This window comes from Pituophis catenifer, unplaced genomic scaffold (genome assembly GCF_029215685.1).
Source record: "Pituophis catenifer annectens isolate HBS135680 unplaced genomic scaffold, rPitCat1.0.hap2 SCAF_7, whole genome shotgun sequence".
Taxonomy (NCBI): Eukaryota; Metazoa; Chordata; class Lepidosauria; order Squamata; family Colubridae; genus Pituophis; species Pituophis catenifer.
In genome coordinates, this window is record NW_027256887.1 from 1,947,462 (window position 1) to 2,090,962 (window position 143,501).

At 42.0% G+C, this 143,501-nt stretch overlaps 5 protein-coding genes across 11 annotated transcripts; 4 read left to right on the forward strand and 1 right to left on the reverse strand.

Moving 5' to 3' along the window:
- Positions 1-2,560: 2,560 nt before the first annotated feature.
- PRPF18 (pre-mRNA processing factor 18) lies at positions 2,561-21,908 on the reverse strand. 3 transcript variants are annotated; one of them, XM_070947797.1, is made up of 12 exons: positions 21,774-21,908; positions 19,753-19,830; positions 19,617-19,643; positions 17,183-17,287; positions 14,832-14,945; positions 12,555-12,701; positions 10,678-10,746; positions 9,804-9,944; positions 8,860-8,931; positions 6,711-6,866; positions 6,451-6,568; positions 2,561-2,604 (listed from the first exon to the last, which is right to left on the reverse strand). In XM_070947797.1, the coding sequence occupies exons 1-11, from the start codon at positions 21,837-21,839 to the stop codon at positions 6,488-6,490; spliced, it is 1,056 nt and encodes a 351-aa protein (XP_070803898.1). In that variant the 5' UTR covers positions 21,840-21,908; the 3' UTR covers positions 2,561-2,604; positions 6,451-6,487. The 3 variants fall into 3 exon arrangements, with proteins under 3 accessions (XP_070803898.1, XP_070803897.1, XP_070803899.1); XM_070947796.1 differs by lacking the exon at positions 2,561-2,604 and having other exon boundaries at positions 5,377-6,568; XM_070947798.1 differs by lacking the exons at positions 2,561-2,604; positions 19,617-19,643 and having other exon boundaries at positions 5,378-6,568.
- Positions 21,909-28,836: 6,928 nt separating this feature from the next.
- BEND7 (BEN domain containing 7) lies at positions 28,837-65,679 on the forward strand. 3 transcript variants are annotated; one of them, XM_070946816.1, is made up of 9 exons: positions 28,837-29,293; positions 35,751-35,834; positions 47,593-47,898; positions 50,581-50,721; positions 51,769-52,034; positions 56,155-56,380; positions 59,541-59,660; positions 63,907-63,957; positions 65,162-65,679. In XM_070946816.1, the coding sequence occupies exons 1-9, from the start codon at positions 29,233-29,235 to the stop codon at positions 65,203-65,205; spliced, it is 1,299 nt and encodes a 432-aa protein (XP_070802917.1). In that variant the 5' UTR covers positions 28,837-29,232; the 3' UTR covers positions 65,206-65,679. The 3 variants fall into 3 exon arrangements, with proteins under 3 accessions (XP_070802917.1, XP_070802919.1, XP_070802918.1); XM_070946818.1 differs by having other exon boundaries at positions 63,910-63,957; XM_070946817.1 differs by having other exon boundaries at positions 51,772-52,034.
- Positions 65,680-77,208: 11,529 nt separating this feature from the next.
- SEPHS1 (selenophosphate synthetase 1) lies at positions 77,209-95,009 on the forward strand. 3 transcript variants are annotated; one of them, XM_070947054.1, is made up of 10 exons: positions 77,209-77,499; positions 82,647-82,784; positions 83,110-83,366; positions 84,086-84,189; positions 85,469-85,576; positions 85,837-85,991; positions 86,880-86,970; positions 89,789-89,888; positions 91,469-91,681; positions 93,626-95,009. In XM_070947054.1, exons 3-10 carry the CDS (start codon positions 83,174-83,176, stop codon positions 93,838-93,840), a joined length of 1,179 nt encoding a protein of 392 aa, XP_070803155.1. In that variant the 5' UTR covers positions 77,209-77,499; positions 82,647-82,784; positions 83,110-83,173; the 3' UTR covers positions 93,841-95,009. The 3 variants fall into 3 exon arrangements, with proteins under 3 accessions (XP_070803155.1, XP_070803157.1, XP_070803156.1); XM_070947056.1 differs by having other exon boundaries at positions 91,475-91,681; XM_070947055.1 differs by lacking the exon at positions 82,647-82,784.
- Positions 95,010-102,215: 7,206 nt separating this feature from the next.
- PHYH (phytanoyl-CoA 2-hydroxylase) lies at positions 102,216-113,948 on the forward strand. Its single transcript, XM_070946621.1, has 9 exons — positions 102,216-102,367; positions 103,017-103,072; positions 104,860-104,970; positions 107,896-108,058; positions 110,537-110,618; positions 110,774-110,955; positions 111,145-111,294; positions 112,105-112,242; positions 113,006-113,948. Exons 1-9 carry the CDS (start codon positions 102,287-102,289, stop codon positions 113,057-113,059), a joined length of 1,017 nt encoding a protein of 338 aa, XP_070802722.1. The 5' UTR covers positions 102,216-102,286; the 3' UTR covers positions 113,060-113,948.
- Positions 113,949-118,592: 4,644 nt separating this feature from the next.
- Positions 118,593-129,257, forward strand: LOC139319550 (phytanoyl-CoA dioxygenase, peroxisomal-like). The gene is made up of 9 exons (XM_070947446.1): positions 118,593-118,628; positions 118,862-118,917; positions 121,353-121,463; positions 124,343-124,505; positions 125,222-125,303; positions 125,450-125,631; positions 127,146-127,295; positions 127,941-128,075; positions 128,999-129,257. Exons 1-9 carry the CDS (start codon positions 118,593-118,595, stop codon positions 129,050-129,052), a joined length of 969 nt encoding a protein of 322 aa, XP_070803547.1. The 3' UTR covers positions 129,053-129,257.
- The last annotated feature ends 14,244 nt before the right edge of the window (positions 129,258-143,501 follow it).

The window sequence follows — 143,501 nt, forward strand, 5'->3', positions numbered from 1 at the left end:
CAACGAAAGAGAGTGTGGCCGAACTCATTTGCCTCCCCTCCGTTCCCAAAATGAACCGTCCGCCATTAATTCACCCGCATTGAATTCCAAAAACGTGGTCGCTGAGACAGAAAGAGGGAAACGAACGCTCGAGCCATGATTTTTACGAATCCAGAAAGCCATCCGACTTCCAAAAAGCCTCCATGTTTTTTATAAGAAACCCAGACGCGATCTCCGTGGCCCCTGACCGGGGGTGAAATCCAGCAGGTTCTGACAGGTTCTGGAGAACCGGTAGCGGAAATTTTGAACAGTTTGGAGAACCAGCAAATACCACCTCTGGCTGGCCCCAGAGTGGGGTGGGAATGGGGATTTTGCAGTATCCTTCCCCTGCTACGCCCACCAAGCCACACCCACAGAACCGGTAGTAAAAAAAATTGGATTTCACCACTGCCCCTGAAAATCTTGGCGAGCCCACGGGCTTCTCCACAAGCCACCATCCCTGCCCGTCCCTCCGTTGTCCCTTGTCTTGAGCATTATTAACAAGAGCCAAAATCCGTCTTTTGGGGGAGAGGAGGGGGCTTTCATTAGCCACCCCTGATCTGGCCAGATCTTGAAGGAAGCAGGCCAAGTTTTCGCCATGGTGCTACTTTGATGTTTTATGGCCACTGGACATTCAGGGTTCCCGCCTTTCTTTTTTTTTGTGTTTGTGCATCAGTTTGGCAATAGCAAAAAAAAAAAATTCAGGAGAGAGTCCAAAGAGCAAAAAATAAAAATAAAAATACCCACCAACTGCTTCCATTCATAAATGGCGAGGAATAATCAGGAAAAATCAAAAGAATTTGAAACTGGCTGGCTCTTGAAGAAAATGGATAATGGAAGGAACAAGGTTGAAATGCAGAGCAGGAACAGAAGAAAAAATAGAGGCACGTTGTTGGATAATGTACTAAGCTAGTCCTCGACTTACAACAGTTTGTTTAGTGACCAAGGTTACAACAGCACTGAAAAAAAAGAGAGAGACTTATGACCATTTTTCCACACTTACGATCCCCATGGTCCCGTAATCGATATTCAGAGGCTTGGCAACCGATTCATATTTATGACGGCCCCGGGGGGGGGGGTCACGTGATCCCTTTCGGCGACCTTCTGACCAGCCAAGTGAGAATGGGGAAGCCAGATTCACTTAACAATCGGGTTACTCGCTTTAAACAACTGCAATAATTCATTTAACGAACGGGGCAGGAAAAGTCGTAAAATGGGGGCAAAAAACTCACTTAGCAACCGGGTTCCGCTTAGCCACGGAAACTTTGGGCTCCACTGCAACCGTCATAATTGTGAGTCAGTCGTCGAGCGTCCGGCTGTCAATCACGTGACCACGGGGAGGGGGAGGCTGCAACGTAAGTGTGGAAAAACGGTCCTAAGTTACTTTTTTTCAGTGACGTCGTAACTTCAGTCACTAAATGAAGGGTTGTAAGTTGAGGACGTCCTGCATTTAGGCAACAACGGAGAGATCAAAAAAAGGCAAGATCGCAGCTGCCCACCCACTCCAGACAGCCATCCCTGGGAAAAAGCAGGCCGTCTAATCCGGAATCGGGGAGTAATTCCAGCATTTCATTATATGTTGATTTGCACCCAGCTGAGCTATCAAAATATTCTCTTTTAAATCTGGTCAATCATTTACTTATTCACTTATCCAAACCAGAAAAATAAGCTTTTGGGTGATGTTTGAACCGCCCTGCTGTGTCATTAGGACATTTCTTTCAGGTTAAAAATAACCGATCACCTGCTCACACGCTCATGTCTTTTATGGTTTATGGCGTTTTCCAATCTCGGCAACTTTTCACCTGGGTGGACTTCAACTCCCAGAATTCCCCAGGCTTGGGGAATTCTGGGAGTTGAAGTCCATGCAGCTGGAAAGTTGCCAAAGTTGAAAAAATGCTGGTTTTAATAGCATCCTTTTGCTTGTCCTCTTTATTAGGGGACAAAAGGAACCAGGGTATCGGAGAGCAAGAATTAGCAAAAAACAAAATTCTCAGCTTCTCCATCAATCTGTAATTTTTCCAGAGGGAGGGAAGGGAATTATCTACTATTTTAAAACATACTTTGAAACAAACCACTTAATGGGTTTTTTTTGTTTTTTTTTTAAAAAGGACCAACTTTTCATTTCAATCAGAACAGCTAGAAATCTTGATTTATTCTTATTATTTTTAATTTGTATGCCAAATGATAAGCCAGAATTGCTGGCAGATGACCAGGGTCAAATGGGAAAGGAATAAACCAGAGTTTCAGGGAGTTTTCGGACGGGCTACAGAATTGCCAAGTTCTTGGGAAGGAACCCAGCAAGCAAATTCACCCCAGTTAGCAAGTTGATGGTATCCGACGTAAACCCATCACTTCAACAATGTTGGCTCACAGCCAAAAATTCATCCATGTCTGGACCACAAGACGCACCTCCTAGATCTAGTCTACAACGTCAAATTTTTGGTGTGTGACTTGAGCAGAAAGACAAAACAAAACAACCCCCCACAACCCTAACCCTGGCAGCCCTAATTTTGCAAATTAATTTTAAAAGAAAAAAGCTCACACTCTTCAGCTCGTTTGCAAATTGGTCCTGGGGTGCGTCGTTTGCTGTGGGAGGGGAGAGAGAAAAACGGGGTGATTTCCAATGTTATTTTTTATTTCTTTCAATCGAGGCACTTGTGAGCCAGTCTGGTAGTAAAGACAGAAGTTAAGTAAAACAGGTTTTACTGTTTAAAACTCGATTCAGTTCTACGGAAAAAAAATAAAAATAAAAAAATAATGTACATAAGAACGTTAAAATTGAGAGATCGGGATATAACACGAAGGGGGAAATTCACGGCTGCTGTATGGCCCCAATTAGCCCCCCCCCACTCTTGAATTCTGCTTTTATATAGAGGAAGAAGAAGAAGAAGAAAAGGGTCCTCCTAGGTCTGAAAATGCTTTTAGTCTGTATGTAAAACCTTCCCTCCCTCCTCCTGCTTTGTATATGCATTCGCACCATGTTAAATGGTGGCCAGGGTTTATTTTTTAAACGATATTATATGCAGTTGGGTGTTGAAAATGTTGGGAAGAGAAGAAGAAAAAGGAAGTTGGTTTTGTTTTTCAACTCAATATTAGTTTTGGATACAGCAGACTCATTCAGGTGCTATCATGACCAATTATACTGCTTAGTTAATTAGATATAAAGAAAGGAACGTGTATATATATATGTGTGTATATATACATATACATATATATATATATATATATATATATACATATATATATATATATATTATATATATGCATATGAGCTCCCTTCTTTATATCTTTTATATAGATATATATAAGATCAACTCTAGTTCCACATTTTTTTAAAAAAGAAAAAAAAAAGAACTCTTCTGAAATCGACTGTAAAGCATGTAAAATGATTTGGACTCCTGTACAGCAGTGATCAAGAAAAACGAGATACGCTGTTAAAGAGTTGCAGAATTTTTTTTTTTAAATCCGCTTTTAATTTATTCTTTTTGTATTAAGAATTTGTATAGTTCTCTTTACATTTTGCAAAAACGGTGTTGTCAACACTTCCTTATTAAAGCATTTTCAAGATGAAAAAAAATATATATATCTGACCCAGCGTGCAGCTTTTTTTCAAAGCCCTTCGACCTACCTTGATCGTCTATTTTAGCCAGTTTTGTCTGAAACGGAAAAACGAGCGGGATTGAACCCCCCCGAGTCCTAGAGCAATGAAAAAACCACTTCCATATTCCTGCCCCTCCCAAAAATGATATGGACATATGCAGGTTTCCAAGAATCGAGCAGGGGGTTAGGGAATTTATTTTATACACTGTTTTTAATTACTGAGTCTTGCACAAGTCATATTGAATTTTTAAGTTTAAGTTTTTGAAACTAAGTTTTCATGTTTCTATGTATGCAGGTTGGAATCTAATTCATGGTTCTTTAAATCTAGGGCCATGTTTTTCAACCTTGCTGGCTGGGGAATTCTGGGAGTTGAAGTCCACACTTCTTCAAGTGGCCCAAGGTTGAAAAACACTGATCTAAGAGGGACCTACACAAGGGATGTGCCATCTTGCCTCCAGAAGCTGTGGGTGACCCAACATCGGAGGTTTGTAAGAAGAGGTTGGACAACCATTTGTCTGAAGTGGTGTAGGGTTTCCTGCCTGAACAGAGGGTTGGACTAGAAGACCTCCAAGGTCCCTTCCCACTCTGTTAATTCTATTCCCGTGATGGTGAACCTATGGCACATGTGCCGGAAGTGGCACGCAGAGCCATCTCTCCGGGCAGAGCCGTCACCCACTGCTCTTCCAAGTTCCAGCGTTGATGACCAGTTGGTTTTCTTGCACACAGGAACCGGAAGATCATCTGGGACACTCTGGGAAGTGTCCTTTGGCTTCCAGCAGTGAGTTTGGGGAAATGCCGTTCCTTTGTTGTACGCGTCCCAGAGAGATCGCTTGCTTAGATATTTCCCTCTCATTGACTTCTACCTTTTTCTAAATAGCAATAGCTCTTAAGCTATTCAATCAATACCGCACTCTTAAGTGGTTCACAGTCGTCATATTGCCCCCCCAAAATCTCATTTTACCGACCTGGGAAGGATGGAAGGCTGAGTCAACCTGGGAAGGCTTGAGCCGGTCAGGATCGAACTGCTGGCAGTGGGCAGAATTAGCCTGCAGTCCTGGATTCTAACCACTGTGCCCCCATGGCCCCATCTCCTTTCCAGATGGTTTCAGAGTGGCCCCACCCAGTCTCCAGCCCTGGCTGGGATGCTTTGGGGGGGCGTTGCATCTAAGAACTAACCAGCTTCAATCCAAGCTCAGACATGGTCAGTGCAGTGCTGCCACCTACTGGTAGCAACAAATATAAACTCTTCTTTGCCATTTCAGGCAGCCTTAAAATTCCCTTTGCAAAAATTATTTCCTGAACACGTGGAGGATGAGCTTACATGACACAAAAATATACAGCAGAAACCAAAATTCCCCCGGTTTTTAGTTTGTTTTTTTTTCCACTCCAGGCAAACCTGAACCGGATCTTCCCAATCTTTAGTCCAACACTTTGACTGCTCCAACTTAATTGCGACGCTTTTAATTTTATATATATATATTTTGTTTGATCGTAAAAAATAAAATACGAAAAAGAAAAACAAAACAGAAAAAAAAACCCACACTTACAGCATGGACAACAAAGAGAAAGAAAAAAGATGGATGTACGAAAAAGGAGAAAATGATCCAAGTATCAAATAAACATTAAACGGAGAGAATCCAATCCGGGTGGATACCGGAAAAAAAAGAAATGGATAAATTCGAACCCTTTACATAGCAGGTCTACAAATAGTTAGAAGCTTTCCCATCCCTGTTGAACAAAAATTCTATATTAAATAAACAAATATTCCAAGTGAGGGGATTTCCAGCTAATAATCAAATTTAACTGCGGCGTTTTAACCTAGTAAAGTTATACCCTTTTGTTTCAACTACTTTCCAAAATATTTGCCCACCAAAATCACCTTTTTTTCAGCCTTCGGTGTCACAGAAATAATTCTCCAGACATAATAGGCAGGAAAGTAACTTTATAAATTAAGAAACGCAGAGCAAATGCAAATTTGTCGGTTCTTGAGAGTCAGGTTATTATAAACTGCCTTTAGATGAGCCAGATCCCTGTTCCCAGAAGGACCTAATAATCAAATTATTATTGTCCGTAATCCGTAATAGCCATTTTAAAAATCCCTTTAAAAAGGATCAGGACTGCTACAATGAACTTTCATGACAATATTTGAGGCTCCTCTTAAGCCGGCATTCCAAGTTTAAGAAACCACATTACAAATTAGCAGGTGATCGAGGAAAATAGAGAAGGAAAAGAGGTTGTGTGTTTTAGAATCTGAACCCAGAATCGGAGCCTGTCCCAACGGGAAAGGATCAAACCTTCAAAAGTGGCTTGTTTTGAACAGACTTGAATTTGCAAGTTAACCTGGAACAACTCCATCCTCCTGCACACTTAACGAATCTTGATTTGTTTCGGCATACTTATCCATAGCTTTGGATTTTAACAAATGAAATTAACCCCTCCTTTTTCTCAAGTCTATTTGTTCCCCTGCATAAGATCATCCTCTGCCACTAACATGGGTTCACGGACATTGTTTCTCTAAATGTGAACCCCCCCACCAGATTTTTTTTTCAAGACGATTTCCTATAAAAACTAAAAATAAAAAAAAGATATATACAAGCTGATAGAAGCTTAAGTTGTTGAGACTGATTGTTTGGGCAGAACATCAGACGGTGCTTGTCAATTCTAGCAACATGAAGATGTGTGGACTTCAACTCCCAGAATTGCATGGCTGGCTGGGGAATTCTGGGAGTTGAAGTCCACACAGGCGCCAAATTTAACCAACATTGACCTCTGCTCTTTCTTCCAAGCTTCAGAAGCAAAGTTCTCCCAAAGGCTGTCCCTCTCCCGTCTTGCCTGGGTCCCCAAGAGCAGAAAGGAGGTTGCGGTGTTGTCACAAGGCGTTGTACTCCACACATTTGGACGGGTCGGTGGAGAAGTGCTTCTGGCAAATGGTCATCAGCCTCTTCAAACCCTGCGGAGATGGGTGCAAAGAAGGAAAGTGGGTCCTTCTCCCAGAGCCCAAGAGATACTGGAGGACTCTAGAGATGTTAGGATTCACGTGACTTGAATTGCAGTGTCTCTGAAGGACACGTCCATAATTTTGTTCCTCTTACCTGGATGTATTTCCTCTGAGTCTCGTCGTTCAAAACGTGGGCCACGTGCTTGGAGAAGATCTTCTCACGACCGGTACGGGCATGGATGCCAACCATGGTGACGCCAATGGGCCAGGGCGCATTCCCAATAGCCATCTGGAGATAGGCATCGTTGGCCTGCAGAAACAACCCAGTTAGTATCATGTAAGGCAGGGCAGACACTGGAGGTTGGACAATCATTGGTCTGAAAAGGTATATAGGGGGCTGGACTAGAAGACCTCCAAGGTCCCTTCCAACTCTTGTTATTCTGTTAAGCAGCAGCAATCCCGAAGTTCTACTCTTCAGAAACAGGTGGGCAATCCTAATCTCTAAAGAACTTTCTGCCCCCTGTTCTAAACTTACATTTTCTAAGTAAGCAAACAATATATTTATATAAACAATATAAATATTTATATAAACAATATAAATATTTATATTGTTTAAATGAATATTTATATTGTTTAATATAATTAATCAGTGGAACGACTTGTATTCAGGTCTTTTCCTGTGTAAGATTGAGAGTATCTTGGCGCCAAGATACTCTCAATCTTACACGGGAAAAGACCCGAATACACCAAAACTTGCATACCTCTACCCATGAAAATCTACGAAAACACACACACACACACATACACACACGTATGTATGTATGTATGTATATGTATATGTATGTGTGTATATATATATATATATATATATATGTATGTGTGTGTGTGTATATATATATATGTAGGTCTTTGGTTATTCGGGTTTTCTCCCGCATAAAATTAGAAGTGTCTTGGTGACGTTTCGACGAAGTCTCATTCGTCATCTTCAGGCTGGTGTTTTCGGCTTCGTGCTTCTAGGAGCAATTGCTCCTAGAAGAACTCCTTGCTCCTAGAAGCACGAAGCTGAAAACACCAGCCTGAAGATGACGAATGAGACTTCGTCGAAACGTCGCCAAGACACTTCCAATTTTACGTGGGAGAAAACCCGAATAACCAAAGACCTACATACAAATACCCGTGAAAACCTCAGAAACACATATTGTGTGTGTGTGTGTGTGTGTGTTTCCTCTAGCCAGGTTTTTCCTACGTAAACCAATATTTTTCTGCAGCCCTAGTTCAGTGAAATCACAATCCATTAGTTTCTAGGCTTTTTTTCTTCAGGCAGCCAGCAAGCATTTATAGATATATATATATATATAAATTTATATTGTTTAAATATTTACATTGTTTAATATAATTAATTAGTGCCTAAATTCTGAACCTTTCTGCCCCTTATTCTAAACTTACATTTTTTAAGTATTTAAGTATTAAAGTATTAACAATATTTACATTGTTTAATTTATATTGTTTAATATAATCAACGAGTGGAATGGCTTTGTGGCTGCTCTACAATTGGAGATATTTTTAAAAAGAGATTAGACAACCATTTGTCTAACCATGCTTTGAAAAGTAAAAAAAAAAAAAAAAGTTGGCCACGCCCACCGTCACATTAACCCCACCCCCCACCAAGCCACGCCTACCGGTGTGGTAGTAACCGGTAGTAACAAATTTTACATTTCACCCCTATTCTAGTATTCTATTAATATAAATAATATTGCTCTGAAAAGCACACTGTTTAGACCAGGGTGGATTTGATTTAAATCAAGTTGATTTAAATCACAATTTAAATCATGATTTAAATCACTAGTAAAAAGGCTTGATTTAAATCAACTCGATTTAAATCATAATTTTTAAAGAGCAACTGTCATCTCTGCTACTCCTTTGACCCACTGTTGACTCACCGATAGTCCCAGTGTTGCAGAATATACAGCCTCCTGCTACAGAACTAAGCTCCATTTCATGCTGAATAAACTAAATTGTTTATGTATCTTAAATAGAAAACTATCTTACAATAGATTTTTATTCCAAAAGTTTTTTATTAAAATAAATTCGATAAAAATTAAAAAAAAATCCAATTTAAATCAAAAAAATCCAATTTAAATAAAAAAAATCCAATTTAAATAAAAAAAATCTGATTTTTTTGATTTTTTAAAAAAAATCATTGATTTTTATCCACCCTGGTTTAGACTTTCAACATCTTAATCCAAAGAAGCTCCGGAGTTCAAATGTCATGAGATTTTTTTTTTAAAAAAATCGGGCAGTACCTTCACGTATTCCCTTTGCAACATGAACTTGATAATATCTGTGATGGATTCCTTGATGTCTGCAGGCAGAGTCTAAAAAGGAAGGAAGCACAAACCCCGAGTGAGGCAAAGCAACATACAGCATTATGGGAGGGTGGAAATTCATTATGGAAATTCAAATTTTTTTGAATTTCTGATCGCCAGGGCCACGCTTTCCGAAGGAGGGGGGAAAAAACGGAATTAGAGGCATGGCAATCACAGCTATTATTTTAAGCAGGTAAGAAGAAGAATTAGCTCTTACATTTGCAAAAAAACACTCCCGATAAAAAGTAGTCCTCGACTTAGTTTGCTTAGTGACCGTTCGAAGTTACAACGGCACTGAAAAAAGTGACTTAGGACCATTTTTCACACTTATGACCGTTGCAGCCTCCCCGTGATCAAAACTCAGACCAGTTTGGCAACTGACTCATATTTATGACGGGGCCGCAGTGTCCCAAGGTCACATGATCCCCTTTTGCGACCATCTATCGAGCAGTCAATAGGAAGCCAAATTCACGTTACTGACTGAAGAACCGAAGGGATTCATTTAACCACGATGGAACGAATGGTTAGAAAAAGGGGGCGAAACTCCCTTAACGACTGTCTCGCTTAGCAACTGAAATTTCGGGCTCCGTTATAAGTTGTAAATCAAAGATTACCAGCAAAACGGAATTAAGGCCTACAGAGAAAATGCAGCTCGATTTTCGAGGTGCCCTGGGGTCAATTTGACACAAAACACTCCAGGAACAATTTTATTTCACCATCCAGTACCTTGTACACCAAGTACAAGTACAAGTACCTTGTACGTACTTGTACGTTTGACTGATGGCTCTACTTTTTACAAAGGAAAAATAATAATAATAACAGTCGATATTATGCAAGAATGCCAGAAAAGAGGGGGGGGGGAATAATCTGCCAGGCGTTACCCTTTTGCGGAGTTTTCTGAAGAGAGGTCTCAGGTACGACTCCGTCTGCTTCTGGGTCGCGCTGTTCAATTTTCCCTGGACGCCCCGTTTCAAATAATCTTCTCGCGCGTTCAGATCCTTTGCCCAAACTCCGAGAAGAAACTGGAAGACAGGCAAAACCTGGTTAAGTTACCTTTCAACATAAACCTTTGTACGTTTAATCCGCAAGCCAATCGGAGCTCCCTTCCCCAAGTGCGGGGCTCGTGAGGTGTGGATTTCAACTCCCATAATCCTCAGCCACGTACACACTAACTCGGGAGCCCTGGAAGTCAAAGACTCTGAAAGGCACCCAAGACTGGGGGCGGAAGATTAGCTAGGGCAGCACATTAAAACCCACATAATTTTGGAAAATGCCTGGATCTGTTCTGGCCTGTGAGTCTTTAACCAAGCCAGTTAATAAAATTCTTCATATCAGCAGAGGCTATGAAATGGCAATTTGAGGTCCAAAAATAAATCCCAGGAAAAATGTTTGTATACCACAGTTACTGTAAAGATCCATCAAAAACCATTTGCCAGCAGTTATAAAAAGTGGTATTATAAAGAAATATAGTCCAGGGAATGGGGAAGGATTTCCAGAGTAGAAATAACCCATTTTCTGTCATCTCTCAACACAGAGAAGTCTGAAGTTCGATAGAAAATAGTTTTTTAAAGTAGCCCATGATTCTATTCCTTGGCTTAAATTCCTACCAGCAATTTCTGAATATTCATCCCAATTGAAATATCTAGCAACGTCAAGTTCTTAACCCTAAAAATCATACAGGTATAAAAATCAAGATTCTCACAGCTGATCAGCCAGTTTCCAGTTTTTAAAGGATGGCCTTGTTTGGCTTTTTACCTTCAGGAATTTAGTGATGATATCCATATCTTTATGGTCGTCACCTTGACCTAAGGATTCTCCCAAGGCCTGAGACAGAGAGAGAGAGAGAGAAAAAAAAAAACAAATTCAACAACAGACCTTAATACAAATGTACAAAACTCAAGAACATTATATTTTAGGGATGAGAGTCAATGCAAGCAAGAATGTTCTTGGTCTGGAGAAGACACTCTTCAGTTTTTCTATTACTTAAAAAAGTTGGAGCCTTTTTTCCAACGTTTATACAGTACAGCTTGAGTGCAACAAAGACGATTAGGGGACTGAAGGCTAAAACATATGAAAGAGAGTTGCAGGAATTGGGTATGTCTAGTTTAATGAAAAGAAGGACTAGGGCAGGGGGTGAAATCCAGCAGGTTCTAACAGGTTCTGGAGAACCGGTAGCGTTCGGTAGTAGTTCGGAGAACCGGCAAATGCCACCTCTGGCTGGCCCCAGAGTGGGGAGGGAATGGGGATTTTGCAGTATCCTTCCCCTGGAGTGGGGAAGGAATGGAGATTTTGCACTGCCACGCCCACCAAGCCACGCCCACAGAACCGGCAGTAAAAAAAATTGGATTTCCCCACTGGACTAGGGGTGACATGATAGCAGTGTTTAAGTATTTGAGGGGCTGCCCCAAAGAAGAGGGAGTCAAGCTTTTCTCCAAAGCACCGGAAGGCAGGAGAAGAAGCAACGGGTGGAAACTAATCAAGGAGAGAAGCAACCTGGAATTAAGAAGGAATTTCCTGATAATTAACCCAGGGAACAGCTTCTCTCCACGACCTCCATCGCTGGGGGTTTTCAAAAGAGACTGGACAGCCATTTGTCCAGATTGGTATAGGGCAGTGATGGCTAACCTTTTTGCCATCGCGTGCCAGGAAGGGGGGGGGGCGGGGGAGGTTCACGTGCGCGTGTGCCCACACCCATAATTCTATGCGTCCTGTCCCGCGCATGTACACGTGACCCCCGCTCCCCCTCCCCGCTCCTGGCACGCAATGGCCCAGTAGGCCCGTTTTTCTTTCTCACCTGGCTCCAGATCCTCTCTATGCATCTGGGGAGGGCGAAAACAGCCTTCCCTAACGGAGGCCCAAAATGGCCCATTTTCCAACTTTCGGTTGGACGGGAAGTGACATTTTTTGCTGTCTCCAGCCTCCAGAGACTACTAGATGCATAGGAGATGCCCTCCCCCAGATGCATAGAGAGGATCTGGAGCCAGGTGAGAAAGAAAAAGACCTCCAAGGTCCCTTCCAATCCTATCACTCTATGTTCTCTTCTCCAAAGCATCTGAAAGCAGGACAAGAAGTAACAGGTGAGAAAAATCAATGAAGAGACATCCAACGTTGAACTAAGGAGACATTTCCTGACAGGGAGAGCAATTGATCAAGGGAACGGCTTGCTTTCAGAAGTTGTGGGTGCTCCATCACTGGACGTTTTCAAGAAGAAGTAGGACAACCATTTGTCTGGAATGATACTATAGGATTTTCTGCTCAAGGACTAAAAGACCTCCAAGATCCCTTCCAACTCTTGTTATTCTGTATTCTATTTCACGAACCTGAGAATAAATCTCTTTCCAGAACAATTTCCTTCTACAGGTAACAAAACGTTCCCAGAAGTGAACCACAAATAAAGCTGTGGGACAATTTCTGTATCCTAAAACCTGCCAAAAGTTCAAGACTCTGTTGACATGAAAGGCTGCATTCAGTTCTTGACTTGCTTTGCGAATGAAGAGATAACTGGAGGAGAGCGTAGTTAGTCCTCTGGACTGAATCCCAACCAAACAAGGCACACCTTGTCAATGCAGCAGGAACAGGAATTCCCACAGTGCGTCGTTTGTGTTGTCCCCAGCCAAAATGTCATTCCATACCTCTAGTTCTTCAATGGTCGTGTTCTCCTCGTGGACTTTGAGGTCATTCTGCGCGTCATCCTCTCCTTGTTCCTGCCCCCCTACAATCTCGTTCAGGTATTGCTGGTCGATTTTATCCAAAGCTGCCTTCAGGTCGTTCCTCAGTCCCTACGAGAGGGGAAACCGTTGAAGAAACGCGTCAAATTAACGAAAACATCTAATGAAGTCCAGACTAGGTCACCAAGCTGGTGGATCTTTAGTTGTGTACAGGTGGTCCTTGACTTACAACAGTTCATTTAATGACCGTTCGAAGTTATTACGGCATTGAAAAAAGGGACTTAATGCCCATTTTTCACAGTTACGACCGTTGCAGCATCCCCATAGTCACATGATCAAAATTCAGAGGCTTGGCAACTGGCATGGACTTATGACTGTTGCAGGGTCCCAGGGTCACGCAATCCCCTTTTGCGACCTTCTGACCAGCAAAGTCTGTTAGGAAATGGTTATTGCCTAATTGGTTGGCCAGGAAATATATATGCCAACATTGTATGTTTGTATTATGTGAACGTATTATGTAGCTTTAAGAATTGTACTGAGTCATTCTGCATCCTGATTGGCTGAGCTCTGTAGACAATGTATTTAAGGAGAACTAAATTATGGTAACTTTTTTTGATCTCTCTATGGTCAACTGTTTGATCATGATTATTTACTTACTGCTTTCTGATATTTATTGAACTGTTTTTATATTGTTCCTGATTGTTCCTTGTATTTTTCTACAAACTGGTAAGAAGATTTTATATCCCTGGATTGATCTTATATTGCACTTTATATGGCTAAGACTTGGATTGTTAAAGGACTATGATTTTGCTTTTCCCTAAAAGTAAAATACTATAAAACCCAGTTTGTCTGTATGTTATTCACAATTACTCTCAAACCGTTTCCGTGCGTAAAACTCTAACGGTACTCTGCTTTATAAGCCACAACTTCGGGTGTCACTCAACAATATCCTTAACATTCAACGGGATTCACTTAACAAACTGGGATACTAACTCATCAACCGCAGTGATTCGCTTAACAGCAGTGGCAAGAAAGGTCGTAAAATGGGACCAAACTCACTGAACAAATGTCTGACTGAACAACAGAAATTTCAGGCTCAGTTGTGGTCATAAGTCGAGGATTGCCTGAACTTCTAAGGAACTCAAGACAAGTTGTCAGCTTCAGTAGAAATCCTGGAGCTACCCAAGATGAATCGCATCTGTTGGCAGGATGGCATAAAATACGCAATATACAGGATCTGGGACACCACAATCTGCACAACTGCAGTGTTCCTGTATTTCTAAATTCCATCACAAAAAAACAGATGGTCACACAAACTGGCCCCAAGTTTTCATGCACTAGTACGCCTAAACATTTGTTGTGTCAAACCATAAGGCACAATTTACCATATTTTTCAGAGTATAAGACGCACCTACTTTTTTTGGTGAGGAAAAGAAGAAAAAGAAATCTCTCTCTGCCTCTGAGCCATTTTGCCTCCTTGCAGCAAACAGCAAACAGCCTGCTTTACTTTCAGTTTCGTTTTCAGCATAGCTTGATTAGCACAAGGGGGGAAAAAAATCTGCTCCAGCAATTTACCTCTTTGCAGCAAGCAGCAGAGCCCTGCGCAAAACAGCTGAGAGCAAATCAGCTGAGAGTCGGGAGGCTGATCCAATCCGCTTGTCCTAATTAGGCTGTGCTGAAGCTGAAAGGAGCTGTTTTTTTCTTGCTGTTTGCTTGTAAGGAGGTAACTGCTGCGAGGCAGAGGCCAAAGGGTGGGGGCCAGTGGGTGGGCAGGGTTACATTTCGTGTATAAGATGCACCTAAATTTTCACCCCCTTTTAGGGGGGAAAAAGGTGCGTCTTATACTCCGAAAAATACGGTAAACATTCATTCTCTTTTTTAAGATTTCCACTTAAATTGTAAAGCCAATACACAGAGCGAGGGATGAAAAGCAGCACTGAATATCATCTCAAATAATTTTCATTTTCATCTCAAATAATCAACATACTCATTCCAAATAAACCAATCCAAATTGGATCTCTGTTCATTCGGATCTTAAGACTTTCTACCCACCAATTCGTAAGCAGAGAAAAGGCGTTCTGTGTTTTACCAGGGAAGCAAAACTATATTATAATTAAAGTATTGTTTTGATAATATGCTGACAGATCCTTTCAAGCAATGGAGAAAAGAAACAAATGGCTGCTTATAGGGCTCCTGTATAAATCATTTCAGCATTTAATCTCCCTTCATGAACAGGCTTACCTTGTTCACTTCCGGGGCCAGAATTTCTATTTTCCTCAATCGCTGAAAGGCATCGTAATCTGTTTCCCCAAACAGTCTGATGGGCTCCCCTCTTTCTCTCAGTCTCCGAATGACCTGAAAACAGTCAGCAAAAGGCTCCGATTTATCAACTGGAAAACACCCATCTGTAAGTTTCTGGAAGGAAAGGGGCTCCATCCAGGTGAATGCTCTATATTGAGCAACATCAAAGGCCTTCAAGAAACGTCACAATTCAGGGATTTAACTCAGGAGACGTTTCAGCTCAAACATAGATAGGTGGATGGATGGGTGGGTGGGTGGGATGGATGGATAGATAGATACATAGATAGATAGATAAGATAGTTGGATGATAGACAGACAGACAAGGTAGGTAGGTAGGTAGGGATAGATAGATAGATATAGGATATAGACAGACAGATATAGATGGAGAGAGAGAGATATTAGATAAACGATATGATAGATTAGATAGATAGATAGATAGATAGATAGATAGATAGATAGATAGATGATAGATAGATAGATAGATAGATAGATAGATAGATAGATAGATAGATAGATATAGATAGGTAGATAGATAGATAGATAGATAGATAGATAGATAGATAGGTGGATAGATAGATAGATAGATAGATAGAATGATAGATAGATGATAGAGATGGATGGATGGATGGATAGAGATAGAGATGGAGATAGATAGATAGATAAATAGATAAGATAGTTGGATGATAGACAGACAGACAAGGTAGGTAGGTAGGTAGGTATAGATATAGGATATAGACAGACAGATATAGATGGAGAGAGAGATATTAGATAAACGATATGATAGATAGATAGATAGATAGATAGATAGATAGATAGATAGATAGATAGATAGATAGATAAATAGGGATGGATGGATGGATGGATGGATGGATAGATAGATAGATAGATAGATAGATAGATAGATAGATAGATAGATAGATAGACATATAGATAGATAGATAAATAGGGATGGATGGATGGATGGATGGATGGATGGATGGATGGATAGATAGATAGATAGATAGATAGATAGATAGATAGATAGATAGATAGATAGATATAGAGATAAGATAGTTGGATGATAGACAGACAGACAAGGTAGGTAGGTAGGTAGGTATAGATATAGGATATAGACAGACAGATATAGATGGAGAGAGAGATATTAGATAAACGATATGATAGATAGATAGATAGATAGATAGATAGATAGATAGATAGATAGATAGATAGATAGGGATGGATGGATGGATGGATGGATGGATGGATGGATGGATGGATAGATAGATAGATAGATAGATAGATAGATAGATAGATAGATAGACAGATAGATAGATAAATAGGGATGGATGGATGGATGGATGGATGGATGGATGGATGGATAGATAGATAGATAGATAGATAGATAGATAGATAGATAAGATAGTTGGATGATAGACAGACAGACAAGGTAGGTAGGTAGGTAGGTATAGATATAGGATATAGACAGACAGATATAGATGGAGAGAGAGATATTAGATAAACGATATGATAGATAGATAGATAGATAGATAGATAGATAGATAGATAGATAGATAGATAGATAAATAGGGAGGGATGGATGGATGGATGGATGGATGGATGGATGGATAGATTAGATAGATAGATAGATAGATAGATAGATAGATAGATAGATAGATAGATAGATATAGAGATAAGATAGTTGGATGATAGACAGACAGACAAGGTAGATAGGTAGGTAGGTATAGATAGATAGATATAGGATATAGACAGACAGATATAGATGGAGAGAGAGATATTAGATAAACGATATGATAGATAGATAGATAGATAGATAGATAGATAGATAGATAGATAAATAGAGATGGATGGATGGATGGACAACAGAATAGACAGATGAGATGATGAAGATAGGCAGGTAGGTATTAGATAGGTAGATGAGAGATGAGAGAGAGTGATATTAGATATGAGAGAGAGAGAGAGACAGAGGGAGGGAGGGAGGGAGAGAGAAATGGCCGCAAGCTTAATGTGGAATTTCCAACATCACCTCTGGGCCACCCAGGCAATCTTAATAAGCTGAAATTGGGGGCGATTCCAGCCTCCTGCTTCACCTCCCTCCTGATCTAGGAGGCGTTGTCCCAATGCGTCCACTGGACCACAAGATCGGCAACTTGTGGCGCTCTCAAAACTCTCCATCCCCTTTGAGAGCAGAAGGATGGGCAGGACCAGAGCCTCAAGCGTGACGAGTGGCACGTACCAACTACGATGTGATGGTAGCTAAAAATCTTGAGGACGTACAAATCGTTTGGCTGTACCTCTTGCCTGGAAAGAGTCATGGGCAGCTTCTCCTCTGCCAGCTCCAGCTCCAGCACCGGATTTGAAGAGCCTGGATTTTCATCCTTTTCGGCCTCATCGCTGACCTAAATAGTGTCGAGGAGCACAATATAATCCACAGCTTTCAATCGGAACACGCAACACGGTTCCCCCGCATCTAAACTATCTATAGCCGGGCAGAGAAGCACAATTTCCTCTAGAACGCCCAATAAAATTATTTAGTTAGCACTTCCGTTGTTTTTAGGGTTGGACCGTTGTTCCAGGCTAACTGGGCCAGGTACTGCAACTGGCACAAACCCCACCCAGTTAGAAGGCAACACAACTTCACAAAGAATGTAGACTATCAAACAAAACTAAAAGTAAATCTTTTTGGAGAGGGAACCAGTTATGACTGGAGAGCTGATGCTTTCACCGTTAAGTAACCAGGGAGTTTTTTTAAAAAAATGTACATGATTTACATGTACATGATTTACATTTACGTTAGAGTTCACCCCGTCACATAATTCAGGAAGCACTCTCAATTCTTGCTTGGAGGCAAACAGGGGTGAAATCCAGCAGGTTCTGACAGGTTCTGGAGAACCGGTAGCGGAAATTTTGAGCAGTTCAGAGAACTGGCAAATACCACCTCTGGCTGGCCCCAGAGTGGGGTGGGAAGGGAGATTTTGCAATATCCTTCCCTCAGGAGTGGGGAGGGAATGGGGATTTTGCAGTATTCTTCTCCTGGAGTGGGGTGAGAATGGAGATTTTGCAGTATCCTTCCCCTGCCACGCCTACCAAGCCATGCCCACCAAGCCACACCACGCCCACCAAGCCATGCCCACAGAACCGGTAGTAAACGAAATTTGAATTTCACCACTGAGGCAAACTCTTGCTTGCACAAACAAAGCTGGCTAGTCCAAAAATAATAACAATCTACAGTTTAATTAAAGGAAGAAGAGAATGAAAGAACACAAGCAGAGGAAGGGAAAGAAAGACTGCCTCACCATTGAGTCCATTTCTGTTGCTTTTTCAAGAATTAAAGTACAGGTAGTCCTCGACTTACAACCACAACTGAGCCCAAAATTGCTGCCAGTAAGCGAGACCTTTGTCAAATGAGTTTTAACCCCCATTTTAGATCTTTCTTGCCACCATTGTTAAGTGAATCACACTTTGTTGTTAAATTAGTAACACGGTTGTTAAGTGAATCTGGCTTCCCCCTTGACTTGGCTTGTCGGAAGGTCGCAAAAAAGGAGATCGTGTGACCCCAGGACACTACAACCGTCGTAAATATGAGTCAGTTGCCCCAAGCATCTGAATTTTGATCACATGACCATGAGGCAGCAACCGTCGTAAGAGTGAAAAACAGTCATAAGTCATTTTTCTCAGTGCTGTTGCAACTTCAAATGGTCACTAAATGAACTGTTGTAAGTCGAGGACTACCTGTATGCCCCCGAGGCAGAAATACCTCTGGGTGCAAATAATACGACAACGACCCTTCCCAACTCAAAACCATTGGAGAAAATATTGAGTGCGTGTTTATATGTTAGGCTAACGCAAAGCTGGTGCTGCAACAACCATCAGTCCCATTCTACCAAGTGAATCCAAGACCATTTTAAAAAACTTCCAAAAGGCAAATGAGATCTTCAGGATATGTAACGACGTCATATGTTGCGCTAGTATGTCGCAAATATAACATGTCCATCCTTGGAAGAGGGAGGCGGCTATGAAAACAGTGGATTTAAGCCCAAGATGGAAAGCAAAGTTGCAAAATCCTTCCATCAGCTGGAGCTAACTACAAGCAATGGGTGCTTGCAAAAACACAACATGTGTGATTTCACTCCTTCCTGTTTTTGTAAGCCATTCAAGACATTTATAAGCTAAGGCAGTGTAAGCGAAGCAAAAGCATTTATGATGGTATAACATTATCAGGTCTTTCTGCACTGGGCAACAAAGGTGTGTACAGGTGAGGAACTCTGCGTCATTCAGGTGAGCTGCAACATCTCAAAAACAAAAAATGGTTCTTTAGAACATTTTTCTCAGGAAATTTGATTTTGTCCCCGCTGCTGACAATCTGGGCTAACCTGTTTTCCCCCAAACTGAACTCCAAGGACTAAACCGACTAAAGATACTTAGATGTATCTTTCAAGGCATGAAAATACCGATCGATAGGAGATTCGCTTGCTGGGTTCTGGAGGGTTTGACAGGCAAAATAAATCAAGCAATTCAACAGCTTCCGATCTTGGCTCAAGAGGATTAAATCAGGTCCACCCTGCATGCCTGGTGGGCACAACGTAAAGAAAATAAGAGCAGCTCCATTCTCAAGCAGCCTCATGCCCTGGACACAGGAAGCCAAAGTAAAAAAATAAAAAACTCAAAATAGCTGAATATTCATGCATGGCTCTTCCTGCGTTGCAAACTTAGCTCGGGAATTCGTACCTCTCTCGGTGGCGTCTCACTTACTGGCTAAAGTGCAGAAGTGACAGAATGAGAGAAATAACTGGGATTAATATATTTTAATACAGGACCAAAGAGAATCTAGACGGCGTGACTGACTTGAATTGCAAGCCAATACCTTGTATCCGCATCTTTTGAAATATGCCTCTTCCTCCTTCTTTGCTAACTCACTGCGCTTGAAATATTTCTTATTTCCCTGAAAGAGAGAAATGACATCATGTTAAGAGAACTCTTGCATTTTTTTTCCTTCCGTTTTGTTTTAACAATGCATGTTTAAAAACATGGAGTGATCAATTGTTTTTAAATTTTGTGAGTTTATATGTGTTTTAATATGGCTGTACACCGCCCTGAGTCCTTTGGGAGAAGGGCGGTATAGAAGTTTAATCAAATCAAATCAAATCAAATCAATAACCCCTCCCCCTACACAATACATATAAAGTGAGCTGTAACATTTTAGATGTTCATATTCCATTCTTCTCCCAAAATATATTTGAATAACAGATACTCTATTAGGTGTGACTGAATGTACAAAAAGTATATATGGAATATGCATGATGTTATATTGTAATATACACGAAAGAAAAAGTGTTAGAAAAGTATGTACCAGACAAGTCACACCAAGTCTAATGTTTTTAAATTGTATATTTAATAAAATTTAAAAAAAGAAAGAAAAAAAAACAGATACTCTATTAGGAACCTTTTTTTTTTAATGAAGTAATTTTACAGGTGTTGCAGTATAAAATGTGGTGAAGACTAGATTACAATCTGCTTCTGGCAGAATCACGTGAGGGTGTTTTAAACAGGGATGACAATTTTTCAAACAATACCCTGTGAGATCCTCGGAGCTCTCTGAGCTTGGTTCTTTTCTCACAGACATTTCATGACCCAGCTAGGTAACATCATCAGTGCGAGAAAGAAGAGTGGGGGGGAGGTGCTCTTATTAGTATGGTAATGAAACGTCTGCAGGAAAACCACCAAGATCAGAGAGCAACAAGGACCCCACAGATCAACCCTGAGCTATAAATATCCAATTCCCCCACTCCAAATTTCTGACCCATACCCAATAACCCCTTACCAAAACAGGCTGGATTTACCAATAAAGGAGAATATTTGTAGCTCAGGGTTGAAATGAGGGGTCATTGATGCTCTCTGAGCTGGGTGGATTCCTTGTAGACGTTTCAAGACCCAACTAGGTAACATCATCAGTGCTAGAAGGGAAGAGAGTTTGCTCAGAGATTTGAAGTGTGGGGTCCTTGGTGCTCTCTGAGCTTGGTGGTTTTCTTGCAGACGTTTCATTACCCAACTATAACACCATCAGGGCTGCAAAGGAGGAGGGCTGTGGAGAGGAAGAAGAGGAGGACTGTGGGGTCCGTGGTCCTCTCTGAGCTTGGTGGGTTCTTGCAGACGTTTCATGATCCAATCAGGCTGGATTTGGGCATCCTGCTAGGCTACAACCAGATGGGTTAATTTGTGGATTCGTCCGCTCTTTGAATGAGTTTCTGATTTATTTATTTTTTCAGATAAAACGATGCTGGGCCTTCGTTGGTTAGCTGGCCTAGAGACTTTGGTCTCTGAAGGTAGATTTTTTTTAACATTCGTTATTTTACCGCGTTTTCTTAATCAGGGCAAAATATTAATCTACTTTGTATATATTAGTATTATTTGCTGCCCAATATGGGAGGCTCTAAGGGTAACAAAATAATTAGCATTCTCTGCTATGCCATACGTTAAATGAAACCCCTAAATATTGGTTTAATTTCCTCTGTGGGGAAAACTGAATTCCAGCCTCTTCCTTCCAGGGTTTCCCCCGCCTTCAAAAAAAAAAACAGCCCTGCAAGGCAGGCCAGGCTGGGAAAGGGAAGCAGGGAGGAGGAACAAGCCCCACTTTGATAGCAACCCTGGCTTTTAATTAATCCGAATTTCCTCCTCCAAAGGGCCTCCTAAGGCGATCTCCAGGAACAACAACCCTGCAAGGTAGGACAGGCTCCATGCACCCCCAAAAAGCCAGGAAGGCTTTTATAAAAACCCAGTTTTTCCCCTTTTAATTGGCATCTCTTGCTCTAAATAAGCCGAATTTCCTCCTCCGGGAAGGCGGCCTCCCCATAACAACAACCCTGCGAGGTAGGCCCTTCCCCTCACCGCCAGCAGCTCCTTCTCCTCCACCAGCTTCCGCTTCCGCTCGACCTCCGCCTTGAGAAGGTCCATCTCGTCTTCCCCGCGGGGGAATAATAAACAAAACAAAAAAAAAGCAGGCCGAGGCCGCTTCCGGGTTTGACCGGAAGCCCCGTCGCCAAATAATCACATCATTTCCGCACAGGATCGCTGGAACGCGCCGTTCGGGGACATAGAGCTAAAAATTATAGAGGAGGCCGCCGCGTTCCGCAAGGAGTGACTTCCGGGTTCCTTTTTTCCCCGCACTCTTTCTATGCCGGAGAGGAAGAAACATGGGAGCAGTTGCGATCCTACGAATGAATTAAGAGATGCGCGCTCCGCCTTTGGATCGCAACTGGCTATTAGGGGCAGGGGAAAGTGGGAAATATCAATCAACCAGGATAAAGCAGAAGGGGACCTTGGAGGTCTTCTAGTCCAACCCCTTGCTCAAGCAGAAGACCCCACACAGGTTGTCCTCAACTTACAACCATTCATTGAGTAACTGTTCGAAGTTACAACGGCACTGAAAAAAGGGAGTTATGACCGTTTTTCCACCCTTACGACCGTTGAGGCATCCCTGTTATTCGGATGCTTGGCCACTGACTCGTATTTATGGCGGTCGCCGTGTCGCTGAGTCACGTGATTTCCTTTTCGGACTTTCTGACAAGCAAAGTGAATGGAGAAGCTGGATTCACTTAACAACCGGGTGACTCGCTGAACAACTCCAGAGATTCACTTAACGACTGTGACACAGAAAGGTTGCAAAATGGGCCAAAACTCACTCAGCAGCTAGATGCAGACCAAACCTCCAAGTGGCCTCAACCACCCTCTAAAAGGATGCAAATGACCAGCTGTCTGCAAGGAATAGCAATCCTTCCGTTCCCCACCATCCAATCAGAGCTGAAGAAGCTTCTTGGATGAGAAATGAAACGTCTTCAAAGAAAAACCAGAAAGTCTTGGAAAAAAGCACCTTTGGGTTCACTTAACCACTGTCTCACATAGCAACAGAAATTTTGGGCTGTTTGTAATCATACGTCGAGGACTACCAGCAACGGTGAAATCCACTTACCTTCACTACCGGTTTGGGAATGGGAGCACACGTGTGTGCGTGCTCACTACGCTCGCTCGCGTGTCTTCTGCGCATGTGCAGAGGGTCAAAAACAGGACGTAATGATGTCCCGGCGAGTGGGCGGAGCCTTCTGCCACTGGCGCTACCGGTTTGAGCGAGCCGGATAGATCCAGCCGGATTTCACCGCTGACTACTGGTATTCTCCTTGGGTTGCAAAGGACTTGAGCATGCTTTGTGTCACATTCAAATATTATCACAATCTCAGTTTTGCTGCCCTGTTGTGTTTCCTTAGAGAAATGCAACAATGCAGATGCAAGGCTTGATTGCGCTCTCACAAATGCAGTTGAGCACAATACAAGGCGGGTTGCATAAATATTGCACATTTCTCAATTTGTTTTTAAAAGCCCCAAAAATCATTGTCCCACATCTGGAAACAGGCAAAAAATCTCCAACACCATCCACCCCCCCACCCTTAAGATCTTAACATAACTCACGGGACAGCCCAGGTCAGTAAATAAATCCTGCATTTATTTATTTTCAAATGTGCTTATCTCCCGCAAATCAATCCCAAATCAGGTTTTAATCTTGGTAGTACAGTGGTCTAAAGCACCCTGTTATTAAGACCAGCTGCCTGCAATTACTGCAGGTTCGAATCTCGCCAGGCTCAAGGTTGACTCAGCCTTCCATCCTTTCTAAGGTAGGTAAATTGAGGACCCAGTTTGTGGGGGCAATAAGCTGACTTTGTATAAATATACAAAAGGATGAAGGCTATTGCTTAGTGCATTGTAAGCCGCCCTGAGTCTCCAGAGAAGGGCGGCATATAAATCAAATTAAAATAAAATAAAATAAATAAATAATCAAGTTGCTTTGTCCTATTGCAAGAATTTGGATGACCCCTAGGTGGCAGCAGGGAGTTCGTATTTTCTATGTCTCTCTGCTGCCCTCTGGTGGACCCCTGAATTTCTGCAGTCTTAATTTTTGCTGTCTTCATAGTCAAATCCATGCAAGTTTTGGATATTTGGAACAAAAAAAATCACTCCACAGTTTGTTTGCAAAAATAATCAGAAGGGAATTAAGATGAGATGCCTCTTTCTTATATATTTTATACACTTTCTTCCTCTTCCTGTGATTGAGAGAGATGGACTGGCTGGCCCGAAACTACCCAGTTGGCCTTCATGCCTAAGCATCACTGCATGGATCTCTCTGCTCCTGGCCTTGAACACCACACCATCCTGGATCTCACTTGCCTGCCTTTACTGCGCATAAATACTTCGATTGCAGAATAAACTTTGCACATGTCCAGAGTTCCATCCCACCACATTCAATTACAGTTCAATTCCCACCAATCCATGAGCTTCATCACTGGAGGCTTTCAAGAAGAGATTGGATTGCCATTGGTCAGAAATGGTGTAGGGTCTCCTGCTTGGGCTGGAGGGGGCTACAAGATCTCTTCCAATTCTGTTAATCTGTTAAAGTATTTGATCTGCAGTGCCAGTTTTAATGAGGCATGTTTTCTACCTTGTCAAATCTGGGAATTTATTTTATTTTATTTATTTATTTTATATTGGATTTCTATACCGCCCTTCTCCCTGAGGACTCAGGGCGGTGTACAGCCAGATTAAAAAACATACAGAACAAATATTAAAAACAATTAAAAGATATATAAATTTGGCCCAATTAAAACTCATTTACCAATTAAAAACGTTTAAAACATTTAAAAACAGTTAAAAATTTCATCTTAAGCCAGCCCGGCTTGTTTAAATAAATGGGTTTTAAGGGCGCGACGGAAGGCACTGAGGTCTTGGATTCTCCTTATCTCTGGGGGGAGCTGATTCCAGAGGGTAGGTGCCCCCACAGAGAAGGCTCTCCCCCTGGGGGTCACCAGCCTACATTGTCTGGCTGATGGCACCCCGAGGAGGCCCTCTCTGTGGGAGCGCACAGGTCGATGGGAGGTCATTGGTAGCAGCAGGCGGTCTCGAAGATAGCTTCGAGATAGACAATGAAGTCCATTGTCTTAAAATTGCCAAGGTGGAGGAATACAAAGTTAGGATGTGTGTGCACAGTTGTATTAAGATTATTGGCATCTTATTTTTTGTCTTTTCTTTTATGTACACCGAGAGCGTATGCATCAAGACAAATTCCTTGTGTGTCCAATCACACTTGGCCAATAAAGAATTCTGTCCTATTGTTATTTTAGCAATTGCATCTATTTTAATCTGGACAGTGTGCATAAATGATGGTAAATTGGCCAATCTTATAAATTATAAATATATATATATTTTTAAATGTTCCTTTTTCTTGCTGTAGCCATTAGATTTAAATAGGGTCAGCAATTAAACCTTGTAAAAAAAATGAGACTTCCTTTTGCAAAAAGCAGATGGTCATTTTAAAAAGTTCTTCTTTCCTTCAAAGGCTTTTATAAATTTTATGAACCCAAAATAGGATATGGTTGCTATGTTCATTTAAGGAACTGCATTTAAAGCACTGCAGAAAATATAGGTTTTCAAAAAAGCAAAAGCAAAAAAGCAGTCAGTCACTTTAAAACGTTTTCCTTTTATTTGCTTCCAAAGTAGCTCATGCTTTGCTTGATATATTCATTTCAGGGACTGTATTTACCGCAAAAACCTTAAAAAAAAAAACAAAAACCTTAGGCGATGACCAAGATTTACCCATAAGGAATATAGTACAGACACAAAGGTCTGTTAATGGCTAATTTTAAGGTTAGAAAGATGTGGGTTTCTTAGGGCTAATAATGTGTTATCTGGTACTGAAGGATGTTTTTGTTGTTTCTTTTTTAATTTGTTTATTTTGGTAATACAAACTATGGAAAAACATGATAAATAGCAAGATCGATGAAAGATAGATGACAGATAGATAGATAGATAGATAGATAGATAGATAGATAGATAGATAGACAGACAGATCAATTGATCCTTGGTGTTTTCTGAGCTTGGTGGTTTTCGTGCAGACGTTTCATAACCCAAAGTAAGTAACATCATCAGTGATAGTCTAGCACTGATGATGTTATCTAGTTGGGTCATGAAACGTCTGCACGAAAACCACCAAGCTCAGAAAACACCAAGGACCTCCTCCTCCTCCTCCCTTCTAGCACTGATGATGTTCCCTAGTTGGGTCATGAAACGTCTACAAGGAAACCACCAAGCTCAGAGAGCGCCAAGGACTCCCACATTTCAACCCTGAGCTACAAACTGGCGGTTCGAATCCCTAGTACAGGTCTCCTGCGTGAGCAGGGGTTGGACTAGATGACCTCCAAGGTCCCTTCCAACTCTGCTATTGTTAAACTGTTAAATATTCTCCTTTATTAGATATAGAGGTACAGAGATGATAGATAGATAGATAGATAGATAGATAGATAGATAGATAGATAGGATGACAGAAAGAAAGAAAGAAGGGAGGGAGGGAGGAAGGAAGGAAGGAAGGAAAGAAAGAAAGAAAGAAAGAAAGAAAGAAAGAAAGAAAGAAAGAAAGAATGAATTAAAATGAAAGATGATTTTTTTTTCTTTTGCAAGGTTCATTTTTCTCCCCGTGGAAGAAGGAAGTGGGCCATCTGCTTCTGTGCTTCAGAGGCATGTTGCTTTGCTCATTTATTTTATTTATTTATTTTATTTAATTTGATTTAGAGACTCAGGGCGGCTTACAATGCGTTAAGCAATAGCCTTCATCCTTTTGTATATTTATACAAAGTCAGCTTATTGCCCCCACAAACTGGGTCCTCATTTCACCTACCTTAGAAAGGATGGAAGGCTGAGTCAACCTTGAGCCTTGGAGAGATTCGAACCTGCAGTAATTGCAGGCAGCTGGTCTTAATAACAGGGTGCTTTAGACCACTGTACTACCAAGGCTCCTAATGTCTAGGTATAAAAAGTTACTCAATCTTATTCTCCTTACTCCCCTAGGAAGGCCAATTCTCATGATAAACGAAGGCTGAGCTATTTTAGAAGGGGTGATGATGGAGCAATAAAATTATGACCTGGAAAGTGTTACTAAACTTGCAGCACCCACACAATGAAAACAGGGGGGAAAAATACATTGAAGTTATAGGGTAAGAATATAACATCTGGCTGCTGCTGCAGAGAATTATTCAACTTCCTGTAGGTCATTACTAATTTAGTTGACTTTGATGTATTATTGCCTTTGATCTTTCGAATCTGATTGTGTTGAAGGCAATTATACTCCTTACCCAATTTAATCTAATGCTCTAATGTGTACATTTTTTATTTTATGGTCCTGTTTTCCACGAAAATACTGTCTTTGAAAATGTAATCTTTCCTTGCCATTGGTTCCTGCTGGATTTAAAACAATGTACAACTGTGCTTCGAGCTAGATGAAAAATTTTAATACACTTGTCATCTGAATAACTTCATTATTTATCAAGTTTCTGGCATGCACCCTTTCATTCTGGATTCGTAAAATGCCTTTGTAGAAAGCAAATTCTTTAGCAAGTCATGAAATGACAAGCTAGACGTTATCTCCTTTTATCTTTCAAACTGTGGAGTCATTCCTTTTTATTTTTCAAATGTGGAAAATAGGCAATTATTCCAGGTTTTTCAGAGAAATGTTGATTGGAGAAGGGATTTAAAAACTGGGCTACATTTATCTGTTAAGTCAACTGACTCAAACGTTTACAGTGTAACTGATGACACACAGATCAAGGCATTAGTTTTGATTAATATAAGATACATTGTCTCCTTCAATTTCCTTTCTCCCCTGTTTTGTGTGTATCGCTTTTATGTTGTTTATTTCTTTAACAAGAAAGAAATAAACAACATACAAACAATTCTCTCTCTCTCTCTCTCAAAATGAGACAGAAAAGGACAGGAAATTTCCAAGGCCTTTCAGAAAATGTGACTTTAATATTCTGGACCCGATTTCGATTTTCTCTCCCTTCTGTGTATCCTAAGGAGTCAAGGTCAGACGGAGAAGTGAATTTCAACCTGCTGAAAAAACACCTTTCGCATCCCAACAGGAGTCCAAAATAAAGGAAAGAAAGGCCCGCCCTCTTTGGGCTTATGGCTCAGACACGTGTAAAAAGGGGCGGGGCTTCGACCACGTGGGCACGGACCCCTCCTTGGTTTCGTTGCACCCCTTTCCCAATGGAGCCTCCGTCCCACCCCCATTCCGCTGCATCCAAGCCCCTTTCTCAAGAGAGCCCCCCCTCCCCAGTCTCCAAAATAAGTCTTCCCCGAGGTTTCCCGCGTGGGCCGTCGTGCAAGGACTGTTTCAGGCGGAAGCTCCCGTCCTTTGGACTCTTTACACGTGTACACAATTTATTTTAAAAAAAGGGGGGGAGAAAACCCCCACGGCAACATAGAGCCTTCGAATCCCAAGTGGCTCGGGGAGCACTGGAGAGCTTTTCCAAAGCCCAGTGGGAAGGCTCTGGGGCGCCGGGAAAGAGCTGCTTGGCAGAAGGGGGCCCGTTTTCCGGCGCGTGGACCCCCCCCTCCCGCTAGTGCACCCCCAAAGTCCCTTCTCGGGGCTCCCGAGTGGACCGCGCCACACTCTCCTCCCCATCCAGCCAGCAACGCGCTCGGGCGCTCGGGCTCTCGGCCAGCCGGGGAAAGAGTGGAAGGGCGCGCGCGGTTCCTGCCTGGGGGGCTTGGGCTGGGGGACCCCCTCCCTTTCCTCGCCGGGGCAGTTTACCCCCGCGGTGCCGGCCGAAGAGCCCCCGGCTGGTCCAAGGAGGCTGCGCTCTTTGCAAAGTGCCTGGCCGGGCTGGAGAGGCAGAGCGCCAAGCGCCCCTCTCCATCCTTGGCCTCTCCGTCTCCGGGCGGGGAGCCCCTTTCCCCAAGTTGGCTTTGCCGGGCATGGCTCGGCCTTCCCGGGGGTGGCAGGGCGGCCCGCCCTCGCTGTGCCCGCCGGGCTCCGGAGCCGCCACGGGGTGCGCTGTGGTGCCTGGCAGGCCGGCTTCCCCCAGCAGGTGGCACCGGGAGCCCAGGCGCAGCTCCGGCAGGGCCACCCGCGAGCCATTGCGGCGCCCTGCGCAGCCACGGCCACAGCCAGCCTCGCCTCGCCAAAGCCGGCCGAGCCAGCGCTGCCCTCCTCCGCCTCCTCCTCCTCCTCCCCGAGCAGGGCAAGAGGCTCCCGCAGCATCGCCCCGGGACAAAGTTTGGGCTGGATGCCACGGCGGGGAAGGCGCCGGGGGGGAAAAGTCCCGAGCCAAGTTGCCGGCGGGGCGCGCAGCAGAAGCCCCGGGGCGCCTCGGCCCTTTGCGCGCCGGGGCCGATGAGAACCCCGCAGCCGGTTCTGCCTCGCGGTCCCCGGTCCTGGCGGCTCCTCTGAGCCTCCTTCCTCCCTCCTGCCTTCCTTTCTTCCTCCCTTCCTTTCTTCCTTCTCCTCCTCCTCCTCCTCCGGCGCGCCATGGAGTTCTCGGCCAGGAAGCGCAGCAGGAAATCTCAGAGCTTCAAACTCATCCATCCAGGTGAGTCCTTGCAGGGCCCGGAGGGAGGGGGGCATGTGGGGAGTGGAGGGAGAATGGGGTGGGGTCCCCTGAGGCTGCCTCTCGGGGTCTTCCTAGCAATTCTCCCCAAGGAGCATTTGGGCGAATTTGGAAAGGGCTGCAGCTCCCCTCTCCCTTTCCCCCCCAAGAGATGCGCACCCTAAAGTTTCAAAGGCGGAGAAATGGGGTCTCTCCCCCCCCCACTCCCCGCGCAGAGTCGTTCAGGGGGAGATCCGCTTTTCCTTTTCAGAGCTGCTCTCCCGGAAGGATCTCAATCGGATCCCGGCGCCCTCCCTCCTCTCCCACCGGGGCTTGGCACGGATCGGCATCGCCCCCTGCAAAGCGCCGATCCCAACCGGCCAATTAATTTGGGGAGCCGGGCCGTTAAATGGTTGCAATTTGGCCCCGGGGGGGGGCGGGGGAGGGAGTTCTCTTTCCAGAGGGGAAATATAGATATTTACCCACCAGGGAAGCTGGGCTCACTTCTTTTTCTGTGTTGTGTAACAGGTGTTCTTGTTGAGGGTGGGGGGTTGTTGAAACTCAGTTTAATTTGATTTTAAGCCATGGCTGGGAAAGGAAGGGCTGGAGCCTTTGAGACAAATAGCTCCAGGAACTGCCTGTGTGCCCTGAATGTTAAGTTCAAGGCAGGTAATTGTGAGCTTAATGTCACAATCACACTTAGCAGGATGGGTATTCTGATTATGGTTACACATACTTAATAGGCCCCAGGGCTCTTTCTTGGAAATATTTCATAGAGTGGAAAACGGTGACCAGGATCTTCACCAAACGAAAAAGGGAAGGGGAAAAAAAAATGAACATTATTGTTAGGAATCAGAAACCGCCCGAAATGTTGGCTTTTCTAAACAAGGCTGTGTTTATAATACAGTTGCTACGTTGTTGGGTGTTAACAATCTAAAAATGACACTGAAAATCTTCCCGGAAGGAAAGCAGGACTAATTTGTTTCTGAACTTTCTGTTTCCTTTTACAACTTTTAAATGAAGTGGTGTTAAGTTAAAGGTAGATTTAGGAAGACCAGGTACATACAGGTCAACTTACAACCGCAATTCAGGCCGAAAATTTAGGTTGCTAAGTGAGACATTTGTCAAGTGGGTTTTGCCCCGTTTTACGACCTTTCTTGCCACAGTTGTTAAGGGAATCACTAGAGTTATTAAGTTAGTAACAGGATTGTTAAGGGAATCTGGCTTCCCCCTTGATGTGACCCTGGGAACCCTGCAACCGTCATAAGTATGAGTCGGTTGCCAAGCATCTAAATTTTGATTGTAAGTGTGAACAAGGGTCATACTTTTGTAAAGTTACAAAAAGTAACTTTTTTCAGTGATGATGTAACTTTGGTCACAAAATGAACTGTTGTAACTCAAGGACTGCCTGTACAGAGAAAGTGCGGTGATGAATACAGTATATGATTCTTTAAGTTCTCATCAAGTAAGGCCCGAGTAATCAATTCTCAGGAAAAACAAAAATTAATGCTTGAATTAAAATAATTTACGTCCATCTAGCATTTCATCTTGCTTTTAAATTTTCTGCAAACGGTCCCTGTAGTCATAATCTGAGTGAAAATTCCTTTTGAAACTGAAACCGAGTGAAGGCTCAGCAGGTTTAAAAAAAGAAAAAAAATTGAAAATGTGCGAGATGGATTTGACATTCTGGGCTGCTCTTTCTTGTTCTCCTGTTCTCCTCCTCCTGTTGTTTCTCTGTCATATAATATATGTGGGTATATGCATAATTTTGTATTTATTTTGTTACGTTTATATAGTACATATTGGAGGTGGTGACCCTTTGAGAGCTGCATGCCACAAAATCTCATTTTAATGTATGCCCATTAGTGTACTTTCAAAGTGACAATAAAGTTATTCTATTCTATTCTATTCTAATTCTGTCCTGTCCTGTCCTGTCCTGTCTACTATTCTATTTTCTACTCTATTCCATTCTTCCATATTTTTTCTCTTCTCTTCTCTTCTATTTCTAACCTTATTCTATGCTATTCTATTCTATTCTGTTCCGTTCCGTTCCGTCCCGTCCCATCCCGTCCTGTCCTGTCCTTCCTGTCCTATCCACTATTCTATTTTCTATTGCATTCCGTTCCATTCCATATTTTCTTTTTTCTTTTCCTTTCCTTTCCTTTCCTCCTTTCCTTTCCTTTCCTTTCCTTTCCTTTCCTTTCCTTTCCTTTCCTTTCCTTTCCTTTCCTTTCCTATCCTATCCTATCCTATCCTATCCTATCCTATCCTGATTCTGATTCTGATTCTGATTCTGATTCTGATTCTGATTCTGATTCTGATTCTGATTCTAATTCTATCCTATTTGCACGAACGAGCATTTATTTTCCCCATAATCGTGCATTAATAAGCCTTTCCTTAGCAGAGGGCCAGGCTTTTCTCCTTAAACCATAACCAGAGAATCCGAGGCCATCCTTGCTTGCTGTCACTTCAACAGAGGCACATGGCCCTGGCAGGCCCCGAGCTGTAATATCTCTGAAAATCCCTGCTCATTCCCTGACTCATAAGTTATAGGGAGTGTATAGGGCACGCATAGCTGCTGCAGCCTTAAATGAAACAGCCACATTGTTTAAAAAGGTTCATGGCGAGTGAGTGAGTGTCTGGGACGGTAAATAAATAAACGGGCTCGGTTAATGTTTTGATGTGCATCCTGAATCAACCCGAATTGCTCGTTTATTTTTTTATTATTTTTGTATAGGGTTATATCCTTGGGAATGACTAGGGAGGGGATTTGGGCTTGAAATATACGAAATAATAGCCTCTCTGGAACGTTATGCAGGTAGTCCTCGGCTTACGACCACAAGGGCGCCCAAAATTTGTGTTGCCAAGTGAGACGTTCGTTAAGCGAGTTTTGCCCCATCTTTACGACTTTTCTTGCCACCGTTGCTAAGTGAATCACTGCAGTTGTTAAGCTAGTCCCATGGTCATTAAGTGAATCTGGCTTCTCCGTTGACTTTGCTCGTCGGAAGGTCGCAAAAGGGGATCACGTGACACTGCGACCGTCACAAATATGAGTCAAGAAGAATGTGACCAAGGAGAATAGTGCGACGGTCATAAGTGTGAAAAACGGTCATAAGACACTTTTTTCAGTGCTGTTGTAACTCCGAACGGTCATTAAACAAACCGTTGTAAGTCGAGGACTACCTATTAAATGCAATAGCGCCACCCTTAGGATGCATCTGGCATTTATCATTTCTTCTGCATTCTATGGTGGCTGAGTCTTGTACATTTCCTTATGACTCTAAGAAAATAATAATAATAATAATAATACCATTAATTTTGACCTGTCTTCAAGAGGTTGGGTGCAATACTATTACTCCACTTACAACAGTTCATTTAGTGACCGTTAGAAGTTACAACGGCACTGAAAAAAAGTGACTTATGACCATTTTTCACACTTACGACCGTTGCAGCCTCCCCGTGGTGTGATCAAAATTCAGACGCTTGGCAACTGACTCATACTTATGTCCGTTGCTGTATCCTGGGGTCACGTGATCCCCTTTTGCGATCGTCTGACAAGCCAAGTCAACGGGGGAAGCCAGATTCGTTTAACAACCAGGTTGCTAACTGAACAACTTCAGCGATTCACTTAACCACTGTGGCGAGAACGGTCATAAAACGGAGCAAAATTCACTGAACCAACGCGACGCTTAACCGCAGAAATGTTGGGGCTCCATTGTGGTCATAAGTCAAGGACCACCTGTATTGTTTATTTTTAAGTGGGTGGGGCGGTTACGTTATACCATTCCTGGAAGATTGAGAACAAGTTACAAGAAACATGCTGCTGTAAAAGATTGGACCGCTAACCGCCAAATTTGCACTTTTAAGTTGCGACGGTGTGTGTTTGTGTGTCACAAATGCCAGGATGGTAGTTGTGGTGATCAGATGGAACAATGCTAGAAAGAGGCAGGAGTCTGGCCATACATTTTACGATGGCATTTGTGACTTCCCCTGTGACTATAAGGGGAATGATGACATCCTGAACAGCGTCACATCCGAGTCCGATGCAGGGAGTCCTCGGCTTACGATTATTCCTTTAGCGACCGTTCAAAAATACACTGAGCAAAGGGACTTACAACTGGTCCTTGCACTTACCACTCCTGCAACATTTCTGCCGTCGTGGGATGGAAATTCAGGCACTTGTCAACCTTCCCAGGGGCAAAAGTCAATGGGAAAAGCTGGATTTGCTTCGTGGCTGTGTGGGTTTCTTAACGACAAAAGCAAAACATTTGTAAGATTGGGAGCAACTCACTTACCGACCGCATGGCTTATCGAGGGAAGTCCCAGACCTGATTTGGTCCTAAATCAAGGACTACCTGAAGGGGAAGGCCGCTACTTTAACCCTAACTGGGTTTGCTCTAATTTAAGGTCCTAATTTCTCCTGCTTGCATTGCAATTTGCAAGGGGTTTCAGTGGGAATACTAAATGCCGTATAACCCCATTAAAAGAAAAGCAGAATGTGCTTTCCGGAAGGCAGTGCAGGTAGTCCTCCATTTACGACCCCAATTTATGCTGCCAAGTGAGAAATTTGTTAAGTGAGTTTCGGCCCATTTTACGACTGTTCACGCCATGTTTCTTAAGTGCCGCTGTTAAGTTCAGCACACGGTTGTTAAGTGAATCCAGCTTCCCCGTGGACTTTCATGAAAGGGGATCACATGACCTCAGGTCACTGCAACCATCATAAATATGAGTCAGAGCCTCTGAATTTTGATCAGGGGACCATAGGGATACTGCAACGGTCGTAAGTGTGAAAAACGGTCATGAGTCGCTTTTTTGAATGCTGTCGTAACTTTGAACGGTCACTAAATGAACCGTTGTAACTCAGCGACTACCTTTCTTCCCTAAGACAGATTCCTAGAGAATCATGGGGATTTTGACAGACATGGAGAGTCTCAGAAAAGAGAGTTTTAATTGTCTTCTCTGACCTGTTATCCATATAACTTATCCAAAGGGAACTGTTGCCCGATGTCCCTCGATTTTAAAATATTATTCTGTAATTCTCTATTTAAAAAAAAAAAATTCTATAATTCTGTAATGCGATTGGACTCCCAGGAGATGTACCAAATATGAGTTATAATAACAGACCCCGCATCTTTTTTAAAAACGCTGAAAGTTTAACGTAACCACTGCAGCCAGAAACAAAATTCCAAAGGAAGAATAAAAAAAAGCTCTGCCTGTCATAATTCTCCTTTGTGTCTCGTTCGTGTTGCTGTTAATTATCCAATTTAATTAACAGTAACCTGAGTACTTTTCCTTGGGTGGAAAGGAAGTCTTGGCTTTGCCCTTGTGTGCTGAGTTTTATTTGAAATTGCTGTTAATTTCCACTGATGAGCTGGGCCCCCGTTAACGCTCGTTGGCAACCTTCCCAAATTAAAAAAAGGCAAAGAGATTCTTTGGGACTCCCACTGAGTTTTATTGCAAAGAGAGATTTGCAGAACTCTGCTGGTTTTTATAAGCATGGTGAAAAATACGAAGAACGGTTGCAGGAATTGGGGATGTCTATCTTAATGAAAAGAAGGACCAGGGGTGATATGATAGCATCTTCCAATATTTGAGGGGCTGCCCCAAAGAAGAGGGGGGGGTCAACCTAGTCTCCAAAGCACCTGAGGGCAGGACAAGAAGGAATGGGTGGAAACTAATCTAGAAATAAGGAGAAATTTCCTAAAAATGAGAACAATTAACCAGTGGAACAGCTTGCCACCAGAAGTTGTAGGTGCTCCATCACACTTTTTACACAGAAATATGTAAAATATTTTGAGTCAAAGGCTTTATTTTTATTTTTAAGGAGAACTGCCACCATGGGTGTTTTTCTTGATTTGCCATCAAATAAAATACATCCATAGTTTATGTGATACAGGTCGTCCTCGACTTATGACCGCAACTGAGCACATTGCTAAGCGAGACATTTGTTAAGTGAGTTTTGCCCCATTTTACGATCCTCCTTGCCACAGTTGTTAAGTGAACCGCTGCCGCTGTTAAGTGAGTAACGTGGTTGTTAAGTGAATCCGGCTTCCCCATTGATTTGGCTTGTCGGAAGGTCACAAAAAGGGGATCACGTGACCCCAGGATACTGCAACGGTCATAAGTATGAGTCAGTAGCCAAGCATCTCAATTTTGTTCAGGTGATCATGGGGTTGTTGCAACGGTCATAAGTGTGAAAAATGTTCATAAGTATTTTTTTCAATGCCGTTGTAACTTGGAATGGTCACTAAGCGAACTGTTGAAGGACTCGCTGTGTTTTTATTTTTAATCAGAACTGCTTCGGTGTGTCTTTTTCTTGGCTCCCTGCAATTTGCATCAGATAAAACGAAGATGCCTCCGTAACTTGTGAGATAGCTATCTAGTTGTGAGCTCAACGTTCATTTTGTTTCCTTGCTCCGAGTTGCTTTCTTATTTCTTTCATTTCTTTCTGAAATTCCAGATTATCATCCGGAGGTTTACAAGATCTCTGACTACAGCAACGATGTGAATGGCAATGCCAAAGAAGCACAGACACTTTATTTAGGTAGGTTTTCACCGGGCTTCATTTCCAGACGTTACATTGGGGCGAAGCGAACGGTGTGTGTGTGTGTGTGTGTGACAATTGCACAACCAGAAGCATTTCCTGCTCTTGGATAGCCAGTCCTTTCCAAAGGCTTGGGTTTATTATTATCTCTTTTATTCATTAAACATGCAACTCAGTCAACGGAACATTTAAAAATGTATCACAAATATCATTGACTGATTATTATTATTATTATTATTATTATTATTATTATTATTATTATCTCTTATTCATTAAACATGCAACTCAGTCAACGGAACATTTAAAAATGTATCACAAATATCATTGATTATTATTATTATTATTATTATTATTATTATTATTATTATTATTATAAACTTATTCATTAAACATGCAACTCAGTCAATGGAACATTTAAAAATGTATCACAAATATCATTGACTGATGATGATGATGATGATGATGATGATTATAAACTTTTATTCATTAAACATGCAACTCAGTCAACGGAACATTTAAAAATGTATCACAAATATCATTGACTGATTATTATTATTATTATTATTATTATTATTATTATTATTATAAACTTTTATTCATTAAACATGCATCTCAGTCAACGGAACATTTAAAAATGTATCACAAATATCATTGACTGATGATGATGATGATGATGATGATGATGATTATAAACTTTTATTCATTAAACATGCAACTCAGTCAACGGAACATTTAAAAATGTATCACAAATATGATTGACTGGCTCGGATGGGTGGCTGCCAGCATCCTAGGTATTGACCAAGAATCTTCTTAAAATATACGATGTTCCGAGTAGCAGACTTTTCTTGCAGTTTTCTGCTGGTGTTATTGCATGAAGTAGTAATATTATTACTATTGTTATTTTTGCAGCTTGCCAGCATATCTTTTATTAACATTTGCTTAAAAAAATGGTTCAAATGTAAGATGCAAATGGTGCTAATTGTCGCTCACCCGGAAAACCAACGCAACCAACGCTGAGTGTGCATTTTGCAGCTCTTTGCTTAACCCATATTTATTTTGCATATTTGCTGGCGTGCTTCGCTTAGCAGAAGTCGGTGTAATTGGGGGTATTACGTCTTTGACATCTGGAGAACAGGAATTCAATTTCCAAGGAGTCGCTCTTGGTTTGATTTCTGCCACAGCCATCGAAAGGATTAATGTGTTGTCTCCATGCAACGAGCCTTCCCCTGCTGCTTATCTCCCTTGCAGCAAAAAATTAAATTTAGTCAGCTGTCCGAAAGCGGCGAAGAAAAATATTAGACATACTATATGGGTGTTCCTTGAATTATGACCGCAGTTGAGCCCAAAAGTCCTGTTGCTAACAGAGACAGTTGTTAAGTGAATTCTGCCCCATTTTACGACCTTTCTTGCCACCGTTGTTAAGTGAATCGCTGCCATTGTTAAGTGAGTAACACGGTTGTGAAGTGAATCTGGCTTCCCCATTGTTTTCCTGGAACACAGCAACGGTCATAAATAAGAGTCAGTTGCCAAGCGTCTGAATTTTGATGATGTGACCATGGGGGATGCTGCAATGGTCGTAAGTGTGAAAAACGGTCGTTGTTTCCAAAGATGCAATGTGACTTGATAGTAGTTAGTTTTGTCCGTCACAGAGTCTGAATGGCCACTTCACCCCCTTTTATACCCTGTGGGGTGTGGTCCAGTGACTCAGCCTAATCTCTGGCACGCCTTTTCTTCTGTTGCGCGCGCTTATCTCTGCGACGCTGCCGAGGATCCAGCCAAGACTCATTACCCTCATCACTGTCCACCTGTGGCTGCGTGGACGTGCTTGGCCCCGGCCCTATCTCTTGCCCTTCGGCGGACACCGAAGGCATTGCCAGAGAGGAGGATCCTGGAGAGGGAGGCCTTGCCCACTCCTCTCCTTCACTCTCGGAGTCCTCTCCTGCCGATGACACAGGCTCAGGTAACGGAGCCACAACACACCACAATTCAGAGCCGTTAACTTGTTTTTTCCTCAGACTTTCTGATGGTCCAGATTTCACACCCATATGTTACAACGGGGAAACCTTACACACCTTTGTGTCAATGGGATGCCCCTACCTGTTAATATTTTGTCTGAATTTTTTTTCCCCCATTGTTGTTCTACATCCAGTAACAGATGTCTCTTTATTGTACGGAGTCTCTATGGCCAATTAGCAACCCCTACAATGGTTTTATCTCCATTATCCACTGGCCTCAAAGGAGATATTACATCTGCTTCGAAAAATAATATTATATTAAATGGTAACGTTGAGCATATTACTGTAACAGGATATCTCCTCGTTTTAATTTATGAAATAGCTATTATATTCTAGTCTCCCGCCTCTAATAACACCAAAATAGAGTCCTGGGGGAAAAAAAATCAATGCACTTTTGTCGTTGCTTCTGCGTTTTTAGGATTGCGTTACTTTTCACAAGCACGAATAAGGCACAGCCTTCTCGTGCGGGTAAAATGAACTTACAACAGTTCATTTAGGGACCATTTGAAGTTACAGCGGCACTGAAAAAGGCGACTTATGACCAGGGGTGAAATCCACAATTTTTCCCTTTCGGTTTTGTGGGCGTGGCTTAGTGGGCATGGCAGGGGAAGGATATTGCAAAATCTCCATTCCCACCCCACTCCAGGAGAAGGATATTGCAAAATCTCCATTCCCACCCCACTCCAGGGGAAGGATACTGCAAAATCTCCATTCCCACCCCACTCTGGGGCCAGCCAGAGGTGGTATTTGCCGGTTCTCCAAACTACTCAAAATTTCTGCTACTGGTTCTCCAGAACCTGTTAGAACCTGCTGGATTTCACTCCTGCTTGTGACTGTTTTTCACACTTATGACTGTTACAGGATCCTGATGGTCGCGTGAATGAAATTTGGACGCTTGCAACCTTGGCAGTTTTAAGCCATGTGGACTTCAATTGCCAGAATTTCCCCAGCCATGTTCAACTTACCAAAGTTGAGAAATGCTGTCTTACAACAACCTTCCGGTGTAGGCCAACCACAACATTTTCTGGGAGTCCTCAACATACAACCATTTGTTTAGCGATGTTTGGAAGTTACAACGGTACTGAAAAAAGTGACTTACAACCGCTTTTCACACTTTTATGACCGTCGCAGCATCACCACAATGATCAAAATTCAACTGCTTGGCAACTGGCTCATATTTATGACGGTTGCCAGGTCCTGGCGATCCCCTTTTGCGACCTGCTGACAAATTCACTTAACAACCGGGTTACTAACTTAACAACTGCAGTGATTCATTTAACAACTGTGGCAAGAAAGGTCGTAAAATGGGGGGAAATACATTTCATGAATGTTTCGCTTAGTGACAGAAAGTTTACGATCGTGGTCGTAAATCGAGGACTTCCTGCAAATGTTAGTTTACAATGGTTGTTAACCTGGGATTCAGAGTGCTTTTGAAAGGTTCATGCGGGAAAATCATTAGGCGATTCTGGTATACAAATTGTGTGAGATCTGTGTAATTAAGAATGAAAAGTTTTAGGGTGTCGTAAAATGCAATGCTAGGCAGCGAGCAGCCTTCAGTGGGCATTTTATTTCAAGAACTGCCGAGAAATACGCTTTTATTACGGATATAAAATGGGAGTCAGGTATGCTGTGGCACAGGTGTCTTGTGTTGTGTTTTACAACATTTTTCTCCTGATCAATTGGACTTTGCAAGGCCATAATTTTGCTTTGTCTTACAAGGAAGGTGTGTGTAAAACAAACTCTTGCTTAATTTCCTACGTATTGATTTGGAAATCGGCCCTGTTAAATCCGCTGGCGTTTCGCTGGTAATGAAGGATAGAAGGCGGCAGCCTCAAAAGAATATTGTGATATTTTTAGCCGTCATCAGAAAAGAAAAGTGAACAGATACCTAGATCAGGGAGTCTCCAATCTTGGCAACTTTAAGACTTGTGGACTTCAACTTTGCTGGCTGAAGAATTCTGGGAGTTGACTCATATTTATGACGGTTGCAATATCCCAAGGTCACATGATCCTCTTTTGCGACCTTCTGATGGGGCAAGGATTTTTGCTACCGATTCTCCGAACCGCCCGCCGCCATCGCTACCGGATCGGCCGATCCGGTCCAAACCGGGAGCATTTCATCCCTGGACCAGAGGTCTTGTCTTACGAACTTTCGGACTCGTGCTAGAGCTCATCTTTAGGGAACTTCTCTGTATTGGAATCTGTGCTTTGGGCTATTCTGTGGGTGGCATTTATGTGGTGCCTGGTTGTGTTTGGCTTTTTAGTTGTTGACTGGGGTGTTGATGGCTGGCTTTTAAGTCATTTGCTTGTGCTGCCCAGCCCTCACCTCCTAAGTACTTGATAACCTGGTGGTAAATCAGCACTCCTGTTGACTGATGAGGGGCCTCTTTCCCAGGCTTCAATCATGGCTGTTTTTGTCCCTGCTCAGCCAACAATCTTAGTAGCTGCAAAATTGAATTTGTGTCCTTGTTCATTGCCATGCGAGGCTACCAATGAGTTCAGGTCTTCTCGTCTGACCGCTCGCTTGTGTTCTTGCAATCTGGGGGTTAGCTTCCTCCCCGTCTGTCCTACACGGTCACAGGGGCAATCGTCATTGCTCAGGAAGCAAGATGTGCCATTGTAATAATGGCCTGAGCTGTTAGAATGTGGAACTAAGCTGGCTTTGAGAAGAGACCCATCTTCTAAATAGTTGGGAAGACTTTCTTGCTGTTTAAGTCTTTTTGAATCATTCCCTGCTCTGCCAAGGAGATGAGAGGAGGGAGGAGACCCTTTTGCATTTTTTTCCAAGCATGACTCTTGTTCTTAAGAGAACAAGACTAGACAATAAGACTAGGGTTGGACTCGAAGACCTCCACGGTCCCTTCCAACTTTGCTATGCTATTTTCCTTCCTTCCTTCCTTCCTTCCTTCCTTCCTTCCTTCCTTCCTTCCTTCCTTCCTTCCTTCCTTCCTTCCTTCATTATCACTGGAGGTTTTAAAGAAGAGACTGGACAGCCAGTTGGTATAGGGTCTCCTGCTTGAGCAAGGGGCTGGACTAGAGGACCTCCAAGGTCCCTTTCAGCTCTATTTTATTCTGAATTCTGAATATTGTATACAACTGAACAGCAGCGGTAGAGACGGGAAAAATTTGTCCTATTCGTCACACCAATGCCGGTCTGCCTGCATTATAGGTGCCACATTCTAAGTTAATGTTCGGTGTAGATTTTCCTTATTTATTTGTTATATTTCGAATAAATCAGTGTCCACCATCCAAACATCCTTTATTTCCCAGGCACACGTGTTTCATTGTACATCAGATTTGCATAAACTGTTAAACATTTGTGGTGCTAGTCTTAAGTATGCAAGCTCTAAAGCTTACCTATGTTCTGCCCCAGGAGGTACCTATTTAAGAATATAAACTCTAGCTGAGGGGGAGAGCCTTCTCTGTGGGGGCACCTACTATCTGGAACGAGCTCCCCCCGGAGATACGGAGGATCCCGGATACGCGCACCTTCCGTCGTGCACTCAAGACTTTCTTATTTCATCAAGCTGGCCTGGCCTAAGTTTTTTCCCCTTTTTAAATGGAAATTTTAAATTTGGTTTTAAATTATTGGGGTTTTAAATTTGTTCAGCCAAATTATTTAATGCGTTTTATTCTATTTTAAATTTTGTGTTTATATGTTTTATTCTATGGCTGTTCACCGCCCTGAGTCCTTCGGGAGTAGGGCGGTATACAAATTCAATAAATTAAATAAAATAAATAAATAAAAACCAGTCTGGAAGGGACCTTGGAGATCTTCCAGTCCAACCCCTTGCTCGGGCAGGAAACCTATACTATTTCAGACAACTGACTGTCCAGTCTCTTCTTGAAAACCTGCAGTGATGGGGAAGGAAGGAAGGAAGGAAGGAAGGAAGGAAGGAAGGAAGGAAGGAAGGAAGGAAGGAAGGAAAATAGCATAACGAAGTTGGAAGGGATCTTGGAGTCCAACCCCCTGCTCAAGGAGGAAACCTTATACCATTTCAGACAAATGGCTGTCCAATCTGTTCTTAAAAGCCTCCAGTGATGAAGCACCCACAACTTCTGGTGGCAAGCTGTTCCACTGGTTAACTGTCCTCTCTGGAATTAAGGAGAAACTTAATTCCAGGTTGTTTCTCTCCTTGATTGGTTCCCATCCATTTCTTCTCAGGTCCATTTCTTCAGGTGGTCTGGAGAATAGACTGACCTTCCTCTTCTTTGGCCCTTGGGGAAGAGGTGTGAAAAACCACATGAGACAGTGAATCTGCCAAATTATTAATTCTATTTCCACCTTCGTTTTTCTCCTGCCTCCTTTTAATGCGATGTCTGTTTTTCTTTCTAAAATATAGTGACACTTTCTCCCGGCAGCCTAAACAGCGGCCCAGTGTGACTGTTTGAATCAGCCTTCCCTTTTCTCTTGGACAGCTGTGATTTCCATTCTTCACTTCCTAATTCTTTGGAAACTGTTCTTGGGTGTTTAAATCTGCAAGGGATACCGCCGTCTGTAAAATCCAATTTGCTTTTAAACTGTAACGGAATGTTTATTACATTTTTGTCCCGCCTTTAATACAGGTAGTCCTCCACTTACCACAGTTCATTTAGTGACCGTTAGAAGTCACAATGGCACTGAAAAAAAGTGACTAGTTATGACCATTTTTCACACTTATGACCGTTCGAGCTTCAGGTGATCAAAAATCAGACGCTTGGCCACTGACTCATATTTATGACAGGGGTCATGTGGTCACATTTGCATCCCTCTGACCAAGCCAAGTCAATGAGGAACTGAGGTTCACTTACTGACTTGTTACTGACTGAACTACCGCAGTGATTCACTTAAGAACCATGGCAAGAAAGATCGTAAAACCCACAACCGTCTTGCTTAGCAATGGAAACTCGGCTGCAGTCATAAGTCAAGGACTGCTGGTATAGTCCATGGCTACCCGAATCACTGTCCGAGTAGGTTTTGCATTGTGCCGATAGGACACTGTTAATTGATTGTTCCACTGGGGTTGATAGACTATAAATATGGCAATAAATACATCGGAATAAGCCAGCCAAATAGAGGCGAACCATTCAGGTTTAAAGCTGTTGTTTCCAAAATTGCAAGAGACTTCCCAGCATGCATTTGCTAGAACAGAATAATAGAGTTGGAAGGGACACTGAAGGTCTTCTAGTCCAACCCCCTGCTCACGTAGGAAACCCTCTACCATTTCAGACAAGTGGTTGTCCAATCTCATCTTAAAAACTTCCAGTGTTGGAGCAGTCACAAAACTTCTGGTGGCCAGCTGTTCCACTGGTTGATTGTCCAAGAAGTTTCTCCTTAATTCCAAGTTGCTTCTCTCCTGGGTTAGTCTCCATCCGTTGCTTCTGTCCTGCCTTCAGGTGGTCTGGAGAACAGGTGTGTCTCTTGAGGGGCTCTGTGACAGCCCTTCAAATATTGGAAGACTGCTCTCATGTCACCCCATCGCCTGGACATCCAGTTATGCAGCCGCTGTGATACCCCCATAGAAGTTTTACTTATACTTACATAGCCTGCAAATCAGGGTGGATTTGATTTAAATCGAGTTGATTTAAATCACGATTTAAATCATGATTTAAATCACTAGTAAAAAGGCTTGATTTAAATCAACTCGATTTAAATCATAATTTTTAAAGAGCAACTGTCATCTCTGCTACTCCTTTGACCCACTGTTGACTCACCGATAATCCCAGTGTTGCAGAATATACAGCCTCATGCTACAGAACTCAGCTCCATTTCATGCTGAATAAACTAAATTATTTATGTATCTTAAATAGAAAACTATCTTACGATAGATTTTTACCCCAAAAGTTTTTTATTAAAATAAATTCAATAAAAATTAAAAAAAATCCAATTTAAATAAAAAAAAATCCGATTTAAATAAAAAAAATCATTGATTTTTATCCACCCTACTGCAAATATATATTCACTTCTCTTCCGTCATGTTCTCATCATATTCCAAATAATAACGGCATCAACCCCTAGTCTTTCTTTTCATTAAACACTACGTTGTGCCAAGAGAAATTCGCTGTTTGTGAGTGCGAAGAGGCACGTGGATAAAGTCAGCCCAGTTTATTTATTTGGACTTTCAAAGTGGCATTTCCAGCCCTTTTACTCAAGCGGGAGATGTTCTGTCTTATGTGTCTGGCGATGGCTGATTTGTCAGAGGGAACATGAATGAAAACGAAAGAGGAAGTTGGATTTGTCTTAACTGATATCTATCCTTCTCGTGTTTCTCTAGGCGGCTTAGCAATTCCAGTGAATTTTCCGTCTTCGCTCTTCCTCGCTGAGCAAGGCAAATATTGGCTTTTGTGCTGACACTAACACAACTGATGGGATGGGGTTTTGTTTTTTTTTCAAAGCAGCTGAGCCGTTTCAGGTTTTTCTAATACGGGAATCGCTTTTAATACAGGGAGCAGTGTTGAGGTGCAGAAAAGAAAGACGAATTTTGAAGATGGGCTGGATGGATCCAGCTGGAAGCTATGGGAGAGAAAAGAAAAAAAACCCTACCAGATTCTCCCAGTGGGTCTCTTGGGGGGGGGTCAAGGATGGGGCTGAATCCCCCTTTCTAAGTCCTTTCCTGGTGACATAACCCAGAGCAGGACTACCTTAAGGGCTCAGCAAAACAGCCCTACTCCAATCGTGGCCCTATTTTGAACAGGGAGCGCTTGACTTCGACCATCACTGAGCTCAAAATTTCCCTTGCTAAGGGAGACATTTCTCAAGTGAGTCTGCCTCATTTTACGACCTTTCTTGCCACGGTTGTTAAGCGGACAGCCACAATTGTTAAATTGAGGCTGTTAAACGAATCATGAGTCAGAAGGTCCCAAAAGGGGATCATCTTCTCACCCCAGGACACTGGGGCTTTATGACTGTGTCACGTGCCAATTCCACACACACACACACACCTCCTCCTCCAAAAAATATTCTCGCCATTCTTAATTTGAAAGCTCCTGTCCTGGTTAACAGTATCCGCCGTGAGATTGGGGTCAAAAAAGAAAATTTATAACGGAGGCAGAATAATCAGGTCAGGAGAAAAAAAATTTGTTCCTGCCCTGGTAAAAAAAAAAAAAAAAGTAAAAGAAAGGATTGATCTGGATAACAACTTCCTTTTACTTTTGTTCTTCTCGCTTGTATCTTTGCAAAATAGTTAAGGAGGTCCTCGACTTAACGACTGTTCATTTAGGGACCGCTCAAAGTTACACCACCACTGAAAAAAGTAACTTCGGGCTGATGTTCAAACTTATGACCGTTGCAGCCTCCCGGGGGTCACACAACCCAAATTCAGATGTTTGGCAGCTGAGTCATGTTTACGACGGTTTGTAGCATCCCTGGGGGGGGGGGGGTTCACGTGATCTGCTTTTGCGACCTTCTGAGCAGCAAAGTCAAGGGGGGAACCAGATTCACTTAACAACCGTGTGACTAATTTAACAACTGCAGTGATTCACTTAACAACCATGTGACTAATTTAACAACTGCTATGATTCACTTAGCAAACGTGGCCAGAAAATTCGTTAAATGGGGCAAAACTCGCTTAGCGACACAAATTTTGGGGTCCCTTGTGGCCTTAAGTCAAGGACTATCCTGTATTTGGGTCCAAGAGGCAGCCACTGGACTAAAAAAAGGTATTAAAACAGTCGATCAGATTGAGGGGATATCATTTTATGTACGATGCTTTTTGCCAAGGAGAGATTTTGGCGGGGGAAATCCATCTTGTCAGACAGCGGTTGGTTTCCAATATCCATTTTCGCTCATGCTTAAAATGCTTGATGGTTTTTTCCTTGTGAGTTTGCGTCCCGCTAATGAAATGTATTTCCATGCCCCAGCAGGCAAAACAGCAACCCTCGGCTGCAAACATGCCGAGACGCAGAATGAAATAAGTATGATCATAAATAAAATTAATACTTAAATGAGGCCGGGGACGTAATTGTTTTTAAATGGGCCATTTTGTAGCTTTTTTTTTTCCTTTTTTCTTTTTTACATTAATGCATGAAAGGCCTTGGACGGATGCTGTGTTCTGGACATTAAATAAAATGTGGTTTTCTTTCCCCTTCTATTAAATTTGCTTTACCTCCTCATTTGATGCACCACCCCTGCTACCTACCCAGTTACCGCTGAGTCTTCTGCAAATTAATACCCATATTTTCTTAATTTTAACTAGAATACAAGCACAGGGAGATCTCTGTCAGTTCTTGGAACAAGAGCAGGCTTCTGCTTTTGGAGAAATGAAATGAATCTGGTTTTCTTGGAAATACTGCAGAGAATAAATGGCAGGGAAGGGTTTTCAAATTTGCATTCAGAGAGTCCTTGATTTACAACCGTAATTCAGCCCAGAATTAAAATCAGAAATTGTGCTGGTTGTTAAGCGGCTTGTCCCATGACTGATCCAGTTTTAAGACCGTCGTTAAGCAAAGCCCTTGTCTACAACGGGTGATTTTTGCCAGAAAGCAGGAATAAACACCCACCTTGGCGTAAACGACTTGACCAATTGATCGCCGGCCACTGCAAACCTGTGTAAATGTGGACCGGTGACGAAGGGCGCAAAATGTGATCACGCGACTGCGAGGGATCGGCCGTCAGAATTTCTAAATCTGAGTCATATGTACCTATTTTGGGGCAGTCTTTTGCCATTTCAAATGGTCACTAATGGTGACTGGTCGTAAGTGAAGGACATTCTTACCGGTGTGTCCAGTGGTGTACAGGTAATCCTTGGCTAACAACAGTTTATTTAATGGCTGTTTGAAGTTCCAACGGCACTGAAAAAAGTGACTTACGACCATTTTTCACACTTACGACCTTTGTAGCATCCCCATGGTCACGTGATCAAAATCTGAATGCTTGGCAACTGGCAGGTGTTTATGACGGTTGATTCGCTTTATGACCAGTGACCCACTTTACCGCCATTGTAAAACCGGTTGCAAAATTGAGTCTGGCCTCCTAACGCCTCGACTTATGACCCCAACGACTTACCATTGAAATTCCAGGCTCCTTTGCGGTCGTACGTCGACGACTATCTTCATATGTATATAAAACCCTTTTTCTATGGGATAGAGCAAAAAAAGAAAAAAAAAAGCCATTTGAGATGTATTAAAAACAGGAAGTTCTCAGCTTACGACTACAATTGAGCCACGAATTCATGCTGCCAAGTGAGACATTTGTTAAATGAGTTTTGCCCCATTTTACGACCTTTCTTGCCACAGTTGTTAAGTGAGACATTGTAGCTGGTAAATTAGTAACCCGGTTGTTAAGTGAATTGGGCTTCCCCGTTGACTTTGCTTGTGAGAAGGTCACAAAAGGAGATCACAGGACTCCGGGACACTGCGACCGTCATACATGTGAGTCGGTTGTCAAGCATCTGAACCAGGGGTGGGTTTTACTTACCTTTACTACTGGTTCATAAGGGGGTCGCGCGTGCAAGCGCACTTCTGCACATGCACCAAAGCTCCCTGATGACATCGGGGTCGGTGGGCGGAGCCTCCCTCCGGTTTTACTACCGGTTCTTGAGAACCGGTCCGAAATGGGGGCAACCCACCACTGATCTGAACGTAAACCACATGACCACGGGGATGCTCCGATGTTCGTAAGTGTGAAAAATGCTGATCAGTCATTTTTTTCGGCGATGTGGTAACTTCAAATGGTCATTAAGCGAACTGTTGTACGTCGAGGACCGCCTGTAGAGCAATGTTGTCGTGTTCCCCGATTTACAGTCGTGTTTTTGGTTTGATTCTAGGCGATGAAAGCCAGGAGATTAAAAAACAGATCACGGGGATGAGAAGGCTGCTGAACGACAGCGTGGGGCGGATCTATCAGCGAGCTGAAAAAGAAGGAGAAAAATTGAAGGAAGAAGAAGTCCAAGAGTTGGAGCTGGCTTGGACTCCGCGTCTGAACCCTCCCGCGGACGCCCCTGGACACCTCCAGCCATTGCCGAGCGGGGCCTGGAACGAATTGTCTGCCCAGACCGGACACTATTCAGGACAGTACGGTACCCGCTCCAAAACCTCCTTCCAGAACCAGGCCAGAACCGTGGGCGCGAACGGTACGATATAGATCTAAGTTTTCTACCTGTAAACCACCATTGATCGGAGTTTTCATTATGCCGAGTTCCTGGGTCACCAAGGAAGACGAAATCCTTGGTCTGGAGTTGGTAATATGAAAACTCCCAAGCTTTTTTTTTCCCCGTACGTGACATAGTCCTCGAATTATGACCAAAGATTGAGCCCAACATTTCTGTTGTTAAGGGAGGCGTTTGTTAAAGGGCCCGTTTTACGACCTCGCTCGCCACAGTTGTGAAGTGAAGTTGGTACCTGTACAGCTGACTTGTTGACTGGGAGTGGCGTAGTGGCCTAGAGGTGGAGCTCTCGTTTCACAATCAGGAGGCTGTGAGTTCGATCCTAGGTAGAGGCAGATATTTCTCTCTCTGGGCACAATGAGAATATATCTACTGAACAAAACTCCACACTGGCAACAAGAAGGGCATCCGGCCATTAAAACACTCTGATAGCTCCATTCAGTTGCCCAGACTCCACCCCGCGAGGGATTATGGGGTCATTAAATGAAGATGATGATGATGATGATAGCTGACTTGTTGACTGAAACAACCTATGAGGATCAAAGATAGAGGGAATATTATGAGATGCTCCAGGGGGTTGTATGAACCTCATCATGGTGCATTGAAAAGCTAGAGATGATGGCTCTGATGATGCAAGTGGTCCTTCTCTGAACATTAAAAAGTCTTTCCAACTTTGCAAAGTCGCAGCTGCCACTTTGAATTCCACAATCTCCATCCTGGCAGATGCCACTTGAAGGGCCAGGATGGAGTCCAGTTTATATTGGTTTCTCTTTATGACGAGAGAGAGGCCTTACTGTCCTTGCTTCTTGAATTAAATATCTAATTGCATGTATCGGTGCCTTTAAAAAAATTTAATATACAGGGGAACCTCAACGTACAACCCCAATTGAGATCAACTTATGTTGCTAAACGAGACAGCTGTTGAGTTTTGCCCCATTTTACGACTTTTCTGGCCAGAATCGTTTAATGAATCAGTGCCATGAAGTTTGTAAAACGGTTGTTAAGTGAATCATTGAAGTTGTTAAATTAGTCACACGGTTGTTAAGTGAATCTGGTTTCCCCGTTGACTTTGCTGGTCAGAAGGTCGCAAAAGGGGATCACGTGACCCAGGGAGGCTGCAACCGTCATAAATATGAGTCAGTTGCCAAGCATCTGAATTTTTGATCACGTGGCCATGGGGACAGGCTGCAACGGTCGTAAGTGTGAAAAATGGTCCTTTTTCCAGTGGCGTTGTAACTTTGGTCGCTAAACGAACCGTTGTAAGTCAAGGACTGCCTGCATTATTTTTATTGTCATTAATGATAAACTAGATACCACAATAACGTGAAGTTGATGTAATGCAGTCCGCTCTAATCTTCCGAAGATTATTATTTTTTTTTAAAAAAAACAGAGTTCATAAATATGTATGATGTTAACAGAGCCCTGCTTTTGATTTAAAATATTAGCAGTTTTCTTTCCTTATTTTTTTTTCTCCTATTTATTGTACATAAAGGAGATTTACATGAGTAATTTCTGCCGATGCTAATGGGAATGATAATGTAATTCTCCTGTGCCCCACTGGGAAAATGAACGTTTCATTTATGTATTTTTCCTCTTTGGGGGGGGGGGGCGGTTTGGAGCTTCACACCCTCATTAGGAATGCATTATATTTGCTGCAGAAAAAATGAAAAAAATTAATTTCAGCATATTTGGCTTTGTGCAAATGTGGCCACCGTCCTCATCAGAATATTAAGGAGCAGGAAGGATCAATACGGATCATTTTGGGTTACAATTTTATGGGGGACCTTGAATTTCTATTGCTAAGTTAAGCAGTTCTTAAGTAAAACCTTGCGTAACTGCACCACTTAGCAACAGCCGTCACAACTGTGGATAAGCAGGAACCGTGCAGTCGTTAAGTGAGGACCTCATAGCAAGAGCACTTAGACTTATACAAGTAGTCCTCCACGTACGACCACGATGGAGCCAGGAATGTCTGTTGCCAAGTGAGAAATGTGTTAAGTGAGTTTTGTCCCTTGTTACGAATTCTCTCGCCACGTTTGTTAAATGGATCACTGCAGTGGATAAGTTAGTAAGACCGTTGTTAAGCGGATCTTGTCTGATGGTCGCAAAAGGGGATCGCGTAACCCAGGGACGCCGTAACCATCATAAATATGAATCAATTGCCAAGCGTCTAATTTTGACATAACGGTCGTTAAGTGTGAAAAATGGTCCTAATTCCCTTTTCTCAGTGTCCTTGTAACTTCGAGCGGTTGCTAAACGAACCGTTGTAACTCGAGAACTGCCTGTATTATGTCATATTCTCAAAAGCCAGACAAGCGAGGGCTGCTCGTGTAAAGGAAGTGTGGCTGCGACTTCCGTTGTGCTCCCCACGAACTCCGCTCCACAATGCAAAGGCAGTGCTTCCATGGGTCTCCTCTGCGAGCTGCGTCGCAGCACTCCGTTGCGTGCTTCCATGGGTCTCTTCTGCGTGTTTACACAATTCGGAGAGGAAGGCAATAAACCCAGGCCTGTCACAGAGTCACGCCGGAAATATTTAATTTCAGGGTTTGGGCTTCCCGGCTGCGAGTAGCGGCAGCTTTCCAGAAGCCCGTGGAGACGTTGCGTAGGGAAAAGAGGGCTAACGCTGTGAATTCCTTTCATTTTTTTCAGGAGAAATCCCAGCGGCCAATGCCGCTGCTGCCTCCTCCTCTTCTTCCGGATCAAACTGTTGCACTTGCAATTGTCAGCCTGCTCTGCAGGCCATTCTTCAGGAGCTGAAGACCATGAGGAAGATCATGCAGATCCAAGCCGGTAGGACAATCGGTCGTTCAAACCAACACACAAACCGTGTGGGATATTTTCAGACCGTCTCTCTCTCTCTCTCTCTCTCTCTCTCTCTCTCTCTCTCTCTCTCTCTCTCTCTCTCAGTTTACGGGGTTAGCCTCAAAGAAAACATCTCTGGAGATTTTCCCAAAAGTGCCTTTTTTTCCCCTCAAGAGGCAACTGGACTTTCTTGGTTTTTCTTTGAAGAGGTTTTCCTTCTCATCCGAGAAGCTTCTTCAGCTCTGAGTTGATTTGAACTGAACTGAAGAACTGAGGAAGCTTCTGGGATGAGAAGCAAAACCTCTTCAAGGAAAAACAAAGTCCAGCTGCCTTTTTTGGGGGAAAAAGCACCTTTGGGGCCTCAAAGAAAATGCTTATTAAAGAAAAGTAGGGGTGGGGTTTTTTTTTTCTTTTTATTGAGCACGTGTGTTTATCGCTGGCAGTCCTCAATTTACGACCACAAATTCTGACCGTTCATCAGTTTTGCTTGCCTTTGGTTCCACAGAAGACATATTGCTTTCCTTAGATCACTTGGCAACTTAGAAGGTATGTTGAGTTGAACTCCCAGAATTCCCCAGCCAGGGGAATTCTGGGAGTTGAAGTCCACAGGTTGACGTCCACAGTTGCCAAGGTTGGACATCCTTATGGACTAGGTTCATCCCAAGCATCAAGTCACAAAGCAGCTCAGTACAATTTGACTTAGAGCAGGGGTGTCCGACTTTGGCAATTTTAGGAGCTGTGGACTTCAACTCCCAGAATTCCCCCAGCTGGGGAATTCTGGGAGTTGAAGTCCACCGATCTTAAAATCGGCAAGGTTGAAAAACATCGCTTTAGATGTTCTTTCGACATCTTTACTCGTGGAGATGCTTGCACAGATCGCTCCCTGTATATCCCCATCCTTGTTTCCTTCCGGGAATCTGTGGAACTCGTTGGGTGGAGGTGAGTTTTGAGGGGTTAATGACGGTGCAGAGATGGGAAGCAAAATTTGTCATCTGATAAACTAATTTCACAAGCTTCTAATCTCTGTTTTTTCAGCAGCTGCCCAGAACCGACAACAGCCTCCGGTTCCTCTGGCTACCTTGCAGAAATCCACAGTCTCAAGGAAGAGGAATAAAAAGAAAAAAGCGGCCCCAAAGACTGTTGAACCCCTTACTGTGAAACAGAAATCCGGCGCTGTGGAGAACGACAGAAAGTTACCTGCGAATTCGAACAGGTTGAGCATGGAAGGGGCCGATTCCTCCTTGAAAACGGACCCGCCGGTTTCAGGATTCGGCATCGTGCTCGAATCTTCCTCTTCAGATGTAAGTGGACAAGATGCGATCGATTGCAGGCAATCCTTGACTTACAACGGTCTGTTTAGCGACTGTTCAAAATTACAATGGCATGGAAAAAAGTGACTTAGGATCGTTTTTTTCACACTTACAACTGTAGGAGCCTCCCCATGCTCGCGTGATCAAAATTGAGGCGCTTGGCAATTGATTCATATTTATGACGGTCGCAGTATCCCGGGGTCAGGTGATCCCTTTTTACGACCTTCTGACGAGCAAATGACAAGGGGGAAGGCAGATTGCACTTAACATCTGTGTTACTAATTTAATAACTGCAGTGATTCACTTAGCAACGGTAGCAAGAAAGCTCGTGAAATGGGGTAAAACTCACTTGACGAACGTTTCACTTAGGAACTTTGGGCTCACTTGTGGTCGTAAGTCGAGGACTATCTGTATTGAAAATGTTCTATTGTTGATTAAAAATCATCATCATCTTCATCATCATCTTCACGACAATTCTGGCCCAGTGTCCTACATTTTCCTAACAATTCTTAGAATAACGTTACTCCTAAGGGACATTTCATTAATCCATCAGACGGAACATCAAAGCTAATTTTATATATAAAGTTTATTGTCATTGTACGTATATACACAGTCTACCCATACAACGAAATTCACTTTACACCCAGAGACCAAGCCCAACACACATAACAATCCCCAAACACACTCCCACCCACCACAAATTCCCCACCCCTAAAACACCCAAACATCCACACAGCAGACCAAGTAATGCTGTCCAACAGCTCACTGATGGTTGCCCTTTAGTTCATTGTTGAGTGCAATTATAGCTCTGGGATAAAAACTATTCAGAAGACGTGTGGTCTGAGTTTTAATTGTTCTGTATCTTCTGCCAGAAGGCAACAGTCCAAAAAGACTGTAAGCAGGATGGGAAGAGTCTCTGAGAAGGTTATGCAACTTCCTCAAACAGCGAGATTGGGATGCACTGGGTGACTTTGGGCCAATCACCAGGAGACAGGGAGTTCTAGTTCCGCCTTAGGTGTGGGAGCCAGCTGGGTGACTTTGTAAGTGGAGAACTAGACATAGTTTTGCAAGGGGACTATGAGAGCTGGAAAAAGCGGTATTTGATAATTTTTTTCTCTTTGGAATCAGACATTTGTCAAACAATGGTCTGTGAAGGCAAAAAAGTGGCTTCGGAGCTTTTGTTGGAGACGAGGTTGGCAAAGTTCACCGTGGAGGAAGAAGCCGAGCGTTCATTTCTTCAATGGACTTTTTTTTTTTTCATTTCGAGAAGACAGTTTCCAATTTCCTAAGTGTGCCCAGATCACGGAACCTAATTAAATTCGGTATCAGTGATCATAAAAGAAAGGAATTGTGTAGAGGATACAGTGCCTTTCTATGGAGAAGTGTAAACTAATAATGCAAAAGAAGGAGCAGTCTGTTAATTCACTTACACGGAGGCCAGCTATGCCTGGTAATCAGATTAGTATCTCATACCCCTAAGATCCGCATCACGGTCCATAGTAAAGGACTTGATGCATTTTTTTTATTTTTATTTTTTTTGGTGCTGCTGGTCCTGTAATTAAAATTAAAATGTCTGGAAGGAGGAGGGGATCGGAAACTTCTCCTTTAGTTATACGACTTAGTCTGAATTTTGTTTTAATTTTGGTCTTCGGTTTGATCAGAATTTCGAACAAGCAGGCTCCCTTTTTTGAAGCACATTGATGCAAAATTGAAGTCTGGTTGAAATCTTGGCTCTCTTGTGACTTTTTGGATTGTTTAAAAATAAATTTTAATCGGGTATTTATTAAAGCACGGTGTTAAAAATATAATTTCGGCTACAAATGGACATTTCTCAATGAAGATGTCAGAAGTGCTATGATGTTTGTTTTGGTTTAATCTCAAGAATTCAGCCTTATGGGAATTTGAGTCCAGCATCCGATGGACAATTCTCCTTCTAAATATATGTTCTGTTTGTTTCAATGAAAGGCAAATAATATGTCAAACTGGCAAAGAAAATATCTGCTAATCAATTACAACATTTTATAAATGCTTAGGGTTAATTCTAATTGGTGGTTTACTCATTTTAGCCCAACGAAGTTGAACAAATATTAGTGTTAATTATGTACACAATTGCCTTGATTATTTTCTGTTATCAAACTCTGTTTAACTGTAAAGCCATACTTGGAGAATGGACATGAGAAGCTCAATTGGGTACTGATTGCTTGCAATTGAGGGATAACTCCCCGCTAAAGGAATCCGGAATAAATCAGCATTTTATTTTATGTGACTGGAATACAAACGGATTCATTTAGGAAACATACACCAAGAAAATTGCAGATCACTTTAATTGGCTCTCTAATTGAAGCCTGATCTTCCTGTGCAGAACCTTGATGATGAAACTTATTTCAATCTTTTTCTAAAATAAGATTTTTGACAGATTGATAGTCCTGCTTTTTTCAGGATAATTGTTGTGGCGATGTGATCGTCTGCTGGTTAGAAACTGCGTTATAGAAGATAATGGGTGCTCGTTATAGAATATTTTATTCTGAATTCTGACACTGCCTTGGAATTCACCAATTACGCTGCTGTTTTTATCCTGGTTTTGGTCTGCCAGGCTGGAGGCCGAAGTGACTAGCCTAATCTCAGATCAAATCTGCAAAATTTACAACTGACGTTTGCCTCGGAGTTAATTGGCTGATTATTAATAGACAGAGAAAGGGACGGTTAACAATCCAGGGCTTTGTGTGAGTCTCTCTCCGGTTAAGTGTGTGTGGTTGTGTCTCATGGGCAAATGGTACTTTTGCTGGAAAGTTGTGACTTCCAAACTTGCCCGTTGTTTGTTTACTGGATAACTGTGTTGTCAGCTGAGAAATTCACTTCCAGCCATCACAAATCCCAGCATCTACAGTAAGTAGGGTTTGCAGTAACTTAAGGTCAACTAGTCCTGGTACAGGAAACCCTTCACTTACAACCAAAATTGAGCCCAAAATTTCCATTGCTAGGCGAGATATTTCTTAAGCTTTGCCCCATTCTACAATCTTCCTTGCCACCGTTGTTAAGCGAATCACTGCAATTGTTAAGTAAGTCATATGGCGGTGAAGCGAATCTGGCTTTCCCCTGGACTTTGCTTGTCAGAAGGGTCGCAAAAGGGGATCACGTGACCCCGGACACTGCGACCGTCATAAATATGAGTCAGTTGCCAAGCGTCTGGATTTTGATCACGTGACCATCGGGAGGCTGCAATGGTCGTAAGTGTGAAAAATGGACATAGGTCACTTTTTTCAATGCCGTTGTAATTTCGAATGGTCACTAAATGAATGGATGTAAATTGAAGATTATCTGTAAACATATAAGCATGCCGATAATCATCTGCTTGAATGATAAGATATAAGATAATATCGATGCTTGATTGATGTTACAGTATAGTTAGGCCATGTGTAACGGACAGAAATTGTGATTTTAATATACATTTTGTCTGTTATTTATTATTTTATTCTAGAATTTTTAACTGGATATTCCTTGACTGTTTTTATTTGTTCTGGTTTCTGGTCTTTCACTTTTAAGAAACTTGATTTGGTATAAGATATATGATAACCTTTATTGTCACTTTTTTCTATGAACACACTGGCACACACTAAAAAATGAAACTCTGATACCCGCTCTCAAAAGAAAATAAATATAGAAGCACACACAGACACATTCTTTCTATCTATCTATCTATCTATCTATCTATCTATCTATCTATCCATCCATCCATCCATCCATCCATCCAGCCATCCATCCACACACAAACACATAAATATATATATATATATATTAACCACAGTCCATTTTGAATACATAGCAAAAAAAAAAAAAGAGTCTTGAGAGTTAACAAGATTTTCCCTGGTTCTTAACATTTATTAACGATAATAATCTGTTGACCTGATAGGGAATGTATTATTTCCCACTCACATTTTAAATGGAGGATGAACACTGTCAATCCAATGAATGAAAACTCTTCTGGCGCCACTTTAATATATTTGTGTCGGTGCATAATTCCGTCTGTATTTGTGCCAACTTGTTTTGCCCGCAGAATGATGACGTTGGTAATCCTACCTTGTTATTCCCTTTTTTCCCTTTCTTCTGATAGCCAGAAGTACAGCTCGCTGAAGGTTTTGACGTTTTTATGCCTAAATCACAACTGGACTCTATCTTAGCAAATTACACTCGCTCAGGAAGTCTCCTCTTTCGAAAACTGGTGTGTGCGTTTTTTGACGACAAGACGTTGGCCAACTCTCTGCCGAATGGCAAAAGGAAAAGGGGGCTCAATGACAACCGGAAAGGATTAGACCAAAATATTGTGGGTGCAATAAAAGGTATTTATATTTCCCTACTTTTATATACCCTTCCTTTTCAAAAGTCTTCTAAACAAGGGGCTGTTTCGCGTCTGGGGACAAGACACAGGTAGCCCTGTCAGCACAATTGAGCCCCACATTTTATAGCTAAGCGAGACAGCTGTTATGTGAGCTTTGCTCCATTGTACGACTTTTCTTGCCACCGTTGTTAAGCGCATCGCTGTGGTCATTAAGTTAGTAGCATGGTCGTTAAATGGATCTGGTTTCCCCATGGACTTGGCTGGTCAGAGGGTCCCCAAAGGGGATCATGTGATCCCTGGGACGCTGCAACCATCATAAATATGAGCCTATTGCCATAATTTACAATCATAAGTCAAAGAATACATACACACACACACACACCATATATATCTCAAATATGTATCTGAATCAGTTTTCAGTCCCTTCCAGCTGCCAACCTCCCTCAAGTGGCACCAGTAGGCACCGTTCTGAGAAGAAGACTCCTTTTATTGACTTGACGGTGCCACCCAAGCGATGGGGCCTGAGGAAGCCTTCTTGGCTTCAGCAGGGACTCCCCTAGACAGGAGTAGGAAACGATGCCGTGGTGGGACTCCGCTCTGCCTGGCTCCATTCACCCAAGTTGACTTCAGAAAGCTGTTCTTCAAGAGACTGTAGGCCCATTTATTTCTTCTGCTGGCTCCATCGGCCTTCGATCTCATTAAGAATCAGAAGGTCTTGTTCTCCACTTGGCATTATGAGAGGCCTTCCGGAAGATCTGGCCCCAAACTTTGCACTGCTCTTTCCCGCGAGCCCAGATGGAGCAGGTTGTGCCCCATAAATCAGTTAGAGGGGCAGTGTAAAGACTTTTTTGGTGATATAGTTCTTTTCATTTCCAGTTTCCCTGTGGTGCATCTGGAGAGGAGCCTTGTTTTACTACTGGAGAGCTCATCAGCAAAGAGGATGCTAATAAGGCCATTAAAAGCATTGTGGTTGAGTGGAGTTTTTGACGTCAAACCTGGCCTGCCTTCCAAACTGATTTTTCCCCCCACATATTTTTATCCTCTGCTGTTTCTGTTAACCCTTCTTGTCTCTGTTCCTTGCCTCAAATACATCCTTTAGTCAGATCTCAACTCCAGAGCTCTGGTCTAAAACTTATTTTCTAAGATGTCCTTAAAGTTCCCTCCAGATACAATTGTGAAATAATAGGGTTGCATATCTTTCCACACCTCCTCCTTCCAAAAATGGGGGGGGGACCTCAAACCTGGCTAAATCCACATGCGTGATGTGACTCCTGCCCAAACAACCTGAGTTCTGGTCCTCAAAGATCAAAAACAGGCTCATTCCTGCTCAGTCCAGTTCTTCTTAAACAACTATGTTAGATAGTTTGCTGTAGCTCATGTTTTGCTCCGTTTCTGAAATGCTCCTTAATTAAGGAAATGTACTGGCCTCTGACTTCCTAAAACATTGAAACGTACCCGTAAGCCAAAGAAAGGAATTGTTGGTCTGTTGGTCGGTGACATCATTCATCATTCTCTCTTTTTTTTTCATTTTTTTCGGATGTCTTTTCCAAGTGGATCCTTGGTGCTCTCTGAGGTTGGAGGTTTTCTTGCAGACATTTCATGACCCAACTAGGGAACATCATCCGTACTAGAAGGGAGGGGGGTTTGCAAAGTGGAAGAGAAGGAGAGGAGAAAGACTGTGGGGTCCTTGATTTAGTGGCTATCATGCAGATGTTTCATAACCCAGCTAGGAAACCTCATTAGCGAACCCCATTCCTTCTAGCACGGATGAAGTTACCTATTTGGGTCATGAAACGTCTGCAAGAAAACCACCAAGGGTGGAGGATTCATTCTCTGAGCTTGTGGGTTACTTTCTGAAGGCTAGATAACATCTTCAGGGGAATTTAGGAAATGTCAGCATATAAGGACTTTGTGTGGTCAGTGGGTCTTGTGATGGGAAGGTCACATCAGGTGAGGATCAGGTGTGGGTCGCATCAAGTGAGGGTCTCATTTGAAGTGAGGGTCTCACTTGCTGCAACCCACACCTGACCCATCACAAGACCCTCACCTGATGTGACCTCCCCATCACAAGACCTTCACTTCTGACCCACACCTGACCCATGATAAGACCCATGACAACACTCTCACTTGACACAGCCAAACCTGACCCATCACAAGAGCTACTGACCACACGAAGCCCTTATAAGCAAAACAACATCAACACTGACCTCCTCTCAACGCCACTGAAGACGTGACGTAGCCTGGTAATGAAACGTTTGGCAACCAACCCACAAGCTCGGAGGTCGAACCTCCATCCACATTCTACCCCCCGAGCTACAGAAATTCGCCCCCAACGCAAAACCCCCCAAGTGGTCAGAGAGCACCAAGGACCCCACAGTTCAACCTGGAGCTGCCGAGGGCCGAAGCCCACACCTCTTAAAAGTTTCTCTTCTTCTCCAAGTGAAAGTTCAAAACTTCTCCTGCCTCTGATGACTTCCTCTTCCTCCAGAGCTTCTTCTCAATTTACATGTCTGTAAAAACAGGATGTGAGAAGCGGTGGGGGGAGAGCAGAGTCGGAGGGCATCGCCTTAGAAGAGATGTTTTGTCTCTGTTTGCTGGGAATCATTGGAAGCAGTCCTTTGTATTTATATTTTATATTTTAGGAAATTTATGTTCGCACATGGCGACTCAAGGCGGCTTACAAGAATATAAAAACCTCGTATATAAAACAATAAAACTAATAACTGATTGATTTACAACAGTTCATTTAGTGACGGTTCGAAGTTACAACAGCCCTGAAAAAAGGGACTGGTCATTTTATTTCATACTTATGACCATTGCAGCATCTCCATGGCCATGTGGTTTATATTCGGATGCTGAACAACTGACTCATATTTATGACGGTTCGCAGTGTCCCACGATCCCCTTTTGCGACCTTCTGATCAGCAAAGTCCACGGGGAAGCCAGATTCGCTTAACAACCGTGTGACTAACTTAACAACTGCAGTGATTCGCTTAACAGCTCTGGCAAGAAAAGTTGGTAAAACGGGGCCAAACTCACAACAAATGTCTCGCTGAGCAACAGCAATGTTGGGTTCAATTGTCGTAAGTCGAGGACTACCTGTCTTGTTCTGTTCTGCTTCCTCAATTTCATTTTTGTTTGTTTGTTTCCCCCCGTTGCAGTTTTCACAGAAAAATACTGCACTGTAAACCACGTGGATAAACTTCCCGGCCCGAGGGACTGGGTCCAAATTCTGCAGGATCAAATCAAGCTGGCCAGAAGACGGTTGAAAAGAGGATCGGGTGAGTGAGAAGAAGCACGGAGGGAAGGAAGGAAGGAAGGAAGGAAGGAAGGAAGGAAGGAAGGAAGGAAGGAAGGCAAGAAGAAGCCTGAGGATCCTATCATTGTTGTGACCCAGGCCCAAGTAGTCAGTATTAAATACAAACAGTTCCAAAACAAACAGACTTTATGAGAACAGCTGAGAATTAACTCATTCTCAGCGTAGTCCAAACTAATTCAAAACAAATTCTTCATAACACAATTCTTCTGCTTTATCACCAACCTTGGTCTAATTAGGCAACCTGCCAAAGGCTTTTCTTGGCAAAAGTTCAGAAGCAGAAGACGCCGACAAGAAATAAATGCAGCAAGACAAGAAACAAATCTATCAACATTGTTTTCCGACAAAGAGCCCAAGAGCCGTTGCTCTTCTTTTAAGCCTTATGGGAGGGGCCAATCATCTCCTGGCCTTACTCCTGAGTTGTCCTCTCTGCTTGAGCTGCTCCTGCCTTCTGGCAGCTCTTCTCATATGTGCACTAGGAAGAGGCTCCTCCTGTTCCTCTGCCTCTCTGCTGTCAGCCTCTGGAGGCTCTGGAGTCAGCGCATCACTCCCCAATGGCCCTGGCTCCATCTCTGCCTCTGACGCAGAGCCCTCATCCGGGCCTTCCCCAGCCTCCAGGACTGGCCCCTGTTCTACCTCAGCCTCATCGCTGTCCAACTCCGCTGCCAGCTCTACAGGCTGCGGGCGGACCACAACAATCGCAAAGTTTGAGGAAGGGGGAGTTTAGGTTCCTAAACACGGGTTATGCCTAGATGATCTTTGTCCTTCCTCATCTTCTTCCTTTCCTCCATACTCTCAGTCTGAAGTGAAGGCAAGAATCACCTGGATCCAAAAGTTCTCCTTTTGAGGATAATTCAGTGGTTTTCTGGGATTGCTTTCCATGGGCGTGAATCTGAATTATCCTATGGGGTGGACTGAGAGAGCTGTCATACTCTTCATGTACAGTCCCCTTTTTTCAATGCTGTGATAACCTTGGATGGTCACTAAACGACCTGTTGTAAGCCGAGGACTATACAACAGTTCGTTTAGTCACTGTTCGAAGTTACAACGGGGCTGAAAAAAGTGACTCATGATCATTTTTCACACTTATGACCATTGCAGCATCCCTGTGATCACTTGATTTGCATTCGGATGCTTGAAAACTGACTCACATTTATGACGGTCGCAGTGCCCCAGGGGTCACCTGATCCCCTTTTGTGACCTTCTGACGAACAAAGTCAACGGGGAAGCCGGATTCACTTAACAACCGGGTTACTAATTTAAGAACTGCAATGTTTCACTTAACAAACGTGGTGACAAAGGTTGTAAAATGGAGCAGAACTCACTTAAGAAATGTTTTGCTTAGCAACAGAAATTTTGGACTCCATTGTGGTCATAAGTCGAGGACTACCTGTATTTTAAAAGTCTCAATATCCCAGCATCTGAACTGGTGGGGTCTTATGCAGTGCAAAACGTGGCAGGCTACAAATTGGGGGTACGCTGGCTAGTTTCTGTCTCATCTCTAACTCCAAAATTCTAGCAGATAATAATGAGGCTACGGAGCATTTAAGATTTTTTTTTTTTTAATTTAAAAATGCATTCGGTGCCCTTTGAAGTTAATCTACCTCCAGGATTAATGTTCCCCAGGTAACATTTCAAAGCAAAATATACAAGTCCTCAAAAGAGCATCATTCGCATTTTTTTAAAAAAATATTTTTTCCCGTTCTTAAAAGAATAGGACACAAATGGAATTAAGTAATCCCTGCTACATTAACATTTCAAACAGCAGCAGCAGGAGGAAAGAGAATAAAAATGGTTTTTAAGCCCATCAAAAGACAGAATAACAGAGTTGGAAGGGACCTTGGAGGTCTTCTAGTCCAACCCCCTGCTCAGGCAGGAAACCCTACACCACTTCAGACAAATGGCTGTCCAGTCTCTTCTTAAAAACCTCCAGTGTTGGGACATTCACAACTAAGAAGAGATGTGTATAATCACAAGTTCACAGGTTCTCTCTGCTTTTACCCAAAGAATGGGAACGACATCGCAAAAGTTGTGTTGCAAATTCCATCCCTTCTGGGTTCACAGGTAGTCCTCGACTTACAGCAGTTCATTTAGTGACCATTCGAAGTTACAATGGCATTGAAAAAGGTCCTAAAATGAGGCAAAGCTCACTTAACAGACATCACGTTTAACAGCAGAAATGTTGGGCTCCATTGTGGTCATAAGTCGAGGACTATCTGCACTTAAAAGACAAAATGTCGCAGATGAAGGAGCGATTTAGCCGAGATGCCAGCCGGCTCTGCCTCTGCTGGCACCTCCAGAAGCATTTTAAGAATGAGAAGACAGGTGAGGACACGTTTGGATCAATCCTTAGAGAGAGAAAGGGATTTTTGCAGCTGGGCCTTTGCGGTGAAGGTTTTAAATGGAAAATAATCTCAACTGGGCTGAATCGCTATAAAACCAGTAGGGCGATTTATCATTGTTTCCGTTTTAAAACTGCAAAGGCCAGGGCTGTAAGGCAGAACAAGCAGCAACAGATGGAAACTCATCCAGGAGAAAAGCAACCTGGAGTTAAGGAGAAAATTCCTAACAGTGTGGACAATTAACCAGTGGAACAACTTGCCACCAGAAGTTATAGGGTGCTTCATCACTGGAGGCTTTTAAGAAGAGACTGGACAGCCATGTCTGAAATGATCTAGACTCTAGGGCAGTGTTTCTCAACCTTGGTAGCTTGAAGATGGGTGGACTTCAACTCCCAGAATCCCCCAGCCAGCTAGGGGATTCTCTAGGGTCTCCTGCTTAAGCAGGGGGTTGGACTAGAAGGTCTCCAAGGTCCCTTCCAGCTCTGATTGACTGATTGACTTTTCTGATGGCCCTAGAAACACCCCTGCCCTGATTTTTTGCTTTTGAAAAAGTACTTTGACTTTTCCGTGTTTTGCGTCGTTTTGACAAGCGGTGGTTAGTTATGGTCTGCTTTGTACCTTTGTTTTCGAAGTTTGGCCTTTTTCCTAGAATTCATTGCAGCAAAGAAAGGTTTGGCTGAGAAAAAAAAAATGTTATCAACAAAAGTGCACTGAAGTGGATTTTTGGAATGCCGCTTTAGGAATTTAAAGTCACATTTTCCACTTCGTATTCTTAATGCAGTGATGGTTTTTTTTAAAAAAATGTAATTAAAGTATTTTTATGTGGCTTGGCATTTTTCCTGCTCAGTTCAGTTATTGATTTACATCCGAAAAGGATTTCACCTATTCGTGTGTGTGTGCATTATGCAGCAGTAAAATCCTTTCCACTTTAAGGGACAAATTTAACTTTGCTTGAAGCAGTTCTGTTACCCAAATCCCCTTGAGCGGAAGTAATATAGGAGCAGTGTTTAAAAAAAAAAAACAGAGGTCAAGTTGGCAAGTGCACAACTGAAGCTCTGCCTTCTTCATACATGCATGAGGCTTTTTAACTTCACTGGATGACACATTTGGAAAAAAAAATACACAAAACTAAAGAAAGTACTAAAGTATTAAAACCAAAAACAACTGTGAAAAAGAAAAGGATTAATCATAATCAATAACCCCCAAAACAAAATTCTAAACAATCTAAGTTTATCACTTATATATCAAACGTTAAACAATATACAATATAACTGATGAGGTTACTTAGTTAGGTCATGAGATGTCTGCAAGAAAACAATCAAGCTCATAGGGCCCTATAGTCCTCCTCCTCCTCCCCCTCCTCTCAGCAAACCCCTCTCCCTTCCAGCACTGATGACATTACCTAGTTGGGTCATTAAATGTCTGCCAGAAAACAATGATGTTCAGAGAGCACCAAGGACCCCAGTTTTCTTTCTCCTCCTCCTCCTCCTCTGTACAAACCCTACCCCTTTCTAGCACTGATGCTGTTACCTACTTGGGTCATGAAACATCTCAGGCAAACCACCAAGCTCAGAGAGCACTGAAGACCCCACAGTTCAAACCTGAGCTAGAGAGGGTTGAAGTCAACTCATCTTATAGTTGCTGAGAAACACTTGAAGAGAACATCCATAATTCCCTGACCAGCTTGGTGAAGATGGTACCAGGGTGGTCTCTGAAAAAAAGGGGGAAAAAAACCCTAGACAACAGTTCAGCCTGTTTTTAAATAAACATCCATGTTACGTTTCATTTCTTTTCTGCATTTACTCTCTTTTAAACTCCCAAGTAAAATAGTGGTAAAATAATTATCTTTTCTTTGTTATCTGTCTTTAGCAGAAACGGCTGATGGTGATGAGAAACTGGACATTTCTCTGCTAGAGGCAGGTAAATGGCGCCAAGGTTTGTTTCCTTGTTTAATTTTGTTTAATGTGAGATATACTGTACCACTAACTGCCGGAACTGCTTGGCAGCTTAGCAAGAAAAACAAATTTAATATCAAGAACACTTAAAATAAACAATGGAAAACAAGTAAGCCCAAAAGCCTGTTAGAAAATAAGTTATTCTGAAGAGTTTTTAAAAAGGAAATAAAGAGGGAAGGCGTTCCTTGGCCTGGCAGCAGAAAAACGAAGAAAGGTTGCCGCCAGATGAGCTCTCAACAGTCCCTTGAGATCATCTCCAGGAGCAGAGAGGTTCATGGAGAAAGAGGTCCTCTCTCTCAGACCACCTGCAGCTGAGCCACGGGGGGCTTCAGAGCTAATGACCAGTCCAAGAAACCAACTGGATCAGATTACTGTGGCCTCTGGGTTTTTCCAAGAACAGACCCAACTGGTTTATAGATTAGATGCTTGCCAAGAATATGCCTCATATCAATACAGGAGAATATTAGTAGCTCAGGGTTGAAATGAGAGGTCTTTGGTGCTCTCTGAGCTTGGTGGTTTTCTTGAGGACGTTTCATGACCCAACTAGGGAACATCATCAGTGCTAGAAGGGAGTGGGTTCTATTATAAATAAACAGAGCGCAAACCATTTGCGAAATTCAAATTTTGTTTACTACCGGTTCTGTGGGCATGGCTTGGTAGGTGTGGTGTGGCTTGGTGGGTGTGGCTTGGTGGGTTTGGCAGGGGAAAATACTGCAAAATCTCCATTCCCACCCCACTCCAGGGGAAGGATATTGCAAAATCTCCATTCTCGACCCACTCTGGGGCCAGCCAGAGGTGGTATTTGCCAGTTCTCCGAACTACTCAAAATTTCTGCTACCGGTTCTCCAGAACCTGTCAGAACCTGCTGGATTTCACCCCGGCGCAAACCCCACTTCCTTCTAGCAATTATGATGTTATTTACTTGGGTAATAAACATCCGCAAGAAAATCATCAAGCTCAGAGAGCACCAAGGATCCTATAGTCCTCCTTCTCCTCCTCCTCCCTTTCTGCAAACCCTACCTCCTTCTAGCCCTGATGATGTTACCTAGTTGGGTCATGAAACGTCTGCAAGAAAACCACCAAGCTCGGAGAGCACCAAGCAACTCTCAACAGGCATCATAATTATAGTTGTTTAAAATGCTAATTTTCAACTTTTAACTCTTTTTCAGGTACCCTCCTTGAAGCCACACCTTCTGCGCCAGTGTTTCATTAGCATATTCAAACCTTGGTTTGAGATGATGCCAGCAACCTTTCTAGATTACTTCACTATCTGTGCTTTCCTGTTTCATGATCTCCGATCAATTTTTTTCCCCATGCTTTTCTAACGTGGATAATAATTAAGCGACAAATCACTTTTCCTTTGGATTTAATCAAGATAACTAGATTTGTTCGTAGAGAGGCTCTAGTGCAATTAGTCTGGTAACCAATGTGATAGGATGAATTTTGATTTTATGATGGCAGTTTCCCACATAAATATATGCGTGCTGGCTATTCTATTCTAATAGGAAAAAAGAGAAAGTCTCCTCTTAATCTTACAAAGAGCTCCTAACACCTCCATTTCATATAGAGTTTTTGGTGCAGAAGTCATGGGATCAAAAATAAAACTTTAGGACATTGAATGAATCTTAATTTAACTAGTTTCTAAATTGAGTTTTTCCTTCCATCCCCACAAAGTTAATTTTTACTCGGATAATTTTTTTTTTTTCCAGAAGCAGAATTGTTGTCATTGTATTTGACCATAAGATATTAATTAATATTACTTGCGATGTCACATTTAATCCAAATCAAATACTCCTTGGATGCATATAGGAGTGATAAATAATGTATTTTATTCCCTCTTTGATGAACTAAGAACCATCAACTTTATGCACTCAGATTCCATTCTCCTTTGTTTTGCTAATTTATGGGGATTAGGAATTGTGAGAACCTTTTGGAGGATACAATTTTGAGAAGATTCTTTCCACCTGCACATATTTCCCCTCTTTATTCCATCCCTTCAGAGCTGATAAGATATTTGGGGGTCTACGCTAATATTTCTCTTTTCAAATAAAAGCCGGCAGGAGTATGGCTAGCAACTCTCCACTAATCTTCAATACACTCCAATATCTCATAAACACCATCTGAATTTATTTGCATTTTTTGTTACTTCCATTATCTCCTACATTCTACATGAGAAGGTCTCCTCATACCTTAGATCAGAGTGTCCAACCTTGGCTGTTTTAAGACCTGTGGACAGCCAAGGTTGGACACCCGTTATACATGAAGGGTTAAATGCCACATACATGACAAATTCATTGATACCGTCGTAGACATCTCTAGCAGAATCTAATGGTGTGTTTAGGAATCCTCTTCTTCAGCTTGCTAAAATAATAATTTCTGCAGTTCAGTAATGTTTTTTATAAATTTTTAAACTTAATGCAGTACAAACCAATTTACCACTGAAACGTGGCTGTCTTTGCTCAATAACTTGATAAACCTGGGCTAGTGCTGTAGTCTGTAAGGATCCCACATCCTCTTTTTGAGGCCGATGGGGTTTTCTTCCACAAATGAAATTTCTTGGTCTTTTCCATAAATCTACAAACAAAGCGTACGTATTGTAACCATTAACCCACAATCAGCAGTCTTACGAATCTTTAAAAACAATTGTACTTGTGTTGACTTTAACTGTGACTACTATTAAAACTTTTTTCTGGGCGTCTTTTTTTATAGGTTTTATTAGGAAAAAAAAAATCATCCCATATTTAGGTAAAAGTCTCAATCTTATGTATATATGTTTTATTAATATGTACATATTTAGCTATTTTTTAAATTACGATGTTCTTAATAAAACCAACAAGGGACTAGTTGTGAAATGGTGCATTAAGATTGTGTCGTGTTATCAATCTCTGGGACTTTGTCAAGTTCAGCAAAATAATAATAATAATAATAAATTGGTCTAATTTAATCAGATTCATTATGCTTTTTTTCCACAGATTATTTTTTAAATTACTGTACGTGTTTCTAAACAACTATACCTCTGTCCGATTCCTTCATGTCAGTATCATATTGTTATTAATGTAAAAGAGTGATTAATCCATTGTTTTATCAGCCAGGAAATTCGCAATAAGGCTAAACTAGCTGCCCCAAAGGCAGGATTAAATTAGCAGCTGTGCTTTGCTTGTTTGTGGAAGGGATGGAATTTGCTGTTAATTTATAACATGGGAATGACTTGTCCATGTAACACTGTTTGGGGCGAACAAAAACAATTGTGGTTTTGTTTATTTAAATAATGGCACACTGTGATTGTGTGATACATAACAAAAGGCAAGATACAGGTAGTCCTCGATTTACAACAGTTCCTTTAGCGACCTTTCAAAGTTACAAGAACAGAGAAAAAAGTGACTTATGACCATTTTTCACACTTACGACCATTGCAGCATCCCCATGGTCACATGATCAAAATTCAGATGCTTAGCAACCGGTTCATATTTATGACGGTTGCAGTGTCCTAGGTCCTGTGATCCCCTTTTGCGACTTTCTGACAAGCAAAGCCAATGGGGAAGCCAGATTCACTTAACAATCGTGTTACTAACTTAACAACTGCAGTGGCTCACTTAACAACTGTGCCAAGAAAGGTCGTAACATGGAGCAAAACTCACTTAACAGCAGAAAATTTGGGCTCAATTATGGTTGTAAGTCGGGGTTGTAAGAACTGTGGTGGTGCAGTGGTTGGAATGCAGGATTGCAGGCTAAACTCTGCCCACTGCCAGCAGTTCGATCCTGACCAAGGTCCAAGGTTGACTCAACCTTCCGTCCTTCCAAGGTCGGTAAAATGAGGACCCAGATTGTTGGGGGCAATAGGCTGACTCTGTAACACTGCTTAGAGAAGGCTGTAAAAGCAACATGAAGCGGCATCTAAGTCTAAGGGCTATTGTTATTGCTGCCTGCATTGTAAATCAAGAGCAAAATCAGAAATACTTGGGAGAAGAACACCTGAAGAGGAGGAGAACGATTGACCGGGTTTCTTGGAAGCCAGCCAGCAGCCAGCAGCAGAGTTAATGGAGAGAGGATCTAGAGGATTATAAACAGGTTTGGCAGGCAGTGCGCCCCGAGCATCACAACGTGGCCATTACTGGACCAACCGGTTTGTAATGTCATCTGCTAATGCCAGCCACGACACCTCCTGTCTTAAAATTAGCCATTTTGCCAGACTGCCCTTACGTTGGGCTTCCCTTGGGAAAGCTTCAAGAGATAGCAAGAAGAGAATGGGATAGAGAACAAGAAGCGTCTCATCCGAGAACATCAATAAGAATTCCGCCTTCTGAAGTTTTGCATTCCCACCTGGATCAATTTTGCAAAACTCTCTGAGCCACAAGTACACAGTAGCTTCCTCCATAACTTCCCTTTCTCTTTTTAGAGACTCCTGCAGCCAAGAGACCAAAAACTCTTGGTGCTTTGCTTCCATCCGGGGACAACCCTGAATTTTGCAACCAGACCTGCTAAGTCTTAAGCCAATATCTATTTCCTTTGTCTTTATTTTCTGCCAGCGTTTCCTTGTTTTTCTTTTGGCTTGTCACTTTTGTGGATGCTTGGGAGACTTTATGCATTTGCCACAATAGTACGAAATAAGGTGAGACAGAAGGGCAGCATTAAAACTCACAGGGAAAAACACAATGGCCGCTTTGTGTTCCAAAGCGGGGGAGGGAGGGTTTACATAGCAAGCCCACTCCTCTATTGCTCAAGGTGTCCAGGTTTTTTTGCGCAGTTAGTAACTCAGGATGGCGGGCACCCAACAGCTTTGTTCTAAATAAATTAACCTCAGGAAATCAATTACGGAAAACTAGTCTCCCTGCTCGGTCTGTAATCACATGAGACAACCCAGAGGATTTATTTGGAGAATACCAATGTAAAGGATTTAGAATATATATATATATATATATTGGCAGGATCCACAGGGGAGATTAACATAGCCAAATTGGTAGCCACAATTTATGAATTTACAAATTACTGGAAGAATACAAAGTGATCTAAGGAAAAGAGGAGCATTAATCGGGATGACAGAATTTGAAGCACAGATAATTCCTGATTTAATTACTGTTTGTTTCACAGCAGTTCAATAGCAACAGCATTTAGACTTATATACCGCTTCACAGAGCTTCACAGCCCTCTCTGAGCAGTTTACAGTCAGCCTATTGCCCCCAAGTACTGGTATTTGGATCCTCATTTTACGGACCTCGGAAGGCTGGAAGGATGAGTCAACCTTGAGCCAGGCAGGATCGAACTGCTGACAGTGGGCAAGTCAGCCTGCAGTACCACATTCTAACACTGGGCCACCGAAGTTCAGAGGAAGGGAAAACAAGAAAGGGAAAAGGAAGGAAGGAAAAGAGAAAGAAAGGAAGGAAAATATTGCAATAGCAATTCTCTACCGCTTCACAGTACTTTTACAGCCCTCTCTAAGCGGTTTACAGAGTCAGCCTGGGACAATACTCACTTAACAAATGTCTCACTTAGCAACATAAATTTCGGGCTCAATTGTGGTCATAAGTTAAGGACTACCTATAGTGTCCTGATGCCATGTGATTCTATTCTATTCTATTCTATTCTATTCTATTCTATTCTATTCTATTCTATTCTATTCCATTCCATTCCATTCCATCCCATCCCATCCCATCCCATCCCATCCCATCCCATCCCATCCCATCCCATCCCATCCCACCCCACCCCACTCCATTCCATTCCACCCTACCCTACCCTACCCTACCCTACCCTACTATTCTACATTCTTCTGGAGTTTAGAAGTGTCACTTAAAAATTGGCATGAACAAAATCGTAAAGTATAAAGATATCGTAAACAAAAATGGGGACTTAAAATCGAAACAGAACTAAAAAATCAAGGAATCGATTTGGACTGGTGGCTATATATCCAAATGCAAATGAGATACAAGAAAGATGCAGAAATATATGGATTCTATAAAGAACCCCTAGAAGTAGATCAGATATTTCTAGGGACAGATGATAAGCTATTAAAGAAAATATATAACTACTTATTGAATTTTAAAATGGAAGAACATGTAAAAGAAACCATGATAGTATGGGCCAAAAGTTTTGGATATACTGTAGAATTAGACAATTGGCAAAAACTTTGGGAAAGAAACTACAAATTAATGATGTCAACAACATATAAAGAAAAGCTTTACAAAATGTTCTACAGATGGCATTTGCCACCAGCAAGAATGGCAAAGATATTCCAAAACACATCGCCAGCATGCTGGAAATGTAAACAGATACCGGGTTCCTATTACCATATGTGGTAGACCTGTCCAATAGCGAAAAAATATTGGTTAAAGATAAAAAGGTGGTTAGAAGAAATGACAACACAACAAACAGATTTAAAACCAGAATTGTTCTTGCTAGGTATATTACTGGGAAAATATAATAAAAGAACTATATATTTAATATTACATGTGATAATGGCAGCGAGAATTATGTATGCACAAAATTGGAAAAACGGAAATATACCTGTAGATGAAAATGTAATAAAGAAAATATTAGACTGTGCCAAAATGGACAGGTTAACAATGAAAATTAAGGATAAAGAGGAAACAGAGTACTATTTAACTTGGGACTTATTTTATAAATGGTTAGATAATAGAAGCAGAAGTTAGTAATTTATAATCAAGGACAATCAATAAAATAAAAGTATATATATATAAACAATAATACCATAAGCAATATTATTACTGGATTATACTTGATTATAGATTAAATTGCAGGGTGATTAAAGGGGAAGATTACATTCTATGTATTATTTTCATATTATGAGAAAAATGGTTATAATTATAGTGTGTATAAAACTATGTGTATTTAAAAGAGATGTGATACACACAGTACACTGCTGTTGCAGAAATGAAAACGTTATGTAGAACAAAGGAAAATGCATAATAAAAACAATTTTAAAAAGAAAAGAAATTGGCACAAACGCAAGCAGATATTTGTGGGAGACACATAGTTTCCCTTCCATTTCCCCACCCCTGGGTAAAAATAAATCTGATCATAGAAAGTTCTTCCCTGTCTGCAAATGAAAGAACAATTTTCTCTTCTCTAATAAAGTCCAACAGCTGCGGTGTCTCCAGCCTCCGCTGCAGCTCCTCCTGATGGCAAATGGCTCTTCAGCTAATGCCATCTTGTGGCACCTGACCTGTTATGCATTCATTTTACCTGTAATGGTCTCCTTTCAAATACTCCCAGGCAATTCTGGAAAGAAATGGAAACGAATTAGAAATGCCTACAGCAGATCCATTAGCATAAATCCAATCAAGAAGGCTTTGTTTAAGTTGTTCAGGAGGGTTTTAACTTTGCAGCCCTGTCAAGGGCTGTAAAAAAAAAAAGGGGGGGGGAGGTTGCTTACCTTGCTTAAGATTGGAAACAAAAATGCTTTTAGGTTTATGTAATTCTGTTATGGAAACAATAATAACAATGCTGAAAATAGGTAAACGGTGTAGAAAACATTGGAAAAATCATACCATAACAGAACAACATACAGATAACCCTCAACTTAGAAGGATTTCTGTTGCTAAGTGAGACATTTGTTAAGTGGGTTTTGCCTCATTTTAAAACCTTTGTTAAGTTGTTAAGTGAATCACTGCAGATGTTAAGTTAGTCACACAGTTGTTAAGTGAATCTGGCTTCCCTATTGACTTTGCCTGTCAGAAAGGTCGCCAAAGAGATTATGTGACTCCAGGACACTGCAACTGTCATAAATACCAGTCAGTTGCCAAGCGCCTGAATTTTGATCATGTGACCATGGGAATGCTGCAATGGCTGTAAGTGTGAAAAGCGTAAGTCATTTTTTTCAGTGCCGTTGTAACTCTGAAGGGTCACTAAATGAATTGTTGTTAAGTCAAGGCCTCTCTGTATTATATATAGAATATGGCTTGTAAGTGTTCTTCTTTTATTCTTCTTTCCAAAATGATTTAAAGGTTAATGAACTCTTTGTTGTTAGTTGCGAAGTCGTGTCCGACCCATCGCGACCCCATGGACCACGTTCCTCCAGGCCTTCCTGTCCTCTTACCATCCTCTGGAGTCCATTGAAGCTCACGCCGACTGCTTCAGTGACTCCATCCAGCCACCTTGTTCTCTGCCGTCCCCTTCTTCTTTTGCCCTCCAATGTTCCCAGCATTAGGCTCTTCTCCAGGGAGTCCTTCCTTCTCATTAGGTGGCCAAAGGATTTGAGTTTCCTCTTCAGGATCTGGCCTTCCAAAGAGCAGTCAGTCAGGGTTGATCTCCTCTAGGACTGACCGGTTGGATGGCCTTGCAGTCCAAGGGACTCACAGGAGTCTTCTCCAGCACCAGAGTTCAAAGGCCTCCGTTCTTTGGCCTTCTCAGCCTTCCTTATGGTCCAACTTTCACAGCCATTGCAACTGGGAAAACCATCGCCTGGACTATACGCACTTTTGTTGGCAGGGTGATGTCTCTGCTTTTTAGTATGCTCTCTAGATTTGCCATAGCTTTCCCTCCCAGGAGCAAGGGTCTTTTAATTTCTTGGCTGCAGTCCCCATCTGCGATGATCTTGGAGCCCAGGAAATTAAAATGTGTCACTTCCTCCATTTCTTTCCCATCTATTTGCCAGGAATTGAGAGGGCTGGATGCCATGATCTTAGTTTTCTTAATATTGAGTTTCAAGCCAACTTTTGCACTCTCCTTCTTCATCTGCATCAAGAGGCTCTTTAGTTCCTCTGCCATTAGAGTGACATCATCTGCATATCTGAGGTTGTTGATATTTCTCCTGGCAATCTTAATTCCAACTTTTGATTCTTCTAGCCCGCCTTTCTCATGATGTGCTCTGCATATAAGTTAAATAGGCAGGGTGACAGTATACAGCCTTGCTGGACTCCTTTCCCAATAAATACTCTTACCAAACATTTACTGCTTAAAACAAACTATATATTTATCCACATGTGCTATATCACAACCTTGCCCCAATTCCCCCAAGTACTATAAGCAGTTCTCAGCAAATTACAAACGGTGGGAGATGTCATTTTTATAACTAAAGCACAAAGCACCTTTCATAATATGATTCTGAATGAGTCTTATCTCCCGATGAAGCCAAATCACATCATTCAATTATGGCCACTGGCTTCACAGTTAAGCCCTGGTTTAGCAAATAACCTACCAACCATACATTGTTTTTACAAACCACAATGTCTGAGTTCATAAAGCACATTGAACAAACAACTTTTGGGTTTAAACATCTGTGTCTGCTCACTGTGTCATCTCTTTTATTAGTGTTTATTGCCTCTGTTCTGAAGGATGCTCAAGAAAGGCAATTATTTGGTTGTAACGGCTGCATCTGTGGGTGGCTGTGGCAAATTGCTTCAATCATCTTGTTTTCAGTGGACACCTTGAGAGAGATAGAAATGCATAGCTTGAGGGTGTCAAGTTGACAATGTCCAAGTTAGAGAAATTATATAGTTTGCCAGCCATTTCCCTGAGTCGAGATGTACCAGGGACTGTAATGCTGATTTTGTCACTATAAAACCAAGCACAAGAGAGGAAAACAAGTATTCTTTTAAATTGGATTATTTTTCTCACATATCTCCCTGTCTCCTTAGCTGGAGACTTTGTCATCTTTTCAATGTAAAGAGTAACTTTTAAGAAATCATTTCCTAACTCTGCCATTCCATGGATGGCTCATCCAAAACAATGTTCAACTTGAGCCAAATAACCTGCTTGACAAAAGAATGGTCCGCACTACAGAGAGAGCTGACAAAGCACAGAAAATTTGCTCAAGAATTTCATATCCCACTCAAGTAATTACTTAGGGCTGTTCCACGAACCAAATATGGAGGGGTCCCAAATCCTAATTTTTGTGGTGGCTGATTTGATGTTTTTTAAAAATATTATTTGAAAAGGCCAAGTTAAAGATTAAACACCCCACATTGAGCCTCGAAGACGCTAACTTTTTATCCTGTCTGGAATTTCAGATGGCAAAAGGTGAAGTCAACAGTCCGAGGCTGAGAACCAGGATTGGCACTTACAGCCAATTCAGTAGGATAGATTGAATTAAAGTCCAGTCCAGAAGCCAACAAAAACAATTCTATTTATCTAAAAGTTCAAAGATTCAGAGGATAAGGTTATAAATCGAGGACTATCTATATGTGGTTGTTACGAGTTGACACATTTGATGATCCATGAACCAGGGGTGAAATCCAGCAGGTTCTGACCGGTTCTGGAGAACAGGTAGCGGAAATTTTGAGTAGTTCGGAGAAACGGCAAATACCACCTCTGGTTGGCCCCAGAGTGGGGTGGGAATGGAGATTTTGCAGTATCCTTCCCCTGCCATGCCCACCAAGCCACGCCCACAGAACCGGTAGTAAAAAAATTTGGATTTCACCGCTGCCATGAACTCAAAACGCTATCAACAGCTCCATAAACTTCCAACTTAAAATTTTATATGCAGTCTAGAAATTGGCTCCCATCAAGTCTGAATTGGCTAAAATCTATATTTAAAATAAATATTTTAATAGAAACTCTGAGTCAGAAAAAAAACCAGTCACTTGATTCCTTGAAACTGGGTTCACATATTGTATTAAGCATAATTGTTTAATGGCTGTTAGCTGAATTAGCTGAGGTTCCTACAACATACAAAGTCAAACCCAAACTATGTAATAATAAGTACAGCCTTTGCATTCAATGATCTGGCCACAAGCAAGATCCCGTCATAATTTCCTCGGAGGCTTGGCCAAGGTGTAAACTTTCTGAACAGTGGCCAAAATAGAAAGACAATGGAAGAAAAAAGTGAATGTGTACACAGGGTTACTTAATGACTTTCTATAAACTGGTATTACTTTTAAAATAAAGGTGGGCTGTTTTTTTAATCTGGGAAATCAATGACTAAGCTCTGAGGATCTTTGAAAAACAACTTTTCGAACATTTACAGTCACATATTTGTATGGAACAAAGTTATCCTTGCATATTTTCTTTGCTGCATCAGTTCCGGTTTATGTGAGATTACTCAGGATGTATTCATTGGTTTGAGGGTTTGATTTATAATTCATCTATAAGAGCTGTGGCAGATTACTATGGGATGCCCTTGCCCTGTTGCAACAGGAATCCTGCCAGGGAGGCTGCCAGGACTGAAAGTGACTGGCCCAAAACCATCCAATTACAGGTAGTCCTCAGTTTACAGCAGTTCATTTAGTGATTGTTCGAAGTTACAATGGGATTGAAAAAAGGTACTTATGACCGTTTTTCACACTTACAACATTTGCAGCATCCCCATGGTTATGTGATTTACCTTTGGATGTTTGACAACTAGTTGACAATATTTATGACGATTGCAGTGTCCCAGGGAATCAAGTGATCCCCTTTTGCGATCTTCCGACAAGCAAAGTAAATGGGGAAACCAGATTCACTTAACAACCGTTTTTTCCAATTGAACAACTGCAGCTATCCCTTTAACAACCGTGGCAAGAAAGGTCGTAAAATCACTTAACAAATGTCTCGCTTAGTGATGAAAATTTTGGGCTTAACTGAGGTCGCTGCCAGTTTGGCTGGGCCCTTGCAATTTGGCAAGGCTAAAAATTCTGCATTTGAAAATCCTGGAGCTGCATTGTGCAAATTACAAGAAATATTTTGTTTTGATTTCTTTTTTCCCTTCTTTGGTTGCTTTGAGAGAGGAAATGCGCTCCGCCAACAGGCAAAGATTCTTGGCAATCCCGCATCCGTATTAAAGGGCTGTTCCATGAGCGCCCTGGACGTGCTTCAAAGGATTTCAGCCTGAATTGCCAGCAAATAAGGTCAGCCTGTCTCTTTCAGGCTGGAAGTGTGTTACACACGGGTGTGTTACACTGAGAGCCAGGCATTTTGGTTTTGCCATGTAGAAGTCCTCTGCACATGCTTAGAAGAATTCAGCCTGAGGAAGACAAGGGAAAAAAGAAGGGCTTATTTGCCTGACTTCAAGCAGCTTCTTCGAGAATAGAAATCCACAGATAGGTAGGTGAGGTTTAGTGACGTTTGAGATCCCTTTCAATGCCAACTGGACTCCTAACATGTCCTGCGTGATCACATCATGCCAGTGCTTTTCTTTCTTTCTTTTTCTCTTTCCTTTCTCTCTCTCATTGCAATACCTACCGTAACCTTCCTTCCTTCATCTATCCATCATCCCTCTCTCATCTACATACCTACCTTCCTTCCTCCCTTTTTCTCTATCATCTGTTGTCTACATACCTACTATCACCCTTCCTTCCTTCATCTCCTTTCCTTCCCTTCCCTTCCCTTCCCTTAGTCTCAACTTACAACAGTTCATTTAGTGACCATTCAAAGTTAGAACAGCCTCAGAGGGGAGGGGAGGGTGCTGAAAAAGTGATTTATGACCATTTTTCACACCTAGGACCATTGCAGCAGTGGTGGGTAGCTACCAGTTTGCCCCGGATCAGTCGAACTGGTAGCGGCGGCGGCAGGAAGCTCCGCCCACCTGCCTGGACGTCTCTCTTCGCACGTGAAGCGTTGTGCACGCGCCCATGAGCAAACCAGTAGCAATGGGATTTGAATCCCACTACTGCATTGCAGAACTCTTCCCCTGCATGGCCAAGTGACCAAAATTCAGACGTATGACCGTTATAGTGTCATGAGTGTGTGTGTGTGTCACGTGATTCCCCCTCTTGCAACCTTCTGACAAGCAAAGGCAACAGGGAAGCCAGATTCATTTCACAAACTTAACCCCAGCAACCATTCACTTCACCACTGGGGCAAGGGAAGTCGCAAAATGGTGCAAAAAAAGAAAGGCGTCTCGCTTAGGGACATAAACACAGGGCTCTTGATTGTGGTGGAAAGCCGAGGGCTGACTGTATTATTATTATTATTATTATTATTATTATTATTATTATTATTATTATTATTATTATTATTATTATTATTCCCCCTCCTCAGTTGCAATTAGAAGCCCGGGATCACCTGGTGGCCTCCCATCCGCGCAGAAAGCGGGGCGGTGTGTGTGTGTGTGTGTGTGTGTGTGTGAGTGAGTGAGTGAGTGAGTGAGTGAGTAGGAGAAAGTCTCCCCTGAGGCGCCCGCCTTTGCTCCGCCCCGCCCTTCCCAAGCTCGAGCCGCCTCAGCGTTTCCCGCCTTTTTTCCTGCGCAGGCGCCCTCTGCCGGTAGGGGGGCCTGCGCGCGCGCGTGTGCGTGCGTGCTCGTGCGCAGGGAGGGGGGCGGCGCCCTCCCTCCGAAGCGGCACTCGGGCTCAGCCGTTAAGTCTCTTGCCCCCCCCCTCCCTCCCTCTCGGCCGTTTGAGGGAGGGGAAGGAGGCGGGGAAAATTAACCCCCTCGTGCCCGCCCCGACGCTCCTTTCTCGTCTCTCTCTCCCTCTCTCTCGCCCCCCCTCTCCTCCTGCGACTGAGGCGGCGCTGAGGGGAGAGGGCGAGCGCGAGCCGGGGCCGGCCAGGCGCCCCGGTGCATTGTGGGACGGAGTGGGGGGCAAGCCGGAGCGGCGCGGGGAGTCCCGTCGGCGGGCGGGAGAGCAGCCGAGACGCGGTAAGGAGAAGGCCGCGGGGGGGGGAGGGAGGGTGGAGAGAGAGAGGAGGGAGGGGCGCTTAAAGGGGAATGCGCCCCTCCCAGGGTGAGGGGAGGGAAACGCGCGGGAAAGCCCGGTGGGGGGCGTGTGTGAGGAAAGCCCGGAGGGGCCCCTTAAAACAAGGCGCTCCTTTAAAAAAAAAAAAAAAATCTTGGCCGCCTCCGGAGGGGAAGAGGTTAATCTTTCCGCCCGCCGACATCTTTCTTTTTTTTTTTTTTCCCCTCACTCCCTCCGTCCCTCCCCGACGGGCGGGGGGGGAGGCGAGAGCGGGAGGCCCCGCGCGTGCGCAGTGCGCCTGGAACGCCCGGAGCGCGAGCCTGGCCTGGCTTCGCGTCGCTCTTTCTCCGCCGCGGCCACGCCCCGAGGGGGGAGGGGGGAGCGAGGGTGGAAGCGCCGCCCACTCCCCCAGCCGGGCCAGGAAGAAGGCGGGAAGGCGGCTGGGATGGGAGGGAGGGAGGGAAGGGGTTTCTGCCGCCCTCGGTTGGGCTCCGGGCTGCTGGGCTTCCCGCTTCCCCGAAAGGCAGGCAAGAGCCACTTCCAACCTGGCTCTTGCTTCGGAGCGACTCCGGATTAAGCGAGTCGTGGGAACACGACTGGCTGGGCTGCTGCAATTGGGACTGACCAGAAGAAACCCACCTTTGCCTGGTCCATGGAGAATCTCGGTCCTCCAGGTCCTGGTGGTCTCAAAGGTCTCCTGCTGGAGCTCGGGGCTGGACTAGATGACCCACGAGGTCCCTTCCAACTACTCTCTTCCATTTTCCTTTCTATTCTATTCCATATTTTCTATTCTGCTTTCCTCCCTATTCTTTTCTATTCTTGTTATATTTCTATTCTGCTTTCTATTTCTGTTCTATTCTGCTTTTGTTCCAGAAGGCAAATTGACTTTCTTCGGAGGTTTTTCTTGAAAATGTTCTCAGCCAAGAAGCTTCTTCAATTAAGTTCAATTCAGTCAATTGGGATGCCTATAGAGCCGTGATGGCGAACATATGGCATGCGTGCCACAGGCGGCACATGGAGCCATATCGGTGGGCATGCAAGCTCAGCTCCCGGCCAGCTGATTTTTGGGACTTCTGAGCCTACTGGAAGTAGGGAAACAGGCCGTTTCTGGCCTCCAGGGGGGGGAGGCCATTTTTGCCCTCCCCAAGCTCCTAGAAAGGCTCTGGAGCCTGGGGAGAGAGAAAAATGGGCCTACTGGGCCCATTGTGCCAGGAGCGGGGTGGGGAGCGGGCACATGCGCAGGGCGCGTAGAATTATGGGTGTGGGCATGCATGCGCATGACCCCTCTTCCCCCCCCCCAAGCTCCTGGCACGCGATGGCAATAAGGTTAGCCATCATTGCTATAGAGAGTCTCAATCATCCAGGTCATGGTTGTCCCAAAGGTGCTTTTTCCCAAAAGGCAACTGGACTTTCTTGCGAATGAAGGCAAATGCAGTTAGTCCTCAACTTACAACAGTTTGTTTAGAGACCGTTCAAAGATACAGGGGCACTGAAAGAAGGAACTCGAGATCGTTTTTCACAGAACCATTGCAGCATCCCCATGGTCATGTGGTAGAAATTCAAACACTTGGCAACTGACTCATATTTATGACAGTTGCAATGTCCCCGGGTCATTAGATCCCCCTTTGCAACCTTCTGGCAAGCAGTGGGGAAGCCAGACTCACTTAACAACCGTGCTACCAACAGCAGCAGTGATTTCACTTAACAGCTGTGGCAAGAAAGGTGGTAACATGGGACAAAATTCACTTAACAAATGTCTCACTTAGCCACAGAAATGTTGGGCTCAACCGTGATCGTACCTGTACCGGACTTTCTTGGTTCTTTTTTTTTTTCTTGAAAACACTTTGCTTCTAATCCAAGAAGCTTCTTCAGTTCTAAACTTCTGTTTTAAAAAAAAGGAAAGCAAAGTCCAGTTGCCTTTTGTAAAAAAAAAGCACCTTTGGGACAACCATGACCTCTGGATGACTGAGAATCTCCATAGACATCCCAATTGACTGAATCGAACTGAACTGAAAACATTTTCAAGGAAAAAGAAACAAGAAAATCCCATTGTCTTTTGGAAGAAAAGCACCTTTGGGGCCTGGTTCGCTTGGGTTCCTCTAATGTACATTTTAGCCAAAATTATATAAGCTCAGCGCTGGTGTCTCCACCCTTCATTTGGCTGGAAAAACTTTCTGTTTAATTTCATGGCTTTTCCAAAGAGCCAGGATGACACGCTTGGAATTTTGTAGTCATCTCTCCAAAATTTTGTTACATTCCTGATGTGTTTGTGTGTAATATTGCACATGTATAATGCCTAGAAGCTTCATTGATCTCATAAGTCTGTAAGGAAGATCATGAATAGCTTGCTTATCTGGAGTGTTTTGTAAAGGAATGGTGGTGCCTCATTTGGAAAGAGAAGAAAATGGTTAAAATATTGCTCCGGTTTATTAGTCTTGAGATGTTAAAATGTCAGCTGTACCGTGCCATGATCCAGTTCAATGTAATCTTTTATGTAATTTTCTCTTTGATTTAACTGGCCTCTTATAATGTATTAAGCTCTGACTTTGTTTTAAATTCATATTGAATGTAATGTATCTGTTCAGAAATAATATTAAAATTTCAGCATGTGTTCAGGTAGGGCATCCAGCCCTTGCATCCATCGCTGGTTGCAGAATATATCAAACATATAACTATTTAGTTGTTTGTTTGTTTTTTTAATTTGATTTATATGCTGCCCTTCTCCGGAGACTCAGGGCGGCTTACAATGTGCTCAGCAATAGCCTTCATCCTTTTTGTATATTTATACAAAGTCAGCTTATTGCCCCCACAATCTGGGTCCTCAATTTACCTACCTTAGAAAGGATGGAAGGCTGAGTCAACCTTGAGCCTTGGCGAGATTCGAACCCTGCAGTAATTGTAGGCAGCTGGTCTTAATAACCAGCTTAATAACAGGGTGCCTTAAACCCCTGTACTACCAAGGCTCTACCAAGGCTCTCTTTAATAACATAATAAGATAATGGTAATATTTTAGGTAGTAATGGAGATTGGATATTTTTTTGGAGGAAAATATAAGCTTAAATAATACAACAGTACCAAATATAGTTTGATTACAAGTATCACTTTCTTCATTGAATTATTTCAATTGTGTTCTTTTACCAATTTACCTGGTGCAACTCAGTAACATTTTCTTCTAAACATTTCTGTGATTGTGGTTTCAAGCATTTTACAACTCTGACATTTATTGGAAGGAGTTTTAATTGAATTTAATTAAAGTATGTGATTACTAAATTCACAAGTATTGGGAGATTATTTTGATGTTCAACTAATCACTTATTTTTACAAATACCTATTTATGTGAGCTACTTTAGCGAACCAGAAAGTAACGATCTTGTGTTTAAGAAAAATGTTTTCCCCCTCTGATTGTGAAATGAAACAAATTGTTCATGTAAGCAGTTATTGACACAAAATAGTAACTCATTGATTGCCAGAACTAATCTGCAGTGTAATGTTCATTCAGACTTTTAATTTGCAATAATAGAGTTACATCTATTTATATATTTGGCCAGGGACCCATAACTGAGTAGTATTTCTGCCAGGCCAGAGTTTGTGGTGCTCTGGAACAGTTTTATCTAGGGGAGACATCAATAGCAATCTTGATACAGGCTCCAGTTAGATATTACTTGTGGTCCTGCCTGAAGCAGTCAGACCTAGCCATTAATGTTCATTGTTTTCCCTGGGTATGTTTGTCTATGTTTGTCTGGTTCTCCAAACTCACATACAAAGGATCTTTTCACAATCATAACCGTAATAGCAAAATATATTCATTGGGGACTCAATGTTTGGGTGATAGTGGTTTCTAATTGATGAATAGGGATTAATTATTTCAAATATTTTACTACAACTCACTACAGAAAAGAGAATTGTTAAGCATTCAGACTTAACAGTGATTGAATAAACAGTATCCAAAAGCAGTACACATTTATTTTATCCACACACTGGCAGAGTTCACAACATAGAACATCAAAATTAAGGGGGGGGGGAAATCTGCAGCATTGTGTGGTCTCCAAACTACCTCTAAAATATGTGGGATCAAAGTATTTGCATTTTTTTGGTGTTCGGTGAATGATCTGTCAACTATGTTTGTAGCTGATTAGATCACGTTCCCCCACTTAAAAAAAAAAAAAAATTAGGAAAAGAAGCCAGCAAGGCAGATAAAATGATGATCTAACAAATAAAATCAAACTGAAGAGGCAGTTAGCACATTCACTGTCATTAAGAATGTGGCAAGAAAAGTTTATTTGCTGCCCCCATTTGATGTACAGTTAGTTGAAGTTTTCCAAATTGTTTATTGCTGGCCCATTGGTTCAACATTCCAGTTTTGAAAACCCGTTTGGCCTGTTACCATTACAGAATATTTTACAAAATTGTTCATATCCAGTGCCCTAGTTTCAAGTAATAAGAGATGGGTGTAGCCACTATATTGTTTAATATCAAGGTCTAGAATCATCTGGTAGCTGTCATTTTTCAGATAGTCTTGAAGAATATTGATTCTCCAGGATTCATTTCAAATTGGATCCATTCTAGCTTGTTGTCTTGTCTGAATTTAGGGTAGCAAATTAATTGAGTCCTATTGATAGATGATATAGATCCCAAATTGATACGAATGGCATCCTTCAGGGCATTCTTTATTTCACTTAAACTGCTGGAAGAAATAATCTAGAAGCTTGGAAAAAAATGCCTGAAATGACTGAAATTGTGGGATACATGTAAGGTAAACAAATTGAAACTTACCTTGGACAAGACCCAAATGTTATTGATGAGGCATTCTCAGTGTGAATGGAGAAGAGAATATGATAGATGTGGTCCTTATCATGGAGACAAAATGTTACCAGGAATATTTTAAACAAAAACAATGTATGGATGGTTCCTCAACTGCAGGTGTGAATTAAATACAAGATTTGAACCTTTGACTGTTTAGCTTTAAATCTATTTTTGTTTTTATGTTTTAACAAAAAAATGTCATAAGACTTCTGAATTATTCTGATGCGACTATCAATAATTCATTTGTCTCTGACTTCATTGCTCTTTTCCCTGTCAACCCCTGATAATTCCACATTCGTGCACTAAGTTAAAATTCAATTGGTGTCTTGGTCTATATTTGGAGTGGTCTCAACAATTCATCTCAACCATCACAGTTTGGCATGGATTAACATCTACAAAACGCATACAGGCTAACTGAAAAGAAAAACGTCTACTGCTTGAACAGGTATTGCATAAGGAATTTCAAAGAGTTTATATGGCCTTTTATTTCTAAATTATCCGTAGTGTACTGCAAATGCAAAGATTAAGAACAAAAATCAGTTTGTAATTACATATAGTAAGATCACAGTTGTTTCATTGGCAATTTAACTCCACTAGATTGTCACTGTACAATTTAGCAGACAAAATGAAATCTAATGGGCTGTTTCACGAAGAATTTTGATGTATTTTCGATATAAAAACAGTTGGGAGGTCACATTTTTATATAGAATATGCGACTGTCATTAAAGACAACTTTTATGTCATATGTTTGTTTGTTTTTTTAAACCTAGGATAACAACCCTGCCTATTTCACAAAGAAGAAGAAAATCTGGCGTTACTAACAGTGTGAGAATCATGTCTGTTCGAGAGTCCTTTAATCCAGAAAGTTACGAACTTGACAAAAGTTTTCGGTTAACCCGATTCACGGAACTTAAAGGCACTGGCTGTAAAGTGCCTCAGGACATTTTGCAGAAATTGCTTGAATCTTTACAAGAAAATCATTTCCAGGAAGATGAACAGTTTTTGGGGGCTGTTATGCCAAGATTGGGTAAGAATACCTTTTACTGTATTTTACTGGTTATAATTATTTCTTGGGTCTCCGATGCACGTTAATGAAGAGTGGAACATAGAGATTCAACTCTCTATGTTCCACTCTTTAAAAAAATATTCTGCCTAAAATCATAGGAGAACATTGGCAGTCAGCAAAACTGCTCTAGGATTAGTGGTCTGGGCTCAGTCCTAAAGAAGCTTCATTTAGTTATGCTTCAAATAGCGATTAGAAAAGTTGGATTCTATAACATTTTAAAAAACTTTTAACTTTCTATTTTATAACCAAAAGCTTTTATATGCCAGATTATTGTCTTAATGTATGAAAATGCTGTTAGCATAAATCTTCTTATCTTTATGGGTATCTTTTTTTATTTTTAATCTTAATATGGGAATCTTTTCTTTTTAATACATCCTGCTAATGGTGAATTTAGTTCATGTTAATTATTTTTGTGTTTTTCTGATTTTGGTGTATGTGGCTTAGAGACAGATAAGTGAAAAACTATTAAAAACCAAAACCATCTATTGTCTTTTAATTTAACATTCCAGATACAGGTAGTTCTCAATTTACGAACATTCATTCAGCAATTTTTCAAATAGAGTCACACAGGATATGCACAGTTCGGATTACCCTGTCTGCTAGGAATATGTAGAACTAGAAAGGCAATTACAAGAACAGGCCAATATTCTGAAAAATAAAGCGAGTTACTTTTATTACAGGGATTGGCATGGATACTTGCGTTATTCCTTTGAGACACGGAGGTCTGTCTTTGGTCCAGACAACAGACTACATTTATCCCATTGTGGACGACCCTTATATGATGGTAAGGTGCCTTAAGATGTTGGTCACTTTTTGTCAAATAAGAACTCTGGAGGAATGGGGATGGATGTCAGACTATCGATTTCACCTGGCTTTGGTTTAGTCTTTCTCAGTTTTGTCCGGAACTACCAGGCCTTTGAAGAAATTCCTTTCTTTTTCCCAGCTGGGGACTGATCTTGGGTTGAGCATTTAAATTATTTCTACTCTTAACTAAATGAATGATAGCCTTATACAGTGGTACCTTGATACTCGACTCCTTTGAAATTCATCAACTTTGGTACTCAACGCATTTTGATGTGAAAAATTTGTCCCACTACTCATCGTTTGTTTGGTACGCAACACACAAACTAGAAGTTGTTGCTGTCAGCTGCCTTGTGAATCTCACTATGGTACATTACTCCTTATGGGAAAAATGTGTTTGGTACTCAGCATTGTTGGTACTCATCGTACCTTCCGGAACCAGATAATGATGAGTACTGAGGTACCACTGTGTAAGGAATTCAGTAATATTCTATTGCATTCTTCTAAACTCAGAGCAAAAGGTTTTAACAACTAAAAAATCAAAATTTATTAGTTTACCCAATGGAAAATAATATACAGAGAATTTCTGTTTGGTGCTTAACTTCTCTCTCTTATTGACTACCGCAAATCACTATTGATGCCAAAATTTGGGGGCATCTGATCTGTGATAAGGCCGGTGAAGCATAGGACTGGGCAAAATGTTCAGAGGATGTTCTGCAACGGATATTAGTGTCAACCACTTGCCTTTCTGGTGGTTTCCCTTGGACAGCTGCTTTGCTGTGCCAGGAGAGATGTCATGTGGGCAGTGAACTTACACACTGTCTGAGAAAGCCTTTCAAGCAACTGTTCTGAGATAATGTTTGTCCCTGTACACTTAAATACTTTGCACATTCCTGTGATAATGGTTTTTTGTTTAAAACAAATCATTTTTTTTTTACATATGTTGTTTTTCAAGGTTTGTTGGTTTTCTTGTGGGTTCTGTTTAAGATTGCTTTAATGGTCAAAACATTTTTACATCCCAATAAATAAATAAATTGGTGCATTGCTTAGTCTGCTCAGTATACAACAAGAGCTAAATACAATAGCGATAGCAATTCTGTTCAGTTCTTTCATTCATTACACTTGCTTCTTCCATCTGCCACTTCAAATTTCAGTTGGTAGATTTCTCGGTCTCGCCCAGTGTCTTTTTAAGGTTAGCTTGGGAAGGAGGTTAAGCATTAAAATAGCAGTTCAATGACAATTGTTTGTGTTGCTTTTTCCAGGGACGCATCGCATGTGCCAATGTCCTTAGTGATCTTTATGCCATGGGAGTCACCGAATGTGACAATATGTTGATGCTTCTTGGTATCAGTAATAAAATGACAGACAGGGTAAGTTCCTTTAATTGTGATGATAAGAAATGCTAATACGTTATTCTATATAACCTATAAATTAACATTAATCTGCACAATACAAGTAAATGGTATTTCAAGCATCTGTAATCCTGAATCTGCCAATTGTCCACCTCTGTTCTTTCAATTATTAGTTGTTCTTGCTTATATTACCGTCTTTGAAAATTTTAAAAATTATGCTTGACTGGGCAATTGATTTTTCTTACTTGGATTTTGTTTTGTTTTGTTTTTCTCTGAAGGAAAGGGATAAAATCATGCCTCTAATTATCCAAGGATTTAAAGATGCTGCAGAAGAGGCAGGAACATCAGTGACTGGTGGTCAAACAGTATTAAACCCTTGGATTGTTTTAGGAGGAGTGGCCACAACTGTCTGTCAGCCTAATGAGTTTATAATGTAAGTTGGAGCATTTTATGCCAAGGAAAAGGTGCTGAAAGTATTAAAAGAGGTAGCTACTTCTAAAATTCTGAATTGTTTCTCTTATGTGTTGCTAACTTTGAGGAAATTAAATGCTTGCCTTTGGCTCTGGACTGGGGAGATTAATAACAATGCATGTTTTTCCGGTGAAACTTCGCAAATTTATTAAGAGCATTCATCTTGCAAAGACACAGTTGATTTAATCGTGACTTGTTTAAAAAGTTACACTTGATCAGGCTCATACAGGATGCCAAACAGTCAACTTTGATTTGCAGTATTCAGTGTTTGGATTAAAATAATGCTGTAAACAAAACAAAATGAAATTTAACACATTACAGTTTCAGTGATAACTTTAGAACTCATTGTGATAGCAGTTCTACAATATACTGTGGTTTTATTGAGTTTCTATATGTTCACTGATGAGAACCATGTAGGTAGCTGGTCTATTTTACCCAAGTTGTAAAAACAGTGTGACTGTAAATCGTTTCATGATTCCAGCTGTTAAAAATCCGAGCTCTGAAAATCTGTCTAATTTTCAGTGTCTAAAATAAAGGCAACAAAATCTTATACGAGTAACAGACATTGAAACTAGTAACAATTTTCTTTTAGGGCAAAATTGTCATATTAGCATTCAATGTGCCTCCGATAAAAATCTATCAATAATCTTCATTATATATTTGTAAGTCTTGATCATTATCTGTGGATACATGAAAAAAGATAACTTGTGGTAACTAAATGAGTGCCTTTTTTGGTTGTATTCATTCTAAATAAGATCTCTGGATAATATTAAATAAACTTTGTGGAATAATTACTGAAAAATAATGATGGCATGTGTGCTTTTTAATAATATATGTTCATTACTTCTAGGCCAGATAATGCAGTCCCGGGAGATGTGCTGGTGTTAACCAAACCATTGGGAACACAAGTAGCTGTAGCTGTCCATCAGTGGTTAGACATCGTAAGTAAATCACTTTAAATATAAATCCAACAAAGGGGCAGCTGTGACAAAGCTATGCCAAACTTTGAACAAAGTAGGCTAAATGTAATTTATTTCATACCAACCTGTTCTGTTGGTTTATATTATTTTCATATGTGTGTGTGTGTGTGTGTACAGTTAATATTTCGGGTTTCTTCCCGTGTAATTGTGAACATATCCCTAAAAGGGTAGAAGCGACGTTTCGACAGAATCCCATCTGCCATCATCAGGCTTATGTGAAGGGTCTTTTGCTGTAACTGCCGTTACTATTTCAAATCTGGTGCTGGTATTCTGGGATGGCTCCACCTTTTCATTCTGATTGGTTGGGAGTCCCAGTCTGTGTTTATTGGCTTGGCTTCAGGTGTATGGTTGGTTTTTCTCCACCAGGTGGCAGGGCTTCATCTTTGTGGCTGGCTGGAATGTGATTTGGCTGGAACTTGTGGCAATACAGGCCTTTTGATGAACCCTTGATCTATATTTTATGTTTTATATTTACAAACAGAATTATATACACTAACTAATGTACTGACATCAAATGGGTTCTGTAGAAATATATACTGGAAATGGTGGCAACACAGGCATTATGGTGTGGCGGCACCAGCCCTCTGGAACGACCTACCCCCTGAGTTACGCACGATATCAGACGTCCGGACTTTTCGTCAGGCCCTAAAAACACACTTATTCCATCTAACTGGGCTGGCTTGAGCCCGTCCTCTCAGTTTTAATTGATTCGGTTTTAATTTGGGTTGTTTTAAATTATTTGGGCCAAAATTATTTAATTGTTTTTAAATTGTTTTTTAAATTTTGTATACAATGTTTTATTTTGGCTGTGCACCGCCCTGAGTCCTGCGGGAGAAGGGCGGTATAGAAATAAAATAAATAATAATTATTATTATGATGAACTGCATGGAAGAGATAAGCTGGAAAACTTCTTAGTATATTTGAACAGCCTCCATCCCAAAATAAAGTTCACCATGGAGATAGAATCAGAAAATCAGTTGCCTTTCCTTGATGTATTAATTTGTAAAAAATCTGATGGCACCTTAGGACATACCATCTATCAAAAGAAGACAGATACAAACCGCTATCTCAACGCTAAATCACATCACCATCCAGCACAAATAAACTCTGTTGCCAAAACATTAACCACAAGAACTAAATGTCTGGCTGATGAAGCACATTTACAAACAGAATTATATACATTAACTAACGTACTGACATCAAATGGGTTCTGTAGAAATAAAATCATCAGTATGATCCAGCATGTAACACTGAAGAGAAATCAACAAGAGGAACAAAACAATGGGAAAGCCATCTTGCCCTATATAAAAGGAACAACGGATAAAATTAGCAAAGTACTACATAGACACAACATCAAAACCATATTTTGCACAGATAGAAAGATATCGTCTATTCTGAGAAACCCTAAAGACAAAATAGAATTAGAAGATCAAGGCATATACGGAATCCCGTGCGCTTCCTGCCCCTCAACATATATTGGACAGACCAACAGAAGAATGAGTGTGCGCATCGAGGAACATAAAAATTCAGTACAAAAGAAAGAACACACATCATCATTAGTACAACACATAAATGCCACAGGACATAATATTAATTTTAATAACACAAAAACAGTTGCAAAAATAGAACATCTCAATGGCAGAATAATCAGAGAGGCCATTGAAATAGAGAAAAGACCATATTGTATGAATAAACGTGATGACACTTCCCATCTGCCTACTATTTGGAAACCTGCTCTCATAGACAGACGAATCTTAACACAAAATATAAACCATAGATCAAAGATTCATCATAATGCCTGTGTTGACACCATTTCCAGCATAACTTATCCATTAACCCACAACCAAGCAACAGTGCTTCCACCCAATCAAAATACAGCTACGTCATCAGCCAATCAGAATACAACAACACTGTCAACCAATCAGAATACACCTTTGCCTCTTTTCATAGAAAAACGTCAGTTACGATCACACAGTTTTCCCATAAGAATCAAACTGAGAACTTCAGCCAGAAGATGACGAATGTGATTTCGTCGAAACGTCGCTACTACCCTTTTAAGGATATGTTTACAATTACACGGGAAGAAACCCGAGATATTAATTGTACACACACACACACACACACACACACACACAAAATATCTGGAGATAACCTTGGAATATGGTTATATATATGTATGGAAAGTTGTCATTGTAAAAACAAATTTCTGGATGTACATTGACTCTGTAGAAATCTGTTTCAGAAAAAAATACTTTTTATTGTACTTGGAGCAAAATTTATTGAAGAAGAGGAAGTGTAGACAAGCAATAAGATAACCCTGTTTTTCTAGTTTGCCCTTATAAATTTGTTGTGTAACTGGAAATAAAAACATTCTGAAACTCTGTTTCAGATGCTACTAAAACATTGTGGCTGTTCAGATAGTGAAAATCAAAATGCAGCAGGAAGTGCTTCAAAGGATTTCTTCAAGTTGGGAGATTGGCACTTAATGCTGTTCAAATATTAATTTGATTGATTGATTCGATTGATGAGCTTGAATTGGTGTGCAACCAAGGAAGAAATCTTGAGTATTCAGTTAAAAGGTTATGCTAGCATGCTGCTAATAACCAATTTCGTTGTATATATGATGTACAATGACAATAAAGGCTATACTACTATACTATAAGTGTCAAATCCCATCCTAAGATTATCAGGAAAGGATAAGAAGTAACTGTAGAAAAAAACCCCCTAAAATTCCACAATATAGCTGTATGTAGCCTTTCTCTTTCCTTCTGTGCCTTAGCCAGAAAAATGGAATAAAATCAAGTTGGTTGTGACCCAAGAAGACGTGGAACTTGCCTATCAAGAAGCAATGATGAACATGGCAAGACTCAACAGAACAGGTAAGGGAACAGGTGTGGCCAGTTCGTTTCGGTCAGTGACCAGGAAAAAAACAGGGTCTACAGGGTGCAGATCTATTTAGATTGCTAGAAAGTCACATGGTTAAAATGGCTCTCTGGAATGTTGTACAGGGAGTCCTCGACTTCACTTAGTGACCGTTCAAAATTAAAATGGCACTGGGAAAAAAGTGACTTGGGGCCGTTTTTCACACACATGACTGTTGCAGCATCCCCGTGGTCACGTGATCAAAACTCAGATGCTTGGACACTGACTCATATTTACGACGGCCGCAGTGTCCCAGGGTCACATGAGCCCCTTTGGCGACCTTCTGATAAGCAGAGTCAATGGGGAAGCCAGATTCACTTAGCAACCGTGTGATGAACTTAACAAATGCAGTGATTCGCTTAACAACGGTGGCAAGAATGTAAAGTGAGCAGAACTCACTTCACAAATATCCCACCTAACAACAGAAATGTTGCGCTCAGTTGTGGTCATAAGTCCAGGACTACCTGTACTATGTTTCTAGCTATAGAAGAAAGACACATTGATGCAGTGGTAAAGGCCTCAGGTTCAGAAACTTGGAGGACATGAGTTCTAGTCCTGCCTTCATGCTGTCGGATGTCTTGGGGCCAGCCACTTCTAAAAATGTTGCCAAGAAAAATGTGTGAGCTTGTTCAGGTGGTCACTCAGTCATTCACTCTCTTTGTGTCTCTTTTCCCTCATCTCTCTCTCTCACACACACACACACATAGACACGCTTTTCTCATACTATCTGTTACTATAGATATATATCAGACATGGTCGTAATTTTTTCCAAAGAAGAAAACACAACCAGTCATGTTGCAATTGGAAATAAACATTTGGAAAGGGGAAAGGAGCCTGAGTGGCGTAGGAGGCTAATGCCTCCTACTAAGGCAGCATTTAACATCCAGCTGCCTGCAATTACTGCGAGTTCAATTCTCACCAGGCTCAAGGTCGACTCAGCCTTCCATCCTTTCTAAGGTGGGTAAAATGAGGACCCGGTTTATGGGGGCAATAAGCTGACTTTGTATAAAATATACAAAAGTATGAAGGCTATTGCTTAACGCATTGTAAGCTGCCCTGAGTCTCCGGAGAAGGGCGGCATATAAAAATAAATAAAAAAAATAAAAATAAAAAAAACCATTTCAAAGATGTGTTTTCAGAAAATGCAGGGCTATCCCACTCTTAACTGAAATTGGATATATATATATATATATATATATATATATATATATATATATATATATATATATATAATTAATTTAATCTATACATTTTCTGAGACGGGATGATATTAACTTTGCCAAAAGGAGATAGGAATGGATTGTCCATATGCGGGAATGTATGTTTTTTTCCTTCTTGAAGAAGTTTTATTCTAGTTAACTTTAACAGAGTTGGAAGGGACCTTGTAGGTCACCTAGTCCACCCAAGTAGGAGGCCCTACACCATTTCTTCAACTTTATTTGAAGGGAGCTTGAAATGTAAACTCTGATTTAATACTGAGACATAGGTTGAATTCTGAAGTTGCGTAAGCGTTTTTCTCTCTGTCTCTCCTCTCAAGCTGCAGGGCTCATGCATACGTTCAATGCTCATGCAGCCACGGACATCACAGGCTTTGGAATCCTGGGACACGCACAGAATCTAGCAAAGCAGCAACGCAATGAAGTGTCCTTCGTTATCCACAACCTCCCCGTTCTTGCCAAAATGGCTGCAGTTAGCAAAGCTTGTGGGAATATGTTTGGTCTTATGCATGGGACTTGTCCGGAAACATCAGGTAATCTATATATATATACACATACATTTAATTTTTCAATCTATTTCTTTCCCTCTTTTCCGCTACCTTAGTGACTTTAAGATGGGTGGACTTCAACTCCCAGGATTCCCCAGCATGGTCTAATAACAATGCCTGCAACACTGGCCCTTAATTTCTCTCCAATAGGAATCCACTCTTCTCTGGAGAAGAATATGAATATTCCTATTGGCTTTCCACAATAGGAAATTTGATCTATCTCCTCATTAGATGCAGACCCTCTCTGAAAACATGTCTGGAATAGATTGCCCCATTCCCTTCACACTAAAATCCAGCAGTCATATCAGCTGCTCCAAGAGTCAGTCTTCAGAATACATGGCCATGCCAATCCTCATAACGGTGCTTTGTAGCTTCCTAAATAGGGTCAGAGATGAAAGGAATAAAACGTCTAGACAGCTAACAAAGAAAGAACACTTCTCATTCTGTTACCATATAGGTTTCCTTCCCTTGGCCTATTGATTCAATAGCTAGAGTCAGGGCAGAGACCTCAATCTATCTATGCAACTAAAATAGAGAAGCATTAAAGAAATGTGAACATGACTTCTAGGCCATATATTTGGTGATAAAAGATTTTTTAAAATATCCAGGTTTTCTTTGCAAAGGGCTCCTCAGTAACAGGCACAATTGAGAGAGCGGATGACATAAAAATAAATACATAAAAACGAAGCATACGCAATCCAGAATGCCAGTGAAATGTCAGAGCTTCCACCAATGCCTCTTGTGTGTGTAGTTCAGCTTGTGATTCTTACCAACTGGAATAATATTGGTGCTTCCTTATCAAAATCCTAGCAATTTTGTTCCCGGCCATTCTTGTTTATTCCAGTGCTAGAATTTAACTTTTTTATTTATTGATAGATCAAATTTATATAGTGAAGCTGTTTTCTTGTTCTGCAGTGTGTGAAAAATACTTAGGTAAAAAATACCTTTCAGATCAACTGAATTTTCATAATGGAAGATACTATCTTCGATGTCCTGTTACAAATAGAATACTTACGAAAGAAAATGTGTGCAACACATTATCCCAGGATGGCCATGCCACACTGTGGTCATTGTGTTGCTTAAAAAAAGGCTCCTTAGAGATTCTTGTAAATGGTTAATGGATGGCGCTGTTTCTCCAGATAACCCCAAACAACTAGACTGTATTTTGGAAACCTGTACTGAAAAAAAATCTGAATTTGACAGATGTGGATTTGGCTGTATACACATAAGAAGCAATGTTGTGCAAGTCAGGAATTCTGCCACGCAAAACAAATTCCTAATTGCTTTTTTTTCCACGCTGTGTGTTAAAATCACTTTGCATTTAAAGCTATAATAGTAGATTGTCCACACTTCAGAATGATTAATGATGATAGTTTACATTCCTTTGAATTGGGTGCTTACTGGATGAATAGGCATTGCCATTAAATCTTTAAATTATAAATTTAAATTGTATTAAATTACATGAGGAATTCTTATTAAAATATGCCATCGGCATTGTTTCTACCTACTTTCCTGATGGGGTTTGGATTCTATACCATTCAATTTAGTGGCTTTGCTCAAGATTTTCTCCAATTTGTCACTGTCCTTTTCAAACTGTTATGCACAGAACCCAATTTAGAATTGCAAATAGGGTTTGATCAGGGAGAATTAGAATGGAATAATTATACTGTAAATGATTTGGAGTTCACGTTGAATTAATCCATCCCAAGACAGCATTTGCCTTTTTACCAGCTACTTTGACCTGGTGGCTCACTTCACATTTTTCCCTGTTCACTTCCATCCTATGCTTTTTCATCCCGCTGCTAAAGGCCTGTCTAGATTATTGCAAAGTCTAATCAGTAGATAACGGTTAAAAATCCGAGTAAGCCAGGCAGCAACTTTGATTTGACCCGTGAACGAGAGCTAATGCCGTCCCTTCTCCTTTTGCAGGAGGCCTCCTTATCTGTTTACCCCGAGAACAAGCAGCACGTTTCTGCGCTGAGATCAAGTCTCCAAAATACGGCGAAGGTCACCAAGCATGGATTATTGGGATTGTAGAAAAGGGAAACCGCACTGCCAGGATTATAGACAAACCTCGAATCATCGAAGTCGCGCCCCAAGTAGCTACTCAGAACGTAAACCCCACACCCGGGGCAGCTTCTTAATCCTAGAAGAAATAGTTCTCTCTCTTTTTTTTTTTTTTTGGTTTTTTGTTTTTGTTTGTTTCATTTTTTAAAAAAACAAAACAAAAAATAGATCTATTTCCTTTATCATCTTACAGCCTAAAGAACTGTGTAAAAAAAAAAAAAGAAGAAACACATTGTGTCTGCAAATCTGGTGGCCTTAGGTCGATTGGAGGGAGTGAATTTAACCCCCTTTGCCTTTTTTCCCCCCTTTTCCTGTTACATGAACTGAAGATGCTCCTATCTCGAGGCAGCTTCTGAGTTGAGAATGATATTGTTATCCAATACGGTTGATTCATTTTGAATCTTTAGACACTGATCTCTTGCCGCACGGGCTCTTTTCTTAAAAGGTGCTTTCACATAGCGTCAGGCATTACCCGCCGTGGTATCAAATGCAGTTTGTGTCCTTTTTTTTTTTTAAATTAAAAAAAATTTTTTTTTTGAGGCTATATGTATATTTATCACTAGCTCTAATTTTGGATGCCTTGAATGAAATTCCAAAAGGCAATAAAATTTTGATGCACAAGGAGCTGAACCCGGAAGCAAAGAGGGTTGCATGTCTACCTACGTTCCGTCTTTTCATTTATACAATTCAGTCATCTTCTCTGTGAAAATCTACGGCCTCGGACTTAGTGTGGTAGTACAGTGTGTTCACGGAACCCACACAAGTGCTGCCTTCAACGGAGAGCACGTCAGAGTGTGAAGGAAGGAGTCATTTTGTTAGCTCAGACAATGTTTACTTTGTATTACCAGTAATCATTTCCTTTTTATTGAAGGTATGAACGGCATAAATCAGTTTTCAGCGGGATGGGGGTGTGCTGAGGAGCAGCAGAAATATTGCCAACTGACGGGGAGGGTATTCTATAATCATTTGCAATTCACTATATAATTACACAAATAATTTTAAAAATATAACCAATTTAAAAAAAAAAACCCTGTTCTGTGGATGGTAGTGTTTAATACATTTTATATTTTGTATAGTGATTATATTTTTTTTTGCTTTTCTTAAAACCGGCTGTCTAGTATGATGCTTAGTATTTTTGTTCGGCCTACATTCTTGTGCACGCTTTTGTGATGTGTTTAAAAGCTACGTTGCCAACTTTGCAGCCTGAACTTAAGCTTATTATTTGAATAAATATTTAATTTTTTTATTGCTCTTGTGCAAGTGGATGACTTTTTAACTGTTATGCCTAAACTACTGGGAAGTGAGAACAAAGCGTTTAAATCAGGTTGCTACCTTTAAATTAACTACCACTAAGTTTAAAAAAAAGGGTTTGTTTTTCATCTAAAGCAATATAGTGTTTAATTCCCAGTATCATAATGTAAAATGTGACTATTCAAACACCATGAAAACAGGTCAAATGAATACCTCTTCCTGCTAACAGTTGCACATATACAGTAAACGTTTCTGATTCTGGAAGCGTTTACTGAAAACCTGTTTTCTAATCTGGTTAAGTTTATGTATAAAAATGTCTTAAAAAGAGATTGTAGCAGGCACCTTTGCAATAAGAACCTTTTCTTGTGCTTATAGTTTTTAAAGAATGAATGAACCTGAAATAGAGAAGTTATTCTGAACGATCTCATACATGCAGCAGGACTTTTTGAGTGAAGATAGCTACCGTTACTTGTGTTCTTTGGTGGTTGGATTTTAACCTTTTTATTTTATTTTTTTGTATGCAATAATCTGGTATTACACTCTTGCACATTGTGAACTTGTCCTTAAATTTTTGATTATATAATTTTAAAACACAAAACGTTTCACATGTGAGGTTGTGTGTCATATTGAGAGAAACGGCAGCAATATATATGGGAGTTCGTATGTATTTCGGTTCCTATTCCGTATTTCTCCACTTGAGAATACATCATTATTGAAACTCGTACTACTCCTACACGTAGGAAATTAATGCAAATAGAAGCGAATATTTATAGCTCAGGGTTGAACTGGCCGGGGAGTCAGGACATCTTGGTGTTGTCTAAGCTTCAACTGTTTTCTTGCAGACATTTCCTTACCCAGCTAGGTCACATCATCAGAGCTAGAACAGAATGGCATTTCTGCCCCCCCCCTCTCTCTCTCTCAAAATCGGATACCCACACAACTTTATCAAAGAGTGCCTCCCTACTCAACCCATGACCAGTACAGGAAGTCCTCGACTTAACAACAGTTCGTTTAGTGACAGTTCGAAGTTACAACAGGACTGAAAAAAGGGACATGAGCATTTACCACGCTTATGACCATTGCAGGATCCCCCCGTGGTCAAGTGATTTACATTTGGATGTTTGGCAACTGGCTCACATTTAGGATGGCCACCGTGTCCCGGAGTCACACGATCCGTTTTTGCGACCTTCTGACAAAGCAAAGTCAGACGGTCGTTAAGCGAATCCGGGAAGCCCGGATTCGCTTAACGACCGTCTGACTGAGAACTGCAGTGATTGGCTTAACAAATGTGGAGAGAGAAGTCGTAACGTGGGGCAACACTCAATAAATTTTCTTACTTAGCAACTTAAATTGTGGGCTCCATTGTGGGCATAAGTCGAGGACTCCCTGTAAAAGCAACACGAGCTATGAGAAGGATAACACTGTGATATATTTCGAAAACATCCGATTGTAATGGCCACCGAAGAACACCGACCGACTCCATCAACGGCTGCAAGGAAACAGCCAAGCTCAGAGAGCACCAAGGATCCCCTCAACCAATGCAAAGTGACTCCCAATATAGTTTATATAGCTTGCTCACTCTTTTCATCAACTTCCTCTGTATATCCTTTAACCATCCTGGCAAAAGGCGTTATAGACTCTCTTAAGGAATCCTTTGATTTATAATTAGCAGTGGCTCGAGTAATTTCTGAGTGGCAAATGAATTTTAGCAACTCTCATATGGCAAACATCTGGTGGCAGAGGTTAATTTAATTACAATGTACAGTGGGCAGTTGGAAATACAGAGCGGATTTTGTCAAAATTATTTGGTACACAAGTCTTCAAGTCACCTTGTTTTTTTCACTTACCTTTTTTTTTTTTTAATGTTCAGAAAGAACCATTTCAAACGAGCAATTTTTTTTATAAAAAAAAAATGTAATGTTTGACTGTGTTTTGCAGAAAATGCGGTGGAATAAATTACCAGTTCAGTGATAATGGAATCTGACTTCTGTAGTTAAATGGTTGGTTTGTTGATTTGAGAAAAATGTCATTTATTCTCCAGAAGGGCTTCTCGAAACATAATTCTTTGATTTTTGATTCTGCTAGAGACGTTGTAGCAGAGACAGCAAAATACAACACCTTGTTACACGTAGTTATTTATATACAACCCATTCCCATTATGTTTCGGAGCATTTTTTAAAAATACCCCTAAAAACAATAATTGTCTAGGAGCGCGTACAGTGATGCTCATTTATTTATGGAGGAAAATGATCGAAAGCTACATCATTAAAATAAATATTTAATTCTGTTTCTGAAATGTTTAAACTTCACCAGGTTAGGACAAATTCTGAATTGATGTTTAATATTTGGATCTCAGATGTAAGGGCCAAAATACCTTTTGAAATCAGTGAATCCATTTTCAAGGTCTAAATATTTTCATTTAGATGCTACTGACATATAGAAGACAAATTAGGTAGAATTGCAACCTATCTTAATGTAAACATAGAACTAAATTAGTTTCCTTAGCTTACATGTGTTAAATTTCAGCTTCCATAATTCTTAGCAAGGTCTAAAGGGGATGTAGAATTGAGGTATCTTGAAGGCAAGTAATTTGAAAATGTTAGAAAGTTCTGTGAATTTCCTTGATTAATAATGTCTTACTTGTGGCTTTTATATTGCAATGTTACAAATAGGAAACAGCATCTTAAAGTCTAAGCTGGTTGGTTACCGCACAAATATTGCTGGGTTATAATCTGTGTTATATAATACATGGATAATAATCCTGAGAAAGGAAAGGAATTAATAAGGAATAATGAAAGGATGGTGATTTTTATTAAATCTGTGTTTAGGTATGGTGTGTGCATTTTTATACTGATTAACGTAACAATAAACATTCCGGGGGGGGAGGGTAATCTGTAAGAAATTGTGTTAAGTTTTCTAATAAATTCTTTGCTTAGCAGTCAGAATCTTCTGACACCATGAGACATGGATTTTGGAACAAAGCAGAAAATCAGGGTTATTTGGATATGGCATTAGTAAGTCTTTTTTAAATGAAAAAGACAGTTGTGAATCTAGATAACTTCATTTTTTTATTTCCCAATTGAAGGGTTTCTGATAAATTTCACTCCAACCCATTTCTTAGTGAGAACTGAAAGTGTATTTAAAAAAAGAACAGCCCACCCTTACTAAATCAATTTTCTTTTACTTTTGTAATGACCATTTTTATTATAACATGTTTTCTCAGAAGTACAATTAGAATAGAATAGAATTCTTTATTGGCCAAGTGTGATTGGACACACAAGGAATTTGTCTTTGGTGCATAAGCTCTCTGTACATAAAAAGAAAAGATACATTTGTCAAGAATCATAAGGTACAACACGTAATGATAGCCATAGGGTACAAATAAGCAATCGAATCATATTAGGAAACAGTCAATATAAATCGTAAGGATACCAGCAACAAGGTTACAGTCCTACAGTCATAAGTGGAAGGAGATGGGTGGTGGAAATGATGAGAAGATTAATAGTAGTGCAGACTTAGTAAATAGTTTGACGGTGTTGAGAGAATTATTTGTTTAGCAGAGTGATGGCGTTCGGGAACAAACTGTCTTTGTGTCTAGTTGTTCTGGTGTGCAGTGCTCTATAGAGTCGTTTTGAGGGTAGGAGTTGAAACCATTTATGTCCAGGATGCGAGGAGTTTGTAAATATTTTCACAGCCCTCTTTTTGACTCATGCAGTACACAGGTCCTCAATGGAAAGCAGGCTGGTAGCCATTGTTTTATCTCTTCTAATCATCCTCTGAAGTCCGTGTCTGTCTTATTGGGTTGCAGAACCAAACCAGACAGTTATGGAGGTGCAGATGACAAACTCAATAATTCCTCTGTAGAACAGAATCAGCAGCTCTTTGGGCAGTTTGAGCTTCCTGAGTTGGCGCAGAAAGAAAATTCTTTGTTATGCTTTTTTGATGACATTTTTGATGTTAGGTGTCCATTTTAAGTCTTGAGATATGATAGAACCTAGAAACTTGAAGGTCTCTACTCTTGATACTGTGTTGTCTAGTATTGTGAGAGATGGAAGTATGGAAGGGTTTCTCCTAAAGACCACCACCATTTCTACAGTTTTGAGTGTGTTCGGTTCCAGATTGTTTTGGTTGCACCACAAGGCTAGTTGTTCAACCTCCCATCTGTATGCGGATTCATCATCTCGAATGAGACCAATCAATGTTGTATCATCTGCAAACTTCAGTATTTTAACAGATGGATCGTTTGAGATGCAGTCATTGGTGTATAGAGAGAAGAGATGTGGAGAAAGCACACAGCCTTGGGTGGCTCCTGTGCTAATTGTACAGGTATCACCTGCTGCTTCCTGTCTGTTAAGAAGCTTTTGATCCATTTACAAGTGTGAACAGGTACAGCTAGCTGATTTAGCTTGCTTAGAAGAATATCTGGAATGATGGTATTGAATGCTGTGCTGAAGTCTACAAAGAGGACCCTTGCGTAGGTCTTTGGAGATTCAAGATGTTGTAGGAGGTAGTGCAGAGTCATATTAACAGCATCGTCTGTTGATCTATTTGCTTGGAAGGCAAATTGCAAGGGGTCTAAACGCAGATCCGTGATGGTTTTCAGGTGGGCCACCACTAATCTTTCAAAGGTTTTCATGACTACAGATGCTAGAGCAACCAGTCTGAAGTCATTCAGTTCCTTGATGGAGGGCTTCTTCGGCACTGGGATGATAGTAGAGCATTTGAAGCAAGAAGGAACATGGCACATCTCTAGTGATTTATTAAAGATGTGATGAAGATGGGGGCCAGTTGGTCAGCACAAGCTTTTAAGCAAGAAGGAGTTATCTTGTCTGGGCCTGGTGCTTTTCCTGGCTTTTGTCTGTAAAATAGGTCTTGTACTTCATTTTCTGTAATCATCAGAGGCGTTGGGCCTAATGGGATGGGGTCAGTTGTAGGAGGCTTAGCTATTGTTGGTGTGTCTCAGATGGGGATTGTGGAGATTGGTGGCAGTAGTTTTCTCTCAAACCTACAGTAAAACACATTCAGGTCATCTGCCAGTTGTTGATCTCCTTCAGCACGGGAAGGAGGTTTGCTGTAACCGATGATATTTTTAAGAGTTTTCCACATGTTTGCTGGTTCATTTGTTGAGAACTGATTCCTTAGCTTTTCAGAGTAGCTTCTTTTTGCTGCTCTGATCTCCCTTGTTAATACATTCCTGGCCTGATCGTACAGCATTCTATCGCCTTTTCTGTAGGCTTCCTCTTTGGTACAACATAACTGCTTAAGTTTAGCTGTGAACCAAGGTTTATTGTTACTGTATATTCACAGGTTTCTGGTGAGCACACATAGGTCTTCACAAAAACTAACATACGATGTTACAGTATCTGTAAGTTCATCCAAGTCTGCAGAGGTATCTTCAAAAACATTCCAATGTGCAATCAAGGCAAGCATGTAACTATAGCTTTGCCTCTTCAGTCCAAGTTCTCACTGATTTAATTGTCGGTTTCATGGTTTTAAGGCTTTGTCAACAGGTACAAGGTGAATCATGCAACGATCAGAGTGTCCCACAGCTGCCCTTGGTAAAGACCGATAAGCATCTTTTAATGTTGTGTAGAAATGCTCTTAAGTATTCTTGCCTCTCATGGGACAATTGACATGCTGAAAATACTTTGGTAGCTCTTTAAGTTACTTAAAATAATTGGAAGAGATCAGGGTATTTAACTTCAGCCCACATAATCTGATCAGCTAGCGTTTGTAATGCATTGTTTACACAAGTTTGTGGGGGAACATCCATAGCAATTAGGAGAAATGAAGAAAACTCGTGGGGAATAGAATGGTTTGCAATTGATAATTAATGTCTTTAAATCCACATCACAGAATTTCTTTAGTATAGTTATATCTCGGGACCAGCGGCTGTTAATATATAAACATAAGCCTCCTCCCTTCTTTTTACCATATGTTTCTGCTCTGTCTGCTCTTTGTATCTGAAATCCTGGGATATCCAGGCTGCTATCATCAGTTGACTCATTTAGCCAGGTTTCAATGGTTAAGCCTGTCCATGGGTTGTGCAATTAAAGAGTCTTTGGACTGCTAGTTAGTATTCATGGATGCACTCTGCTTGTCTTCTGTTGGCTTGGGGCTTCTGGGAGTTGAAGTTCCCACATGTTAAAATTGCCAACCTTGAGAAAGATGGTTATAGAGATACAATACATCTAACTTTCTAAGTTCTGTCCAGCACTGTCCTCAAATGGAGCGTCTACAATCTCAGCTTTTTAAAGAACAGAACAGAAGAGAAAGAAGAGAACAGAATATGGAAGGAGAGAGGAAGAGAGCAGAAGAGAATGTAGGATGGGATAGGATAGAATAGAACAGAATATGGAAGAGAGGAGAGGAAGAGAAGAGAACAGAAGAGCATGTAGGGTAGAATAGAATAGAATAGAATAGAATAGAATAGAATAGAATAGAATAGAATAGAATAGAATAGAATAGAATATGGGAGAGGAGAGGAGAGGAAGAGAAAATAGAACAGAAGAGAATGTAGGGTAGAGTAGAATAGAGTAGAGTAGAATAGAATAGAATATGGAAGGAGAGGAAGAGAACAAGAGAATGTAGGGTAGAATAGAATATGGAAGGGGAGAGGAGAGGAGAGGAAGAGAAGAAAAGAGAAAGAAGAGAACAGAAGAGAATGTAGGGTAGAGTAGAGTAGAATAGAATAGAATAGAATAGAATAGAATAGAATAGAATAGAATAGAATAGAATAGAATAGAATAGAATATGAAAGGGGAGAGGATAGGATAGGATAGGGGAGGGGAGGGGAGGGGAGGGGGAGAGGAGAGAGAGGAGAGAATCCCAATGGCCAAGTGTGATGGGACACACAAGGACTTTGTCTCCGGTGCAGAAGCTCTCAGTGTGCATACAAGCAACAACGGATAAATGCTGAGCATAAAATACCAATCCTAAGATACCAGACCCTTCTCAAAGCCCCTCCTGCAACGCGCATTCTCCGCTCAGGGAAAGCCAAGCGTGGCCTTGGGGGGCCGAGCCTCCCTTTGCGCTGAAGTCCCTTCGCTTCGCTCCTTTCCAGCCGGGCGAGCGCGCTGGAGAAGGGCGCAGCGGGACCGCGTCCTGGCCGGTCGCCCGGCCTCTGGGGCCGCCCCTGGCTTCCGACGCCGCCTCCCGGGCACCTGGGCTGGCCTGCTTGCCTTCTCCGCCCCTTGCCGGCTACATCCGAGCCCGACCAGCGGTCTCCGAGAGCCGAAGCGGCGCGGCTGATTCGCCAAGGCCCCGCGCGCCATGGAGAGGCTCGGGAAGCAACGCAGCGCGCCCCTCCGGCTGGGGATCTTGCTCCGGCACCTGCTTCCCCCCGCCGGATTCGTATCCTTCTCCTATCGGGACTTTGCACCTTCTGGGCCCCGGGACTGGCAAAGCCCGCAACGTCCGGGTAAAAAAAGCTCAACCGGTTGGAGGAAGATTCCGGGGTCTCTTGGTGCTCTCTGAATTTAGTTGTTTTCCTGGAGACCTTTCACGACCCCACTAGGTTACATCATCAGTGCTGGAAGGGAGGGGGGTTTGCAGAGAGGAGGAGGACTGTGGGGGCCCTTGGTTGAAACAGCTTCCAACTCCTCCCGACTCTTAAGTAAATTAAATTAAAACTAATTAAATTAATTAAAACTAAGCTCCCCGACTAATTCAAGTTCTTGGATGTTTGTTTTGTTCCTCTGATGTTTCTATTTTATATTTCCTTATGTAGGAAGGAAACATTCCACTGGAGCCAAAAAAAAAAAAAAGGAACATTTTCAGCTCCTTTATCCATCAAGCTTTTAAATTTTAAACTGGTGGCGGCTGTAAGATAACTTGGCGGGGGGGGGGGTGTGGTAATTTAAATGGGAAGACGCTATATTATATTTAATTTCTTTCTGTTTTATGAGAACTCCTGTGATTATAAATGCGTACCGAGTTTGTTTCCCAAGGGAACTTCTGCCATCAAAGCCATCTTTTTAAATTTTCTTAATTTGATGTCAAGACACCTTTTCCAACTTCAGCCCAGGTTGGTCCTGTGACATGCCCAACGCAGTTCCGGTAAGTGGAACTTTACTCTGATTTTCCTCGGATGAAAACACAGGTTCAAAAGTTTGCTTCATTTTGCTCCCTTTGTGTATTAAGCAGTATGTTTATGTGGGGTTCCGTAGTTTTTGATTTTGGTTTGTAAAGTGAATTACTTCTCTTAAACTAGTGTTGCCTTTGGTAAGTAGTTGGGTTGATTTTATTTTGATGAATATGTCTCATTTTCAGAGAATAACCTGCCACTCCATGCCCCAGTAACAGGTAGAAGACATCCCAAAGGTGCTTTTTTCAGGAGGCAACTGGACTTTCTTGGGTTTCTTCTTTTGAAGACGTTTCGCTTCTCATCCAAGAAGCTTCTTCAGCTCTTGACAGGATAGTGAGGAATGGAATCTTGTCAGAGCTGAAGAAGCTTCTTAGATGAGAAGCGAAACGTCTTCAAAAGAAAAAAACCCAAGAAAGTCTTTTTTTCCTTCTGAAAAAAGCACCTTTGGGAGAACCATGACCTAGAGGACGGAGAATCTCTACATACCAGTGGTGGGTTGCCCCCAGTTCACACCAGTTTGCAAGAACCGGTAGAAAAACCGGCGGGAGGCTCCGCCCACTGACCCGGACGTCATCGTAAGTGATCTGCGCATGCCCAGAAGAGAGCGCGCGCACGCGAGCACAATGCAAACCAGTAGTAAAGATAAGTAGAAACCCCCCCCCCCTGCTACAGACATCTAGAAGGCATGTGCAACACAATACCAAGCACAATAGAACCTCTGGTCACGGACGCTTCTGACCACGACCATATCAGGGTGTTTTGTAAGCGCCAAATTTCCTGTTGTTTGTTTACAAACAACAGCAACCCACGTGTGGCTGCTGCATTAATTTTACTACTGGCCCACAGAACCAGTAGTAAAAAAATTTGAATTCCACCACAGACACACACATACAGTATATGGAATACCAAGTATTAACACAATACCAAGTATACAAAACTCCTGATGCCATGCAAAACTTCAGCGCGAGCAAATTTTTCTCACTTTGCAAAACACCGCCAAGGATTCACACAAGAGCCAGAAGCCACAGTTCATTTAATGACCGTTGGAAGTTACAACGGCACTGACAAAAAGGGACTTATGAGGATTTTTCACACTTAACGACCGTTGCAGCATTCCCCACAGGGTCACGTGATTTACATCCGGATGCTTGGCCACTGACTTGTATTTATGACGGCCGTAGTGTCCCGGGGTCACGTAATCCCCCTTTTGCGACCTTCTGACGAGGAAAGTCAAGCGGGAAGCCGGATTCACTTAACAACCGTGTGACTCATTTAACAGCTGCAGTGATTCATTTAACAAAAGTGGCGAGAAAAATTGTAAAATGGAAAACTTTTACTTGACAAATTTCTCACTTAGCAACATAAATTCTGGGCTTGATTGTGGTCATAAGTCGAGGACTACCTGTTCTGAGTCCCCCTCTATAATTTCCCTTCTCCTCTTCAGGACATTATTTCACATTTCAGGGTTTTGATCTGAAGAACATCTTGTTTTAGGATTTAATGTATCATCTTTTCAAGGCTTTTTTGGGGCGGGGGCTTGTATTTATTGTGTGGTTCTGTAAAGGAAGGGTCTCCAATCTTGGCAACTTTAAGTCTTGTGGACTTCAACTCCCAGAATTCCTCAGCCAACTTCTGGGAGTTGAAGTCCACAAGTCTTAAAGTTGCCAAGGTTGGAGACCACTGCTGTAAAGTATCCCGAGGCTGCAGGTTTTCATTCCACTTCAATACAAAAAAAAATCAATATTTCATGTCTCCACAGTTATACCTTGGATAATGACGTCTTAACTCCAGAGCAGAGACGTTTCTATGAGGACAATGGATATCTCCTCATCAAAAATCTGGTGGCTGATGAAGATATTGAGCGCTTCAGGTAAAACAAAGACAGGTATCCTTGACCCGTGTGGCTGAAAACATTCAACCCAACACCTTTTTAATTTTTTTTATTTGTTTATATTTATATACCACCCTTCTCCCGAAGGACTCGGGGCGGTGAACAGCCAACAGATAAAACACAAGAAAATACAAAATTTAAAAACAGTAAATTTGAATTGCTCTAAGACAGGGCTCTCCAAACTTGGCACACCTGGACTTTAACTCCCAGAAAGCTGAAGCCCACAACTCCAAGAATTCTGGGAGTGGAAGCCCACAAGTCCAAGAATTCTGGAAGTTGAAGTCCACAACTCCAAGAATTCTGGAAGTTGAAGTCCACAAGTCCAATAATTCTGGGAGTGGAAGCCCAAAAGTCCAAGAATTTTGGTGGTTGAAGTCCACAAGTCCAAGAATTCTGGGAGTGGAAGCCCACAACTCCAAGAATTCTGGAGGTTGAAGTCCACAAGTCCAAGAATTCTGGGAGTGGAAGCCCACAACTCCAAGAATTCTGGAGGTTGAAGTCCACAAGTCCAAGAATTCTGGGAGTGGAAGTCCACAAGTCCAATAATTCTGGTGGTTGAAGTCCACAAGGCCAAGAATTCTGGTGGTTGAAGTCCACAACTCCAAGAATTCTGGGAGTGGAAGCCCAAAGTCCCACAAAACTTGAAGTCCACAAGTTTTAAAGTTGTCAAGTTTGGCGACTCCCGCTTCAGTTGGAAACCATGTCATTTGAGCAAACTAGGAATTGCTCTTAATGAACTATGTCACTGCAGTCAGAGTTTCTGTAATTTTAGAAGGTGGTTGTAATTGGAATCGTCTGGAGTTGTGCAAAAGGATGGTTTTCTTTTTGTAATTACGACAGGGAAGTTTTAATTGTTGTTTACTGTGCTGTTTTTATTATTATACTTGTGGCATGGGAGCGTCCAGTGGCGTGGACAATAAATAAGCAAGCAAGGACATAAGTGTAGGTGGCAGCTTGCAATCTACAGTTGGAGAATCCTTGGCTTAGATCCTGTGAATTTTCAAAAATGGATCTCTTAGAACAGGGGTCCTCAAACTTTTTAAACAGGGCCATTTTTTTTATTATTATTATTTATATGCCGCCCTTCTCCGGAGACTCAGGGCGGCTTACAGTGCGTTAAGCAATAGCCTTCATCCTTTTGTATATTTTATACAAAGTCAGCTTATTGCCCCCACAAACTGGGTCCTCAATTTACCTACCTTAGAAAGGATGGAAGGCTGAGTCAACCTTGAGCCTTGGCGAGATTCGAACTTACTTTAATTGCAGACGGTCTCTCAAACTGTTGGGGGGCCGGATCGTTGGGAGGGTGTAGCTAGGTGGTCATGTGACTGGGTGGGCGTGGCTAGGTCATGTGACTGGGTGGGCATGGACAATTTAACAGTCCATTGAACAATGCACACAAATTAAACTTTAATTTGTTTTGCTCCTGGGGGTGTTTTATTTATTTATTTATTATTGTCTCCCTCTCTTTCCTTCTCACTCTTTTTCTTTTTTTCTCTCTCTCCTTCTCTCTCCCTCTGTCTCTCTCTTTCTCTGTCTGTCTCTCTTTCTTTGTCTAACTCCCTCTCTCTCCCTCTCCCTTTCTCTCTCTCTCCCTCTCTCTCCCTTTCTCTCTCTCTCCCCTCTTTCATTCATTCTTTCTTTTTCTTTGTCTCTTTCTCTCTCTCTCTCTCTCTCTTTCTCTTCCCTCTCTCTTTCCTTCTCTCCCTCCCTCCCTCTCTCTGTCTATCTTGTGGAAGCGGTGAAGGTGAAAAATGGGCCGGTTTAGCCTGTTTTTTTGCCTTTTCACACACACAATTTTTACCTGTTTTTTGCCTCTTCTAACCCCCTCCCCCACCTCCACAAGTATTCCGCAGGCTAAAACCAGGCAAAAATGGCTGTTTTTTTGGGCAAAAACGGTTTTCTCCCTTTTCTTTTTACTAGATCGTTTTTTCAGTTGTTTAGGAGTCTAGTGGTCCACTCCTGGAAACTCAGTTTTGCTGCAATTCTTCTCTTTTTCTGTTTTTCTCTCTCTTTCTCTCTTTCTCTCTCCCTCTGTCTCTTTCTTTCTTTCTCTGTCTGTCTCTCTTTCTTTGTCTAACTCCCTCTCTCTACCTCTCCCTTTCTTTCTCTCTCTCCCTCTCTCTCCCTTTCTCTTTCTCCTTTTCTCTCTCTCCCCTCTTTCATTCTTTCTTTCTTTTTCTTTCTCTTTCTCTCTCTATTTCTCTTCCCTCTCTTTCTTTCTCTTTCCCTCTCTCTTTCCTTCTCTCCCTCCCTCCCTCTCTCTTTCTGTCTCTCTCTTCCTCTCTGTTTCTATCTCTCTCTCTTTCTGTCTGTCTGTCTGTCTGTCTGTCTCTATCTTGTGGAAGCGGTGAAGGTGAACTAATTGCTTCCTACAAAGGCTCACATCCGTTTGCTCCTCTTTTATGACTTATGGGAGGGACCAATCATCTCCAAGCCTTACTCCTGAGTCGCCCCTTTTGTCTTAACTGTTCTTGCCTTCTGGCAGCTCTGCGCATACGTGCAGTGGGAATAAGGTCCCCCTGCTCCTCTGCCTCGCTGACGTCAGACTCTGGAGGCTCCAGAGGCAGCACATAACTCCCAGATAGCCTTGGCCCCCTCTCTGCCTCCGACTCAGAGCCCTCGTCCGAGCCTTCCCCAGACTCCAGGACTGGCCCATGTTCCTCCCCAGCCTCCTCACTGTCCGACTCCGCTGCCAGCTCCACAGGCTGCCGACGGGGCACAACAGACATACCTAGCTCCCTCGACGGTTCATCGTACAATTTAGCCTCCAGTACTCTGGAATAATTCCTTTTTGATTCTCAATGGAAAGTCTTACGCAGAATGAATGCAAAAGTAGAGGAGTTCTGGATGCCAATTTAAAATGCTTTCCCCTTTTCTTTTCTTTTTTAACCCTGTTTTCAGAGAGGAGTTCGTAAAGATATGCAGAAAGGAAGTGAAGGTGCTTGGAATAACCATCATGAAAGACATCACGATTGCCAAGTCTGAAGCCGACGAGAATAACGTTTCCAAATTGCAGGATTTCATGAATAGCGAGGAGCTCTTTCGATACTGCACCTTACCTCAGGTGAAAGCGGGACTGTTCTGAAATCCTAAAATTTTGTATAAGCATCTCTCCCCGTCTCAAAAGAACTTACCTTATGCTCAGCCAGAATCTGAAAATGACATTTAACACAGCCGGGTACTTAAGCAAAATGCTTCGGTTGAGATCGGCATACGTGGGACTGATTGGGGTAGATTGCAGGGGTGACACCGAAATATAATTTTATCATATTTTATCTGTATCTTAAATTATTGTTATTTTATTCCAATGTCATTTTACACTGTATTTTATTCCAATTTCATTTTAAATCATAATTTATCCAATTCCATTTTAAATTGCTTTTATCAAATTTTTTAGTAATAAATCGTTTCTGGAACTCTGCATTTTGATATGGCCCAAGGGCTAATCAGTCAATCAATCAATCAAATAAAGCCAAAAAAAAACAAAAAAACCCAAAACCCAAAACAATTCTAAAGATGGGATTTTGGTATAAACGACTGATTTCATTCAAGATGATTTGTGTTTGTGTGTACAAAATTGTCGTTTGTTTGTTGCCCAATTGACATCTGGCTTCCCTGACTTCACAAAAATAGATAACGAAGAGCTAACTTCTGTTGTGCTTAAATGGAACAAAAGAGAAAAGATATAAGGTTTTGTTTTGATCACGGGGACGCTGCAGCAGTCATAAGTGCGAAAATGGTCCCAAGTCCCCTTTTTTTTCAATGTCCTCGTAACTTTGAATGGTCCCTAAAGGAACCGTTCTAACTCCAGGACTGCCTGTAGTTGTTTTGGGAACAGTTCTAAAGTTTGGCCCCTTTTTTGACGCGCATTCGGTTCCCACGCCGGTGTCATTGTGTTGTCTCTGGTTGTCATTCCTTGTTCCTGTTATCTCCCCTTCCTCCCTATCTCCCCCACCCCTCCACACACTTTTTAAAAATTTTATTTATACATTTTTTTCTTTGATATGCATAAGTGCTTAATGAACAGCGTATTGTCTGAGTCAATTTGCTTATATAAAATAATACTAATAATACTAATAATAATAGTGATAATATTTACTTATATGTAATAATAATCTCTCATCATTTACTTATACATATCCATACTCTTTTATCTTCTAATTTCTCCCTCTTTTGTCTAACTACGGGTAAGACAAATCCCACGTTAAAAAATATTCTGTTTCTTCCTTGTCTTTTATTTTTAATGCCAGTCTATCCGTCTCCGCACAGTCTAATATTTTTCTAGTTATATTTTCACCTGTCGGGGTATCCTCATTTTTCCAATATTGTGCAAATACAGTTCTCGCGTCAGCAGGTGTCGTATTAAACACATCATCCCTTTATTGTATTTCTGGCATTATACTGAACAAAAATATTTCTGGTGTTAGGTCTTACGTGTTGCTCTGTCATTTTTTTCCTAACCTTGTATGTATCCCCTACCCAGGGGTGAAATGCTCCCAGTTCGGACCGGATCGCCTGATCCGGTAGTGATGGAGGCGGGTGGTTCGGAGAACCAGTAGCAAAAATCCCTGCCCCACCCCCGCACAATCATCAGAGGCTTTTTTTTTTTTTTAGTTTTTAAAAGCATTTTTTCTACAACCTCTTCGGCCGAAAAAATGCTTTTAAAAGTAAAAGAAAAAGCCTCTGATGATCGCACGGCTTAGCTGGGATCGTCAGAGGCTTTTAAAACCATATTTTCTACAACCTCTTCAGAGGTTTTAAGAGCCTCTGACGATCCCAGCTGAGTTGCCTGATCGGCAGAGAATTTATTTTTTTTAAAAGCCTCTGACGATCCCAGCTGAGTTGCCTGATCGGCAGAGAATTTATTTTTTTTAAAAGCCTCTGACGATCCCAGCTGAGTTGCCTGATCAGCAGAGAATTTTTTTCTTTTAAAAGCCTCTGACGATCCCAGCTGAGTCTTTTGTCATCAGAGCCTTTTGAAAGCATTTTTTACAACCTCTTCGCCGAAGAGGTTGTAGAAAAAATGCTTTTAAGAGCCTCTGACGATCCCAGCTGAGTTGCCTGATCGGCAGAGAATTTATTTTTTTTAAAAGCCTCTGACGATCCCAGCTGAGTTGCCTGATCAGCAGAGAATTTTTTTCTTTTAAAAGCCTCTGACGATCCCAGCTGAGTCTTTAGTTATCAGAGCCTTTTGAAAGCATTTTTTTACAACCTCTTCACCGAAGAGGTTGTAGAAAAAATGGTTTTAAAAGTTAAAAAAAAAAAATTGGCCACGCCCACCCAGTCACATTACCCCCACCACCACCAAGCCACGCCCACAGAACTGGTAGTAATAAATTTTAGATTTCACCACTGCCCCCGCCCACACTTTCTGTCAGGCTGCCATCCAAGCGAAGCAGAGCCGAAGCCCCATGATGGCAGATCTGACAGTTACCGCCGGCTATTTTCTGTATCGCTTTTTGGTTTTTAATCATTCCATCGTAAGGATTTGTGGCGACTTTAAATATCTCTTTCTTTTCTGAGCTGGTTTTGTTTCCTTTAGATTGTAAAATACGTCGAATGCTTCACGGGGCCGGACATCATGGCTATGCACACCATGCTGATCAATAAACCTCCCGATACAGGTGAGACGCAGGTGAATTATCAGGTGAGAAGAAAACCAACAAGCTCAGGGAGCACCAGGGACCCCCTCCTGTCAACCCTGCGCCAGAAATAATTCTCCTTTATTGCTAGGGTTACTCCCTCTTTCTGAGACCAAGGAATTCCTCCTCCTTTCCAGGCAAGAAAACCTCTCGTCATCCTTTGCATCAGGATCTTCATTACTTCGCCTTCCGGCCTGCCGACCGAATTGTTTGTGCCTGGACCGCAATGCAAAAGGTGGACCGGGCAAACGGATGCTTGGTTGTGTTGCCAGGGACTCACAAGGGCGGCCTGAAGGAGCACAAATACCCGGATTGGGAGGTAAACGACGGAGAGGGAGAGGCATGATTGGCGTCAAAAAGCTAGGGTACGGGTAGTCCTCGATTTACGACCAATGAAATCACTTAGCGACCGACCTGAAAAAGAGGAACTTGCAACCCGGATTCAAAGTTCTGACGGTCACCCCGCTCCCTGCCTGTCATCCAGTTCTACCTTGTTTTTTCCCCCCAGGGTGGTGTAAACAAGATGTACCATGGGATCCATGACTACGACGAGAGTCTTCCCAGAGTCCACCTCCCCATGGAGAAAGGAGACACCGTCTTCTTCCACCCCTTGATCATTCACGGTTCCGGAAGAAACAGGACGGAAGGATTTCGGAAGGTAATCCAGACACCCATAATTCTGGGTGTCTGAAGATCCCCCGAGACCTCACCTGCGGGATTCAAAGCAAGGACTTTCTGTGTCTTACCTGAACATTTATTTGGGCCTCTTTCTTAATGGTTTTGGTTAATAAGGCTTGGAACGTGGCCAATTCGCATTTAATCGTGAAAATAAAAAATGGTGTAACTTCTCTCTGTCTCTTTCCTTCCCTCCCCCCCTCCCACTCCCCCCTCTCTCTTCCTCCCTCCCTTTCTCTCTCTCCTCCTCTCTCTCTCCCTCTCTTCCTTTCTTCCTTACTCCCTCCCTCTCCTCCTCCTCTCCCTCTCTTTCTTTCTTCCTCCTCCTCTCCCACTCCCTTCTCTCTCCCTCTCTCCTCCTTCTCCCTCTCTCTCTCTCCCTCCTTCTCCCTCTCTCCTCCTTCCTCTCTCCATCTCTCCCTCCCTCTTTCCCTCCCCTTCCCACTCCCCTCTCACTCTCCTCACTCTCCTACTCCTTCCTCTCTCCCTCCCTTTCTCCCTCCCTCTTTCTCGCTCTCCTTCCCTCTTTCCCTCTCCCTCTCCCTCTCCCTCTCCCCCTCTTCCTCCCTCCCTTTCTCTCTCTCCCCCTCTTTTTCTTCCTCACTCCCTCCCTCTCCTCCTCTCCCTCCCTCCCTCTCCTCCTCTTCCACTCCCTTCTCTCTCCCTCTGCCCCTCTCCTCCTTCTCTCCCTCTCTCTCCTTCCTTCTCCCTCTCTCCTCCTTCCTCTCTCCCTCCCTCTCTCCCTCCCTTTCTCCCTCTTTCCCTCCCTCTCTCTCCCTCTCATTTAATGCAGGCTATCTCTTGCCATTACGCTAGTAGTGACTGCTACTATATTGACGTCAAAGGGACCACCCAGGAAATTTTAGAGAAGGAAGTGGAAGAGGTTGCAAGGCAGAAGTTTAATATGGCTGGTTCCTCGTTGGATTTGAAAGTAAGTATTTTCTTTCCTTTTTTTTTCTTTTTCTTCAAAACACCACATTCAAAAGTGTTCGGCCCTCTGCTTCTCTTATAAGGCGTTAAATCATTCTCCCTAATGAAGAAGTATGTAAAAAAAACCCACCATTTCTGCAGAATTTATATCTTTGGATGCTGCGCTTGTCTGCTTATTAGCATTTCTTCTCTGAGATTGGAAGAGGCTACATTTCTCCATGAGACTGGAATAAATCGTGAATTATATTTCCTATAACTGGACCTTCGTTTGGAGGCTAGTAGTACAGGCAGTCCTCAACTTATGACCACAGTCGGGAGTAGGATTTCCGTTGCTAAACGAGGAAGTTGTTAAGTGTGCCTGATTTTATGACCCTTTTGGCCACAGCTGATGAGCAAATCACTTGCCATTGTTAAGTGAATCTTGGCAGAAGGTCGCAAAAGGGGATCACGTCACACACACACACACACACTCGTCATAAATGCGAGTCAGTTGCCGAGCTGTCTGAGTTTTGATCACATAAGCATGGGGAGGCTTACAACGGTCGTAAGTGTGAAAAAAAACTATCCTAAGTCGCTTTTTTCAGCGCCGTTGTCACTTCCAAGGTCACTAAATGAACTGTCGTAAGTGGAGGACTACCTGTATTGTGTTCCGAACGTGGAAAAATCTTTTTAAATGGACGTTCAAGGCATTAACTAAACTCAACCTCTTTATATCTTCCCGTGCGAGTCAGGATAAATCTCATTATTTCTGTTTTGTTTCTCAGGACGCTTCTATAATACGGTGTCGACTGGTTAAAGGGGAGAAAAAAAATCTTTAAAACTCTGTTTGGATCCATTCTCCAATCAGCGAAGAAGCCTCGGAGAATTCAGCATTTATTTTTTCTTACTTTTTGGGGGAAGGGCTGTGCGGTTAGTAATAATCTCGATAGCACTTTGAAGCGCTATCTGCATCTGGAAATCAATTCAAGGCTGCAATTCTAGGCACATAAATTGTGAGTTACAATGACTATGGTGAGATTTCTTTCTGATTAAAAAAATAAATGGTTAGAATTTAAGCTGCAATTCTATACAAGTTTTACTTAGATTCTAAGAATTTAAACTGGTGTCCTACTCTTGTCTAACAATAAGAAACCTTATCAAGCTGAGCTAACTTGGACTTTTAACTATACATGCATAGAATTATATATTTAATTTAACAACTGTAACTGATGTATTTTAAGTAATTTAAATAAATTAAATTTTTGCAGTGTTTGGAAAAACCTCAAGACCTCTGTAAACAGTGCCTCATTTCTCAGAGCTAGAGCGATTTTAGATTTTTCTTCGAAGGAAAATCTTTTATTTTAATGGCAAGCATTTCTTCTCATACTTTTTTCACCAGAGTGCAGAGTTTTAGATAGTTAACCCGGTTTTTCCGGTTTTCAAAAGTTGGAAGGAGCTGTTTTATTTGAGAAGAATATGGACTGGAAAAGGTAGAAGAATCAAGCAATGATTGAAAGCAGATTTCCAGTTTCTGCGTTGAGCTTTTTTTTACATTAGAAGATGACATGAAAAGTGGATTTGTTTTTTCCTTTCTTTTTTTTCATGTTCCTCTTCAGTTAAAGTTTCTAAAATATTTCTTCCAAGGGAGACTTTGAAGAGGAGGAGCAAGGAAAATCTCGTCCTAAGCAATGAAGAGATATAATTGTGATGCCAAAACAAAATAATAAATGAAAAACATGGTTTCCCTGTTTTGAATAATCTTACTTTTCTTACAAGAAATAAGCAAAAGGTATAATTGAGTGAAATGAATTGGATAGCACCAGATTTCAAACCAAATCTAAACCTTTATGGTCAATCCACAACATCTGTACAATGAAATTGAATTTTGAACATCTTTCGAAGTTAAGCTAACCAGGGTGAGGGGTAGATTTTGACAGTGCCATCTTGTGACCGAGTAGCATAAAAAATTGATGAAATGGAGATCAGTCATTCTTCCCAATCCCCCTTGAGAGAGAAATCAATCTCACAGGAGATAAACAAAATCAAGCTAATCTAGCATTTTACTAGATGCCATTGCTTGCACTGTACAGTATAGACCACAAGGTGGCAGTGGTCTGCTAAAAGTTGAAAAGATTTCTGCCCAAAGTGATCCCTCTGAAAGAATTATAACTATTACAGGTTACACAATAGAATCTTTTTTAAAAAATACACCAGGCACCAGTGGTGGGTTTCAAAATTATTTATTACCGGTTCTGTGGCTGTGGCTTGGTGGGCATGGCATGACTTGGTGGGCGTGGCAGGGGAAGGATACTGTAAAATCTCCATTCCCTCCCCACTCCAGGGGAAGGTTACTGCAAAATCCCCATTTCCTCCCAATCAGCTGGGACTTGGGAGGCAGAGAATAGATGGGGACGGGGCAAGTCAGAATTTTTACTACCGGTTCTCCGAATTACTCAAAATTTCCGCTACCGTTTCTCCAGAACTGGTCAGAACCTGTTGAAACCCACCTCTGCCAGGCACCCATAATATTGTACCATCCATTGAGAATGGACTGGGATGATCTGAACCTGTGCGAGACAAGGAGCCATTTCTTACTCATAGAAGTGTGCATTGTGAGTCTGAGCCTTTGTGTGTATAATGAAGAAGAATTATTCATATGGTGTTTTGTTTCTTTTGCTGGAAGAGAACTATTTATTTTTATTTTATTTTATTTTTTTATTTTTATTTATTTTTATATGCCGCCCTTCTCCGGAGACTCAGGGCGGCTTACAATGCGTTAAGCAATAGCCTTCATACTTTTGTATATTTTATACAAAGTCACCTTATTGCCCTCACAAACCGGGTCCTCATTTTACCCACCTTAGAAAGGATGGAAGGCTGAGTCGACCTTGAGCCTGGTGAGAATTGAACTCGCAGTAATTGCAGGCAGCTGGATGTTAAATGCTGCCTTAGTAGGAGGCATTAGCCTCCTACGCCACTCAGGCTATTGAGCTGTAGGCACCACAGGAGGAGCACCAGGTTAGTTTTACGCAGGAGAAAAATATTAGGGCTCAGACAGCTGTTTTTCGCAACCTATAAATGATATTAGGCCACACTGCAATGCTTAACATAAATAAGGTCTGGAAAAGCAGGAATATTGATATACAGTAAATAAATGACTCAGGCTAGTTGGAGCAATACTTCCTTTCACGGGTGTGAAAGTTGGGATGTTAGGAATGGCCGATCAAAGAAGAATTGGTGCTGGCGTAAATTATTGCACATACCCTGGACAGCTGGAGTAACCAACAGAGAAGTGTTCAATTGAATAAAACCAGACACATCGCCAGAAGCTAGAAGCACCAAGCTGAATCTGGTTTACTTTGGCCATGTCATGAGCTCAAACTCACTGGAGAAGTTCATCGTTCTGACCCAGCTCCCCAAACACGACAAACCCTCTGAAGTTAAATCAAGGATTCCTTTATTAGGAGCACCCGGCAAAACGTTTCTCACTCACCACAGGCTAACAAGTCCATCTGGCAGGATGATGAATAGTTGTCTACCACATCTATTCATCTCCGCCCCCTGCCTTTTATCCCCAGAGCTATGGTGGGGCTTCGCTAGCAGCAGTGGCTCTTCCTTCCCAAGGACCGGCCCATAGATTTCCACTGCTCTCCTCTCCTCTGCCTTCTGTGCATCAGGCACTGGACCCAGCTGTTCCTTCTCATCCTCATCAGGCACCTCCAGACCGCCTCTCTCCCTCCCTCCCCCCCTCTCTCTCCTTCCCTCCCTCCCTCCCTCTCTCTCTCTTTCTCTCTCTCTGACAGCTCCATTCCCTCTTCCCCCTCAGAGCTCTCAGTCACTTACAACCAGTCCTTACACATAACAACTGTCGCAACATTGCTACAGTCAAAATATCAAAATTTGGGCGCCTGGTAACCAGCGTATATTTACAAAGGTCCTAACATCGGATTGTGACTGACTTAACAACTGCCTTGCTTGACAATGGAAATTCTGGTCCTGGTTGTAACTCGAGGACTACTGGTAGTCCCCGATTTACAACGGTTCATTTAGCGACCGGAGTTACATCGCCACCGAAAAATGTGACTTATTTATTTATTTTATTTTATTTATTTGATTTGATTTCTATACCGCCCTACTCCCGAAGGACTCAGGGCGGTGCACAGCCAAACAATAAAATACATACATACAAAATTTAAAAAGTAGAATTAAAATCAAATTAAATAGTTTTGGTCCGGACAAATTAAAACCCCAATCAATTTAAAACCAATTTTAAAATTTGAATATATAAAATACTAAAAAATATTAAAAATTAAAAATCTTTTAATTCGTTAATTCGACTTAGGACCATTTCTCACACTTTTCAAGATATCTATGGACTTCAACTCTCATGCTGGCTGGGGAATTCTGGGAGTTGAAGTCCACAGATCTTAAAATTCCCGAAGCTGAATTTTGGACGGTATATGCTAGTATAGATTAATCTCCAAAGATTAATAAATCTTTTTATTTATTTTTTTAGCATAAGGGGTTTTTTTTATGTTTAAGTCCATGACTGACTGAAATAAAATCTTTGGTGACTATTGTCACATTGTGTAGAAACAGCCAAAAAGAAAAGTTGGGAATTGTTGCTAATACGGGTAGTCCTTGATTTACAACAGTTCATTTAGTGACCGTTTGAAGTTACGACAGCACTGAAAAAAACTGACTGAAGACTTCTGTTGTGTGGAATGCCAGGTTTCCAGAAATTCTCCATAATTTTTTAGACTTAGCTTGGTTCGGGATGCTCAGAGTTTCCCTGCTGAAACTATGGCTAAGCCTGTCCATGGGTTGGGCAATTAAAGAGTCTTTGGACTGCTAGTTAGTATTCATGGATGCACTCTGCTTGTCTTCTGTTGGCTCGGGGCTTCTGGGAGTTGAAGTTCCCACATGTTAAAATTGCCAACCTTGAGAAAGATGGTTATAGAGATACAATACATCTAACTTTCTAAGGCTGTCCAGCACTGTCCTCAAATGGAGCGTCTACAATCTCAGCTTTTTAATAGAACAGAACAGAAGAGAAAGAAGAGAACAGAATATGGAAGGAGAGAGGAAGAGAACAGAAGAGAATGTAGGATAGGATAGAACAGAATATGGAAGAGAAGAGAGGAAGAGAAGAGAACAGAAGAGCAGGTAGGGTAGGGTAGAATAGAATAGAATAGAATAGAATAGAATATGGAAGGGGAGAGGAGAGGAAGAGAAGAGAACAGAAGAGCATGTAGGGTAGAATAGAATAGAATTGAATATGGAAGGAGAGAGGAAGAGAACAAGCGAATGTAGGATGGGATAGGACAATATGGGAGAGGAGAGGAAGAAAAGAGAAGAGAATGTAGGGTAGAGTAGAATAAAATATGGAAGGGGAGAGGAGACAAAGAACAGAAGAGAATGTAGGATAGAATAGAAAAGAATAGAATAGAATAGGATAGGATAGAATAGAACAGAATATGGAAGAGGAGAGGAGAGGAAGAGAAGAGAACAGAAGAGAATGTAGGGTAGGATAGGATAGGGTAGGGTAGGGTAGGGTAGGGTAGAGTAGAGTAGAGTAGAGTAGAGTAGAGTAGAATAGAATAGAATAGAATAGAATAGAATAGAATAGAATAGAATAGAATAGAATAGAATAGAATAGAATAGAATATAGAGTGGACTGGAGTGGAGTGGAGTAGAGTACAATAGAATATAGAACAATAGAATGTGGAGTGGAGTAGAATGGAATGGAATATAATAGAATAGAAATAGTATAGAATATGGAAGGGGAAAGGTAGAGAAGAGAAAAGAGAAGAGAAGAGAAGAGAAGAGAAGAGAAGAGAAGAGAAGAGAAGAGAAGAGAAGAGTAGAGTAGAGTAGAGTAGAATAGAATATGGAAGGGGAGAAGAGAAGAGAAGAGAAGAGAAGAGAAGAGAAGAGAAGAGAAGAGAAGAGAAGAGAAGAGAAGAGAAGAGAAGAATCCCAATTGGCCAAGTGTGATGGGACACACAAGGACTTTGTCTCCGGTGCAGAAGCTCTCAGTGTGCATACAAGCAACAACGGATAAATGCTGAGCATAAAATACATAAAAGACATAAAATACAACCCTGATGAATCCTAAGATAGCAGACTCTACTCAAAGCCCCTCCTGCAACGCGCAAGTCCCTTCGCTTCGCTCCTTTCCAGCCGGGCGAGCGCGCTGGGGAAGGGCGCAGCGGGGGCGCCCCTTGGCCGGTCGCCCGGCTTCCGACGCCGCCCCCAGGGCACCTGGGCTGCCCTGCTTGCCTTCTCCGCCCCTTGCCGGCTATATCCGAGCCCGACCAGCGGTCTCTGAGAGCTGGAGCGCCCGGCTGATTCGCCAAGGACCCTTGCGCCATGGAGAGGCTCGGGAAGCTTCCCCCCGCCGGATTCGTATCCTTCTCCTGCCCACCTGGGCCTCTGGGTCGCCTATCCCGGGACTTTGGTGCCAGCTGTAAGAGAACTTGGTGAGGGGGGGTAATTTAAATGGGAAGACGCTATATTATATTTAATTTCTTTCTGTTTTATGAGAACTCCTGTGATTATAAATGCGTTCCGAGTGTGTTTCCCACGGGAACTTCTGCCATCAAAGCCCTTTTTTAAAATTTTCTTAATTTGATGTCAAGACACCTTTTCCAACTTCAGCCCAGGTTGGTCCTGTGACATGCCCAACGCAGTTCCGGTAAGTGGAACTTTACTCTGATTTTCCTCTGATTTAAAAGTTTGCTTCATTTTGCTCCTTTTTTTTTTTTTATTTGATTTATATGCCGCCCTTTCTCCGGAGACTCAGGGCAGGCGTTAAGCAATAACGTGTATTTAGCAGTATGTTTATATCGGGTTCCCTAGTTTTTGATTTTGGTTTGTAAAGTGAATTACTTCTCTTAAACTGGTCTTGCCTTTGGTAAGTCAAGAGCCCTGTTGGCGCAGCAGACTAAATCACTGTGTTTAACACCAGCTGTCTGCAATTACTGCAAGTTCAAATCTCTCCAGGCTCAAGGTTGACTCAGCCTTCCATCCTTTCTAAGGTAGGTAAATTGAGGGCCCAGTTTGTGGGGGCAATAAGCTGACTTTGTATAAATATACAAAAGTATGAAAGCTATTGCTTAACGCATTGTAAGCCGCCGTGAGTCTCCGGAGAAGGGCGGCATATAAATCAAATCCAAAAGAAAAAAGAAAAAGTAGTTTAGAGTTCAGCCAATTTGGGTTCTTTTTATTTTGATGAATATGTCTCATTTTCAGAGAATAACCTGCCACTCCATGCCCCAGTAACAGGTAGAAGACATCCCAAAGGTGCTTTTTTCAGGAGGCAACTGGACTTTCGTGGTTTTTCTTTTTGAAGACGTTTCACTTCTCATCCAAGAAGCTTCTTCAGCTCTTGACAGGATAGTGAGGAATGGAATCTTGTCAGAGCTGAAGAAGCTTCTTAGATGAGAAGCGAAACGTCTTCAAAAGAAAAAAACCCAAGAAAGTCCAGTTGCCTTCTGAAAAAGCACCTTTGGGAGAACCATGACCTAGAGGACGGAGAACCTCTACATACCAGTGGTGGGTGGCCCCCAGTTCACACCAGTTTGCAAGAACCGGTAGAAAAACCGGCGGGAGGCTCCGCCCACTGACCCGGACGTCATCGTAAGTGCATGCACAGAAGAGAGCGCGCGCACGCAAGCACAATGCAAACCAGTAGTAAAGATAAGTAGAAACACCCCCTGCTACAGACATCTAGAAGGGATGTGCAACACAATACCAAGCACAATAGAACCTCTGGTCACGGACGCTTCTGACCACGACCATATCAGGGTGTTTTGTAAGCGCCAAATTTCCTGTTGTTTGTTTGTTTGTAAATGTGTGGCCGCTGCATTAATTTTGCATTAATTTTGGTTAGGTTCGGGTGACGACCAAATCGGGTTGGGACCAAAGTTATGGAACAAATTATGGTCGTGACCAGAGGTTCTACTGTATACAAAAGAGTATATCAGGGGTGAAATCCAGCAGGTTCTGACAGGTTCTGGAGAACCGGTAGCAGAAATTTTGAGTAGTTCAGAGGCAAATACCACCTCTGGCTGGCCCCAGAATGGGGAGGGAATGGAGATTTTGCAATATCCTTCCCCCGGAGTAGGGAGGGAATGGAGATTTTGCAATATCCTTCCTCCGGAGTAGGGAGGGAATGGAGATTTTGCAATATCCTTACCCCGGAGTAGGGAGGGAATGGAGATTTTGCAATATCCTTCCCCCGGAGTAGGGAGGGAATGGAGATATTGCAATATCCTTCCCCCGGAGTAGGGAGGGAATGGAGATTTTGCAATATCCTTACCCCGGAGTAGGGAGGGAATGGAGATTTTGCAATATCCTTCCCCCGGAGTAGGGAGGGAATGGAGATTTTGCAATATCCTTCCCCTAGAGTGGGGTGGGAATGGGGATTTTGCAATATCCTTCCCCCGGAGTAGGGAGGGAGTGGAGATTTTGCAATATCCTTCCCTCGGAGTAGGGAGGGAATGGAGATTTTGCAATATCCTTCCCCCGGAGTAGGGAGGGAATGGAGATATTGCAATATCCTTCCCACGGAGTGGGGTGGGAATTGAGATTTTGCAATATCCTTCCCCTGGAGTAGGGAGGGAGTGGAGATTTTGCAATATCCTTCCCACGGAGTGGGGTGGGAATGGAGATTTTGCAATATCCTTCCCCTGGAGTGGGGAGGGAATGGAGATTTTGCAATATCCTTCCCCTGGAGTGGGGTGGGAATGGGGATTTTGCAATATCCTTCCCCCGGAGTAGGGAGGGAATGGAGATTTTGCAATATCCTTCCCCTGGAGTGGGGTGGGAATGGAGATTTTGCAATATCTTTCCCCCGGAGTGGGCAAAATATCCTTACCCCGGAGTGGGGTGGGAATGGAGATTTTGCAATATCCTTCCCCCGGAGTGGGGAGGGAATGGAGATTTTGCAATATCCTTTTAAGTCTAGTAACCTTCAACTCCCAGAACTCCTCAGCCAACTTCTGGGAGTTGAAGTCCACAAGTCTTAAAGTTGCCAAGGTTGGAGACCACTGCTGTAAAGTATCCCGAGGCTGCAGGTTTTCATTCCACTTCAATACAAAAAAAAATCAATATTTCATGTCTCCACAGTTACACCTTGGATAATGACGTCCTAACTCCAGAGCAGAGACGTTTCTATGAGGACAATGGATATCTCGTCATCAAAAATCTGGTGGCTGATGAAGATATTGAGCGCTTCAGGTAAAACAAAGACAGGTATCCTTGATCCGTGTGGCTGAAATCATTCAACCCAACACCTTTTTAATTTTTTTTATTTGTTTATATTTATATACCACCCTTCTCCCGAAGGACTCGGGGCGGTGAACAGCCAACAGATAAAACACAAGAAAATACAAAATTTAAAAACAGTAAATTTGAATTGCTCTAAGACAGGGCTCTCCAAACTTGGCACACCTGGACTTCAACTCCCAGAATTCCTCTGCTGGCCATGCTGTCTAGGGAATTCTGGGAATGTAAGCCCACAAATCCAAGAATTCTGGTGGTTGAAGTCCACAAATCCAAGAATTCTGGAAATTGAAGCCCACAACTCCAAGAATTATGGAAGTTGAAGTACACAAGTTTTAAATTTGCCAGGTTTGGCGACTCCCGCTCTAAGAAGTCAATTGGAAACCATGTCATTTGAGCAAACTAGGAATTGCTCTTAATGAACTATGTCACTGCAGTCAGAGTTTCTGTAACTCCAGAAGGTGGTTGTAACTGGATCGTCTGGAGTTGTGCAAAATTGTGCATAATTTTTGTAATTACGACAGGGAAGTTTTAATTGTTGTTTACTGTGCTTTTTTTATTATTATAATTGTGGCATGGGAACGTCCAGCGGCGTGGACAATAAATAAGCAAGCAAGGACATAAGTGTAGGTGGCAGCTTGCAATCTACACTTGGAGAACCCTTGGCTTAGATCCTGTGAATTTTCAAAAAATGGATCTCTTAGGACATACAATCATAGGACTGGGAAGGAACCTCGGAGGGCTTCTAGCCAGTGGGGAAATCTAAAAACGTTTCCTACCGGTTCTGTGGACGTGGCTTGGTTGGCTGGCTTGGTGGGGGTCATGTGACTGGGTGGGCGTGGCTATATGACTGGGGGATCATGTGACTGGGAGGCTCAAAAGACAGAAACTCACTTTAACAATGTCCTGCTGGAGCAGGGGGTTGGACTAGATGACTTCCAGGTCCCTTCCAGCCCTGGATTGATTGCTGTGCTCTTTCAAGGTATCCTCTGAAGCTGCGTCTGGTGCCAGGTTTGTGGTCCTTCCTTCCTCTTCTTTTTCCCTCCCTCCCTCCCTCCCTTTTTCTTTCTTTCTTTCTTTCTTTCTTTCTTTCTTTCTTTCTTTCTTTCTTTCTTTCTTTCTTTCTTTCTTTCTTTCTTTCTTTCTTTCTTTCTTTCTTTCGCAGCACCCACCAACACCACCTGTTTTTGGCCTAGCAGACCTCAGGGAAGCCTCCTGGGAGCAAAAAAGGGACTTCCCCCAATAGGTAGTAAAAAATGCTTTAAAGAGTAAACAGAAAAAAGTTCCAAGGATCGCATAGCTGATTGTCACAGGTGATTGAACCTTTTCTTTACTTTTTAAAAGCATTTTTAAACTACCTACTGCCTGCCTGTGCTGTGCCATCATCGGAACTCCTTTTTTACTTTTACTTTTTACTACCGGTTCGGCAAACCACTCACATTTGTTACTACCGGTTCGGATCGAACCGGCCAGAACCGGTAGCATTGCACCTCTGCTTCTAGCCCAAGGCAGAAGATCTTATACCGTACTGCTCAAAAGGTTTTCCAATATGGTTTTTGAAAACTATTCCATTGATTCATTGTTGTCAGGAAGTTTCTCCTTACTTCAAGGTTGCATCCCTCTTTCCACCCACAAAGAAGAAGGTGGACAACCTATTCTCCAAGACACCAGAAGGCAGAACAAGAAACAACGGGATGGAAACTAATCATGGAGAGATCCAATCTAGAACCAAGGAGGGATTTCCTGGCAATGAGATCAATTAGTCAGTGGAACAACTTGTCTCTAGAAGCTGTGGGTGCTCCATCAACTGAAGGTTGTTCAAGAAGAGATTGGACAGCAATTTGTCTGAAATGATATAAGTTTCCTGCCTGAGCAGGGGGTAGGACTAGAAGATCTCCGATGTCCCTTCCAACTCTTGCAATTCTGCTTCTAGTCCTATCCTCATGTGCTTTGGAGAATAAGTCAACCCCCTCTTCCTTGTGACAGCCCCTCAGATACTGGAAGACATCTGTCATGTCACCTCTAGTCCTCCTCTTTGATAGCTGGACATTGTTCTGACCTAGGCTTCCCGAGAAAGCATAAAATCACAATCTTAGTCCCCAAAAAACCTCTTTTATTGAGACAGCTGTGAATTATGGTCATTCACAGCCCATAACGGTTCACAAACAGCCTGTGCAGATTCCGACCGATGTCTGCTCGAGTGGACACAGTCTTTCAGGGCAATGTTGATAAGCACCCACATTTATCTCCCTTGAAACGCTGCCAGAGACCTAATTGTCCATTAGTTTTGCAAGGCCAAACGGAGCACAGAGTCAAAACGGACTTCTCAGAGCTTGAATTGACTCTATGAACTAATTGCTTCCTGCAAAGGCTCACGTCCGTTTGCTCCTCTTTTATGACTTATGGGAGGGGCCAATCATCTCTAAGCCTTACTCCTGAGTCGCCCCCCCTTTTTTTTTTAATCGTTCTTGCCTTCTGGCAGCTCTGCGCATGTGCATACTGGGAACAGGCTCCTCCTGTTCCTCTGCCTCTCTGCTGTCCGACTCTGGGGGCTTCAGAGTCTGCGCATCACTCCCAGATGGCCCTGGCCTCCTCTCTATCTCCAATGCAGAGCCCTCGTCCGAGTCTTCAACGCCGAGCCACAACAGACATACCTAGCTCCCTCGACGGTTCCTCGTACGATTTAGCCTCCAGTACTCTGGAATAATTCCTTTTTGATTCCCAATGGAAAGTCTTAGGTGAAACGAATGCAAAAGTAGATGCCTTTAGAGGAGTTCTGGATGCCAATTTAAAATGCTTTCCCCTTTTCTTTTCATTTTTAACCCTGTTTTCAGAGAGGAGTTTGTAAAGATATGCAGAAAGGAAGTGAAGGTGCTTGGAATAACTATCTTGAAAGACATCACGATTGCCAAGTCTGAAGCCAACGAGAATAACGTTTTCAGATTGCAGGATTTCATGAATAGCGAGGAGCTCTTTCGATACTGCACCCTACCTCAGGTGAAAGCGGGACTGTTCCGAAATCCTAAAATTTTGCATAAACATCTCTCCCCATCTCAAAAGAACTTACCTTATGCTCAGCCAGAATCTGAAAATGACATTTAACACAGCCGGGTACTTAAGCAAAATGCTTCGGTTGAGATCGGCATACGTGGGACTGATTGGGGTAGATTGCAGGGGTGACACCGAAATATAATTTTATCATATTTTATCTGTATCTTAAATTATTGTTATTTTATTCCAATGTCATTTTACACTGTACTTTATTCCAATTTCCTTTTAAATCGTAGTTTCTCCAATTCCACTTTAAATTGCTTTTATCAAATTTTTTAGTAATAATTTGTTTCTGGAACTCTGCACTTTGATATGGGCCAAGGGCTAATCAGTCAATCAATCAATCAAGTAAGCACGTGTCGTATTAAACACATCATCCCTTTATTATATTTCTGGCATTGTACCGAACAAAAATATTTCTGGTTTTAGGTCTTACGTGCTGCTCTGTCATTTTTTCCTAACCGTGTATGTATCCCCCTGCCCCACCCTTTATGTCAGGCTGCCGTCCAAGCGAAGCAGAGCAGAAGCCCCATGATGGCAGATCTGACAGTTACCGCCGGCTATTTTCTGTATCGCTTTTTGGTTTTTAATCATTCCATCATAAGGATTTGTGGCGGCTTTAAATATCTCTTTCTTTTCTGAGCTGGTTTTGTTTCCTTTAGATCATAAAATACGTCGAATGCTTCACGGGGCCGGACATCATGGCTATGCACACCATGCTGAACAATAAACTACCCGATACAGGTGAGACGCAGGTGAATTAACAGGTGAGAAGAAGCTCATAGAACACCACGGACCCCCTCCTGTCAACCCTGCGCCAGAAATAATTCTCCTTTCTTGCTAGGGTTAATCCCTCTTTCTGAGACCAAGGAATTCCTCCTCCTTTCCAGGCAAGAAAACCTCTCGCCATCCTTTGCATCAGGATCTTTATTACTTCCCCTTCCGGCCTGCCGACCGAGTTGTTTGTGCCTGGACCGCAATGCAAAAGGTGGACCGGGCAAACGGATGCTTGGTTGTGTTGCCAGGGACTCACAAGGGCGGCCTGAAGGAGCACAAATACCCGGATTGGGAGGTAAACGACGGAGAGGGAGAGGCATGATTGGTGTCAAAAAGCTAGGGTATGGGTAGTCCTCGATTTATGACCAATGAAATCACTTAGCGACCGACCTGAAAAAGAGGAACTTGCAACCCGGATTCAAAGTTCTGACGGTCACCCCACCCCCTGCCGTCATGTGACTGCACTCCAGATGCTTGGCCACAGGGCCACATTTACAGTCACATGATCATGTTTTATGACGGTTTTGCCAGAAAGCAAATTCCAGGTCTTGGGCAAAACTGCACTCAGAGGGAATAGTGGCTTTGCACTTACGACCGGGGTGTTTGCTTAATGACCACTGCAAACAATGTCAGGTGAATGACCCGTCTTATGACCATCATGGGCAGGCTTCATTACCATTGTAACTCAAGGACTAACGCAGGCAGTCCTCGATGTATGACCACAATTGAGCCCAAAAATGCCAGGAGGAAAGCATATCAGATAGGGAGCGAGGATGATGAATCCTGGCTTGATCCCAGACAGCGTCGGAGGGAGAAGCGTGCGCAGCAACGAAAGAGGCGTGGGAGGGCCCGAGGTTGAGCTGAGTCACTGAGCCACACCCCACAAGGAATAAAAGTGGGTGGGATTGCTCTTCAGGCTTCGTGACGGTCAAAGTTAAAAACCTGAGAGTCACATCGTGTTACCTGAAATCTGGCTTGTGCATATTTGGATTGGACCTTGGCGAACTCTTGCTTCGTGCATTACTTTTTGCTACTGAACCGGACTGAGGATAAACTCTCTCTTGCTTACTGTGAGTGAAAACTGACTTGGCAGGCATTTCGCAGTTTACTGCCAAAACTCTTTATCTGCAAGGGATTCTAGTCTGATTGCTTAATAAAAACTTGGCAGGCGTGCCTGGTTGTGTGTTTGCCTGTGTGGGGACGGGGGACAGAACAGGAAGACTGAGTCAAGACATGGTGTCTGGAGGTCCTTCCTCCAGTAGGATTTCAGAGCTGCCAATGTTGGAAGGGACCCTGGAGGTCATCTAGTGCAACCCCCTGTTCAGGATGGAGACCCGTACTAAGGATTCGAACTGCCGAACTGCCAACATTTCTGATTGACAATGTGGAGGTGGCTCTCAGGTTACACAACCAGGAAAAAAGATTTGCCAAAGATGTTGAGTGTCTTACCTTGTATCAGGGATAAACAATCCATCCGGCCATTGTTGGAAGGAGAATCCTGGTCAATGGATGGATATCTAAAATTTGGTCTCTGAGGGGTCCTCGGTGCTCCCTGGGTGTCTTCTCGCAGATGTTTCATGACCCAAATTAGGTAACATCATCAGTGCTAGTGATGAAACTGCAAGAAAACAGTGCAAGCTTCTAGCACTGATAATGTTACCTAGTTGGGTCATGAAACGTCTGCAAGAAAACCACCAAGCTCAGAGAGCACCAAGGAGCCCCTGAGTTACAAAGATTCTCCTTCATTTGGCCTGTTTGCGTCTCTCGGGAAGCTTAGAAGGTCAGTTCTACCTTGTTTTTTTTCCCCAGGGTGGTGTGAACATGCTGTACCATGGAATCCATGACTACGACGAGAGTCTTCCCAGAGTCCACCTCCCCATGGAGAAAGGAGACACCGTCTTCTTCCACCCCTTGATCATTCACGGTTCCGGAAGAAACAGGACGGAAGGATTTCGGAAGGTAATCCAGACACCCATAATTCTGGGCCACACCCCACAAGTCTGAAGATCCCCCGAGACCTCACCTGCGGGATTCAAAGCAAGGACTTTCTGTGTCTTACCTGAACATTTATTTGGGCCTCTTTCTTAATGGTTTTGGTTAATAAGGCTTGGAACGTGGCCAATTCACATTTAATCGTGAAAATAAAAAATGGTGTAACTTCTCTCTGTCTCTTTCCTTCCCTCCCCCCCTCTCCCACTCCTCCCTCTCTCTTCCTCCCTCCCTTTCTCTCTCTCCTTCTCTCTCTCCATCCTTCTCCCTCTCTCCCTCTCTCTCCTTTCTCTCTCCCTCTCTTGCTTCCTTCCTCCCTCCCTCCCTCTCCCTCCCTCCCCTCCTCCTCTCCCACTCCCTTCTCTCTCCCTCTCCTCCTTCTCCCCCTCTCTCCCTCCTTCTCCCTCTCTCCTCCTTCCCACTCCCTCTATCTCCCTCCCTCTCCTCCTCTCCCTCCCTCCCTCCCCTCCTCCTCTCCCACTCCCTTCTCTCTCCCTCTCCTCCTTCTCCCCCTCTCTCTCCCTCCTTCTCCCTCTCTCCTCCTTCCTACTCCCTCCCTTTCTCCCTCCCTCTTTCTCGCTCTCCCTCCCTCTCTCTCCCTCTCTTTTAATACAGGCTATTTCTTGCCATTATGCCAGTAGTGACTGCTACTATATTGACGTCAAAGGGACTATCCAGGAAACTGTAGAGAAGGAATTGGAAGAGTTTGCAAGGCGGAAGTTTAATATTGTTGGATCAGTGGATTTGAAAGTAAGTATTTTCATCAGTGGATTTGAAAGTAAGTATTTTCTTTCCTTTTTTTCCTTTTTTGTTAAAAAACAACAACACCATGTTCAAAAGCGTTCGGCCCTCTGCTTCTCTTATAAAGCATTAAATCCTTCTCCCTAATGAAGAAGTATATAAAAAAAACACCATTTCTGCAGAATTTATATCAGAATATCTTTGGATGCTGCGCTTGTCTGCTTATCAGTATTTCTTCTCTGAGATTGGATGAGGCTAAGTTTCTCCATGAGACTGGAATAAATAGTGAATTTATTTATTTATTTATTTTATAAAATTTGTATGCCGCCCTATCCTGAGGACTCAGGGCGGCTCACAACGACAATCGACCAAGCGACTGTAAAAACCAACAAATATACATAAATTATATATATGAATTATATTTCCTATAACTGGACCTTCGTTTGGAGGCTAGTAGTTCAGGCAGTCCTCAATTTATGACCACAGTCGGGACTAGGATTTCCATTGCTAAATGAGGAAGTCGTTAAGTGTGCCCGATTTTATGACCCTTCTGGCCACAGCTGATAAGCAGATCACTTGCCGTTGTTAAGTGAATCTTGGCAGAAGGTCGCAAAAGGGGATCACGTCACACACACACACACTCATCATAAATCCAAGTCAGTTGCCAAGCTGTCTGAGTTTTGATCACGTAAGCACGGGGAGGCTTACAACGGTCGTAAGTGTGAAAAAACTGATCCTAAGTAGCTTTTTTCAGCGCCGTTGTGACTTCCAGTGGTCACTAAATGAACTGTCGTAAGTGGAGGACTACCTGTATTGTGTTCCAAACGTGGAAAAATCTTTTTAAATGGACGTTCAAGGCATTAACTAAACTCAACCTCTTTATGTCTTCCCGTGCGAATCAGGATAAATCTCATTTCTGTTTTGTTTCTCAGGACGCTGCTATAATACGGTGTCGACTGGTTAAAGGGGAGAAAAAAAATCTTTAAAACTCTGTTTGGATCCATTCTCCAATCAGCGAAGAAGCCTTGGAGAATTCGGCAATTATTTTTTCTTACTTTTCGGGGGAAGGGCTATGCAGTTAGTAATAATCTCGATAGGACTTTGAAACGCTATCTGCATCTGGAACTCAATTCAAGGCTGAAATTCTAGGCACATAAATTGTGAATTACAATGACTACGGTGAAATTTCTTTCTGAGTAAAAAAATAAATGGTTAGAATTTAAGCTGCAATTCTATACAAATTTTACTTAGAGTCTAAGAATTTTAAACTGCTGTCCTAGTCTTTTTCTTTTGAAAATATTTTTTATTTTAAAACAAAAACAAAATATAAAACCATCATCATTCCCAACAATTACAGACAGTATGTCGAATGATTAATATTCTCTTGTGCATAATTCCATTTCTAAAATACCAATTTATAACAGGAACTTATATCTCTTATAAAAAAAACTTCACACATTTTATCTTTACATCAACACCATATTTCATCTTCAACTCCATGATTTATTATCTATCTATTGATAAAACAAATCCCATATCAAATAGTATTTTTTATCTTCCTGTTCTCTAATTTCAAATGTCAATATACTCATTTCAGCACATTCCATAATTTTCTTAATAACCTCATCATCTGTAGGTAACTTCTCTCCTTTCCAGTTTTTAGCAAATACAATTCTAGCTGCTGTTAAAACATTCACAATTAAATATCGCAATTCTCTATTATATGTTTCCTGTAAAATCCCTAATAAAAATATCTCTGGTTTAACGTCAATGTGTTTCTTTATCATTTTTTCCACCCACAGGTGTATCTTAGTCCAATATCTCTTGGTTTCTACGCATGTCCACCACATATGGTAATATGATCCTGGAGTCTGATGACACTTCCAACATTTCTCAAGACCACAATTTCTTTCTCCTTATACTTTACTTATACTATACCTTAGTTTTCTCTCTAGCAATCTGACGTATCTGTGCTTTAATTGATTTCTTAGTAAATCTTATGTGTACTTCTTGTGGTAACTTGTTATGCATTGCGTATCTGGTATACACTCAATATATCTCGTCCACATCATCCATCATCTTCTCCTTAGTAATTTCTAGCACTTCAGCTAATATTCCTATCATAATTCCTGCCAAGTTCTCACCCTTTTCTTCTTCCACATTTTGAAATCTGAGATAAAATTCTGATCTGTCCATCTCCCATTCAATCAGTCCACTCCTGTCTCATTCAACTTCTCCCAATCTATTATCCATGTCTTTGATTTTTTCCTCCTTTTGCTCTTCCTTTTTCTCAAGCTTTTGCTCTTCATATTTCAGCATCCCTTGCTGAATGCTTGCCACTTTTTCATCTGTTTTATGTAGTTGTTCATCTGTCTAAAGTAGTTGTTGTTCCATCCTTTGGACTGTTTGAAGAATCATCTGCATCGTCATGTCTTTCTCCTTTTCTTTCTCTTTCTCCTGCTGAATCATGGTCTGAATTGATCGCTGTCCTCCAGATGGTGACGAAGAAGGCATGGTAGAAGAAGATCCCACTGTTGCTACTTTTCTACTCATTCTGTCCAGTAGTCAGCAAAGACCAAGGCTGGGCCAAAGAAATGACAGAAAAAGAAAAATTGAACAGTTCTTCAGGTTGTTTGAAACCCTAATCCACTTTAACAAGCAAAAAAATAAAAAAGTAAAAAAAATTAAAAGGAAGAAAGGAGAAGAATAAAAAAAAAGAAAAGCCAAAAAATCAAAAATCAATCTTCAAGCTCTTGGGCGCCTTAATCCAATTCAATTATGTAGAATTAACAAAAGAAAAAGAAAGTCAATTGAACATATTTATGCAGAAAAAGCATAGAGTTATCACTTAACCAAGGCTGGAAAGAATAATAAAAATCAAAAGAGGTTCCAGTTTCTTTTACAATGTTTCTGGACTCCTACTTCTTATAGATCCACAAGGAGCACCTGCGTAAACAATACAGATAGTTCCAACTTCCTCAGATGCTCTCACAACAATCTTATTAACCAAAAGGTTCAGAGTCCTTGGGTTAAAATAACAATGTAATTCTCAGCTTGTTACTTGTATCAAGACAAATAAAAAAGTTTCTTTTCCAGCAGATGGCAGTATTACACACTCTCATGTCTTTTCTGCAGTTTGTAATCCAAAACTTCCTTGTCAGTAAAATAATAATTTTAAAGTTTAAACATTATTCAAAAAAAAAATAAAAAAAGAAGAAAAAAATCAGTCTCAAAGAAAAATTATTTTAGAAAGAAAAGGCACAAAGGCTTACCAATTTTAGCCTCTTAATTTATCAATCTCTTTTAATCCAGTTCCAGTCCATAGTAAAACAGAGTTTTAAAGTCTGCCAAATTAAATAGTTTGGGTTAAAAAAAAAAGTCCCAATGTCAGCACTTCAAGCTGCATTTACTCTAGTGCTGACATAAGAAGGAGAAGCGGAGGCAACGTTTGACTTTTCACCTACTTAATTTCCCTGGAGATACTATCCCCTAGGAGATGGGTTGGGAGGGGGGAAATTCCTTTGAGCTGAAGTAGTAGATAACAGCAGAGTGACTTGGAAGATGGCCAATGAGTGCAGAGGAGTGGGGAAAGGAAAAGGAGGGTTTTGGGTCAGGAAGTCAGTGTTGGCTACGATGGAGTCGGAGTTAGAATATCGTGCTTAATAAATGGAAGTTTTTCATCAAAGACTTTGTTTGAAATGCAATTTATTTGAGACGACCTCGAAACCTGCCACCCAGATTTCGAGGTGCTTAGATTCGCCGCTTAATTTCTTTAGTCTTCAATTCTCTTATCATTTCACATCAGGGTGTTCTTTATATTAGTTAAAATTAAGCTCTCTCACCGCATTGGCTCACTGCCCTTCTATTTCTCTTCTGGAGCTGTCACAACTTCAGCAACCACAATGGCTGCCACCCCGCTGTGAGAAAAAGGGCTTCTACTGGATCAACCAGGGACTTTGCAATATCCCTGGGATCGTCAGGATGTGCCCTCCACTATCACAGTCAAAACAAGACTGAGGTCCGAAAAGGACCGTCCAGCAGTGGGACTATCAGTGGCGATCCTCGAACACCATTCCGACCATTCCGTAGCGACGTCAGCTTCCTCAAACTGCTGTCCTAGTCTTGTTTAAGAAATAAGAAACCTTATCAAACTGAGCTCAGATGGACTTTTAACTATACATGCATAGAATTATATATTTAATTTAACAATTGTAACTGATGTATTGAAATAATTTAAGTAAATTAAATTGCCTCATTTCTCAGAGCTAGATCGATTTTAGATTTTTCTTTGAAGGAAAATCTTTTATTTTAATGGCAAGCATTTCTTCTCATAGTTTTTTCACCAGGGTGCAGAGTTTTAGATAGTTAACCCGGTTTTTCCGGTTTTCAAAAGTTGGAAGGAGCTGTTTTATTTGAGAAGAATATCATGGACTGGAAAAGGTAGAAGAAGAATCAAGCAATGATTGAAAGCAGATTTCCAGTTTCTGCGTGTGAGCTTTTTCTTACATTAGAAGACGACATGAAAAATGGATTTGTTTTTTCCTTTCTTTTTTTTCTTGTTCCTCTTCAGTTAAAGTTTCTGAAATATTTCTTCCAAAGGAGACTTTGAAGAGGAGGAGCAAGGAAAATCTCATCCTAAGCAATGAAGAGATATAATTGTGATGCCAAAATAAAACAATAAAGGACAAATATGGTTTTCCTGTTTTGAATAATCTTACTTTTCTTACAAGAAATAAGCAAAAGGTATAATTGAGTGAAATGAATTTGATAGCACCGGATTTCAAACCAAATCTAAACCTTTATGGTCAATCCACAACATCTGTACAATGAAATTGAATTTTGAACATCTTTCAAAGTTAAGCTAACCAGGGTGAGGGGTAGATTTTGACAGTGCCATCTTGTGACCGAGCATCATAAAAAAATGATGAAATGGAGATCAGTCATTCATCCCAATCCCCCTTGAGAGAGAAATCAATCTCACAGGAGATAAACAAAATCAAGCTAATCTAGCATTTTACTAGATGCCATTGCTTGCACTGTACAGTGTAGACCACAAGGTGGCAGTGGTCTGCTAAAAGTTGAAAAGCTTTCTGCCCAAAGTGATCCCTCTGAAAGAATTATAACTATTACAGGTTACACAATAGAATCTTTTTAAAAAAATACACCAGGCATCAGTGGTGAGTTTCAAAATTATTTATTACCGGTTCTGTGGGTGTGGCTTGGTGGGCATGGCATGACTTGGTAGGCGTGGCAGGGGAAGGATACTGTAAAATCTCCATTCCCTCCCCACTCCAGGGGAAGGTTACTGCAAAATCCCCATTTCCTCCCAATCAGCTGGGACTCGGGAGGCAGAAAATAGATGGGGGCAGGGCTAGTCAGAATTTTTACTACCGGTTCTCCGAACTACTCAAAATTTCCGCTACCGTTTCTCCAGAACTGGTCAGAACCTGCTGAAACCAACCTCTGCCAGGCACCCATAATATTGTACCGTCCATTGAGAATGGACTGGGATGATCTGAAACTGTGCGAGAAAAGGAGCCGTTTCTTACTCATAGAAGTGTGCATTGTGAGTCTGAACCTTTGTGTGTATAATGAAGAAGAATTATTCATATGGTGTTTTGTTTCTTTTGCTGGAAGAAAACTATTGAGCTGTAGGCACCACAGGAGGAGCACCAGGTTAGTTTTACGCAGCAGAAAAATATTAGGGCTCAGACAGCTGTTTTTCGCAATCTATAAATGATATTAGGCCACACTGCAATGCTTAACATAAATAAGGTCTGGAAAAGCAGGGATATTGATATACAGTAAATAAATGACTCGGGCTAGTTGGAGCAATACTTCCTTTCACAGGTGTGAAAGTTGGGATGTTAGGAATGGCCAATCAAAGAAGAATTGGTGCTGGGGTAAATTATTGCACATACCCTGGACAGCTGGAGTAACCAACAGAGAAGTGTTCAATTGAATAAAACCAGACACATCGCCAGAAGCTAGAAGCACAAAGCTGAATCTGGTTTACTTCGGCCATGACATGAGCTCAAACTCACTGGAGAAGTCCTCTGTTCTGACCCAGCTCCCCAAACACGACAAACCCTCTGAAGTTAAATCAAGGATTCCTTTATTAGGAGCACCCGGCAAAACGTTTCTCACTCACCGCAGGCTAACAAGTCCATCTGGCAGGATGATGAATAGTTGTCTACCACATCTATTCATCTCCGCCCCCTGCCTTTTATCCCCAGAGCTATGGTGGGGCTTCGCTAGCAGCAGTGGTTCTTCCATCCCAACGACCAGCCCATAGATTTCCACTGCTCTCCTCTCCTCTGCCTTCTGTGCATCAGGCACTGAACCAAACTGTTCCTTCTCATCCTCATCAGCCACCTCCAGACCTGGGGGCTGTTGACTCTCCATCTGAGGACTGACAGACGGCCCAGGCTCTGCCTCTGTCTGTCTCTCTCTCTCTGCCAACTCCATTCCCTCTTCCCCCTCAGAGCTCTCAGGTTGCCTTGATGCGAACCCTGACTGCCACGCCTCTCCCCACCCCGATTCCGTTGTTGGAGGGGACGGCGGCCAACAGGCCACAACATCCATGTTGGTAAGAATGGTCAGTGGAGCAAGAAGAAGGGGCAAGCAAAGAACATGCTAACTGACACAAAGCTGACACAAAGTTGAACATCCAACAGCTGGTGTTCAACTTTTTATCAGGTCCGCCTGATTCGCCAGTTGCATCCCTTTCTGGATCGGGACTCGTTAAATACAGTCACTCATGCTCTCGTTACTTCCCGTCTGGACTACTGCAATGCTCTCTACATGGGGCTCCCCTTGAGGAGCATCCGGAGGCTCCAGCTGGTCCAGAATGCGGCTGCACGGGTGGTTATGGGAGCGACGTGGCGCTCCCATGTGACCCCCCTCCTGCGCGAGCTGCACTGGCTCCTGGTGGTCTTCCGGGTGCGCTTCAAGGTTTTGGTTACCACCTTTAGAGCGCTCCATGGCATCGGACCGGGGTATCTACGAGACCGCCTTCTGCTACCAATAGCCTCTCACCGACCAGTACGCTCCCATAGAGAGGGGCTCCTCAGGGTGCCGTCGGCCAAACAGTGTCGACTGGCGGCCCCCAGGGGGAGAGCCTTCTCTGTGGGGGCACCTACCATCTGGAACGAGCTCCCCCCGGAGACACGGAGGATCCCGGACCTGCGCACTTTCCGCCGTGCTCTCAAAACTTTTTTATTTCAGCAGGCTGGCCTGGCCTAACTCTCCTCTTTTAAATTTTTAATTTGTGATTTTATAAATTGGGTGTTTTAATCTGTGTTTCGGCCGAAATATTTAATAATTTTAAGGGATTTTTTAATATTTGTATTATTTGTATTTTATCTTGGCTGTTCACCTCCCTGAGTCCTTCGGGAGTAGGGCGGTATAGAAATTTGATTAATAATAATAATAATAATAATAATAATAATAATAATAATAATAATAATAATAATAACGGAAAGAAGCCATGCTTGACAGGGTAGCATAGAGAGCATTTCCCAAGAGTTGGACACGGCCAAATGGTTCAGACAACACCACAAATGTTATTAAAACGGTAACGGTGCGAGGGCTCGGATCAGGGTTAGGAACCGTGGAACCGCTTGCCTTCAGAAGTTTGGGGATTCTCCATCCCTGGAGATTTTAAAGAAGAGCCATTTGGTACAGAGTCTCTTGCTTGAGCAGGGGGTTGGACTAGAAGACCTTCAAGGTCCCTTCCAGCTCTATTCTGAATTGAATTACATGGTTCAAACAACAACACAAATGTTGCTGGAACAACACAAAGAATTGTTGCAGGAACTGGGTCTGTCTAGTTTAATGAAAAGAAGGACTAGGGGAGACACGATAGCAGTGTGTCCAATATCTCAGGGACTGCCCCAAAGAAGAGGGAGTCAAGCTATTCTCCAAAGCACCTGAGGGCAGGAGAAGAAGCAACGGGTGGAAACTAATCAAGGAGAGAAGCAACCTAGAACTAAGGAGAAATTTCCTGACAGTGAGAACAATTAATCAGTGGAACTACTTGCCTCCAGAAGTTCGAATGCTCCAACACTGGAAGTTTTTAAGAAGAGATTGGATAGCCATTTGTCTGAAGTGGTGCTGGATTTCCTGCCTAAGCAGAGGGTTGGACTAGAAGACCTCCAAGGCCCCTTTCAACTCTTGTTATTCTATTCTATTAAATGGAATCAGCTTTCGTGAGCTGCAACATCGAAGAAAAGGGCCTTGCAGGTGACTTTAAATCCCTTTCAGTGAGTGCAGAACATCGAGTGTTCCTCCCCGAGAAACCCCAGGGACATTTTGTCACAGCAGCACAGAAAGAACAAAGGTATATATAAACCAGAAACTCACCATTCCCTCCCTCTAATCATTCCTTAGTCAGGAAAACAGCGGCTCCTTGTTTTCCGGGCTATCTCCGAATTCCATCGCTGGTCAACCGGGGACAGGGGATTGTTGAAGCGTCACAGTCATTTTAGCTCACCTGTGAGCCGAAAATCTCTTTTTTCTAACCTTATTTCTTCTTGAGACACTTCTCCCTTGCTGTTCTGTCCTAGGCTTCCCAAGAGCATGAAGCCGACGCCTCGTCCCGATAAAACCTCTTTTATTTAGGATAAAGGGAAATTCCTCTCCAGCAAAGTCCCAGCAAACCGTCTTTCCAGAGATTTCACAACTACAGATCTTTATCAGGCTTGGAGAGCCGCCAGGCCGATATCTTCCAAACGCCAGGCTCTAGTAGCAATTACTTGGCCCGAAGTCAGGAACAGATCTTCACCCTAATGAATTGAACTAATTGTCTCCTGCAAACTCCACTCCCCGTTCGCTCCTCTTTATTCCCTCTGGGAGGGACCATTCACTGTCCACCTGTGGCTTTACTCCTGAGTCGACCCTTGTTCCTTAGCTGTTCCCTTCTCCTGGCAGCTTTGCGCACGCGCACCCCGGGAATAGGGTCCAGCTGTTCGTCTGCCTCACTGATGTCCGACTCCGAAGGCAGCTGATAACTGGCAGACGGCCCTGGCTCCCTCTCTGCCACCGACGCAGAGCACTCGTCAGAGCCCCAGATTCCAGGACTGGACCATGTTCCTCCCCAACCTCCTCACTGTCTGAATCTGTCGCCAGCTGTGCTGTCAGGCCACAACAATCGCTCCCATCTGGAATGGGAGGATAGTTATCCTCAACCGACGAGCACAATGGAACCCCAAATTTCTGTTCTTCAGCGAGAGGTTTGTTAAGTGAGTTTTGACCCCCATTTTACCAACTTTCTTGCTGTTAAGTGACTTACCGCAGATGTTAAGACGGGCACACAGTTGTTAAGTGAATCTGGTTTGCCCCCTTCTGACTTTGCTTGTGAGAAGGTTGCCAAAGGGGATCCCCGGGGCACCATGACGGTCATCTATAAGAACCAGTCGCCAAAAATCTGAATTTGGATCGTATAACCGTGGGGATGTTGCGAAAGTCGTAACTGTGAGAAACGGTCATAAGTCGCTTCTTTCACTTCTGTTGTAACTTTGCACAGTCACTAAGCGAACTGTTGTAAGTCAAGGACGAAAGTCAAAATTGCAGCAGTCTCTATTCAAACGAAGCCCTGTTTTCTTTTATCGTGTTGACTTTTTTGACCATCCTTGGATAGGGGTCTGGAAAAGAATACAGCACGGACATCAAAGCACCTGTTCTGTATATTTTATGCGCTGAATACAGGGGTGAAATGCTCCCGGTTCGGACTGGATCTCCTGATCCGGTAGCGATGGTGGCAGGTGGTTAGGAGAACTGGTAGCAAAAATCCCTGAGACCCCCGCCCCCCATGCCCAGCTGAGCCACGCAATCATCAGAGGCTTTTTTTTTTTACTTTTAAAAGCATTTTTTCTACAACTTCTTCGGCCAAAAAAATGCTTTTAAAAGTAAAAAAAAAAAAGCCTCTGATGATTGCGCAGCTCAGATGGGATTGTCAGAGGCTTCTAAAAGCATTTTTTTCTGCAACGCCTTCGGCCGAAGAGGTTGTAGGAAAAAAAATGCCTTTAAAAACCTCTGGCGATCCCAGCTGACTTGCCTGATCGTCAGAGGCTTCTAAAAGCATTTTTTTCTGCAACCTCTTAAGGTTGTAGAAAAAATGCTTTTAAAAGTAAAAAAAAAAAAAGTTGGCCACGCCCACCCAGTCACATTACCCCCCCTCCCCACCAAGCCACACCCACAGAACAGGTAGTAACAAATTTTAGATTTCACCCCTGGCTGAACACAACAGAAACAAACAGCCACATTTATTATTTTTGGATCAAATTGGACAATGGGTTTTCTCTCAGCCCTTGGAAACTTCAATCTCCTAAGTGATAAATTGGTCAGGAAAGGAAGAGACGATTGAAGGTAGACCAGAAAACCACTCAGGCTGCAAAACTCAAGATAAATGCAGTTTTAATTATGCAGGCTTTTTTTTTTTTAAGAAAAAAAATCCAAAAACCTGAATAGCTTGGAAGACGTGATACATTTTTAGGACTGTAATCGGATTCAGTTGCTCTCAAATGTCCTGGCTAGGAAGTCACACATCTTTAACTTCTTTTATCCATTGTTTTCTCACCCTTAAAAAAAAAAAAACATTAAGGAAGAAAAATTTGGGGGAAATAAGCTGCGGAACTGTTTTATGAATCTGAGCTTGGAAACACCGTGTGTGGGAAAGAAGAAAATGTTGTGTTACCATGTCTAGCTTTTGACTGTGAGATGTAGACCGTGCTCCATCACTGGAGGCTTTCAAAAAGAGATCGGACAGCTGTTTCTCCAGGCTGGGGTCTCCTGCCTGAACAAGGTCCCTTCCGACTCTGTAGTTCTGTTTATTCTGCTATCTGGCTTAATCTTGTCTATTTGTGGCTCGTAGGCTTACCCGTTTACAAAGTTACTTCTGCATTTCCCAGTGGCAATGCATTCAGGAAATCTACCTATCGCCTTACTTTTCGGGCTTAGGTGTACAGCTGGAGGGGAAATTTGGAAGAGGTGATGAGAACGTAGCTGGTAAACTAACTGGTGTCCCAAACGATGAAAAACGATCCCGCAATTAGCTAATAATAAGATCTCCGATGCAGAAAATCCTGGGATGGCTTACCTGACGTTCTTTGAGCAGCTCTGAATGAAGACTGCATTCTCCCTGAACAAATATTGGCTTCTCTTGGACCTGAACGTGTCAACAAGCTATTCGGCACCATCCATCTAAGGAGGCTTCGACAGGTTTTCTGCAGAGATCATCACACCTGCTGCAAAAGCATCTCCACCCCTTCTCTTTGGGCTGTGACCCCCTTCCAATTCTTCTCCCAGCCTCGAGAGCTCGCACTGAACAACCGAGAATATTTGCACGACACACGGAGTCTGTGTTGACACTTCGTGCTTTCCTTCTTGGTCCTGCCCAGTGTGGTCAGGAGTTGCCAACGCCGGTGCCAACTTTTTCCAGCTGCCTGTTTTAAAGGGAAGATCTCCTGTTTCTGGGCTCAGTCTCCCTCCAAAGTCGCGGTGACCTTCCTTATCGTGTGGCTGAGAAACGGAGAAATATGAACTGGAGACACATGTTGTTTCTCTCGGGCATCACGGTTTTTTTGCTTCTGATTGGTATGTACGGGCCGGCCCGGCACCCAGACTTAAGAAAAAAGACCCCGAGATTTATTCAAACTTAGGGGACTGCCTGTGTCATTGCAAAAAGCTTATAGAATTTGGATTCCATCAGACTGCAACCACTGAATATATATATTATATATTATATTTATATAATTTATATATAAAATAAATATATATAATCATAGATTATAGATAGAAAGGCAGGCAGGCAGGCAGATAGAGAGAGAGAGGGGGGGGAGATGATTGATAGATAGATAGATAGATAGATGATAGAGAGAGAGAGAGAGAGAGGGAGATGATAGATAGATAGATGATAGATAGATAGATAGATAGATAGATAGATAGATAGATAGATAGATGATAGAGAGAGAGAGAGAGAGGAGAGAAAAAGACAGAGAGAGAGGAGAGAGAAAGAGAAAGAACGAGAGAAAGAGTTAGTTAATTAGACAGACAGACAGACAGATAGATAGATAGATGATAAGATAGATAGATGATAAGATAGATAGATAGATGATAGATAGATAGATAGATAGATAGATGATAAGAAAGATAGATTGATAGATAGATGATAGATAGATGATAAGATAGATAGATAGATAGATAAATAGATAGATAGATAGATGATAAGATAGATAGATAGATAGATAGATAGATAGATAGATAGATGATAAGATAGATAGATAGATGATAGATAGATAGATAGATGATAAGATAGATAGATAGATAGATAGATAGATGATAAGATAGATAGATAGATAGATAGATAGATGATAAGAAAGATAGATTGATAGATAGATAGATAGATAGATAGATAGATGATAAGATAGATATAGATAGATAGATAGATAGATGATTAGATAGATAGATAGATAGATAATGATAAGATAGATAGATAGATAGATAGATAGATAGATAGATAGATGATAAGATAGATATAGATAGATAGATAGATAGATGATTAGATAGATAGATAGATAGATAGATGATAAGATAGATAGATAGATAGATAGATAGATAGATGATAAGATAGATATAGATAAATAGATAGATAGATGATAAGATAGATAGATAGATAGATAGATGATAAGAAAGATAGATTGATAGATAGATAGATAGATAGATAGATAGATAGATAGATAGATGATAAGATAGATATAGATAGATAGATAGATAGATGATTAGATAGATAGATAGATAGATAGATGATAAGATAGATAGATAGATAGATAGATAGATAGATAGATAGATAGATAGATAGATGATAAGATAGATAATTGTATTCTTCCTTATAGTGTTAAGACTCCAGAGGCCTTAGGGATATTTCATTTCTGGTCGACTATATTCCAGTGGACAAAATTTGAAATCAATTGAGCGTCCCAGCCTATTCTACCTGAACAAATCTATCAAATGCTCCAACGACACGACACAACAAAGAGCCAAAGCAAGGCCCTTGTTCTTTTCATCAGAGGAGATTAATCAACTCTTTGTCTGTCATGGTCCAGAGTCTCCTGCTGCCTGAGCAGGAGGTTGGAGGAGAAGGCCTCCGAGGCCCCTTCCAACTCTCTTATTCTGTTAATATTTACCATCCGTTTTCCTGAGGGATGCTATTTCTTTTAAACTCTTTTGTAAAGTTCAAGATCGAAGGCTCCTTCCATCTGATAACGCTGCAGAAGATACAGAATAGAATGGAATAGAATCACAGAGCTGGAAGGGACCTTGGAGGTCTTCTAGTCCAACCCCCTGCTTAGGCAGGAAACCCTACACCACTTCAGACAAATGGTTATCCAACATCTTCTTAAAAACTTCCAGTATTGGAGCATTTACAGCTTCTGGAGGCAAGTTGTTCCACCCGTTAATTGTTCTAACTGTCAGGAAGTTTCTCCTTAGTTCTAGGTTGCTTCTCTCCTTGATGAAACTGGAAGAGGTCCTGATTTTAAACATCAACCTGGGACGCTTTCAAGATCCTACTTCTTTTCACAACAACAAACAGTTTACGCTCCCTTCTTTTTTATTTGCCTAGTTCTAGATGGCAAGCGTAGCATTGTGAAGGCCACCACGGGAGTTTCCAGCGAAGAAAGTAAGTGAATTCTCTTTTGGAGGGGAGGAAAGGAAAAGAGAAAAAGATAGGAGAAAAAAAGAAAGAAAGAAAGAAAAGAGGAAGGATGTAACCTTCTTGAGTGTTAGGTCCAGTTCTACTTTCTTACGAGTGGTCAGATTCACGTGTTCCTCTAGTTCCAGATCTGAAGAAAAAACTCTTTATGCAGAGATTGGCTGCTTCAAACTTTTTAAAGAAGCACAAGAAAAGATTTGCACGTTCCAGTGAGGAATCTGACGGTGAGACGCTCGGCGGGATCATAATGGAAAAATGACCGGATGCAGTTTTTTAAAAAAAATAGATAGATAGATAGATAGATAGATAGATAGATAGATAGATAGATAGATGTAGGTAGGTGGGTAGGTAGATAGATAGATGATATAGATGATAGATAGATAGATAGATAGATAGATAGATAGATAGATAGATAGATAGATGATAGATAGATAGATAGATGTAGGTAGGTGGGTAGGTAGATAGATGATATAGATGATAGTTAGATAGATAGATAGATAGATAGATAGATAGATAGATAGATAGATAGATAGATAGATGTAGGTAGGTGGGTAGGTAGATAGATGATATAGATGATAGTTAGATAGTTAGATAGATAGATAGATAGATAGATAGATAGATAGATAGATAGATAGATGTAGGTAGGTGGGTAGGTAGATAGATAGATGATATAGATGATAGATAGATAGATAGATAGATAGATAGATGATATAGATGATAGATAGATAGATAGATAGAAAGATAGATAGATAGATAGATAGATAGATAGATAGATAGATAGATAGAAGATAGATAGATAGATACATAGATTATTATTATTATTATTTATTAAATTTATATCCCGCCCTTCTCCCCGAAGGGACTCAGGGCGGTGAACAGCCGAGAGTTAAAATAACATGCATTATAAAAGTTAAAATAATTAAAAATAAATTAAATTAAACGGCCGCCCCAATTTAAAACCCCCAGCAATACAATTAAAAACCCCTAAAACCTATTCAGGCCAGGCCGGCTTGCTGAAATAAAAACTTCTTCAGGGCCTTACGGAAAGTGTGGAGATCCGGGATCAGCGGTATTCCGGGAGGTAGCTCGTTCCAGAGGGCGGGTGCTCCCACAGAGAAGGCTCTCCCCCTGGGGGCCGCCAGCCGACATTGCTTGACCGACGGCACCCTGAGGAGGCCCTCTCTGTGAGAGCGTATTGGCTGGTGGGAGGTTATCGGTAGCAGCAGGCGGTCTCGTAAATACCCTGGCCCTAAGCCATGGAGCGCTTTAAAGGTGAGAACCAACACCTTGAAGTGCACCCGGAAGACCACCGGGAGCCAGTGCAGCTCGCGCAGGAGAGGTGTTATATCGGAGCGCCATGTCGCTCCCGTGATCACCCGCGCGGGTGATAGATATATTATAGATGATAGATATAGATAGATGATAGATAGATGATACATAGATAGATCTATCTATCTATCTCTATCATATATCTATATATATCTATCATCTATCTGATAGATAGATAGAGAGAGATAGAGATAGATAAATATGGATATAGATATATAGATAGAGAGATAGAGAGATAGATGATAGATAAATTATCTATCTCTCTATCTATATCATCTATCATCTAACTGAAACATAGATAGATAGAGAGAGAGAGATAGGGAGATAGAGAGATAGAGATGATAGATATGGATATATAGAGATATAGATAGATATTGTAGATAGATAACTAGATA

Bases quoted from the DNA above. Each gene is read 5' to 3' on its own strand.
- LOC139319550 (XM_070947446.1), top strand. From the start codon at position 118,593: ATGGAGAGGCTCGGGAAGCTTCCCCCCGCCGGATTC. The intron at 125,304-125,449 runs GTGAGACGCAGG...CCTCCTTTCCAG, and splicing joins CAATAAACTACCCGATACAG to GCAAGAAAACCTCTCGCCAT. The intron at 127,296-127,940 runs GTAATCCAGACA...CTTTTAATACAG, and splicing joins GGACGGAAGGATTTCGGAAG to GCTATTTCTTGCCATTATGC.
- PRPF18 (XM_070947797.1), bottom strand. From the start codon at position 21,839: ATGGACCTTCTCAAGGCGGAGGTCGAGCGGAAGCGGAAGCTGGTGGAG. The intron at 17,288-19,616 runs GTACGAATTCCC...GACACTATTTAG, and splicing joins GTGAGACGCCACCGAGAGAG to GTCAGCGATGAGGCCGAAAA. The intron at 6,867-8,859 runs GTACTGCCCGAT...TTGTTTCTGCAG, and splicing joins TGCAAAGGGAATACGTGAAG to GCCAACGATGCCTATCTCCA.
- BEND7 (XM_070946816.1), top strand. From the start codon at position 29,233: ATGGAGTTCTCGGCCAGGAAGCGCAGCAGGAAATCTCAGAGCTTCAAA. The intron at 47,899-50,580 runs GTACGATATAGA...CATTTTTTTCAG, and splicing joins CAGAACCGTGGGCGCGAACG to GAGAAATCCCAGCGGCCAAT. The intron at 52,035-56,154 runs GTAAGTGGACAA...TTCTTCTGATAG, and splicing joins TCGAATCTTCCTCTTCAGAT to CCAGAAGTACAGCTCGCTGA.
- PHYH (XM_070946621.1), top strand. From the start codon at position 102,287: ATGGAGAGGCTCGGGAAGCAACGCAGCGCGCCCCTCCGGCTGGGGATC. The intron at 108,059-110,536 runs GTGAAAGCGGGA...TGTTTCCTTTAG, and splicing joins GATACTGCACCTTACCTCAG to ATTGTAAAATACGTCGAATG. The intron at 112,243-113,005 runs GTAAGTATTTTC...TTTGTTTCTCAG, and splicing joins GTTCCTCGTTGGATTTGAAA to GACGCTTCTATAATACGGTG.
- SEPHS1 (XM_070947054.1), top strand. From the start codon at position 83,174: ATGTCTGTTCGAGAGTCCTTTAATCCAGAAAGTTACGAACTTGACAAA. The intron at 84,190-85,468 runs GTAAGGTGCCTT...TGCTTTTTCCAG, and splicing joins TGGACGACCCTTATATGATG to GGACGCATCGCATGTGCCAA. The intron at 89,889-91,468 runs GTAAGGGAACAG...TCTCCTCTCAAG, and splicing joins GGCAAGACTCAACAGAACAG to CTGCAGGGCTCATGCATACG.